The sequence below is a fragment of the Corythoichthys intestinalis genome, chromosome 6 (genome assembly GCF_030265065.1).
Source record: "Corythoichthys intestinalis isolate RoL2023-P3 chromosome 6, ASM3026506v1, whole genome shotgun sequence".
In the NCBI taxonomy this organism is placed as follows: domain Eukaryota; kingdom Metazoa; phylum Chordata; class Actinopteri; order Syngnathiformes; family Syngnathidae; genus Corythoichthys; species Corythoichthys intestinalis.
The window spans coordinates 40,890,516-41,034,694 of NC_080400.1; the positions used below are offsets into that span (position 1 = coordinate 40,890,516).

Below are 144,179 nucleotides of genomic sequence, written 5' to 3' on the forward strand. Positions count from 1 at the left end.
GTTTTTATTTAATTGCTATGTAATAGTTGTTATTCTGCTCTAAATTGAAATATGGTAATAAGGTTTGTGGAATCGTCCGCCCTGTTTTTTCAGGTAGCTCTATCAACTGTTTTTTTTTTTTTTTTTTTTTAAGTAAATGCAACATGTACAGGATTAACACTAAATTTGAACATAATCCATTCTGGGATAGTGCTCAAGCTCTGATTTTGTGGCATATTGAAATGTTATTTTATTTTACAGTCTTAAATACAAATTGAACAGGGCAATACAAATGTTTTTAATTTAATTGCTACTGTATGTAATAGTTCTTATTCTGCTCTAAATTGAAATATGAAGAAAACCAAAATGTTTCCACATTTGACTGATGTCAAACTATGGCTGTTTTGCATTAGATGCAGTGAATTCAGCATATGGAGAAAAAAGGCTTCTTCAATTTTCATAAAGAGTCGTGAATTATTATTCGGGGGGGGGGGGGGGGCTGGGGGGGTTGGGGGGGGGGGGCTAGAGGAGTAGGGGGGAGCGTATACAATACATAAACCTGTTTTACAATTATGTTAATGCTGTTTTTCCAAGTAATGCCCTTGTCTGTTTGACTTTGTCTTGTTGTCTTCTTGTCATCTTCCCCTCTCCTTTCTGTTCTCTGCTGTGTATGGCAGCTTGCCAAGTAAACAACATCGTGAGCATCCCTTTTATGAATACCGCCTACAAGTGGCTGCGCAAATATGTGAAGTGACCAGAAAAAAAATTATCTTAGCACCTGCTAGCTGTTTTTTAGATGTTAGTATAGTGCTCAATGGGTTTCATTTCAAAATAATATTTTATGTACCAAAGGATAGACAAATTCCAGTGTGTTGAAATACCAAGGAAACTCTAAAGAGAAAAAATCTACAAAGACCAAATTCACAGTGCCTTGTTCAAGTTGTAATGGCAATGTTTAGCAAATTGTTGTTTTTGTATTCCAGTAATGATGTGGATGTGTACGAGATAACATCTGTAGAAACACCATGTCTTCAGGCCTACTGACATTTGCATTACTATTTTGAGACAGTGTGTCTAGTCGGGGCACGGTATAAGAGTTGTTAGCATGTCCGCCTCACAGTTCTGAAATGAAAGGTTCAATTCTCTTCTGTTTCGGGGTTTGCACGGTCTCCCCGTCCCTGTGTGGGTTGTCTCAGTGTACTCTGGCTTCAGATTCAGAATCCTCTCGCATCAAACAAACATGCATGGTAGGCTCTTTGAACACTCTAAATTCTCTACAGGTGTGATTGTGGTAGGAATGGCACAGAAGATGATTGTCTATAGACAAAAATGATGTTAATGATACATTCATTGATTCACTATCCGTACAATATTCTCAAGAGATGAAACAAAATGTTTCATCTGATCCATCTTATGCATAGTAGGCCATGTTTTGAAAATAATATCAATGACAGTTTGTTTTCTTGCACAATATAACTTTTATTAATGGCTGAAGAAAGTCATGATCAAACCTTTTACGTACTTGTTTAGCATTAAGTTGTTAATTAACTGTGAGTCATCAAGTTTATGCTGAATCTCTGGCCAAGTCCCATCTGAAAGAGTTTATATTTTTTTAATTAGGTATCTAAATAGTCATTTTCTTAAAATAAAAAAAGGAAACAACTTTGCATTCTGTTTCGTTTCACCTCATTAAAACCAAGTCTTGCCATACTATGCATACTTGTACATTTCTTTTATTGTCCCAATGACTTGTTCTTCTAAATATTCATCAGAAATTACAATATTTCCAGCACTCTCTTTTGCAGAGGTCCCCCCACCCCTCCATTCTCAGGCAGGCGTAGTCCAAGATGCCCACTCAGGCTGAAAATCAATTCATCTAATGCATCATAAAAAATGTGAAAATTTTATTATACAGTTGCTGACAGGCTCTGACTAAGAAGGAACATTTTTGACGACAGATGCAGAATGTAGAAACACTTTAATGTCAATATTTAATTCTTGCCCGTGCAGTCCAAGGTGAGCGCAGCTGTTTTTCCTGTGGCAACAGAGGCTTTTTCCATTAGTGGTGTCTACACAAATTCATTTGTTGAGTGATTAAAAATAGACATCAAAATGAATGCACAAAACCATTATATTAAAGCCTACATGTGTGAGCGTGCATGTGTGCGTGTATATTGAAGGGGTGTCTATATGCACACCAGATGGTCTAGACTTGTCCTCTGGCCATTTTGCTTTTATTAACATTGAGTTTGTAATGTTAAAATTCACTTTAACCAAAATGAACCACACCAAATTCATGTTAACCCTCTCTCCCACCCATCACATCCCCTTCATGTTCCTAAAAAGTTATACCTAAAACATGAGAACAATGTAGTAAGAGACACATTACAAAATCTAAAAAAAATATTTTTAAAAATTGTTAATTAGTATTATTGAATTTTTGCGTCATGAAACAACTGGTAAGAAAGGCTTTGTAGCAATTGATGTCTTTATCTTGTTTTCAATATTAATGGCTTGTTAATTGTTGCCACAATTCATTCATTCATTCATTCATTAGCAGTAAAGTACAGTGGGGATAAATATTGAAACTTTTGAAAGTGAAATTCTCCGATTCAAAGTCTTCCAAAGAAAACATTTGAATTATGTCTCTCTAAAAATATACGTATTTAAATGCACTTATTTTTGGGTCGACCTTTAGAAGGCCACATTGGTAAGAATCCTGTCTGAGCTACACTGCTGGGCAAAAGTATTGGCACCCCTGCAATCCTGTCAGATAATGCTCAATTTCTCCCAGAAAATGATTGCAACTACAAATGCTTTGGTAATAATATCTTCATTTATTTTGCCTGCAATGAAAAAACACAAAAGAGAATTGAAAAAAAAATGAAGTCATTATCATTTTACACAAAAGTCCAAAAATGGGCTGGACAAAAGTCTTGGCACCCTCAGCCTAATACTTGGTAACACAACCTTTAGACAAAATAACTGCGAACAACAGCTTCTGGTATCCATCAATAAGTTTCCTACAATGCTCTGCTGGAATTTTAAACCATTCTTCTTCAGCCAACTGGTCCAGGTCTCTGAGATTTGAAGGGTGCCTTCTCCAAACTGCCATTTTCAGATCTCTCCACAGGTGTTCTATGGGATTCAGGTCAGGACACATTGCTGGCAAATATAGAAGTCTGCAGTGCTTTCTCTCAAAGCATTTTCTAGTGCTTTTTGACGCATTTTTTTGGTCATTGTCCTGCTGGAAGACCCATGACCTCTGAGGGAGACCCAGCTTTCTCACACTGGGCCCTACATTATGCTGCAAAATTTGTTGGTAGTCTTCAGACTTCATAATGCCATGCACACGGTCAAGCAGTCCATTGCCAGAGGTAGCAAAGCCACCCCAAAACATCAGGGAACCTCTGCCATGTTTGACTGTGGGGACAGTGTTCTTTTCTTTGAAGGCCTTGTTTTTTTCCCTGCAAACTCTGTGTTGATCAGTGGCGCCACCAGGGGGTGGCCACGGCCACCCCTATAAATTGGTTTGCCACCCCGCTTGTCAGTATATCGTTAGATTGTTGTAGCATCAGTTATGCATTTTTTTTTTTTTTTTTTTTTTTTAAACCTGTCCTGTTCAGCTGTTTGACACAGAGAATGGAAGTCTAAGTGCCCGGATTCTGAACAGTTTTAATGTTTCACATGGAGAGTCTGACATACTCCCATTGTGATCCTTCAAAATACCTTTTTATTATGACAAAGCAGCGAACAGGAAGGGATTATGGGGGGACAGAAGAAAAGAAATACAAGAGAAGAAAGAAAAGAAACACATAAACAACAACAAGAAATACATTGAACATCTAAACTAGTTACTAATATGCTGGTGCTATCGTTAGCGAGATGTATTTCCGGTTTACACCATGTGGGGGCCAATTGGCCAGTGAAAGAGGAGAATGGGGGTGGGGGTGTCTATAAGACTATAAGCTAAGTGATTGAAAGGGGTAGAGTGTACACAAATCAGTTCTGTGATCTAGAACCCAGTAATCGTGTGAATCTCTTATGAGTGTAAGCCCGTTGGCGACCAACCCTACGCCGCCGCATCGCCAATCCCGGCACCGGAACCCCCAACCCGAGCATGCCCTACCACATCCAGCAGCACGCAAGCCCCACCGGGCGCGCGACAGCCACGCAGACGGGCGGAGAAACCGCGCGGACGCCAACCCAGGGCCACGGCCCCCACCCAGCCAGCCCGGGGAGGGAGGGCGGGCGGGGGGTGGGGGGGCCATGTGCAGCCCATCCCTCCTCCCGCCGCCCAGCAAAGGAGCCACCGTCCCCCCCCCGGGACCTAGGGTGGTCCCCCGGGCCACACGCGCGCCCATCAACCGGCCTTCAGGGATGGCAGGAGGGGACGCATCACCAACCCCACGCCTACACCCACCCCCGCCCGCCCACCCGGGCCACGAGCCACAGCCACAGCCCCCCAACCGGCACGGCACGCCACAGGACCCCCAGCGGCCCACCAAGCCCCAGGCAAGGCAGGGTCCCCCGCCGGTGCAGGCGACACCCCGCTGATACACCGGCGCCCAGCCAGCGACCCGCGACAGAGCGCAGGGCGGATGCCCAGCCAGAGAAGAGAGGGGAAGGCGGAGGCAGGAGAACGCCCAGGAACTGCCACGGGGCGATGCAAGATCGGAGACCCGACCCCCCAACCCACTCCCGCGGCCGGCAGCCGAGGCAGAGGGGAGGCCACACCCCGGGAGCCACGCCATATAGAAAAAGTGTGGGACCCACCTACCACCCTATTACTGTGGCTGCCAGGTTCCCGACTGGCAGCCATCACCCAGCACCGTGATGGGGGTGTGAGGGGAGGGTAGTGCAATGTATGCATTAAAATAGGAGAGCTTGGCTTGGGGCAGTGGGACCGCAGCATGGAGTTTCTGTCCAGCCGCCCGTCCCACCGCCCTTTGCCGGAGCTCTCCTGTGGAGTATGATGTGTGTGGTGCATTTAAAAAAGGTGCAGGGATGGCGGGGCCTGTGGTGAGGAGGCAGCCGTGAGGCCCCCCCCCCCCAACAGGTCCCAACCATCCCACAACCTTGGTGTGTGGTGCATTAAAAACAGGGGGGAGTCGGGCTGGGACTGTAAAGCCCCGTCCCAACTCTCCCCGGAGAAATGTATGAGCATGTAAGTGCCAGAGTGAAAAATATTTACAGTGCCGAAGTGAGAAGTGCGTGAGTTAAGAGGCAGGCTCCCGCGGGCGTGGCCCCGTCCACCAGAACCACCGGCCCCAGGGCGGAAGAAGCATCAGGGCCCCGATCAATCCCCGCCCCAGACCACCCACGGCGCCTCCGCGACCGCCCACCCCCCCCCCCACCCACCAAGCACCCACCCCGCGCCCCGAGCAGGCGCCACACCAAGCGCCGGCGACCAGGGGCGTCCACCCCACCGGCAAGGGACAGCAAGCCTCACCCTAGGCCCAGCGGGCCCCAAGAGGCCCCGCCAACGACCCCGCCGGCTGGGGGGCAGCCACGGCCGCCGCGGCCCAGGGAGGCGGACAGGGCCGGAAACAGACCAAGGGGAGGGAAGCGCACCCCCCACAACCCACCCCCGGGCCACGAGGGGCGCGCGGTATGGCACCAGAGGGCACCTCCCCGGCACCCGGTACAGGGAGACGCGGCTCCGGCCGGGCGGACCTGGGAGGGAACCATGGCTGCCGCATACACCCCCCGGCCCCCACCCCAACTCCACCCCACCCCGGCCGGCCGGGGAAGGGCCGCGGCCCCGGACCGGCACCCGCGCGGCCCCCCCACCCGCCCACGACACCAGCGTGCGCCCGACGGGACCCCCCGCACAGCCAGACGCAACCAGACAAGCCCCGGCCGAAAATCCCGGGGGCCAAGACCGGTGGCGGGACGGCCCAGGGCAGGACGCCAACAAACTCCACCTGTAAAGCTGATAGAAGAAGAGGTTTATCAAACACCATTAGATGTATGCCAAGGACCAGTGAAGTGTATTATTTACGCATAGTTCCTTAATTGTTCCAAGTCTGATAAGTAATATATAGGGTGTTCCAAAAAAAGTTGCATATGATCCCCAGTAGCTGGAAACCAAATTGTCTATGAGTATCCTTGTAAAATAAGCCCATTGACCGACTAAACTGTGAAGGAAGAAAAATTAGTTATGCATTTCATCCCAAATGAATGCATTTATTTTGTTTTGTTAAATGTAGGGCTGTCAAATTTATAGCGTTAACGGGCGGTATTTTTTTTTAAATTAATCACCTGAAAATATTTATCGCAATTACCGCATTCGCGTTACGACTCATTCACGCATTACCGCAAACAGCCTACAATGGTGCCGTTTTACTTATATACAGAGATAAGAGGCAGTGTCAAGTGAGTGGAGTAGACAAGCATTCATTGGTGCTTTTAATTGGCAAAAGCTTTTTCAGCCCCCACAGCAACTATAAATATTGTGGGAAGCGACGTGGGGAAGAATGACAGGAGTTGATCTTTTTCTTAACACCCTGTAGTGTACCCAACGCAGAGAAGATAAAGCATTTGTAGCCACCACACACAGTCATGGTTGCACAGCTTCCAATCATGCATTTGGGAAGAACAGTTAAGTCGCTACAGTATCATTTACTGAAAGCTCAACAAATACACTAGATGGCAATATTTAGTCACAATATACAAACTCACATTTATCCTTTAAGAATTACAAGTCTTTCTATCCGTTGATCCCTTTCACAGAAAGAATGTTAATGCCATCTTGTGGATTGATTGTTATAATAAACAAATACAGTACTTATGTACAGTATGTTGGATGTATATATCTGTCTTGTCTTATCTTTCCATTCCAACAATCATTTACAGAAAAATATGGCATATTTTAGAGATGGCTAGAATTGCGATTAATTACGATTAATTAATTTTTAAGCTGTGATTAACTCGATTAAAAAATTTTAATCGTTTGACAGCCCTAGTTAAATGTACACCTTATGCCTAATATATACATAACACAATAAAACAGAATTGTTGTTGAACTCTAAATGTTGACTGGACAGTTATGGACTATGCACATTAAATCATTAGTAACATCAAATATTACACAATACACCAAAGTGTAACAGTAGCCATGTCCTTAAGCTTTCTGATAGTTTTCCCCTGACCTTTTTACTGCAATAATATAATGAAAACCTGAAATTATGGCTTTTAGTTTGGCCACCCCAAGATTTTAAGTGGCCCCATCTGGCGTCCCCTATGAAAAATTTCTGGAGGCGCCACTGGTGTTGATGCCTTTTCCCCAAAAGCTCTACTTTTGGCAAACTCCAGCCTGGCTTTTTTATGTCTCTAGGTCAGAAGTGGGGTCTTCCTGGGTATCCTACCGTAGAGTCCCTTTTCATTCAGACGCTGACGGATAGTACGGGTTGACACTGTTTTACCCTTGGACTGCAGGACTGCTTGAACTTGTTTGGATGTTAGTCTAGGTTCTTTATCCACCATCCGCACAGTCTTGTGAAAATTGAAATCTCTTGTCTTATCCGTCCACATCTAGGGAAGTTAGCCACAGTGCCATGGGCTTTACGCTTATTGATGACACTGCGCACGGTAGACACAGGAACATTCAGGTCACTATTTTGCTTCCAAAGTCCTCAGACAGTTCTTTGGTCTTCGTTCTTTTCTCAATGCTCAATGTGGTACACACAAGGACACAGGAAAGAGGTTAAGTCAACTTTAATCCATTTTAACTGGCTGCAAGTGTGATTTAGTTATTGCCACCACCTGTTATGTTCCACAGGTAATTAACAGGTGCTGTTAATTACACAAATTAGAGAAGCATCAAATGATTTTTCAAAGGACGCCAATACTTTGTCCGGCCCATTTTTGGAGTTTGATGTAAAATGATAACGATTTTTTTTTTTTTTTTTACATTCTCTTTTGTGTTTTTTCATTGCAAGCAAAAAAATGAAGATATTAATACCAAAGCATTTGTAGTTGCAATAATTTTCTGGGAGAACTTGAGCATTATCTGACAGAATTGCAGGGGTGCCAATACTTTTGGGCAGCACTGTCGCTAAATGCATTTTACTGTATTTGCTTGTTCAGAATTTAAGAGGACATTTAAAATGTCTGAAATACAGTATGACTGATTGTTGTAGGTTTACAAGTGTCATTTTCGTTTATTAGTATATAGACGTCTGCATGGTGATACTTTGCTCTTTCAAAATGTTAAACGTTATAAGGTCATTAATGAAGAGTGATGCAATGATCTTGTTTTCTGCTCAGTGGTTAAAGTAGTTCTACTGACACCAGTTGTGTGAGGCTATTTACATGAAACACATATTGATTTTTATACATATGGATACATTTATTCAAAGGTTAATTAGTCGAGGGAAAAAAAAAGCAGTTATTATCAACCAACGATGGTACCTTGAATTCATTTAGTGCCCGATGACCATGATTTACCATGTCCAAACTAAACCAATTGATTCATCTGTGAATGTGATGACGCAAATACATGTTTGGGTAGTACCAACACTTTTCATCTCAATGACAGAAGTGGTTGAATGAAATACAATGATTTACAATTTTTTTGTTATCTGTTTTCCCTGGTTGTGGTACAGTATGTTTAACAAATCATACAAGTTATGAACCAAACCTTATTATACTATCAGAGAACCCTGACTGCTTATTTGTATAGACATGGCCATTGAGTGAATCTAATAATATAAAGGCGTTCAACGAGTAATGCAGATTTGCTTAAGTACAACGCTACTTTAATTGTAAGTATGATTAAAAGAAAAAAAAAAGTTTTTTGTTGAAATAGTTAATTTCGGAAGCAAAAAATGATATATTGTATTGGGAGAAGAAGTTTGCAAGTTGCCCAGCTTACTTTTGCGGCCCATGTGTCAGCTTGGCCTCGGCTTTCAGATACACTGGTGGCAATAGAAAAGTAATGTGCTTTGCTGGGGAGATTTGTGTGGGTCCAGTTGGTATTATGTTTTCTCTGGTTTTAACTTATTGGTAGCAAAGAGAATTATGAGGATCTGATGAAGGTTTAAACCCATCCTTCCTCTTCTCTTACGATGTGCGTTTTTCCCTCCCTTGAATTCACGGTACCCCAAATCATATATACACTGACATGCATCACCAGTGGAAAAAGAACCTATTCGCAGATCATTTTCCGCATCTTCCTGTGATGAGAAAGCGGGAACAGATGCTTCAGCTGTTCTTTTGTCAAACAATCCCCATTGTCTCTGCTCATCTCCTTTACAAAAATATTGTACTTTGAAGTCATGTTGTAACAGTACACAGTCTTGATTTAAGTGACAATGTCTCCGTTTTGAACTTTCCCACCTCTGATAGTGCTCTGCAAAAGCCTGACAGATCCAACCAAAAAGGCATTGCAACAGGAGATAAGCCATTATCCTATGACACCGAGCAACCACAGAGGGATCTTTGCGTTTTGTGATGAGCCGCTGCGCAAACTTGTCGACACGCTTTCATTCCATCTTTGAGTGTTTTATGGTTTGAACATGGAAAGGCATTTAGCACAAACAGCATTAATTCAATTACATCTGTCTAAGGTCATGGCAAAGCAAGTTTAAGTAAACATGCCATGATGTTCATCTGGACTAAAGTGGGTTTATGCAACAAAACCTGAAGGGTGCAAACCTTTGTCAAAATAGCATATATATTAAGAGGACATATGTATTTCAATTTTGAGAGATGTAATATAAACACAACCCCAGGATATTTGCTTGTTTAGAGAAAATAATCCCTTTTCACAGTAGAATATGTAATCGTTTTTGTTGTCGATGTTTTTTTGAGGAAGCGGCTTCTCAAACAGATGTGTATATGTAGACAAAGGCAAGCAGTAAGAGGTTGAGCATAATGCCAATGACCCCAAGCACTGCCAGGAATCTTTCCTCTGGTGTGCTAAGGTATGGACACGTTAAATCCATGGAAATGTTTTTAAATGCTGCTCACTACAACAACTAATATTATGTTATTAGGTAAATCATATTAAGTAGCAAATTTTAAGAAGAGGCACAAATGTTCATCCGTCGATAGTTCTTAGTAGCCTACTTGTCAGGCTGCTACATTTGCTTGGTCCATTGGATTAAATATTCACATGACAGTGAAAAAAGCCAACCGTACAAACAGAAACATTGACATAAACTTCTTCAATAGTCAGTATTAAAAGCAGCACAGTAAAATCCACTATCGGATAAAATCCCATCCACAAAGAAAGCCCAAGTCGTAATTTTTGGTAATCACTGTCACCTATGACTTGGCATGAGGCTGCGTTAGGATGACAAGTAAAATATGAGAAAGAAGTGAGACAAGGGGCATCATGGAACGCACCTCTATCGCGACATTTGACAGAAGTCTTGAGTAAATGGAAAACTATTCTTACAGCAGTGAATGGATGTAGTTGCAGTTGGCGACAAGCCAACAGAACTCACTGCCAAGGATCCTTCTATCTTAACACATAATGATCTAACCGTCCAAGCACATAAATACTTGAAGAGATGTATGGTGAAAGGGACGTTGAGTAGGTGCCATTCGTTCGTGTTCAGGTCTGTCTTAAGTTACAGAAGTGTAGATGTAGACAAATATGACCACTAAAAGATTCAGAATGGTCCCAATGATGCCCAGCACTGCTAAAATCCGCTCCTCTCGATCATTTGTGGAGTCATCCTCTCTTGCATGAGTGCTGCAGATATAGTGGCTGCCGGCGATCATGGTTACCATCACAGAACCCCACCACCACAGGGCACGGCGCCTGGAAAAAACACAGCAAATTTGTAGGTGAGGAATGCTTTCAGAATTATTAAATGATTTTGTCTAGAGGTTACCGTCAATGCTACAATGTGTACACATATGCAGTATTTCACTTTGTTTCTGTTTCAGGACTAAAATACGGAGTGATGCAAAAATAATGTGCCAAAATCATCACACATTTATTCACTTAAAATAATTAAAATAGACTGAATTAGCGGTCATGTGAATTATCCTTGTATAACTTGGTGTCAATTTCAATTTGTCTTTGTCAGAAAATCACTCGTTTATTTACTCTTAAAATGGTGACTCCTCAGCAGAAGGCATTTTGTGTGCATTTTGAGTTTGCAAAAATAAATGCCATTGTCATAGTGCAACGTGCTTTCACTTTTTGCTGCTGGTGGTGGTCACATTAAGCACTTGCAAAGCATTAAATAAAAATCTGAAATTATATATTTGTATCCAGCTAGTTATTAATTGTATTTATTTATTTTTTAAATATACCACAATGGTTTTGACACATTCTATTGAATCACCCTGTACTTTCAGCAAAATATTTCAGGAAAACAAATGATTGCTTTAAATAGCTTTAGCCCTAGAAATGAAAATTAATATTTGCACGAGCATCACTCTCTGTGTGTTACACATGTACAAAACCAGATCCCAATGAAGGTAGAAGGTTGGGTAAAATGTAAAACACAACACAATAATTTCAAAATCCTTCTCAAGCTACATTCACTTGGATATATTAAAAAAATACATATTTTATCGTCAAACTGGTAAACATTCCTTTCTCAAATAATTGATACCTAAATGCAAATAATTGATGTCGAAATGTATAAAATGCACCTACTGTATATAGCACTTTATTTACACTGTGACGGTTCGCAAAGGGCTTTACAGTGGCTCTACCTGCCCAGTCAAACGCACAAATTTACATGCCAATGGGCAGCTCTTGCCATGCAAGGTACTGCCAGGCCCACTGGGAGCAATTTAGGATTTGGAATTCCATTTATATCCTTTAATGAAGATGATATAATTTTAAAATATTGTTGCAACAATCTGCTCTTGTAAGCTTTGAGCAAACATTTTATTATTAACTGCTTACCTACAGTATATCTGTTCATAAGAGATTCATATTACTCTACATATATTCACAAATCGAGACAAGTTTCCGAGGTACTACCACCTTACTTCCTTATGTCTGCAACCAACGTCTGTTTTTGAATTTCTCTATCCAAAACAACAGTGGAGCTGGAGTAACATTACTCATCGAAATCACTCAAAAAAACCCGACAATTTGGAAATACCGCATCCATCTGCCACCACCACGACAGGAGAGGACAACATGTGCATGAAGGCAGATGTGGAACCAAGCTCATGTCACCACAAAGACGGGGTGTTTTTGTAGCCATGTTGCCGCTGTATTATGGAAGGTATGTATTTCCTATCCCTGCATTTTCATGAGTCCGGTGCACCAATAATACTAAATCTAAAATCTTGCGCATGAAACGACTTGTTGCCTTTGATATTGTTATTAGGATGATGATTGTAATTATGATGATCTTTAATAGTATTTACTACAACTACCCGGGGGCGGCCGAGAAGCTGGGACAGACGGTGGCTCACCTTGCGGCGGACCGTCAGCTCGATCCCGAGATCCAACTACCAACCTTTTTAACTGCAGCAACTAAAAGATACGCTATTGGAGCTGGAATTACCAAGGACAGCGGGAGAAAGCCCGTCTGTAGGGCGCTGAGGGTCTGTGTAATGTCGGGTCAAAGTTTGGCGAGATTCTCAAACCGCTCCGGAGCTCTGATGTCTGATGTCACATTCTCGTATGCTATTTTTTCTAATAATTTTATAAATTGTGATTTATTGACCTGTTTTGCACATGCACCAATCGGTTCAAATAAAACAAGAAAAGGAATGATGTTGCCAAAATGTTTTATTGCGATCAATATCTGCAATAAAAAAGAAAGACATACTATTTTTGTTTATATGTACATACCTTGTAATATTTCTTTGTAACAACAAAATCCGTGTCAACCCTTCTGCATTCGGCAAATGTAATATAATTTGTAATTTTACCTCATTTTGGTCACTCAAGTGGCCGGCGTATCAATGTATAGTATACTTCACGTCGCCACAGGCTGACAGGTTGTTATAATTTTGTGCACAAACGATCAACAAATTGATAAGAACAATCATCTCATCACCGTCATGCTGAAGTCATTTTGGCGGATTCCGTGGGTTCCTCTGGATTGATTTTGCAGTTTTAACTTTGTCAACTCACTGCTTACTTCAAACGCAATTCTTGTTGTTCTTTCTAAACCGGAAGTTCGGAGCAGACACTTTCCAAGATAGGGCCGCCCATATTTCGCTCAGGAAACTAGTGACGAGATTTGTCGTTCACTTGAGTAAACGAATCCATTCCGGTTCGTTCAGTAAAAAGATTCGTTCAAACAAATCGTTCAACGAATCGTTCGCCCCCCTCATCTCCCTCCCCGCCCAAACGAATCGTTCGGTTACTGAACGGGAAGTGACGTTGCCGAACGAATCACCAAAGACCGCTTCGCAGTATAACTGAATGGGAAGTGACATTGCTTGGTCCCTCCCTCTCTTCCACATTGACCACTCGTCGTAGTTTCAGAAATGAGTGACAGGCGGTATCATTCTGCTTTCACAGACAGCCTCGTCTCCCTCCTGCTGCTGCAAAAGCGAGGGAGAACTTCCGCGTCGTCTGTCCTAGTTCTATGGGCTCAAAGTCATGGCTCGTGCTTGCATTTCGATTTAGGACACGGTTAAACATTTTCCTTTTGTGAGGGGAGTAGGGGGCGGGGGCGCACGGACTTTCTTTAGCAGGTTCTTGATCACACATACATATACAGCATGTTTGCTGTCACGAAAATAAAAATACATCGAAAGTTTAATTTCTGAATATGGAACGACCAACACATCATATTTACATCTCGCTCTGTTGTATTTTTGTTTTTTAGTATTAAGATGATCGTGTTGAATTTTTGCACTGGTATTAATAAATAAAATAATCCGGTCAGCTCCCCTGTCGTCCCCGCATCTCAGATCGTCAAATGCTGACGAGAAATAATTGTTTGCTCTTTACGATGTCGCCTTTCTACTCTCATTAGTCTGTTAAGAAAAATGTAGACATATTGCGACATCTCCCGTGTCCGCGTGCTTTGTTTTTGGGCGCTTGAGTAGCACATGATGGACGGATTGACATAATTTGTCAAACCAACCAACACCTGACACGAAAAAAAAAAAAAAACACTCGGAAAAAAATTACATGTATATACAGTTTCATTGCAAATCAGTATTATGGTGATCATATTGTTTTGTTGCACTGGTATTAATAGATAAAATAATCCGGTCAGCTCCCCTGTCGTCCCCGCATCTCAGATCGTCAAATGCTGACGAGAAATAATTGTTTGCTCTTTACGATGTCGCCTTTCTACTCTCATTAGTCTGTTAAGAAAAATGTAGACATATTGCGACATCTCCCGTGTCTGCGTGCGTTGTTTTGGGCGCTTGAGTAGCACATGATGGACGGATTGACATAATTTGTCAAACCAACCAACACCCGACACGCTGACACGAAAAAAATAAATAAAACACTCGGGAAAAAATTGACATGTATATACAGTTTCATTGCAAATCAGTATTATGGTGATCATACTAAATATTTTTTTCTGTGCACATATGAGGTAAATATCGCTGCCATGAAGCCTCCATATAGTGACAGTTCTCTGCCCGCTTCACTGCCGTCACGCGACCGCAGCTCAGCTTTTGCTTGCCTCGTAGCTACCCGTGTTTTAAATTACTGTAAATTTGATAGTATGTCGTCATAGGCAGTCACGAGTTTGTTGAGAAAAGTACTACTCTAAACAATGCTCGCTAGATTTGTGTGGTGTTTTTGTCTGTTTGAGCAGCATTTGATAGGCTCCACGTTAACAAATATGTGACAAAGTCATTTCCTTTCATTTTCTGATTCGTTCACCGCATAGTAATTACTGGAAAATCAAGTTAGCAGCAAGCTAGGTCAGGAACCGGAGGACCGAGTCACTGAACGGGAAGTGACAAAACTCAGTCTTGCCCCCCTGCCTGCACGCTGGCTGCTTATTGGCCACACGTGGACGTGAGTGACAAACGCCCTGATTCTGTTTCCGCTCCCTCCCCTGCCCGCGATGAGGCTGGCGTCTGATTGGTCGTGTGCGATGTCAGAAGACGCTGCCGCTTGCTCAACGCCCTCCCACGCAGCGAACAAGCAGCACCTTCATAGAACGAATCAGTGCAGATGATGATTAGTTCGGTCTCGTTCACCAAAACAATTCGTTCAAAAAGAACGAATCGTTCGCGACCGATACAACACTACAGGAAACTTGTCATAGAACATATCTTTTATGGTGTGGTTTTATGAAATATTTAGGTGTAAAACGTGTGGAGTGGTTTTATGCAATACCTTGCCATAAACATGTTCATCCTAAGCACAGCAAGACCCTGAATTTATAAACAGCCAGTTCAAGGTGTACATATTAACAAACACTGTAAACATATAAACAACCACAATCCATGCCTAAGAAGAAAAACTTCAGAGGACAAAACATGCATTGTTTGGAACTTGGGGACTAAAACATAGTAGTTCTACTCAGAGAAAACGTAGACAAGAATACTGTAGCGAGAACATGCAAACTGCCAAGATTCAAACCCCCAGCCTCACACTCTGAGGCGGGTGTGCTAACCACACTTCCATTTTATAAGCTTTAACAGCAATATCTTAAGTTACTGGATATGATTTTCCCCTTGCTGTTTTTCTTTGTGATTCTAAATAGCCCAGAGCTGTGTGAGAGAGTGTAAATGGTTGTCTGTCAATGTGATTGACTGGTAATCTGTTTTGGGTGTCACACACCTCAAGCCTTCAACTGGGATAAGCAGTAAAAATGATTGATGTATGGATTACTTTAGAACAAAAATCCAGTTATGTACAATTTGCATTGTTCTTCTTCTTTTCTTTTTTTTTTGCCTCATTTTTCTGTTATGAAAAACCTCCGGGGTCATTGGGGTATAATTCTTCTTCAATTATTTTATTTTTTTAGTTGGATGCTAATGACAGAATTGTGTGCTGTCTTTAGAGGCAATTTAGGTGTGTGAGTGAGATTAAGGATAGTGACAGCATGTGCATAAATGCATGTGTCCATTGAGATTAGAATGAAATCTGGCCATAGAAAGGAAGACTGTATTGAGCTGTTTAATAAGAGCCACTGGTCAATAGCCTCGTCTAGTTCACTTAATAATATTGCCACTACCGATATGCTCACTGTGCACAGATTATGTTGCTTTATTACGAGTTATACATAATTGTGAGGATTCTTTCTATTGTTGTGCAAGTCCAAGTCTGTCAAACTCAATCAGTCAAACGTGATGTACAACATAATGTTCCCAACTGCAAAACCTCCCAATAATGACATCAAATTACAAAATGCAGCTGCCTACTTTCCTTTCCAATGGAGGCTAGAAGGCTTTTGCTCATTTAGTATCCTCTCCGATCCCTTTTGTCTACTCTCCTGCAGTAACTGGTGGGGTCAGAGGGTGTACTCAGGGAGGGAGTCGTTGGGGTTGGAGTGTAAGTTGGGGGGGGGGGCATAAATGTTGCTTTCTAACTTTATGAATTACAAATAACAGCCTATCAGATCAGGGTTTGACGTCAAATTGGGTTAGCGGCATGCTTTCAGCTAGTATTAGTTAACCTTATCACAACACAAGATGTATGACTGCAGCAGTACCCTATTATAATAAATATATTTACCGGTATATACTGGGTTGCTGGAATGTTGTCTATTCCGGTCCATTGCTCTCTCTTGCGTCTTCTTGTCGGTATAAAGATAATTTGCAGTCTTACTCCATGATCAAGTTATAAAACACAGTAAAAGAATATAACCGACAATGAATAAATACCAGGAAGACAATAGTGTGCCACAGGAAGTGGCAAGCTGTTTACGCAATAGTCCCTTCCTTCCTTTTATAAACTGGCTTAATATAGTTGGCCACTGGTGTCAGTTTTGGAAATTGATCCATCGTTTCTCCCTAGGCTAAAAACAAAACATACCAGCAGACCTCCGCCTCATTTATCCATCATAATCATTATTTTGAATGGTTTTGCCAAAAAAATGTACGTAACTTTTGTGTGAATTACATCATGCTTTCTTTGCATAACATTGCATTCATTATACTGTATTTTGATTTACTTTATACAGTACATACAAATTTCAGCGTAACTATGGTCTCATATTGACCACCCATTACACAAATATTCAATGGTCCATTAACTTATTAGGTTGATAACTTAAGGATGGTTCCAACTATTTGTTTGTTTTTCTGATTCTTCACAAATTAAGATAAAAGAAAATCAATCATTTTGTTCTGAAAGAGTTTTTTGTTTTTCTGATTTATTTCTGTCAGACATGGCGCAATAACCTGATCTAACCTGACATCGGCAACTGCTCAACCCGCTATAGTCAGGAACAGTGGCGGACTTGGCAATTTTGGGGCCTAAGGCGAACATATCCAGGGGCCCTCTTTATGGGTCAGGGTTTAAAAAGGTGAGAAGGGTGTGGAGGAAATATGTTCCGGTACACTAGGGCTGTCCTAAACGACAAATTTTCTCCTGATTAGTCAGCCGACTAGTTTTACGATTAGTCGACTAATCTAATAATTTTCTTTTTTTTACTAATTTAGCAATGAAATTTTTGTCGACGCTATTAATTCACAAAACCATTCTAAAACACTTAAATTCTTTATTAAAGTACAAATAATCATGCAAATGTCAATAATTAATCACAAATAAACAATGAGGTTAAATGCTGATAGCATTTACTCGTGCAAAAGAATGGAAAGTAAACAGATTCATGACACTGACTTTGCCTTTCCAACATGATTCAAAATAATTTCTTAAAACAAAAATTCAAGCATTATTATTAGAATTTACTACTATATATAATAGTAGCATAATAATTAGGGTTTTTCCAATCATGTTTGTTTGCTCCCGATCTGATCGTTTTAGTTTGAGTATCTGCCAATCCCGATATTTCCCGATCCGATTGTTTTTTTTTTTTTTTTTTGCTCCTGATTCAATTCCAATCATTTCCGATAATTTTTCCCAATCATATACATTTTGGCAATGCATTAAGAAAAAAATGAATAAAACTCGGACGAATACATACATTAAAAATACAGTACATAAGTACTGTATTTGTTTATAATGACAATAAATCCTCAAGATGGCATTTACATTAATAACATTCTTTCCGTGAGAGGGATCCATGGATAGAAAGACTTGTGGCTTTGTATATTGTGACTAAATATTGCCATCTAGTGTATTTGTTGAGCTTTCAGTAAATAATACTGTAGCCTGCCCAAATGCATGATGGGAAGTGGAACCATGACTGTGCGTAGTGCTACCAATTGATATATCTTCTCTGCATTGGGAAGTAACGTAAGGTGTTAAGAAAAAGATCAATTGCCACCTTGCTTCCCCACATTGCTTCCCATGATGTTTCTAATCGTAGGGAGAGGGATTGTAAGGCTTTAGCCAATTAAAAAAAGGCTCCAAAGGCTGCCTAAATTCACTCTACTCATTTTACGCTGCCTTTTATCTCTCTATATAGGTAAAATGGCGCCATTACAGATTAAGCGGGACAATGCATGAATGAGTCGTGCAATACGTGATACATTTGTAAAAAAAATAATTACCGCCGTTATCGGGATAAATTTGATAACCCTACCTTAAGCCTAAACTAAAGACTCTTGATGAGTGTAACATAATATGTTTGTAATTTTAAATACAATTAGAAAACGATTTAATTAAAAAATATATATATATTAAAAAAAAGGCATGGCTGATATTTTTTTTGCCGATTCCGATACTTTGAAAATGGCGTGATCGGACCCCGATCGAACGGGACATCTCTAATAATTATTATTCATTGCCAATCATATTTGTCATAAAGAGTGTCATTTGAAAACTATTTTTAGTGTAGAATCTGTATTCTGTAGTATTTACTCAACATATTAGAATATTAATTCTGAAGTATGTGGGATTAACTCCAGAAATTGTTATTTATATGACGAACACGACATGCTTTTATTTTGAAATGTTCACCGGAGGTACGTTCGCTAAACCGCTAACTGAAAGCTTTACAGTCTGTAAAAAAACATTCTTCGTCATTGCTTGTGGTGTCACTAATAGATGTAATTTTTTTTCGTAAGCAAATGCTGTTAACCAGCTGTTGAGTGTTATTGTATGACTGATTGGAACTGTACTGCATTGTTCCGCCACAGGGTGTGCTGTCGTGTATTTCATATTCAGTGTGAAGAAGAAGAAGTAAGTTAAAAGATGCATTAGCGGCCTGTTCTCAACTTCTCCCTCACTTCACTTTGGCTCTCATGGAAAGCACATTCGTGTGTTCGAAATAAACGATAGCTGACGTGCAAAGTAGCAAGTGAGCTGTAAAAATAGCGAGCTTAGTGGCGTGAAAATGCGGGAGGGCTAAGTGAAGCTAACGAACAGCTGAGCGCAGCTAAGTAATGCTAAACGGAGCTAAGCGAAACTAAATGGCGCTAAATGAAGCTAAGCGACTGATACTCAGTCCGTCGTCGTGCAACAGTCCATTGTAGTGCATGTGTGTGGGGGAGAGATAATATAAATGCAGCATTCAAACGGCTTTCTTTTTTGTTTTGTTATTGGTTTGGTATGGTGACATAATTATACATGACGAATAGTTGGGGGTGCTGCTGGCTCCAGTGGCCCAAGCCCTTGCTCATTGGGGCAAGGGCAGCTGGTTGTGGGCCCACTACTGGTTCGGGGCCTAAGGCGAGCGCTTACTTTGCCTGAATAGTAGATCTACTACTACTACTGAGTGTGACAACCCGTCCGTTCAAAGACACATTGCGACATCATGACACAATTCTGTGTAATCTGACAATGCGATCATCAGGAACGACAAAAAAAAAAGTATAGTGTAAGTCAGATATTTGACACTTTACGCCTCTAAAAAGCACTTTTTAGTTCCTGTCTGCAGACAGACTCTTTTTCCTGTTGACGTTTTACGTTCACAGTTTTCAAATATTTGAGTTGATTTAATGAACATTTTTAATTTAAATAAAATGGTACAAGTACTAAGTAGAATCTCCAAACTCCAAAAACTCCAAAAGTTTTTTTCACTTTTTGTTGTTGTTGTTGTTTTTTTGTTGTTGTGGTAATTTATCGAGGCTGAAACATTTTTTATAGATTAATTGCACTCAATAAAAGTAACCCCAATTTTTGAATCTCTGCCAAGCCGTCACTTCTGTTGCTGTTGGTTGCACTCATCTTTCACTCTATTCTTCAGTTATTTTTAGACAAATGAAATTCGGTAGGTTTTTTAATTAGGGCTGATTAATTAATTCCTTATTTATATTTGCTTATAGGTTAGGATTTAGCCTGTACAGGGCATGTTCGCTCTTCGTCACAGCCTGTATAGCACACTTGTTTATTTCATACAGTGTCAGTGCTAACCCATCAACCATACGCGGAGATTAAAGAAGGGCCGAGGGCAGAGCCCTCCTGGTGGCCGAAAATGTCATTGCATGTACAGTTGTGGTCAAAAGTTTACATACACTTGTGAAGAACATAATGTCATGGCTCTCTTGAGTTTCCAGTTATTTCTACAACTCTGATTTTTCTCCGATAGAGTGATTGGAACAGATACTTCTTTGTCACAAAAAACATTCATGAAGTTTGGTTCTTTTATGACTTTATGATGGGTTAACAGAAAAAGTGATCAAATCTGCTGGGTCAAAAATATACATACATGGATCTGAAAAAGTGAATCATTGACTTGAACAAGTCAGGAAAGTCACTTGGAGCCATTTCAAAGCAGCTGCAGGTCCCAAGAGCAACAGTGCAAACAATTGTTTGTAAGTATAAAGTGCATGGCACTGTTTTGTCACTGCCACGATCAGGAAGAAAATGCAAGCTATCACCTGCTGCTGAGAGAAAATTGGTCAGGAGGGTGAAGATTCAACTGAGAATCACCAGAAAGCAGATCTGCCAAGAATTAGAAGCTGCTGGAACACAGGTGTCAGTGTCCACAGTCAAGCGTGTTTTGCATCTCCATGGACTGAGAGGCTGCCGTGCAAGAAGGAAGCCCTTGCTCCAAAAGCGGCACCTTAAGGCTCGACTGAAGTTTGCTGCTGATCACATGGACAAAGATAAGACCTTCTGGAGGAAAGTTCTGTGGTCAGACGAAACAAAAATCGAGCTGTTTGGCCACAATGCCCAGCAATATGTTTGGAGGAGAAAATGTGAGGCCTTTAACCCCAAGTACACCATGCCTACCGTCAAGCACGGTGGTGGTAGTATTATGCTGTGGGGCTGTTTTGCTGCCAATGGAACTGGTGCTTTACAGAGAGTAAATGGGATAATGAAGAAGGAGGATTACCTTCAAATTCTTCAAGATAACCTAAAGTCATCAGCCCGAAGATTGGGTCTTGGGCGCAGTTGGGTGTTCCAACAGGACAATGACCCCAAACACACATCAAAAGTGGTAATGGAATGGCTAAATCAGGCTAGATTTAAGGTTTTCGAATGGCCTTCCCAAAGTCCTGACTTAAACCCCATTGAGAACTTGTGGACAATGCTGAAGAAACAAGTCCATGTCAGAAAGCCATCAAATTTAACTGAACTGCACCAATTCTGTCAAGAGGAGTGGTCAAAGATTCAACCAGAAGCTTGCCAGAAGCTTGTGGATGGCTACCAAAAGTGCCTAATTGAAGTGAAAATGGCCAAGGGACATGTTACCAAATATTAGCGCTGCTGTATGTATATTTTTGACCCAGCAGATTTGATCACTTTTTTCTGTTCACCCATAATAAAGTCATAAAAGAACCAAACTTCATGAATGTTTTTTGTGACAAAGAAGTATCTGTTCCAATCACTCTATCAGAGAAAAATCAGAGTTGTAGAAATAACTGGAAACTCAAGAGAGCCATGACATTATGTTCTTCAAAAGTGTATGTAAACTTTTGACCACAACTGTAATTGTCTTTGAATTTAATGTAAATTTAAAATAAAGACGTTGCCAATAAAATGTTGTCTATAAAAGTTTTAAAGCAATAAAGCAAAAAACAAAAATTATTGAAATGATCCAAAAAAATATAATGGGTCAAAATTATTTTCCAAACACATCATGTTACTAACACCTAAGAGATGGCCATTTGCTTTGCTTAGCCTAAACCACCTGAGGACAGATTTCTGGCTGGAATATTAAGTCAAAAAAAAAAAAATACGGCGTCCACTTCTCCACTGGGCTAAGCTACTATGTGAGCATATATCTTGTACATTAATTTTATTGCTGACACAGCATTTCGGGGGTCATCATCCACCCCCCCCCCCCCCCCCCCCCGCCACCCACGCGCCCAAAAAGTTACCTCTCTGCTAATGAGTTCACATTTTTTGTGGTGCAAAATATACAGCTCTTTAGAAATCTGATTAAAAATATATTGACTGAAATCCATTTGAATTGTACAATAACTGAGACTAATATGAAGACTCAGCCAGATACTTGTTTGATTACCCTCTATCATCTTAAAATACATGGGAATACAAACACCAAAGTAAGTACATAAAAAAGGAACACAAGTTAGACGACATTAGAACAAAAATACAAAAGTAAAAATTCTGTAATTTTTTTTACATATAAATCCTGGAAAATTTGTCATGTTCATTATTGGCTCGCTTAAGCCCAGACTTGTGCTTAAGGATACCACTTCTTATCAGTTGCTCACTTTCTGGTGAGGGTCCTTTCCTCTCTACCCCTTCTGTCACATCACAAATATGTGAACTGACCAAAGATGAATGATTGGGAGTGAAGAGTAAGCGCAGGGGCATAGCTCTACCTTTTGATGCAGCTTAGTCATTCAACAGTGTAATTTGATTATTTCCAACCCAATTTGAAGAAATACATTACACACCTTAAAAACCCATAGGTGAGAGGGTTGCACTAATAATATTTGAAGAAAAAAAACCAACAACAACAAAAAATATATAAAGCATAAATAATAGCATTACACTTGGGTTCTACCTTTATCAAAGCACTTCATGTACTATGTAGTGTAGCGTACCATTTCAGTGTGCTATGTGTATGCATTTTGTTAAATCCTGTGTAAAAGAGGGCAGGAGAGAAAGTGCACTGGTTTCAGAATGATCAATTGAATGGATGTCAAGCCTGCTCGTGTAAATAAATCAGATTGTTTTCCAAGAGCAAATACTCACATTCACTCATACTGTATACACCTCCATCCATTCTCCACCACCTACATACATCTTAATGAGCAGAGGGTGCCCAAGTATAAATTCAATTCAAATTGATATTTGAATGCAAGCCTTCCGTTTCAGCAATTCTACCGTCTGCCTCGCCAATAAAGTACACTAATACACTAGAGATAGAAAACATATTCAATTTGATGGTCGTATTAACGGTGATATGTTTTGTGGATGTTTGGTTCTGTATCAAATTGTTATAATATGAAACACGAGCATATTTCCAATACCAAACTTAGAGGTGTTGTGTTAACCGGAGCGTAGCCGTTGGAGCCCTGCAGGAGTTCCATGGGGCTTACTTGGAGGATCTGTTTGAGGACAACAACCTGTGCACCATCCATGCCAAGAGTGTGACCATCAAGCTCAAGAACATTCTACTGGCTAGGGCCCAGGCTCAGGCCCGGATCTAGGTTTACCCACCAGAGTAGAGCAGGGTGGTAAACCGAAAATTTACCGTTACCGAAATTCTTCACGATGACCGACGTAATTTTGACCATGTCGGTAAATTCGGTAATTTAATAAAACAGGAAAATTCATCCAGCTTTGACTCTGTGTTGTTCGGCTATGCTAATTCCCCTTTAAGAAAGCAGACAGTGTGCTTACGTATGGAGTCACGTGGTTTTCAGGAAGCCAAACAAACAGAAGCCCGGTAGGCTAACACTAGCGGCTAACGCTACAAGTAAACGGGATGGAGTCAGGCTTAAGTTAGCTTCGCCAAACTTTCACCCAACATTAAGTAAACTCTTGGCGGGTTCCAGACGGGCTTTCACCCGCTGTCCTCCCTGGTTCTCACGATTTCAGGAGAAGATTCTTTCAGTGCTTTATTCTGGTAGCCAAGCCACAGGCTAACGCTAGCGGCTAACGGTACAAATGAACGTGATGGAGTCGGATAGCGGCTCTAACCTTGACGAAACGGCTGAAATTAATGAGTGGACTGGGCACGGACTTGATGTAGCAATCATTATGTTGCGTTATTTGGTATCTCTGTGTGATTTCTCTGAAAGCTTTCATGATGGTAAAGCACTCAGGATAAAGTAAAATCCAACAGTGAAGCCTATATATAATATGACAGTCTAATGGCCACAGCTATTTTTCTGTATGTGTTTGCTTTATTCTGCCATCATAAAATCTTAAATGTTTCATTGGCATCAGCGCAATACAGCTTTAATCTGGTTGTGTCTGTGTGGGGGGTCCATGTATTAAAAAATGTTCTGGAAAAAAACCTGAAACCTTGACGTAAACACTTGTGTTAAATAATTATGTCACAGCAGCTATTACCAATAAGTTGTCTGAAGTATACTGTTAAAGCTGCAAGTCATTTGTGTTAGAATGACATGCTTTCACAGTCGTCATATTGATTTTTATAATGTTGTACATTTTTCAAGTCATACAAGCTGTTATAAATGTTCAAACTAGAATTCTTATTGTTTACAAATTTTTTTTTAATACTTAATGTTTAGACTGCATGTGCAATTGTTAAATTGAAAGCTCCATCCATCCATCCATCCATTATGTGTCTTTAGTTGATGTTGAAATAATTTTCCTATTGTTTGTTATTATTGACATGTTATCTTTTCGCCACAAGATGGCAGAATGTGATTTAATTGTCTAAATTGCTACTTATATTTTTGTTTGACATTGATTACTTTGATTTGTGGGATTGCCTGTGAAGACAGCAATGAGAAAGGATGTAGCCGCACGTCAGTGGAAATTAAACACGCCAAATTTTGGCTAAAAGACAACTTATTCTCCATCAATTCTTCCTACGAATGCAACGTTGAGCTGCAACCACCTCAACAGGAATTTAACGAGAAACGGTTAATTTATATTCCACGCATTAATTCAAATTTTCAAATTATATAACAGTCCGCTTGGGCGAATTTATCGTCATTTATCGTTATCGAGGTAAATCTGCTCAATTTATCGTGATACGTACTTAAGGCCATATTGCCCAGCCCTACACCAGAGTGGGCACTAAGAAATCTTGAGGGGGCACACCCAATGCAGGCTTTTTTTTATCCACTGCATTTCTCCGGGCTCGGGACCGGCACAAGTAGGACACTGGCTTGTGTCCCGTTGAGGCTGCATTAATTTTTGGGGGGTTTATTTGTTTTTTGTTTTTTTTTTGTTTTTTCATTCATCTATCTACTTATTCTCGCAGCCGGCGTGATGTCACGATGACGTCATCTCGCATAGCAACATGTCGCCATTTTGAGATGGGGGCATGCACAGGTAAACATCCGTAGACAAACGTTGCCTGAAATTCATATATTTCAGCTGTGTTTTGCGTCTTTTTTTCATAAAAACGTCTTAAACATGACTTATTATTATCACGAGTCACTGCTGACAAACGCGAGGAGGCAATACAACTTAAAATTAGCGTGTATTGACCTGCAAATCTGCCCATACAAAGTCGCAGCTGATAGCTGGATAAACAATCCAAAGGAATTGCCTGCAGTGGAGTTCGGAAACATCTACAACTACCTCATAAAGTCACCCAGTAAGTTGACCTTTATCAATTACGTGGAATATGTACTGTGTGAAACTAAGAAAGCTGGTAGTATATACGGAGTGATTATTTCTGCCGTAATCGGTAATTCGCCTCCAAGCGTTATTTAGCCGTGAACACGTTACGGCAAAATAACCAATTCCCACGAGGCTAATAATATACCGATTGACCGACCAGAGCAGTTCACAGCAAAAGAAAAATAACGCTTTGCGAGTTGTCGGTTTCGGTAATAATAACCACCGCCTAGTCTATTGAATCCTAGCAGCTAATTGGGGCAAAAAAAAAAAAATATATCGATTAAAGTTTACTCACCAGTAATAAAATGTCGGCTCCAAACTTAAATGTGCTTGGATTTAGGTTCCCACTGGCGAGAATGGTCCACGGAACCGTCTTCTTTTACTGTTCCTCGATTGATTGCTTTCAGCCATTTGCTTGTCCTTTTCTTCTCTCGAGGAAGAAAGAACTTCAAATGCTGCTCCGAACTCTTCCTTGTTTTACTTTTAGTAAAACTTTTAGTCATTTCGACGGAAAAAAAGACCACAAATAAGACAAAAGTTCAACGTGTTTGTAAGCAATTGCTTGTGACTCATGTTTTGCCCCCATTTCAATATGGCGACGCTTTGTTGTGGCTGGTGACGTCATTAATGCCCGGGTGTCCGACTGCGAGAATGTGTCTGGAGGAGAGAAAGGAAGCGCGCGGATAACAAACGAGGTTGGAAAAACAGCTTGTTTTGGTGATTGCTTGTTCGGCATGGTTGCGGCCAATAGTAACCGTTAATCCTGCAATAAAAAGGTAGGTGAGACCAACTCTCCGTGCGTTCTCTATATCCAGTGAGACGCTACAGTAGATATTCCCAAAATTTTAATTGGATGGGCACGACTCACATCTGGGTGGGCCATGCCCACCCCGGCCCACCCATACGTCCGGCCTCGCCTAGGCTAATCAAAGGGGAACGTGCTTAACTTGTGAGAACAGAATAAAAACATTCTGTAAATATATAATGTATGGTATATGGTTAATTAGTGTGCTATAAACAAAATAAAAGCATAGTTTCCCCTTGAATGAGCAATGCAAGGAAGTCAGATGAAACTCATACTTAATATTCATAATTGCTTCAGATTGCTTCCCTGCTTAGTTCACTGTCAAATTAATTCATGTAGTGTGTGATATGAATTCCCTACAGATGGTGCATCTGCAGTGAAGCATGCTATACAATGAAAGTCAGAGTCACTTTCAAGTTAATCTCACAGTAATATATAAACAAAAATGGGGCCCTGTGATGTTGATGCAGAGGTTGTAAGGACTGTGGAACATTGGTTACTATCTGAGTAGCTCAAATTAATCCAAACGAATAAAGCAAAAACATTTCTTCAGGCCATTGCTCTTGACAATCGGGCATATGGCAAATTAAAGAATGAGGTACATTCGAGATGGATGAAAAAAAGAATTTACGCAAGTATTGCCCACTGCTGTATGTGTTATTGCATGAAGAATTGTATTTGCTGATCAGCATTATATGTTTGCTTTAGGTAGAGCTGCACCCTTCTAAATGAGAAGTTTCAAATTGTGCGCAATAACTATACAGATTAACTGTTTGCTTTTAGAAGCCAACATTTATCAATGTATTACCCAGAATGTTATTTTTTTAGATTTTGAAATTGTCCAAAAGTCAAACACTATGCAGAAAAGGAAAATCAGTCCTTAAAAACCATCCCTAAAATTTCTGCTGCTATTCAAATTAAAAAAATTGCTTAGTGAGCTTCATGAATGAAACCAGAACCACTTCATGAATAGCAGCAACCCATTTCTTATCCAGGAGAGATATCCACCCTCAGAAACAGTGGCCTATTTTTGGGAGTTGCTGACTCCCATCATATTTCAACGTGATGAGGAAGACCACACATTCGCCGCCTCCTCTACAATTAAGAGAATGCTTTCCTGACCCCCCAAAGCAGTGACCTTCGTGACAATTGATAGTGCAAACACCCACTGGGAACATGTTGGGAGTGATGCCGAGCATACAGACACTGCTCTCTTCTTGATTAAAGAGGTTGACAACAGCTTATTCACAGCGCCCCAATTACTAATGCACCCTTATCAGCATATGACATTGGCACAACGATAACACCATACAGATACAAACTGGTAAATGCTCACAAAACTAAGGAATAAAGATGGCACAATAAACACAGTACATGCATTATGTACTGTACACATTTTATTCCAATATGATTTATTTAAAAAAAAAAAAAAGTAAATTATTTGCATTCTACCATACTGTAGTGGTATATTGTCTGTGTTTTAGTTGATTTGGCATCCACTTTGTCATTTACCGCATAATGCAGGTGTTAGTTTTGACTGAAAAAGTGAAGATGTGTGAATGTTTTGTGACTCTTGTAAAAGGGTGATCTGACCAGGGGCGGAACTTAGGGGAAAGGGGGGGGGGGGGGGGGGGGTGATGGTCACCCGAGCCTCTAAGGCGCCCGGTTTTCGGGCATAAAGTGGGCGTGGTTCGCCCAAATAGAAAGGTAAGATGATGCACAGAGCTGTATTATAGTGTTAAATGGGGGTCCCGTTTATACTCGTCGCAGATGGGTCCTGTTCAGATTTGTTCTGACACTGGATCTGACTTCAGCCCCTTTCAGACATACGCTGAACTCTAGTTAAATCCTAGGATTTGAAGGGGTAGCCCTTATGTGTAAAAGCGTGGAGGCTGATGACCTAAATGGCGGGCCAATCATCATTTCCTCTTTCTTCACAGTAAGACGAAAAGCGCAAACATCTCAATTATCACAACATGGCAAACTGGAAAGATAGCGAAATTAAACTGGAAACATGACGAAATTAAATTGCTACTGGACCTTAGAGCCGAGGAAGATTAAGTCTATTGTGCATCACTGGAAATGTGTGGATTATTTTGTTGCCGATGCTGACCAAAATAACGTAATATCAGGGTTATAAAATCCCGTCCCCCACCCCCTCCCCGCACAGAAAGTCGCCAACACAGGAAGTCTAAACGTGTCCAACCCGGGTAATTCCCGGTACATCTCCCCATATCTGAAAGCCATGGTATGGATAAATCCTGCTTTACCTTACACGGGAATTTACTGGGATATAAGTCTGTAAGGGGCTTTAATGTCATGTATGTCACTCAAAGCTGGTGATAAGCTCAAGTGGTTCTGACATTGGTTCATCTGCTAAAGCTTGACTGGTGTACCTTAATGTCAATTAAATGACAAATCCAGCAGCAAGAAAATATATTTTAATATATACTAGTACTTTACAAATGAAAACATGATCTTCTGGCACTATAAGTGAGATCTACCAGTTTGTCATGATCAACGTATTGGGCATCTATGTAATAATTTACATTTATTGACAATGGAGTGCTCAAACATGAAATTTTTGCTGAAGATACACGTTAATATCCAAGAGCTAGGGATATCCTGGTCGCATATTTTTTGCAGCCGAGTCCGAGTCACCTTATTATGAGAATCTGCCAATAGTGACTTCTAATCCGATCCTGGAGAAAAAAAATGTTTTTTTTTTTTTTTGTTTTTAAATTTGAACAAAGTTCCAAACATGACAGTATTGTACTTTTTACACTACTTCCTCTTCCGCTATTTCCGGGAGTGTCCAAGAGTATAAAATGTCAACATATTTGCTTCTTTTGGCAATGTCATTATATTTCTGGATTGCTTTGTTAATTTTTAGCCCTTAAAAAATTTCATTAAATTTAAAAACCCAAATTTTTTCACCTCTGAAAAATGGCACGATTAGCTCGATTTCCTATCACGTGATTGGATCAGGGACAACACTACCAAGAGCATAAAAATAATGGGTAACAACTTACTTGCTATCATGTCATGGTAGATTTAGCATGAGGGGAAAAAAAAATCCTCACTCAATGTACTTATTGCTGGGAAGGTAATGTTTGCACAACTTGGCCTAAATGGGATACTTTCCCTAGTTCTGGGCCCACATACGTCTAGACTGGCAGTTTCAGCATTTGGTGTGCATTCGCAGTATTTGAAAATAATGAGCAACAATAATTCAAGGTGATGGAATAATTTAATTCAATGCTTGTAACATGGTAATACTGAAGTCAGTACAACACTGTGATTATGCATTCTTTGAATTCTAATTTCTAGAATACTATAAAATCTTTTCCAGCTCAATGCCCACACGACTTTGTCCTGTATTTATGTTTCTATAACTACAACATACATGAGTTCAAAGGTGCTCTTATTTCCAAATTAAATTTCAGTGACAGTGACTTACACTAAAGTGTTTTTGTCTAGATGGCTTCTCAACATAAAATGAAATTCCTGTCATTGCCAGTCTGCCAGAGACCGCCATGCAATGTATTGCACCAAAATTGATTACAGTCAGTGCCCTTCCTTAATAATTCTTTAATATACCCTGCAATTAAAATTATTTTTGAAAGAAGAGCTTTCGTATGCCGACCTTGCAAGTCATTTTCGTCAAGCTCACTATCTGTTAACATATTTGATCTATAGTAAGGGAAGAAAGGCGCCGGAGGCACTGTTTAAAGTAATTGATTGACAGTGTTTCTGGCAGAGGAAAGCCATCAAAGTAATGCTCTTACACCATTTAGATGTACTATATGACATATTGTTCAGTCTGTGCAGAAATCAATGATGCACTGACAAGCATAGAAAATTTGCTTTTTCTTAGCTTAAAAGCACAATTCTCCGGTAGAGACATATTTACAGTCCATGAAAACAAATAAGGCATTTGCATCTAAGAGGAACAACATTAAATGTCCCCGGTCTTCTTATCTTCTCGTTAGACCGCTACAATTGGGTGGCTACAGAGTGATTGTGTGGGGGACCATATCCGTATGACACTTAGAACGTTCCACAACCTCATTACGAGCACGACAAGCCAACTCTGCGAGAGTACGAGGCTGGCGGCCATGAAAGGACTGTCACTTTTCCTCAGCCACAGTTCAGCCTCCCCCATGTTTGTGTGTATTTGTTGTTAACAGTGTGAGTATGCGAGAGAGCATGAGAGGATGAACAAGAATGACAGAGTGAGTGAACATATATGCACTGTATGTGTTTCAGCAATGTATAATTTATCCATCTGAGGACTGAGGTGTTTGTTTGCAACCAGTCATATGCAACAGTCCAAACATGACAGCTGAAGCGCAACTTTAAAATGTTTTCCAAAGCTAATGAGCCAAAACAGACCAATGGCGTACCGCAAGCAACACGTCACTTCCGCTCATTAATATTCATGACATTAGCTACTGTTGCTAAGTAGGGACAGGCCACCGTTTGTCCCTAATAGGAAATGAATGGAAATCGTGTACGAAGGAGATGTTTACAGAGCTAAACCTACCAATTCTCTCCGAAAATGATGTGCCTGGTGCCAAATTCACTGGCAAAGATGTGGAAGAACATAAAAATGTTCAGTTAAAGAGATGGCTTTAGTGTCGAAGGCTGAAAAAGACGAAAAAAACGAGCCGACCTAAGCATAGCTTTAGCTTTTTTATAGACGCGACTGACAATGACATTCTCCTGTTCCAACAAGCTATCCTTTACCATCAGCCCTGTCTTTCTTATATATCCTCTGGTTGTCCAACGTTTTTACCGTTCTTGGGGGTAATTTAGTTAGCTTTGTGTAGAGATTGCAAATGCTACTCAGTGACAGCCAACGAACACTTTTAATGTCTTCATTGATAACAAATCTTGATCCTATAATTTATTTACAGTTCCCCCTTACTAAAGTTGTTTTTTATACATATATATAACAGAAATGGTAACAGTGGCAGTCAGATACCATTGTAATTCTTCTCAGGTCATTCATTGTCAGACAGAAGCAGTACGGCACAACGTTACGCTAAAAAAATAAGTTAAAAATATAAAAATGGCTTACCTCTTTGTCCTCTGAAAGACCATGCCAACCCAACATAATGTTTACTGCATATGAAACGTGAATGGATTCGCCGAGCTGGTGTTAAAGTCCGCGCAAGTTGATTCGGTCTTCACATTTTTTCCTCCCGAGTTTTTGGTTTCCGGAAACGTATGAAGAAAACATCCTTCATGTGTCGTAATGTCTAGAGTCGTTTCTACAAGTTCCAAAAAAGCAATGCGTGATCGGCATGTTCGTTTTTGAAAGATTACCGGAGAAAAGTAGCACTAGTTATGTTGTGTCTATGCAAGGGAGGGTCTATAATGTCTCACTTCGGCTTTACTTCCGCTTTACGATGCGACGTCACGGTCTACAAATAGCCTGCGTGCGGTACGCCATTGGAAACTGCATGCCGAATTTCAGACGTATGGTTTGGTTTTGAAAATGTCTAATGGGGCACAAAGTTATGTTTTGTACTAGACCTGTAATTACTGTAGCTGTAGTACAATGTAGTATATTCTTGTAAACGCAATTGTGTTTATGAGACAACTGAGAAATGTTTGCCATAAGCAAAAAAACGATTAGGATGGGATGCCTGGGGGGAATTTTAACACATTGCCTTTAACAACAGTAATAACAGCTACCATGGCCATCTTTCAAGAATAGCATGTGTCGGTGTCCGTGTTTCCTTTTATTGTTGGGGAACTGAAACAATCATCTGATACGTTGACCTTTGTCACTGCAGGTCACTGATGATGACAGTAATAAACTACTACACTCATTGGTTTCCCTTAGTGAATTTTATCTGATATATAGCAAATGGATTAGCAAATACAGTGTATCACAAAAGTGAGTACACCCCTCGCATTTCTGCAGATATTTAAGCATATCTTTTCATGGGACAACACTGACAAAATGACACTTTGACACAATGAAAAGTAGTCTGTGTGCAGCTTATATCAGGGGTCCCCAACGACCGGGCCGCATTTGGTACCGGGCCGCGCAGAAATAATAAATAATTTATCACCGACTGCATTCCGGGCCGATTGACTTTGGCCTGTGCCGCTTAACACACCAATATCCCTGTCTACTCTAGATATACAACTACAGGATAGGAGGTTGTCATAGAAATGCATTGATTGGACTGTTAGCAGTACATCTTGTTTTGTATATCTATGTGCGCTTGGTCTCGATAATGACGTATGACGTAGATCGTTGACCATCACATTTGTTCCCGAAAATAATTAGCCCCCACACTAGAATCACTGAAAAACACATCTTTTGACATATTTTTTACGGGGAAAAGGGAACCTGACGAGCCAGCAGATGAGCCTCCAACCTCAAAGAAAACAAAATCTATGCTACTTCCCAATCACTAAAAACCCACGAACTGCAAAGGAGTGGATTCGTGACCCGTATGTGAATAAACCGAGTGATTCGAGCATGTCTGTGCAACAGGAATATCAGCCTATAGAGATTGCAAATCATGGCAACCTTAAACGTACATTTGAGACAACAACTCTACCGAGGTTCTGGATTAAAGTCATTTCCGAATATCCTGACATCACTAAGAGAGCACTGAAACGAACGAAACAAGCTCAGGCTTCCCACTGATTCAGCGGGTGAGTTGTATTTTTCCTGCACTTAGCACGACGGGGCTAAAAATAAATGTTATTTTATATTTGCAGAATTTTTCTGCTGCACATTGCCGGTGTTCTGACAAATTTGACATGCGCGTAACGTTAAAAATGACCGCGAATGCAGCGATTCCAAAGTACACACTACAAACTTTCTTTGAAGAAAGGAATATTAACTTACGTTTGCCATGTTAGCTGCACACAACAACTGCACAGAGCTGTCTCACTTAACGACTTCGCCGTGTCGTTAAGCATTAATTTACTCCATTTTCGTGTTGCACATTTATGTTTATGATATAAATAGTTTTTAAGCACCGTTGGATAACATTGAGAGTCCAGCTGAACATAAAAGAGGGCTATTTTCACCGCCACAAAAGCTTTGAGAGCAAAATTTTATGAGGGTGCAAAATTTGACAGAACACCGGTCCATGAAAAAAAGACCCAAATCACACCGGTTTGTGGTGCAAAAAAGGTTGGGGACTCCTGGCTTACATAATATAATTAATTTATTTATTCCCTCAAAATAACTCAAAATATAGGCATTAATATCTAAACCCCTTGCAACAATAGTGAGTACACCGCATGGGAACTACGTACATCCCTAAAGGCCCAAATTGAGTACTGCTTATCATTTTCCCTCCAAAAAGTCATGTGACTCATTACAGGAGTGCTGTCAGCATTGCTACAAATATTGAAGAGGTGGGGGGTCAGCCTGTTAGTGCTCAGACCATACGCCGTACTCTACATCAAATTGGTGTGCATGGCTGTCACCCCAGGAGGAAGCGTCTTCTGAAGACGGTACACAAGAAAGCCCACAAACAGTTTGCTGAAGACATGTCAACAAAGCATATGGATTACTGGAACCATGTCCTAAGATCTGATGAGACGAAGATTAATTTGTTTGGTTCCGATGGTCTCAAGCATGTGTGGCGGCGACCAGTTGAGGAGTACAAAGATAAGTGTGTCATGCCTACAGTCAAGCATGGCGGTGGGAATGACCCCCCCACCTCTTCAATCTCTGCAGCAATGCTGACAACACTCCTGTAACAAGTCACATGACATTTTGGAGGGAAAATGACAAGCAGTACTCAATTCGGACATTTAGGGATGAACGTAGTTCCCATGCGGTGTACTCACTTTTGTTGCCAGGGGTTTAGATATTAATGGCTATATTTTGAGTTATTTTGAGGGAAAATAAATTAACTCTATTATATAAGCTACACACAGACAACTTCTCATTGTGTCAAAGTGTCATTTTTTCAGTGTTGTCCCAAGAAAAGATATACTTAAATATCTGCAGAAATTCCAGGGGTGTACTCACTTTTGTGATACACTTTACATTATTGTTGTTGTTTGCAGTGAGTAACAACTGATGTAGATGTTTTAAATATTTGAGCTGCTTTATTTCGTTACTGTTTGGTAGAAGTACAATAATGATCAATTTTGCATAAACATTTCTGGCAGCAGTCTACATTGCGTAGTGGACCTGCATCAAGTGAATAGTCCGGCCAATACTTTTCCGTTTATATCACACCAAACACTGGTCTGTCATTGACTTTGAACAACATCCGGAGGAAATTTGATTATCACTTATGTGTCACACATACAGTAAATGAAAACACACACTGAAAAGTGTACTCACCACACATTGCACCCGAGGGGCAGCCAGAAACACTTTTCTTTCTTCTGTTTATCCGAGCATGATGTCAGTTTTTTCCAATCCTGTTGCCCGTCAGTTCCTTTATCCTTCCTATTCTCCTCGTCTCAGTGCCCCCCGCTCACCACTGCTGTTCATTTCCAGCTTTGTTGCTGGTGGGCTGCATCAAAGCAACACATGGTTCTCCGGGTGTCATTTGGAGGGGGTGAATGTTCAAACACAAAGCTTGATCAGCACACACAGGTCTATGGCATCACTCGAACATGGATAGCAAAGGTACTCAGGAGTATATGCACAAACATGAACACGAATCTGGTCTTTCAACGGCTATAGACTGTTGCCCTGCTTTATTAATGTGTTTTTTTTAGGAATTGGATATTCAGGTCAGAGTGAAGGGCTTATGGCTTGATGAAATTAAGATCTATCAATGTTGAGAGTCATCTATCAAGAGGTATTTTGCTGCAGAGATACAAAAAAGATATGCATTCAAGATCCTTCTGGTGCAAAAAACAAAAAACAATGTTGTGCTTTCTTAAGCTTTTAAAGGAATCCAACACTGGAAGATTACCAAAAATAAGGCTTTTTTTTTTTTCAGGGAAAGTCAGAAAGGTTGTATTCTGCCCAAGATGAAAATTTAAAAAAAGAAGAAGAAAAAAAAAAAAAAACAGATTGGTAGCTGGCAATAATTAGTAACACTTAGTGGATTTCAAAGCAGGTCATTAGTCTTTTAAAAATGTAATTGTCTATTTAAGCCGATAATTCATTTAGCTCTCAAAATAGATATGGCTGCAGCCCCATTTAATTTTAATGGTGTTGCAAATGTTTATTTCTTTTCTCTTGACAGTCACAGCTCCGGTTCTTCTGCAAGTCGTCATTGCTCTTTCCTCACACCTGACTGAGCACCTCCATGAGGCCACGTGCCGGCCACTACGATGTGTACAGCTCAGTTGGCTGCAGGATGTCAACATAACCTGACATACTTGCCAACTTGTCTAGTGCAAAAAACCCACATGATGAAAACAGTTTTCCCTTCCCTGTTTTCCCCTCTGTCGCGGAGGAAGCAAGTTGTTTCCAGAGTGGCCTGTCAGCATGAATTTTTAATAGGAGTCTCTTGCTGTGTCGTTGTCACAGTTAAAGTTTCCATGCTGTCTTCGGCGTGGTGCGTAGACTGGCATGTTTTCTCATTTGCAGCGTTTCTATTTTAGTCTCTTTTCTTTAACTCCTGCTCAGATTGTTGCTCTGTGGCCTGAATTGTTCTGCCTATGTCATATTTGTAGTCATTTCCGATCTGTGACAATCATCCAGTCTTTCTCAAGAGTCAAAACAGTGAGTCATAAGTACCTTTTCAGCTCGTGTTTCTCTTCTTTGAAGTCCTTTTTCCAATGTCCATCAAGGAGGAAATCTTCAGTGACCTTTCCCTCATGCTAAAGCCATCACTTTCTTAACTCTTGTCCACCTCTCACCTTGCTCATCCTCCCACAAGCGGATTCACTTGGACCACTCTCTCAAAGTCACTGCCTCTTGCCGGCACCTTCTTACCTCATCCCTGTCTGACGACTGTACACGTCTGTTAAGGTCTGCTCTATTTCTTTCCCTGTGTCTCTCACATTTCTCCTCTAGCTCACTCTAGCCCCCTCCTGCATACAAAACACACAGTATTTGAGCTGCTGTGAGTCATACTGCTCTCTCCTCCCTTTTTCTTCCAGAAGCTAATAACTGCCCATTTTTTAAGTCGCCCCCTAAGAACTTGCCTGCAATGCCTAATATCTTTTCCCATCCCATGAGCCACAATAGTGCCAGAGCATACAGTTGAAACTGATAGAATGAGTTTAATGCAGAAAGGAAAAAACATATCTTTCTTTCTGCCTTCTTGAGGCTCTTTTCAGGTCTGTCAAGTACATTACAAGAGCTCTCCTCCTCTCTGGTCCATTCTTCGAGCATGTGTGCTTTCAGTAACACGAGTATTGCTTCAGTGCTGCTTCACTCTTGGGGAAAACAGAGGAGAAGATAAAGCAATGATCAGTGCTTTTTGAACACTGCAGTAGAGAGATTCAAAATGTATTAGAGTTGAGGGATGTGGAGATGAATAAAAGAAAAGAGAATGTTGCCCTGGGGATCTGTGGAACTGACTAGTGAGGAGATATGGAGGGGAGGGAGAATTCAAGGAGGAGACATGGCTCGTGTGGGTGGAATGTTGAGGAGATTGTAAAATGGATATGGAGAGAAGAGAGAGGAGGAGCTTGCCTACCAGCGAAAGATAGTTAGATCTACGTCTATGGGAGACAAGAGGTGAAGGCATATGCAAAGATTTATGGATGGATTGCTGAATGGCTTGATAGGTTGACTGTTTTTATGACATCCGGCAGATCCAGAAAAGACTACTGCCTGAGGCCTTTATTAGTATACAGCTAGTAATATCAGATCGATTTATTTGATATTTTACTTGAATGGGAATCCTGTTATGCTTTCTTTCGTCATGGCTTCTCCTCATCCTTCTGTCTGCACTTGCAACCCCAGTCTGTGCTATCTCTGAAATGCAGCATCCCCCCTCCCCTCCTCCCTCTCGGCATCACACCCTCTCTCATTCAACCTAACTCATCCCGTATTTGCCTTCCTCCACCTCTGTTTTCTTCTCTCCGCGATATATCTCATCTTCTGTCACCTTTTTTTTTTTTTTAAATACGTACTCTGTCCCTATTTGATCACAATGCAGCCTAACCGGTCTACTGTGTAATACAATTTGCCTGCCCTTTCGGGTTAACCGTTCCACCAAAGTCCCTTGCTGAAGCAAGGAAGCTTCTGGAACAGGAGTGACAGGCAGTGGAAAGCCTTCTGAACATGTGAACACCATTCCCAATTCGGCCACATGAATTATACACTGGCAATACATTCACAGTGTAGTTTAATGCATGTCCACGCAGAGTAAATGCAAGCTGACAGTCAGTTTTTCTTTCCATCTAGTGGTTAGAAACAAAAGCATAGCAAAAATGGGCATGCAGTTTAACTTTAAGTGCTTGTTATGTGCAGTATGCACACATACCTGAGCAACATACTCCCCACTAACACTGTGGAGACATTGCTAATGAAAGGGGTTTTCCTGCAATAAGACCAACAGCTGTAAATCATTGAAAAAGTAAACAAAGAGTAAACTCTGACACATACACTATACTGTATATATTTATATATTATATATGTGTATGGCGGCACTGCACATCACAGTTCTGAGATCAAGGGTTCAATCCCGGGTTTCGGCCTTCCTGTGTGGAGTTTGCATGTTTCCCCCGTGCCTGCGTGGGTTTTCTTCCTTCCATCCCCAAAACATACGTGGTAGGCGGATAGAACACTCTGAATTGTCCAGAGTGTGTGCGTGAATGGTTGTTTGTCTCATAGTGCCCTGCGTTTGGCCTGCAATCAATTCAACTTACTACTCGTAGTTAGCTGGGATTGGCTCCAGCACCTCCACAACCCTCGTGAGGATGTACAGTCATCCATCACATATAGTTGTTACAGTTTTTCTCGAATGTCAGAACACATTTCAGGAAACTGCCCTCTGTTTTCTCTGAACTCTAAACACAAAACACTTTTCTCAAGCTAGCTCCACAAAAACTCGCATTCTCTTTGCAAAATGAAACTCTCACTCCAAAACCCAAACTTTCAACCACAAAACCCAAACTTTCACCACAAAACTGTTGCTCCTATGGCCAAGAGTAAACTTTGACAACAAAATGGTCCTCACAGCTTGCAAAAATGTAAACACTATTGGATATCTATCTCACACTTCAATAAAAATTGAAAACACAATGTTCAAGGTGTGATGTTCTAAATACCCCATCATCTGTATAGTCATCAATAGTAAGTCACAGATTTTTAGGGGAATTGAACCCCATTTATTGATGACAACCTGTACAAACGTACTTTTCCCAAAACAAATATTTCAAAAGAGAACAAAAGTATGTATGTACAGTAAAGAGGTACAATGGGGTCTGCGGGGGGGCCTGTGCAGGGGCCTGCCCATCACGTCGTCGGGTGGGGTCAGGCCACAGGATCTCGTCCACATCGCAGGCTATATTTTCCCTCGCCAGGCAGCTGGGGAAGAAACCTCTGGCATGCCGGACCCAGTCTGAGTAATCCCCCGCATCATCGCAGGCCGGGTCTATGGCCCTGAGGAGGTTCTCTCCACTATATGGTTCCCGGTGATACACCTTCCACCGCCATGATGAGAAGAACTCCTCTATGGGGTTGAGGAAAGGTGTGTAGGGTGGCAGACATACGTTGAGGAATTGTTGGTGTATATTGTACCACTCTCTAATCTGGTGTGGTGAAAGCCGATGTTATCCCAGATGATGACATAATGTAGATAGGAGGAGGCTGTGCTGGAACCAGATTCTGCTGCTCACGGTCAATCAGGATATCCTGTAGCTCTCCCAAGAATGTGAGGAGACACTGGTTGCTGAAGGACCCAAGGAAAGCATCAATTTTGAGTCGTTGTGCATTCTCAACAGGCCAACGTGGATAGTCTCATGTGTCTTCAATTTTGAGTTACCGTGTTTAAGCAATGATGCCCGTGCTTTCATTGTGTTCAATTTTTGATGTCTGAGTCTACCATTTTGAATGGTATGAGCAAAATGTGTTCAGTGAATGAGAATGTGTTCATATGATTGCGCAAAGTGTGTTTTAGCAAGTGCAAAAGTGTTTAGCCTAAGTGTAAATGTGTTTTGAGAATTGCAATTGTGTTTAGAGTTTTATGAAATTGGAGATTGAGGTGAAATGTGTTTATAGTTAAGCCAACTAGCGGCCTGATTTAACAAATGTGTTTAGGCAACTGGTCATTGTGCTCAGAGATCAAGAAATTGTGCTTTAGCAATCGAGAAAAACTGTAATGGGGACCAGAACTGACGGTATAAACTGAAAAACCACAAAGTAGTGTCACCTTTCCACCCTCCTTTTTTAACATACATTGTGTACTGTATGTACATTATCAATATATGTTTGACAAAGAGGGAAACATCAGTCTCATCTGGGTTATCTGTCCACACAGTAAGCCTGTGTGTGCCGCGGGGTGTGTGTGAGTGTGCATCAGTGTTGTTGAATATCTGTTTGCATTGCGTATTTCCATGTGTTGGTCAGTGCTGTGCCACTAGCCTCAAGCATCACCCAATAGCACCATCTGTGCAGCCAGAAAATCAGTGTGTGTGTAGGTGTGTATGTAGGGGTGAGTGAGTGAGTGAGTGAGTGAGTGAGTGAGTGAGTGAGTGAGTGAGTGAGTGAGTGAGTGAGTGAGTGAGTGAGTGAGTGAGTGAGTGAGTGAGTGAGTGAGTGAGTGAGTGAGTGAGTGAGTGAGTGAGTGAGTGAGTGAGTGAGAAAAATGTACTTAATGTGACTGAAATGTTCTCTTTTCTACTTTTTCGTTTTATGAATCATTGAGGTTGCAAACCTAGATTGCTACACTGCGGTTGCATCTCGCTCCACTGTAAAACCTGCACTTAATGTTTCATTATTACAAGACAGATCAGTGCTTTGGTAATTGGAGCTGACATCAAATTCCTGCTAGTTGAACAATTGATCAGTTGTGCTAGGAAAGCTAGGAAAATAATGTAATTTAAAAATCTGCGGGGGGAGTCACAATTGAGTATTGAAGAGCGTATCCTGTATATGGCTCCGCAAATTTTCATATTTTCTCATTGCAAAGATGATGTGCATTTTTACCTTTAGGACACAAGCTTATATGATCTAACTAGGTCTCCTTGTTTCCAATGATTTTCAATTTTGAAAATCATTTAGTAGTGATTTATTCAGCAATCATTGACACTTAAAGAGCAGACAGACTTACAGTGGGGCAAATAAGTATTTAGTCAACCACCAATTGTGCAAGTTTTCCTACTTGAAAAGATTAGAGAGGCCTGTAATTGTCAACATGGGTAAACCTCAACAATGAGAGACAGAATGTGGAAAATAAACAGAAAATCACATTGTTTGATTTTTAAAGAATTTTATTTCCAAATTAGAGTGGAAAATAGGCATTTGGTCACCTACAAACAAACATAATTTCTGGCTCTTACAGAGCTGTTACTTCTTTAGGAGGCTCCTCTGTCCTCTCCATTTGTTACCTGTATTAATGGCAGGTGTTTGAACTCATTCTCAGTATAAAAAAACACCTGTCCACATCCTCAAACAAGCTCTCTCAAAACTCCACTATGGCAAAAACTGAAGAGCTGTCAAAGGATATTTAAAACAAAATTGTAGACCTGCACTTGGCTGGCAAGACTGAATCTGCAATAGGTAAGCAGCTTGGTGTGAAGAAATAAACTGTGGGAGCTATTTTATTAGAAAATGTAAAATATACAAAACCACTAACAATCTCCCTTGATCTGGGGCTCCATGCAAGATCTCACACTGTGGGGTCAAAATGATCCCAAAAACAGTAAGCAAACTCTCCAGAACCACATGGGGTGACCTCATGAATGACCCGCAGAGAGCTGGGACCACAGTAACAAAGGCTACTATCAGTAACACAATGCGCCGCCAGGGACTCAAATCCTGCACTGCCAGACGTGTCCCCCTGCTGAAGCCAGTACACATCCAGGCCCGTCTGCGGTTCGCTAGAGAGCATTTGGATGATCCAGGAGAGGACTGTGAATGTGTTATGGTCAGACGAAACCAAAATAGAACTTTTTGGTAGAAACACAGATTCTTGTGTTTGGAGGAGAAAAATACTGAATTGCATCCGAAGAACACCGTACCCACTGTGAAGCATGGGGGTGGAAACATCATGCTTTGGGGCTGTTTTTCTGCAAAGGGACCAGGATCTGTGTAAAGGAAAGAATGAATGGGGCCATGTATCGAGAGATTTTGAGTGAAAATCTCCTTCCATCAGCGAGGGCATTGAAGATGAGACGTAGCTGGGTCTTTCAGAATGACATAGATCCCAAACACACAGCCAGGGCAACAAAGGAGTGGGTTCATAAAAAGCATTTCAAGGTCATGGAGTGGCCTAGCCAGTCTCCAGATCTCAACCCCATAGAAAATCTGTAGAGGGAATTGAAAGTCCGTGTTGCCCAACGACAGCCCCAAAACATCACTGCTCTAGAGGAGATCTGCATGGAGGAATGGGCCAAATACCAGCAACAGTGTGTGAAAAGCTTGTAAAGAGTTACAGAAAACATTTGGCCTCCGTTATTGCCAACAAAGGTTACATAACAAAGTATTGAGAAGAACTTTTGGTCTTGACCGAATACGTATTTTCCACCATGATTTGCAAATAAATTCTTTAAAAATGAAACAATGTGATTTTCTGTTTTTTTTTTCACATTCTGTCTCTCATGGTTGAGGTTTTATCCATGTTGGCAATCACAGGCCTCTCTAATATTTTCAAGTGGGATAACTTGCACAATTAGTGGTTGACTAAATACTTATTTGCCCCACTGTACATGTACTAGAACATAAAGAATAAGACCCATTAGGGCTGGGAAAAAAAACGACAGAAGGAAGGAGAAAAATTAAGAATACACTACAATCTGTATGTGCTGTATATACCTGTGGGCATGCGAGTCCTATAGAATTCTGTCGATCTACCACTTTCTGTTTTGTTTTGAATGCCTCGTAGAATAAATCCATATCAGTGCAGCTGAAGAAAATCCAGAAATGTAATCATCTTACGCACAAAAACCTTCATAATATTCCAATTGTATTTGATCTATTAGCCATTTAACTGATTCTGTGAAAAATAACATTAGCTTTCATTTTATCTATAGCATTAAAATACTCTACAGCGTGGTGGCTCTTTTTAAAAAACATTAATTTCTGAACAAACAAAAATGATTTGAAAGAGAAATTCCCGTGCAAATCAAATATACATAGGCAGCTTTGTGAATATTCATTCAGAAAATAAATCCTCAAATAGGAATCTGGGTCAATATGCACGCATGCAGTTACAGTACATATGACTACACAGTCTTGTGGCTCTCTCATGCGTTGCTTCCCGGCGCTGCAGGAAGCAACTCATAAGGGGGAATCTATTTTGTGTGTTCAAGTGAATGCATTACTGCATTAGATTAAGCATTATAAACAGCTTTTGATTTGAGTCATCTCATTAGTGCAAATGGTCACAATTCTATTGCAATGTGCAGGTATGTTTGAATGTAAGCTAAAAAAAATAAAATAAAAACCATGTTATAAAGCTGTACTAAAAGCTCCTAAAAATCAGATAAGGTGAAAAACTAACAGCATTGCAACTTACAATTTCACTTGGTGTCATAGTAAAAGCTCCCACTTGTGTTTTTGCATTTCACGAAGTAAAACCAACAGCGACTAATAAAGGTTCCAAGTGAGGACTTTTTATTGACCTTATTACTGGGAGCTTAAATGGCTGGCAAAAAACAGAAATTGCACATTCGAAACATCGTTACATTTACACACATATATATACTGTAAAACATAATAAATGTATCGAACTCAAAAATAATTATTTAAGTGATTACAGATGAATATTTTAGTGATATATTGTATGGTTCCTAGATTTTTTTAACGTACCACACAAATGAGCTGTAGAATATTAAACCTTATTCAATTAAAGTGGTATGAATCTTAACAGCGCTCAAAACTTTTTCCTCATTCAACTACATAACAACATTTCACTGTTATGACTGGGATTACAGTGTATTTACAGCATCTTCTGTATTTTATTTATTATAGTTGACCATTGTAGCTTGTTTTGATTAAAGTCCTTGTTTTTTTACGATTTAATCGCAATTATTTTAAATCGATAAACATAATACTGTATATGATACACATGAAAAAGATATACCGTAGTTTGCAGTTATCTTTATTAACATTACAAACACTCTTTGTTCAAAGTGGAAATTACATTCAAAATACAGAATGTCCAGCATTTTTCCTTTAATTTTTTTTAGTACATACAATACTATATAACAATTGAACTTGACAAAAGGTAGACCTGCTGAAAATACATAGTAAAAAAAACAAAAAAGACTAAAAACAAATATCATCCCAGATAACATTTGACTGTAAACCATTGGCTGATGTTTTCCTACTTCATCTGTAAAGAACCTGCAGATAAAATGGATACAAATCTTAAAAATGAATGTTTATTCTTTTATTCATTCCTGCATGTATTGGTAACTATTTGCAATTGGTCATCACCAATGTGGCATGAAAACATACACAAGATAACCAGAGGCATAATTAAATTCTAAATGAAGCACATGACCGACGTCCTCTTTAAAATAAACTGCTGTGTGATGTGTTAGATGTGTTGTTTTGTCGATTTTGTTTTTTCCCCATAAATACCGTTTGTCCACTGTTTCAGATGATGCAGTTACATAGACTTCATAATTATATTGACGGGTCACACCCGTCAGACACTGCACCAGGCCTTCAAGTAGGTGGCCTGCCCACAGAACGCATCAAGAGGAGTTATTGTCAAAAACACGCACGCAGCGATCTAATGCTGGATTAGGTTGAGAAAGTGAGAAAGCTGTACAGATTACATACAGGAAGGATTGTCTCAGGAGTGCTTTGTTCGAGAATTCATGGTAATTATTACTTTTCATTCCATGCATGAATTTTGAAACATTGTGAAAAAAATCCATGGGAAATATTAGCCGCTATGGCATTGGTGTCATAGTTCGCAATATTTACATAAAATGACTGCTAGCTGCACGTTTTTTTTTATTGGCTTTCAACCAAGAATCAGGACTGTTTTACAACCATATTTATAAAGAATTCAGGGATTTAAGCATTTATTCATAAGAATTTTCAATGGAAAAAGCTCTTTGTTTATATAAGGCGGCCACAGCACATTTGACATATTTACATACGTAAATAAATGTGAACTGCCCGGTTCTTTGCTCTTTTAACAAAAAATCGAGACTGCTGTACGTCCATATCTTTAAAGAATTCAGGGATTTAGTATTTTCAACGGAAAAAGCTCTTTGTGATGATAAGGCGGCGCTACAGTGGCTTAAAGACTAGCAGCACATTCGACAAAATACGTAAAATAAATGCTAATTGCCCAGTTCTTTGCTTTTTTAACAAAAAAAATCAAGACTATTTTACATCCATAACTCTAAAGAATTGAGGGACCTACGCATTTATTCAGAAGAATTTTCAACAAAAAAAAACCCTTTGTCTGTTTTTCCACCCGGTCAGCTTTGACGGAGATAGGCCTCCTATTAATCGGCCCCGCGACCCGTGTCCCGTCAATATCATTATGAAATCTTTGTCAGTTACTTGCTGCCAGTTACTGGACACTATTTTCAACACAGGGCCTTCTTTTAAGAATGTTTCAATGTAGTGAATTTGTTGTGATAACCTATGTACTATACATCTGGTAGATTTTAACCTGAAAGCAATATTTTTACTCCTATAATACAGTCCTTTCAACCTATCACATCTTCTCACAGATGCTAACCACAGATAACCCCCACATCCTCTGCATGCGAACAGTTGTGCTTCCCAACTCTTGATCGCTTGCACTCAAGCAGCGACCTTTCCCCGCCCTCACACTCCACATCATCCAAGTAGATCCTGACGCTGCGATCTGCCTGGCCCAGCCCAGCCCTCTTTATAATAGCCATTGCCGTTGTGAAGCCGAGTTGTCGACACACTACAGTACCTGCCTTAGTGGTGAAAAGGTCATCGCACACAGTCCCCCACTCCCCACGGATAAAGATCTCAACTCGTCCTCTATCCGATAGACCATCGGCGCTGACAAGACGTACCGAGCCAACGCGCATCCTTCCTCCTCCTCTTACTCTTTTATAACCGTAACCTCTGCTTCCTCCCCTGGGCCGCTTATTCACTTGATTTCCTTCCTGTCCGTCTGTGTTGTCAGTCTTCTCTGCTAACCCAAGTTTCCCCTCCTGTGTTTTTGTCTGAGTGGTGTTTATCAGGGGTCGTTGGGGCTTGTAGGGTGTAGGCTTTGGGTTCCAGTATGGTGGCCGTGGTGTTGTCAACCTCCTTGGATGCTCAGGATAACGTGCAGTGGTCAAAGCCATGTAGGTTTGCTTTGTGGACAGAGGAGGACGAGGGAGGGGGTAGGTTACTGGTCGGGACGTGGCAGTTGGGTGGGGTTGAGGGGGTCTCATGTATCTCCTTGTTGAAGTGGCGGTTGGGGTTTGAATCCCAGAGGAGGCTGAGGTGTAGAGAGCCGAGCGATAACCTGAGAGAGAAACAGAATCACCCTCTTTACTTGAATGCTGGTATTTTTAAAGAGAAATGCTTGAGCATTACTATCGCACCACACTGAAGCCATTCAAAGAAGCAAAGCTGAAGGAAACATGTAAACACAGACACAAAAGGATCATTGTCCAAACTGAGACTGATGCAAAAACATTTATTCCAAATAAATATTGCCAATGTAAATGATTTAAATTAAAGTAGTGCAACTCTTGACATGAAAAAGGCATAATTTATATAGCATGCTTGAGACTCTTGTACCAGCCAACGAATAGCACGCTGTTCAGTTGAATGCAAAGAAATGAAAGCAACTTTTACACTGCAACTTAATCAGATGACAGCAGCTTCTTCTTACATCTACAGTACATCTACTACAACTCTTTATAACGAGAACATACAATATTTGGAAAACAATGCAGTTCAATATAAAGTTACTCATTAATGCTGACTATTTACCGTCAATAATAAGAATACGGAATCATGAAAAGACAACTGAAATCTGCAATTTAGCAGGATTAAATGAAGTATCTATGATTGTCTTATTAAAGTGTGTAAAAGAAAAAAAAGCAGGGACAAACCTTTCTATTTAAAAAATCAAATATATTTTAACAGTTGTAACTCTATATTTAATATAGAATCTGTTCATCCGGCTGAAATTTAAGTCACTTAATCATGACAGTTAAAACATTCTATTTTAGAATAAATATTGAACATTTTGTGCAATACCATAGACTTCATAATATATTGACGGGACACGGGGCACTGACACTGGGCCACGCCTCCGGGAAGGGGGCCTGCCCACACCTTGGGTCAAGAGGAGTTATTCTCAAACACGCACGCAGCGATCTTACGCCGGAGTTAGGTTAAAAAAGTACAAAAGCTGTACCGCATACAGACAGGAAAGATTGTCTCAGGAGTGATTTGTTCGAGGATTCGAGGTAATTATTATATTTTTTCGTACCATGCATGCATTCTGAAACGTAATGAAAAAAATAAATGGGAGAAATTAGCCGCTACAGCATTGGCATTCTACTTCGCAATATTTACGTAAAATAAATGCTACCTGCTCGGTTTTTTGCTTTTGACCAAGAATCGAGACTGTTTTACATCCATATCTATAAGAAATTCAGTGATTTAAGCATTTATTCACATGAATTTTCCTTGTAAAAAGCTGTTTGTTGTGACAAAGCGGCGCCACATTGGCTAAAAGATCAGCATCACGTTCGAAATATTTACGTAAAATAAATGCTAACTGTCCAATTTTTTGCTTTTAAACTAGAATCGAAACTGTTTTACGTCCACATCTATAAAGAATTCAGGGATTTAAGTATTCATTAACAAGAATTTTCATCGTAAAAAGCTCTTTGTGTTTCTACTCGGTCAGCTTTGATGGAGATAGGCCCCCTATAAATATGCCCCGAGCCCCATGTCCCGTCAATATATTATGAAGTCTATGGCAATACGACCCAAGTGTGATGATTAAAATGTAATTAATCAGCTTTGAGTCAGGATAAAATTAATATCTACCCTGAAAGGCAATAAATCACAATCAAAAATGTAGAAAATAAAAGCGGAATGGGTACATCAATTTTTACCCAAAGAGAGTCATCTAGGTCATTACTTTAAATAAAATAAGAGTAATAATTAACTCATGATTTACCCAATAAACAATCAGTATCCCTACAAAAATTGCCTGAGATTAATTTGTTTTCCAGTTATTTGTTAGCAAGACAGATTGCAGGTAAGTTGCGATTGCAAATAATGAACACTTTGAAAATTGATAAGTAACCTGTGTTAAATAGCTAATAGCGTGCAAAACTGTAGTATAAAGTTAGTGTGGCACTGAAGAAAGTGCCAGGTGTGCCACTGGTGTGCACGCTTCGACTGGTGGATTGAATTTTAGTCCTGATAGTGGACTTGTTTCGGTAAACGGGTGTACCAGTAATCCTACCGGTGGGTGTAGCTTTGACCACAGTGGCTGCCAAAGTGGTGCGAGCCAGTGTTGTTCCTATTGTTGGAGCCGGCATCTTTTTTTGTTTTCTTGTCGTTGCAGGTATTGGTGGCAGAGGCGAGGCTTTTCTTGTTTTTGGAGATAGTGTTGTAAATTTTCTTGCTATTGCTTTTCTGGTCGGGGGTATTTTTCTTGCCGTTGTCGTGGGAAGAGGGGTGGTGGCTGGAGTCTTGTCGATGACTAATTCTGCCGTACATAAAAAGAATAAAGAGTAAAATCATTATGTACTCACAATAAAATATACCTTCATATTTGAATCAACTGGTAAGACAACTTGGCCAAACAAGGTATTAAAGTTTTGGCACCACTAAACTGTTTGGTTTGGGGCCGTTTACTTGGTGACTCTCCGAGAAGACGAAAAATTTCATGTTTGCATTTGTATGGGCCCGTCTCCATTCGAACAATGTTGCAATTCCGCATGAAAACGATGTAGTATTCATGCCAGGCCCTATGGGGCAGTGCAGATTTACAAGGCGACAGCGAATGATGCACTTTGACCCCACCAAAGTTCCTCAGCCCCAGAGGTTGCGCTAGACTTTTTCGTTGTCTGTCATTTTGACTGACAGGGTCATAAAAATCCGGTCATAATCTATTTTTACCCGGCACTTCAATTTTTTAAATGATGATAATGACATTGTGGTGACCCTTTGTTTGGCATAATTCACCTTTCGTACTTGTGTGTCCATTTGGCCGAGCGCGTTACCGGCTACGACACAGTCACGTGACAGAGACACTTAAGAGCCGCGCGCGTTCCGGCTTGAATAGAGAGTTCACAGAGAGCAGCAGAGATACAGCGGCTGGACACAGCAATTCGAGCTAACAAGACTCTTAACATTGCATACCGCTTCAACATATTCAATAGTATTTAGTTTTCATTCATTTTCAATTAATATTCTGTCCGAACAAGCTTAACAGCGAATCCACACCGTGCCATCACACATCAAGCAGATGAATATGTAACTTTTTCTCCGCAGTGACAAAAACAGCTGACTGTGGCCCCAGTAGGTAGGCTACATATGGAACAATGAAATTAACAGTTCACCTGCTGTGGCCTGAACGGAGTCTTACACCTTCCTCCTGGTGTGCATGGACTTGAATTGCGTGCCCGCTTGTGCAGTCCCTGTTTTTTCACCTCTTTTATCAACACTATCGTCGTTTTGGGGCTTTTTGAAGAAACTTCGGACACTCAGTTGCCTTGACATTTTTCAGAGTAAGGCCAACGACGTCATGCAAGAGAGACGATAGCTAATTAATATGCTCACTCGCCACCCTGTGGTCTGGGGTGTGAATTGCAACCTGTCAAAATGACAGATGGACTTCAGTTTTTTCCATCACCGTTTTAAAAAATCGGTCAACGACGGAAAATATTCGGTTAACGCGACCCCTGCTCAGCCCGGATAAAAATATGCCCGCCCACTTGTAGCGATGGCATTTTTCTTTTGTTCAAAAAGGCACGAAAATGGAAACATTCAACATATTTAATTTAAAAATATTTTTAAAACACTAAATAACAGCCAACATTCCACCACATTTGCTGTTTTTAATGTTTAGTAGCACCGCTGTGCAAACCCCAATGTGACGTGTACGAGTGCTGACGTTTCGGGGCGGTCTCGCGCCGCTGGAGCCTTTCATATGCATGCGGAGATAGCCCCCCTCAATCCCGGCAATCGAGTTCTTTCACTTGGGAGGCAGGATTCAGAATTTTTCGTCTTCCCCTTCCGTCTTCGCCGACACCATATGCACGCGACGCAACTCCGCAACACAGTCATTGCGTCTTTGTGTCGCAGAGTCGCCATGTAAACTGCCCCTTTGATATAATGTTGGATGGAGCCACTGCGCTAGGTACAAGTATAATAGCAATATAATTAGTGCTTATTTAAGATTTTAAATAAGTACAATCAAGTTTTTGTCAGTAACTTGTCATTTTGAGTATTACGTGAACTTATGAGTTGTGCTTGAGTTTTCAAGTTTTGGAGCGAAACATACAGTTCTGAGTAAGTAGACCTTGAAATGTTAAGTTGTGCTAACTTGTTCTGGTTCCTAACCATATGTTCTGCTCACTTAAAATGTTGAATTTCTGCTTACTTAACATCAGGACTGCTTTCCTAAAATTTTGGTTTCTGGCGATAACTTGCATTTGCAAGTTTTACATCAAAACTTGCAAGTGAAATAATTTGACTTGAAATTTCATGTTTTCCACGTTTTGTTGATTTATTTTTTTCATATATGGAGGAAAACACAGACATGACTGAAAAAGCAATTTCTGCTCCTGCACCCCTCTTTAAAATAAACTGCTGTATTTAAGCCAAAACAACTGTTGTGTTTGATGGGCCAATCTGTATATATGCTGCAATAGCAGATTCATGCCGCACTAAGCTGCAGAACTGTTTTCATTTGTTCGTTTTACCCAGGAAACCCCCGTTTACAGATGTCACTCAACCACTTTTGTTTCAACCCAGCCACAAAAAGAAAGTAAATACAGTGAGGCAAATAAGTATTTAGTCAACCACCAATTGTGCAAGTTCTCGTACTTGAAAAGTTTAGAGAGGCCTGTAATTGTCAACATGGGTAAACCTCAACCATGAGAGACAGAATGTGGAAAAAAAAACAGAAAATCACATTGTTTGATTTTTAAATAATTTATTTCCAAATTAGAGTGGAAAATAAGTATTTGGTTACCTACAAACAAGCATGATTTCTGGATGTCAAAGAGGTCAAAATTCTTCTAACTTGGTCTAACGAGGTCTAACGAGGCTCCAATCGTTACCTCTATTAATGGCACCTGTTTTAACTCATTATCAGTATAAAAGACACCTGTCCACACACTCAGTCAGTCACACTCCAAACTCCACTATGGCCAAGACCAGAGAGCTGTCGAAGGACACCAGAGACAAAATTGTAGACCTCCACCAGGCTGGGAAGACTGAATCTGCAATAGGTAAAACGCTGGGTGTAAAGAAATCAACTGCAGGAGCAATCAATTATTAGAAAATGGAAGATATACAAGACCACTGATAATCACCCTTGTTCTGGGGCTCCATGCAAGATCTCACCCCGTGGCCTTAAAATGATAACAAGAACGGTGAGCAAAAATCCCAGAACCACACGGGGGGACCTTGTGAATGACCGAGAGAGAGATGGGACCACAGTAACAAAGGCTACTATCAGTAACACAATGCGCAGCCAGGGACTCAAATCCTACTCTGCCAGGCGTGTCCCCCTGCTGAAACCAGTACACGTCCAGGCTCGTCTGCGGTTCGCTAGAGAGCATTTGGATGATCCAGAAGAGGACTGGGAGAATGTGTTATGGTCAGATGAAACCAAAATAGAACTTTTTGGTAAAACACAGGTTCTCGTGTTTGGAGGAGAAAGAATACTGAATTGCATCCGAAGGACACCATACCCACTGTGAAGCATGGGGGTGGAAACATCATGCTTTGGGGCTGTTTGGATCTGTGTAAAGTAAAGAATGAATGGGCCATATATCGAGAGATTTTGAGTGAAAATCTCCTTTCATCAGCAAGGGCATTGAAGATGAGACGTGGCTGGGTTTTTCAGCATGACAATGATCCCAAACACACAGCCAGGCCAACAAAGGAGTGCCTTCGTAAGAAGCATTTCAAGGTCCTGAAGTGGCCTAGCCAGTCTCCAGATCTCAGCCCCATAGAAAATCTGTGGAGGGAGTTGAAAGTCCGTGATGCCCAACAACAGCCCCAAAACATCACTGCTCTAGAGGAGATCTGCATGGAAGAATGGGCCAAAATACCAGCAACAGTGTGTGAAAAGCTTGTGAAGAGTTACAGAAAACGTTTGGCCTTCGTTATTTCCCACAAAGGGTACATAACAAAGTATTGAGATGAACTTTGGGTATTGACCAAATACATATTTTTCACCATGATTTGCAAACAAATTCTTTAAAAATCAAACAATGTGATTTTCTCTTTTTTTTTCCACATTCTGTCTCTCATGTTTGAGGTTTACCCATGTTGACAGTTACAGGCCTCAGTAATTGTATTTCTTATTCAAAATGTCTATCATTTTTAGCTTAGAATCATTAATTGATGTCTAATATTTTGTTTAAAAAAAACAGACTTTAAAAAGTTTTTCACTCGCATATTTTAAACTTTTAAAGAAATTACGTCACAACGAAAAAATGGTGTCTGTAAATAAGTCATGAATATCTACCTCATAACTATGACTTAATTTTGTTTTTGTTTTTTTTGTTACTGTCGCATTTTCCCCGATATGTTAGATGATAACTAATCGATCCAAACAAAGAAAAATTTGAAAAAAAAAAAAAAAAAACGTTTAAAAGAGTAAATACATGAAAAAGAACATCTCAACCACTCCTTGATGTCTGCGATTTCTGCATCGCGGCCCTTGTTATGGTAGTGTGTTCCACCCATAAAATCCTCCAAAAATCTTTCTGTGGCCATTCACATCTGTGTCTTGACACTCGATGATACATGCTACGTGGAGTTTTTGGATCAAAACAAGGTAAGTACGCAATAATATCTCGTTAAAGTCATGGCGTCTTTAATTCTGCTCTTGCGTGCCCTTACCTCCAGTTAGGATTTTGAACAGGAGGGCATTTAAAAAAAAAAAAAAGTTTTATGTTTAAATGCCCTCCTGTTCAAAATTTTTCTTCCCCCAGAAAAACGAGATTTTAAGCTTTCCAATGATGTATCACACATGCATATAGGACAATTTTGAGTTTGGCCAAATTGGGGGTCTCAGAACAGAATTTCAAGTCACCTGAGTGTTTTCTGCCATATATAAAGTGTACATGAGCAAGATGTCATGTAATACATCCAGTAGTAGAATGTAAAGAAGTAAAAGTACTACATACATTTTTATGTATCTACACTTTACTTGAGTACAAATATGAAGTGGTACTTTTTACTTTTACCTCACTACATTTTTACAGCGCGTATCTGTACTTTTACTCCACTACATTTCAAATTGTCGCCTGCTTTACACGTTTGTTTTTTTTTCCCTCATTATCAATTGATTGTTTCGTTTTCATGCCTCTGGCACAATCCAAGTCTCGTGCAACTGTATCATAATTGAGCACTAGGTGGCAGCAACACGAGTACAAGGAAGATGAGGCAGGTGAACTATAGACCAATAAAAACCACCTCACTCTTGCACAATATGTGGCGGTATGCACTTAATAGTTGCTTGCAATCTGCCATTAAACAAAATTTTGGAGTTCTTGAGCTTGTTGTGCTTCTGTTTACAATGCAGTCAATTTTATTTCTTATTTTTTTCCATTTTGCAAATTTTTAAATATAACTAAGCAATCAATTAATTTTCTGGTTCTTATTTTGAATATTGACTCAGATCTCGAGAGACAGCGAGAACCAAAAGTGGTATTTGCCATGTGGCATTTTTTTTTGCCATGTGGCATTTTTTTTTTTTTTTTGTCATGTGGTATTTTTTTTTTTTTTTGCCATGTGGCAAAATGTTTTTGCCATGTGGCAATTTTTTTTGCCATGTGGCAATTTTTTTTCCCATGTGGCAAAATGTTTTTGTCATGTGCCAATTTTTTTGCCATGTGCCAATTTTTTTTTGCCATGTGGCAAAATGGATTTTGCCATGTGGCATTTATTTGGGGTATGTGGCAAAATGCATTTTGGTTTGTGGGGGGTATATGGCTGTTTTGCAGGCCATACAAGTCCATGCCATTGACGGCTATGCACGTCCAAATTGTATTTTCATTTTAAATGGCAGAAAAAGGTGTGTGGCTGTGTTTTTTGACCCTACACTTTACATTAGAGCTTATTGACATTCAACTGTCACCCCAAGTAAGGCTCTGCCATTGACGGCTATGCACATCCAAATTGTATTTTCATTTTAAATGGCAGAAAAACATGTGTGGCTGTGTTTTTTGATGATGCACTTGACATTACAGCTTATCGACATTCAACTGACACCCAAGTAAGGTTCTGCCATTGACGGCTATGCACATCCAAATTTCGGTGTCAGCTGTCTTTCTGCACTGATGAATCTTGGGTATGCGGTCACTACGCTCGCGGTTTGACCAGAGGCGTAGCAAGGGTCCCCGGTGGCCCCAGGCAACGAGCAACATGGGGCCCTTTTGAGTCACGTGACACACATACATACTCGCGCAGTATAATGAACACAAAGGTGAGGGGGTGCGAGTGCGCGCTGCATGCACGTGCGGTCCATCTTGGCCATGAAAGTGGCAAAAACTAGCACTTTACATTGACTCACATGGATGTACTTACATTCGTTCATGGACGCACACATTTTGACAGGTGGCCATCCTCTGCTCGAAATGCGCACCTTACGCCTATTCTTGCTCCCAGAATACACAGCGCTTGTGACGTAGGACAATAAAAGGACTGGTTGCTATGGGAACGTACGCATACCCAAGGAACCTTGCTAAAAGGAGTATTGAAATTGCTAATAAAATAGTTTAGGATTATTTTAGATGCATATATGTTGTATTTTTCCTATAGAGTATTGAACGAGGAATACAATTAATAGACTTTTTTGGAAAATCACCATTTCTTTTAGTTGTTACGAGTAATGAGTTGGCCTGTGAAAAGCAACGTAAAACAACTCGGAAAGGACTTTCCAGAGAGTTTGGTGAGTCACTCTTTAAACAATCGCGGTATTAATAGCTGATTGGACTTTCTTAAACATGTATAATCTACATGACATAGTTAGTGCTGATTGGGATTGGTAACAGAATTGTTAGATAATCTGCCAAATGATTCCATGGTATTGAAACACAGCGAAATTGGAGTGGCAGCCTTACAGTTGTTTGGACAGACGGAAAACTAGAATCAACACATTGCGTAACAGTGTTTCAGTATCTGTGTAAAAGGAGAATAAAATAAAACTGAGACGTACAAAGTATTTTATTTTTTAACATACAACACAATCATATAAAAACATAACCAGCATTAAAATTAAGACTTACCTGTAATTGTTGACGTGGCTCCTGAAATAACCTGGTGGTCAAACCCAGAGGCGTCGCGTTCCATTAGGCAAACCAGGCAATTGCCTAGGGCCCCCAGCCAGCAGGGGCCCCCGGAGGGCCAACAGATTTAGCACACGCAGCTTTACTGCACTGTCGCAGCGACAAGTGTAGGGAGTGTTTCAATACCATGGAATCATTTGGCAGATTATCTAACGATTCTGTTATCAATCCCAATCAGCACTAACTATGTCACGTAGATTATACATGTTTAAGAAAGTCCAATCAGCTACAGTGCCTTGCAAAAGTATTCGGCCCCCTTGAATCTTGCAACCTTTCGCCACATTTCAGGCTTCAAACATAAAGATATGAAATTTAATTTTTTTGTCAAGAATCAACAACAAGTGGGACACAATCGTGAAGTGGAACAACATTTATTGGATAATTTAAACTTTTTTAACAAATAAAAAACTGAAAAGTGGGGCGTGCAATATTATTCGGCCCCTTTACTTTCAGTGCAGCAAACTCACTCCAGAAGTTCAGTGAGGATCTCTGAATGATCCAATGTTGTCCTAAATGACCGATGATGATAAATAGAATCCACCTGTGTGTAATCAAGTCTCCGTATAAATGCACCTGCTCTGTGATAGTCTCAGGGTTCTGTTTAAAGTGCAGAGAGCATTATGAAAACCAAGGAACACACCAGGCAGGTCCGAGATACTGTTGTGGAGACGTTTAAAGCCGGATTTGGATACAAAAAGATTTCCCAAGCTTGAAACATCTCAAGGAGCACTGTGCAAACCATCATATTGAAATGGAAGGAGCATCAGACCACTGCAAATCTACCAAGACCCGGCCGTCCTTCCAAACTTTCTTCTCAAACAAGGAGAAAACTGATCAGAGATGCAGCCAAGAGGCCCATGATCACTCTGGATGAACTGCAGAGATCTACAGCTGAGGTGGGAGAGTCTGTCCATAGGACAACAATCAGTCGTACACTGCACAAATCTGGCCTTTATGGAAGAGTGGCAAGAAGAAAGCCATTTCTCAAAGATATCCATAAAAAGTCTCGTTTAAAGTTTGCCACAAGCTACCAAGGAGACACACCAAACATGTGGAAGAAGGTGCTCTGGTCAGATGAAACCAAAATGGAACTTTTTGGCCACAATGCAAAACGATATGTTTGGCGTAAAAGCAACACAGCTCATCACCCTGAACACACCATCCCCACTGTCAAACATGGTGGTGGCAGCATCATGGTTTGGGCCTGCTTTTCTTCAGCAGGGACAGGGAAGATGGTTAAAATTGACGGGAATATGGATGCAGCCAAATACAGAAACATTCTGGAAGAAAACCTGTTGGTATCTGCACAAGACCTGAGACTGGGACGGAGATTTATCTTCCAACAGGACAATGATCCAAAACATAAAGCCAAATCTACAATGGAATGGTTCAAAAATAAACGTATCCAGGTGTTAGAATGGCCAAGTCGAAGTCCAGACCTGAATCCAATCGAGAATCTGTGGAAAGAGCTGAAGACTGCTGTTCACAAACACTGTCCATCCAACCTCACTGAGCTCGAGGGGTTGTGCAAGGAAGAATGGGCAAGAATGTCAGTCTCTTGATGTACAAAACTGATAGAAACATACCCCAGCGACTTGCAGCTGTAATTGGAGCAAAAGGTGGCGCTACAAAGTATTAACGCAAAGGGGCCGAATAATATTGCACGCCCCACTTTTCAGTTTTTTATTTGTTAAAAAAAGTTTAAATTATCCAATAAATTTTGTTCCACTTCACGATTGTGTCCCACTTGTTGTTAATTCTTGAAAAAAAATTAAAATTTCATATCTTTATGTTTGAAGCCTGAAATGTGGCGAAAGGTTGCAAGGTTCGAGGGGGCCGAATACTTTTGCAAGGCACTGTATTAATACCACATGATTGTTTAAAGAGTGACTCACCAAACTCTCTGGAAAGTCCTTGCCGAGTTGTTTTACGTTGATTTTCACAGGCCAACTCATTACTCGTAACTACTAAAAGAAATGGTGATTTTCCAAAAAAGTCTATTAATGGGTCTATTGTATTCCTTGTGAATACTCTATAAGAAAAATACAACATATATGCATCTAAAATGATGATGATAATGATGATGATGATGATGAAACTTTTTATTTCGAGCATGCACACACAAAAGAAACAAAAAACATACAATATAATTCAACAAAAATAATTGCACTCGAAAGGGAGTGGGAAGAAGAAAAAACTTATTTTGTCCCACCCCTGATCTCATTGTCCAGCATCCTTACTCATGGGATACTCCTGTCCACACAATGAAAAAGAAGAAAACCAACTAATGTTGGCTCATTCACAATAATTTCAATATTTACACCAATTGATAAAAACAGCAACACATATTGTCAGCAAATGTCATAATGTGACCAGACCATATTTTTATATAACGATTTAAATTTTTGGATATTCTGACACTGCTTGAAATGATTGTCTAAATTGTTCCAGAGTTTCACTCCACATACAGACACACGAAAACGTTTGCAAGTAGTTCGAAATCTTGGCAACATAAAATCTCCAGAGCCTCGCAGACAATGGATATTCTCACGAACCTTAAATAGGTTTTGTAAATTATGGGGCAGTAATTCATTTAAAATAATAAAATAAAATAATATAATAATTTATAAATAATAAAATAAAATAATAAAATAATCCTAAAACATTTTATTAGCAATTTCAATACTCCTTTTAGCAAGGTTCCTTGGGTATGCGTACATTCCCATAGCAACCAGTCCTGTTATTGTCCTACGTCACAAGCGCTGTGTATTCTGGGAGCGAGAATAGGCTTAAGGTGCGCATTTCGAGCAGAGGACGGCCACCTGTTAAAATGTGTGCGTCCATGAACGAATGTAAGTACATCCATATGAGTCAATGTAAAGTGCTAGTTTTCGCTACTTTTATGGCCAAGATGGACCGCACGTGCATGCAGCGCGCACTCGCACTCCCTCACCTTTGTGTTCATTATACTGCGCGAGTATGTATGTGTGTCACGTGACTCAAAAGGGCCCCATGGTGCTCGTTGCCTGGGGCCACCGAGGACCCTTGCTACGCCTCTGGTCAAACCGTGAGCGTAGTGACCGCATACCCAAGATTCATCAGTGCAGAAAGACAGCTGACACCGAAATTTGGATGTGCATAGCCGTCAATGGCAGAACCTTACTTGGGTGTCAGTTGAATGTCGATAAGCTGTAATGTCAAGTGCATCGTCAAAAAACAGCCACACATGTTTTTCTACCATTTAAAAAACAATTTGGACGTGCATAGCCGTCAATGGCATGGACTTACTTGGGGTGCCAGTTGAATGTCGATAAGCTCTAATGTAAAGTGTAGAGTCAAAAAACACAGCCACACATGTTTTTCTGCCATTTAAAATGAAAATACAATTTGGACGAGCATAGCCGTCAATGGCATGGACCTTTATGGCCTTCAAAACAGCCATATACCCCCAAAAATGCCATATACCCCCCCACAAACCAAAATGCATTTTGCCACATACCCCAAATAAATGCCACATGGCAAAACCCATTTTGCCACATGGCAAAAACATTTTGCCACATGGCAAAAAAAATTGCCACATGACAAAAACATTTTGCCACATGGCAAAAAAAAAATTGCCACATGACAAAAACATTTTGCCACATGGCAAAAAAAAAATTGCCTCATGGCAAAAAACATTGCCACATGGCAAAAACATTTTGCCACATGGCAAAAAAAATTGCTACATGGCAAAGAAAATTGCCACATGGCAAAAACATTTTGTCACATGGCAAAAAGAATTGCCACTTGGCAAAAACATTTTGCCACATGGCAAAAAACACTTTTGGTTTTCGGCCCTGCTGGAGAGAGATCTCTGTATGTATATATAAGATATTTATATATATCTAATATATACGTATATTACATTTTTGCATCGGGAGAAAATACTTTTACTTTTTACTTGTAAAGTACATCTTAAAGCAAGTACTTTATACTTTTAATTACCTTGGTCTTTCCAAAGGAAAGAACAAGGTAATGTTATTGTACAACTTTATTGTTCTTATTATTATTACCTTGGTCTTTCTGAAAGAAAGAACAAGGTTATGTTATTCTACAACTTTATTATTACCTTGGTCTTTCTGAAGGAAAGAACAAGGTTATGTTGTTGTACAACTTTATTGTACTTTTTACCTTGGTCTTTCTGAAAGAAAGAACAAGGTATTGTTATTGTGCAACTTTATTGTTCTTATTACCTTGGTCTTTCCTATGGAAAGAACAAGGTATTGTTATTCTGCAACTTTATTCGCCTTATTATTATTATTTATTATATCTTCATCTTATTCTCCGCGTTTTTTCGGCGCGCCGCGCAGCCCGAACCATACCACCGATCGGCACCGTTGAAGTATCGGCACGACCGGATTTTTCGCGCGACGCAGGGACTTTTTCAAAATCCCCCGAAAAATTTTCCGTTCGCCCGTAAACGGCAATTTTCCGAAAAAAAAAAAAAGTTAAAAAATGTATCTAGTCCTACAATTTTTGACCAAATCACATAATTTGGGTATCAAAAATTCCGGGACGATGAGGGGCATAAAAGTTGTATACAGAATTTGGCAAAAATTTACGGTTCCCCGGAAATTTGCCAAAAACTTTCCTATTCATTTTGAATGAAAAAAAAACGCACGCTGCACAGCCCGAACCGTTTGACCGATCGGCACCGTTCAAATATCGGCACGACCGGAATTTTCGCGCAACGATGCGAATTTTTCAAACGGACCCGAAAAATTTTCCCTTCGCCCGTAAACGGCAATTTTCCGGAAAAAAAAAAAAGTTTCAAAATGTATCTAGTCCTACAATTTTTGACCAAATCACACAATTTGGGCATCAAAAATTCCGGGACGGTGAGGGGCATAAAAGTTGTATACAGAATTTGGAAAAAAATTACGCTTCCTCGGAAATTTGCCAAAAACTATCCCATTCATTTCGAATGGGAAAAGTCCCATTCACTTCCAATGGGATTTCCAATGGAATTTACATTGCATTGATGCCATTGACGGCCATGCATGTCGAATCTACTGATGCCAATGTACTTGGATTCAATTGACTATATGGATGTCGATGCCATTGACGGCCATGGACGTCCAAAATTTTTCCCATTCATTTTCAATGGGGAAAAAACTAAATTTCCCCAAATCAACAGAAAATGACCAGATATCAATAGGACGTGTCCCCCAAACTTCCCCAATTCCATTGACGCTTATGAAGGGTGCCGCCATTGACTTCCATGGACGTCCAAAATTTTTCCCATTCATTTTCAATGGGGAAAAAACTAAATTTCTCCAAATCAACAGAAAATGACCAGATATCAATAGGACGTATACCCCAAACGTCCCCAACTCCATTGACGCTTATGAAGGGTGCTGCCATTGACGTCCATGGACGTCCAAAATTTTTCCCATTCATTTTCAATGGGAAATTTTTTTTTTCCCCAAATCAACAGAAAATGACTAGATATCAATAGGACGTGTCCCCCAAATGTCCCCGATTGCATTGCTGCTTATGGAGGGTGATGCCATTGGCGTCCACGGACGTCCAAACTTCCCATTAATTTCCAATGGCGTTTCTTCATGTTTGTTCATTCTATTGATGCCAATGTATTTGGATTCCATTGACGCTTATGTAAGTTGATACCATTGACGTCCATGGACGTCCAAAATTTTTCCCATTCATTTTCAATGGGAATTTTTTTTTTTTCCCCAAATCAACAGAAAATGACTAGATATCAATAGGACGTGTCCCCCAAATGTCCCCGATTGCATTGCCTCTTATGGAGGGTGATGCCATTGACGTCCACGGACGTCCAAACTTCCCATTCATTTCCAATGGCATTTCTTCATGTTTGTTCATTCTATTGATGCCAATGTACTTGGTATCCATTGACGCTTATTTAAGTTGATACCATTGACGTCCATGGACGTCCAAATTTCCCATTCATTTCTAATGGCATTTAATTATGTTTTTTCATTTTATTGATGCCAATGTACTTGGATTCCATTGACGCCTATGTAAGTTGATACCATTGACGTCCATGGACGTCCAAAATTTTTCCCATTCATTTTCAATGGGAATTTATGGGACGTCGGCGTCATCCGCACGTTGGACTTCGTCGACTGGACGTCGGCGTCATCCGCATGTTGGACGTCGGCGACGTTTGCTAGTTGGACGTCATCACCGTCCGCTCATTGGACGTCGGCGCCGTCCGCTCGTTGGAAGTCGGCGCCGTCTTTATGTTGGATGTCGGCAGCGTCAGCACTTTGGACGTCGGCAGCGACAGCAATTAGGACGTCGGTGACGTCCGCTCGTTGGACGTCGCCAAACTTTGGACGTCGGCGTCGTCCACTCTTTTGACATCGTCACCATCCGCTCGTTGGACGTAAGACGGCGCATTCTGCACTTTTGACGTTTGCTTGTTGAACGTCGTCATTGTCCCACGTTGGACGTCGGCACCGTCCGCTCGATGGACGTCGGCAGCGTCAGCACTTTGGACGTCGGTGACGTCCGCTCGTTGGACGGCGCATTCTGCACTTTTGACGTTTGCTTGTTGAACGTCGTCACTGTTCCACGTGAGATGTCGGCACCGTCCTCTCGATGGACGTCGGCGTCATCTGCTCTTTTGACGTCTTGGACGTCGGCGTCGTCCACTCTTTTGACATCGTCACCATCCGCTCGTTGGACGTAAGATGGCGCATTCTGCACTTTTGACGTTTGCTTGTTGAACGTCGTCATTGTCCCACGTTGGACGTCGGCAGCGTCAGCACTTTGGACGTCGGTGACGTCCGCTCGTTGGACGTCGGCGCCGTCAGCAGTTTGGAAGTCGGTGATGTCCGCTCGTTGGACGGCGCATTCTGCACTTTGGACGTCGGTGACGTCCGCTCGTTAGACGGCGCATTCTGCACTTTTGACGTTTGCTTGTTGAACGTCGTCACTGTTCCACGTGAGATGTCGGCACCGTGCGCTCGATGGACGTCGGCGTCATCTGCTCTTTTGAGGTCTTGGACGTCGGTGACGTCCGCTCGTTGGACATCGTATTCTGCACTTTTGACTTTTGCTTGTTGAACGTTGTCACTGTCCCACATGGGATGTCGGCGTCATCTGCTCTTTTGACGTCGGCCTCTCACGCTAACTTTTGACGTCGGCGCCGTTTGCTCGTTGGACGTCGTCACCATCCGTTTGTTGATCGTCGGGGACGTCGGCGTCATCTGCTCTTTTGACGTCTTGGACATCGCATTCTGCACTTTTGACGTTTGCTTGTTGAACGTTGTCACTGTCCCACGTGGGATGTCGGCATCATCTGCTCTTTTGACGTCGGTGACGTCAGCCTCTCGCGCTAACTTTTGACGTCGCCGCCGTTTGCTCGTTGGACGTCGTCACCATCCGTTCGTTGATCGTCGGCGCCGTCCTCTCGATGGACGTTGGCGTCATCCGCTCTTTTGACGTCGGCGACGTCCAATCCACTCTGAGGTATACGCATAAAGTAGGAAACTGACCGGGGATCGAACCACCATCCTCTCGTACCAAGGTCAGCGATATTAACACTGAGCTATCCATCTGCTAAATGCAGTGTTGTGTGATATGTATATAAAGTTATCATGTATGTGATACAGGCATTGACAAAAGCTAACTTGGTATTGACAGAGGTTCGATCCTACGACCTCCCGCATCAAAGTCATTTTCAATTGGAATTTTTTTTTTTTCCAAAAATCAAAAGAAAATGACTAGATATCAATAGGACGTGTCCCCCAAACTTCCCCAATTCCATTTACACTTATGGAGGGTGATGCCATTGACGTCCATGGACGTCCAAATTTCCCATTTATTTTTAATTATGTTTTTTCATTCTATTGATGCCAATGTACATTGTAAGTTGATACCATTGACGTCAATGGACGTCCAAAATTTTTCCCATTCATTTTCAATGGGAATTTTTTTTCCCCCCAAATCAACAAAAAAACGACCTGATATCAAAAGGACGTGTCCCCCAAACTAGTCCAATTCCATTGACGCTTATGAAGGGCGCCGCCATTGACGGCCATGTACGTCCAAATTTCCCATTCATTTCTAATGCCATTTAATTATGTTTTTTCATTCTATTGATGCAAATGTACTTGGATTCTATTGACGCTTATGTAAGTTGATACCATTGACGTCCATGGACGTCCAAAATTTTTCCCATTCATTTTCAATGGGAATTTTTTTTTTTTCCCCAAATCAACAGAAAATGACTAGATATCAATAGGACGTGTCCCCCAAATGTCCCCGATTGCATTGCTGCTTATGGAGGGTGATGCCATTGACGTTCATGGACGTCCAAACTTCCCATTCATTTCCAATGGCATTTCTTCATGTTTGTTCATTCTATTGATGCCAATGTACTTGGATTCCATTGACACTTATGTAAGTTGATACCATTGACGTCCATGGACGTCCAAAATTTTTCCCATTCATTTTCAATGGGAATTTTTTTTCCCCCCCAAATCAACAAAAAATGACTACATATCATTAGGACGTGTCCCCCAAATGTCCCCGATTGCATTGACGCTTATGGAGGGTGCTGCCATTGACGGACATGGACGTCCAATTCTCCCAATCTTTTCTCATGGCTTTTACTTTGTTTAGTGCCATTGACTGGCATTATGGTCCATTCTATTGATAGACCTGAGTGGGGCTAAGATCTGTATCTCCACAGAGGAAAGACCAAGGTGTGTAATTTCTCCCGAAATTGCAGTTTCTAGTTACCTTGGTCTTTCCAAGGGAAAGAACAAGGTATTGTTATTGTGCAACTTTATTATTATAATAATTATTATTATTATTACCTTGGTCTTTCTGAAAGAAAGAACAAGGTATTGTTATTGTGCAACTTTATTACCTTGGTCTTTCTGAAAGAAAGAACAAGGTATTGTTATTGTGCAACTTTATTGTACTTATTATTATTTATTCATCTTATTCTCCGCGTTTTTTTGAGCCAACGCACAGCCCAAACCGTAGCACCGATCGGCACAGTTCAAGTATCGGCACGACCGGAATTTTCGCGTGACGATGGGAATTTTTCAAACCGCCACGAAAAATTTTCCGTTCGCCCGTAAACGGCAATTTTCCGAAAAATAAAAAAAGTTTCAAAATGTATCTAGTCCTACAATTTTTGACCAAATCACATAATTTGGGCATCAAAAATTCCGGGACGGTGAGGGGCATAAAAGTTGTATACAGAATTTGGCAAAAATTTACGGTTCCCCGGAAATTTGCCAAAAACTTTCCTATTCATTTTGAATGGAAAAAAAACGCGCGCTTCACAGCCCGAACCGTTAGACCGATCGGCACCGTTCAAGTATCGGCACGACCGGAATTTTCGCGTGACACAGGAAACTTTACAAATGGCCCCGAAAAATTTTCCGTTCGTCCGTAAACGGCAATTTTCCGTGAAAAAAAAAAAAGTTTCAAAATGTATCTAGTCCTACAATTTTTGACCAAATCACATAATTTGGGCATCAAAAATTCCGGGACGGTGAGGGGCATAAAAGTTGTATACAGAATTTGGAAAAAAATTACGCTTCCTCGGAAATTTGCCAAAAACTATCCCATTCATTTCGAATGGGAAAAGTTCCCATTCACTTCCAATGGGATTTCCAATGGAATTTACATTGCATTGATGCCATTGACGGCCATGCATGTCGAATCTACTGATGCCAATGTACTTGGATTCAATTGACTATATGGATGTCGATGCCATTGACGGCCATGGACGTCCAAAATTTTTCCCATTCATTTTCAATGGGGAAAAAACAAAATTTCCCCAAATCAACAGAAAATGACCAGATATCAATAGGACGTGTCCCCCAAACTTCCCCAATTCCATTGACGCTTATGAAGGGTGCCACCATTGACTTCCATGGACGTCCAAAAATTTTCCCATTCATTTTCAATGGGGAAAAAACTAAATTTCTCCAAATCAACAGAAAATGACCAGATATCAATAGGACGTATATCCCAAACGTCCCCAACTCCATTGACGCTTATGGAGGGTGCTGCCATTGACGTCCATGGACGTCCAAAATTTTTCCCATTCATTTTCAATGGGAAATTTTTTTTTTCCCCATATCAACAGAAAATGACTAGATATCAATAGGACGTGTCCCCCAAATGTCCCCGATTGCATTGCTGCTTATGGAGGGTGATGCCATTGACGTCCAGGGACGTCCAAACTTCCCATTCATTTCCAATGGCATTTCTTCATGTTTGTTCATTCTTTTGATGCCAATGTACTTGGATTCCATTGACGCTTAAGTAAGTTGACACCATTGACGTCCATGGACGTCCAAAATTTTTCCCATTCATTTTCAATGGGAAATTTTTTTTTTCCCCCAAATCAACAGAAAATGACTAGATATCAATAGGACGTTTCCCCCAAAATGTGCCCGATTGCATTGCTGCTTATGGAGGGTGATGCCATTGACGTCCACGGACGTCCAAACTTCCCATTAATTTCCAATGGCATTTCTTCATGTTTGTTCATTCTATTGATGCCAATGTACTTGGATTCCATTGACGCTTATGTAAGTTGATACCATTGACGTCCATGGACGTCCAAAATTTTTCCCATTCATTTTCAATGGGAAATTTTTTTTTTCCCCAAATCAACAGAAAATGACTAGATATCATTAGGACGTGTCCCCCAAATGTCCCCGATTGCATTGCCGCTTATGGGGGGTGATGCCATTGACGTCCATGGACGTCCAAACTTCCCATTCATTTCCAAAGGCATTTCTTCATGTTTGTTCATTCTATTGATGCCAATGTACTTGGATTCCATTGACGCTTATGTAAGTTGATACCATTGACGTCCATGGACGTCAAAAATTTTTCCCATTCATTTTCAATGGGATTTTTTTTTTTTTTCCCAAATCAACAGAAAATGACTAGATATCATTAGGACGTGTCCCCCAAATGTCCCCGATTGCATTGCCGCTTATGGAGGGTGATGCCATTGACGTTCATGGACGTCCAAACTTCCCATTCATTTCCAATGGCATTTCTTCATGTTTGTTCATTTTATTGATGCCAATGTACTTGGATTCCATTGACGCTTATGTCAGTTGATACCATTGACGTCCATGGACGTCCAAAATTTTTCCCATTCATATTCAATGGGAATTTTTTTTTTTTCCCCAAATCAACTGAAAATGACTAGATATCATTAGGACGTGTCCCCCAAATGTCCCCGATTGCATTGCCGCTTATGGAGGGTGATGCCATTGACGTTCATGGACGTCCAAACTTCCCATTAATTCCAATGGCATTTCTTCATGTTTGTTCATTCTATTGATGCCAATGTACTTGGATTCCATTGACGCTTATGTAAGTTGATACCATTGACGTCCATGGACGTCCAAAATTTTTCCCATTCATTTTCAATGGGATTTTTTTTTTTTTTTCCCAAATCAACAGAAAATGACTAAATATCATTAGGACGTGTCCCCCAAATGTCCCTGATTGGATTGCCGCTTATGGAGGGTGATGCCATTGACGGCCATGGACGTCCAATTCTCCCAATCTTTTCTAATGGCTTTAACTTTGTTTAGTGCCAATGACTGGCATTATGGTCCATTCTATTGATAGACCTGAGTGGGGCTAAGATTTGTACCTCCACAGAGGAAAGACCAAGGTGTGTAATTTCTCCCGAAATTGCAGTTTCTAGTTGTACTTATTATTTATTCATCTTATTCTCCGCGTTTTTTTGAGCCAACGCACAGCCCAAACCGTAGCACCGATCGGCACAGTTCAAGTATCGGCACGACCGGAATTTTCGCGTGACGATGGGAATTTTTCAAACCGCCACGAAAAATTTTCCGTTCGCCCGTAAACGGCAATTTTCCGAAAAATAAAAAAAGTTTCAAAATGTATCTAGTCCTACAATTTTTGACCAAATCACATAATTTGGGCATCAAAAATTCCGGGACGGTGAGGGGCATAAAAGTTGTATACAGAATTTGGCAAAAATTTACGGTTCCCCGGAAATTTGCCAAAAACTTTCCTATTCATTTTGAATGGAAAAAAAACGCGCGCTTCACAGCCCGAACCGTTAGACCGATCGGCACCGTTCAAGTATCGGCACGACCGGAATTTTCGCGTGACACAGGAAACTTTACAAATGGCCCCGAAAAATTTTCCGTTCGTCCGTAAACGGCAATTTTCCGTGAAAAAAAAAAAAGTTTCAAAATGTATCTAGTCCTACAATTTTTGACCAAATCACATAATTTGGGCATCAAAAATTCCGGGACGGTGAGGGGCATAAAAGTTGTATACAGAATTTGGAAAAAAATTACGCTTCCTCGGAAATTTGCCAAAAACTATCCCATTCATTTCGAATGGGAAAAGTCCCATTCACTTCCAATGGGATTTCCAATGGAATTTACATTGCATTGATGCCATTGACGGCCATGCATGTCGAATCTACTGATGCCAATGTACTTGGATTCAACTGACTATATAGATGTCGATGCCATTGACTGCCATGGACGTCCAAAATTTTTCCCATTCATTTTCAATGGGGAAAAAACAAAATTACCCCAAATCAACAGAAAATGACCAGATATCAATAGGACGTGTCCCCCAAACTTCCCCAATTCCATTGACGCTTATGAAGGGTGCCGCCATTGACTTACATGGACGTCCAAAATTTTTCCCATTCATTTTCAATGGGGAAAAAACTAAATTTCTCCAAATCAACAGAAAATGACCAGATATCAATAGGACGTATATCCCAAACGTCCCCAATTCCATTGACGCTTATGGGGGGTGCTGCCATTGACGTCCATGGACGTCCAAAATTTTACCCATTCATTTTCAATGGGAAATTTTTTTTTTTCCCCAAATCAACAGAAAATGACTAGATATCAATAGGACCTGTCCCCCAAATGTCCCCGATTGCATTGCTGCTTATGGAGGGTGATGCCATTGACGTCCAGGGACGTCCAAACTTCCCATTCATTTCCAATGGCATTTCTTCATGTTTGTTCATTCTTTTGATGCCAATGTACTTGGATTCCATTGACGGTTATGTAAGTTGATACCATTGACGTCCATGGACGTCCAAAATTTTTCCCATTCATTTTCAATGGGAATTTTTTTTTTTTCCCCAAATCAACAGAAAATGACTAGATATCATTAGGACGTGTCCCCCAAATGTCCCCGATTGCATTACCGCTTATGGGGGGTGATGCCATTGACGTCCATGGACGTCCAAACTTCCCAATCATTTCCAAAGCCATTTCTTCATGTTTGTTCATTTTATTGATGCCAATGTACTTGGATTCCATTGACGCTTATGTAAGTTGATACCATTGACGTCCATGGACGTCCAAAATTTTTCCCATTCATTTTCAATGGGATTTTTTTTTTTTTTTCCCAAATCAACAGAAAATGACTAGATATCATTAGGACGTTTCCCCCAAATGTCCCCGATTGCATTGCCGCTTATGGAGGGTGATGCCATTGACGTTCATGGACGTCTAAACTTCCCATTCATTTCCAATGGCATTTCTTCATGTTTGTTCATTTTATTGATGCCAATGTACTTGGATTCCATTGACGCTTATGTAAGTTGATACCATTGACGTCCATGGACGTCCAAAATTTTTCCCATTCATTTTCAATGGGAAATTTTTTTTTTTCCCCAAATCAACAGAAAATGACTAGATATCAATAGGACCTGTCCCCCAAATATCCCCGATTGCATTGCTACTTATGGAGGGTGATGCCATTGACGTCCAGGGACGTCCAAACTTCCCATTCATTTCCAATGGCATTTCTTCATGTTTGTTCATTCTTTTGATGCCAATGTACTTGGATTCCATTGACGGTTATGTAAGTTGATACCATTGACGTCCATGGACGTCCAAAATTTTTCCCATTCATTTTCAATGGGAATTTTTTTTTTTTCCCCAAATCAACAGAAAATGACTAGATATCATTAGGACGTGTCCCCCAAATGTCCCCGATTGCATTACCGCTTATGGGGGGTGATGCCATTGACGTCCATGGACGTCCAAACTTCCCAATCATTTCCAAAGCCATTTCTTCATGTTTGTTCATTTTATTGATGCCAATGTACTTGGATTCCATTGACGCTTATGTAAGTTGATACCATTGACGTCCATGGACGTCCAAAATTTTTCCCATTCATTTTCAATGGGATTTTTTTTTTTTTTTCCCAAATCAACAGAAAATGACTAGATATCATTAGGACGTTTCCCCCAAATGTCCCCGATTGCATTGCCGCTTATGGAGGGTGATGCCATTGACGTTCATGGACGTCTAAACTTCCCATTCATTTCCAATGGCATTTCTTCATGTTTGTTCATTTTATTGATGCCAATGTACTTGGATTCCATTGACGCTTATGTAAGTTGATACCATTGACGTCCATGGACGTCCAAAATTTTTCCCATTCATTTTCAATGGGAAATTTTTTTTTTTCCCCAAATCAACAGAAAATGACTAGATATCAATAGGACCTGTCCCCCAAATGTCCCCGATTGCATTGCTACTTATGGAGGGTGATGCCATTGACGTCCAGGGACGTCCAAACTTCCCATTCATTTCCAATGGCATTTCTTCATGTTTGTTCATTCTTTTGATGCCAATGTACTTGGATTCCATTGACGGTTATGTAAGTTGATACCATTGACGTCCATGGACGTCCAAAATTTTTCCCATTCATTTTCAATGGGAATTTTTTTTTTTTCCCCAAATCAACAGAAAATGACTAGATATCATTAGGACGTGTCCCCCAAATGTCCCCGATTGCATTACCGCTTATGGGGGGTGATGCCATTGACGTCCATGGACGTCCAAACTTCCCAATCATTTCCAAAGCCATTTCTTCATGTTTGTTCATTTTATTGATGCCAATGTACTTGGATTCCATTGACGCTTATGTAAGTTGATACCATTGACGTCCATGGACGTCCAAAATTTTTCCCATTCATTTTCAATGGGATTTTTTTTTTTTTTTCCCAAATCAACAGAAAATGACTAGATATCATTAGGACGTGTCCCCCAAATGTCCCCGATTGCATTACCGCTTATGGGGGGTGATGCCATTGACGTCCATGGACGTCCAAACTTCCCAATCATTTCCAAAGCCATTTCTTCATGTTTGTTCATTTTATTGATGCCAATGTACTTGGATTCCATTGACGCTTATGTAAGTTGATACCATTGACGTCCATGGACGTCCAAAATTTTTCCCATTCATTTTCAATGGGATTTTTTTTTTTTTTTCCCAAATCAACAGAAAATGACTAGATATCATTAGGACGTTTCCCCCAAATGTCCCCGATTGCATTGCCGCTTATGGAGGGTGATGCCATTGACGTTCATGGACGTCTAAACTTCCCATTCATTTCCAATGGCATTTCTTCATGTTTGTTCATTTTATTGATGCCAATGTACTTGGATTCCATTGACGCTTATGTAAGTTGATACCATTGACGTCCATGGACGTCCAAAATTTTTCCCATTCATTTTCAATGGGAATTTTTTTTTTTTCCCCAAATCAACAGAAAATGACTAGATATCATTAGGACGTGTCCCCCAAACTTCCCCGATTCCATTAACAATTATGAAAGGTGCCGCCATTGACGTCCATGGACGTCCAATTCTCCCATTCATTTCTAACGGCTTTTACTTTGTTTTTTGCCAATGACTGGCATTATGATCCATTCTATTGATAGACCTGAGTGGGGCTAAGATCTGTGTCTCCACAGAGGAAAGACCAAGGTGTGTAATTTCTCCCGAAATTGCAGTTTCTAGTTATTATTATTATTCATCTTATTCTCCGCGTTTTTTTGAGCCAACGCACAGCCCAAACCGTAGCACCGATCGGTACCGTTCAAGTATCGGCACGACCGGATTTTTCGTGTGACGATGGGAATTTTTCAAACCGCCACGAAAAATTTTCCGTTCGCCCGTAAACGGCAATTTTCCGAAAAATAAAAAAAGTTTAAAAATGTATCTAGTCCTACAATTTTTGACCAAATCACATAATTTGGGCATCAAAAATTCCGGGACGGTGAGGGGCATAAAAGTTGTATACAGAATTTGGCAAAAATTTACGGTTCCCCGGAAATTTGCCAAAAACTTTCCTATTCATTTTGAATGGAAAAAAAACGCGCGCTTCACAGCCCGAACCGTTAGACCGATCGGCACCGTTCAAGTATCGGCACGACCGGAATTTTCGCGTGACACAGGAAACTTTACAAATGGCCCCGAAAATTTTTCCGTTCGTCCGTAAACGGCAATTTTCCGTGAAAAAAAAAAAAGTTTCAAAATGTATCTAGTCCTACAATTTTTGACCAAATCACATAATTTGGGCATCAAAAATTCCGGGACGGTGAGGGGCATAAAAGTTGTATTCAGAATTTGGAAAAAAATTACGCTTCCTCGGAAATTTGCCAAAAACTATCCCATTCATTTCGAATGGGAAAAGTCCCATTCACTTCCAATGGGATTTCCAATGGAATTTACATTGCATTGATGCCATTGACGGCCATGCATGTCGAATCTACTGATGCCAATGTACTTGGATTCAACTGACTATATAGATGTCGATGCCATTGACTGCCATGGACGTCCAAAATTTTTCCCATTCATTTTCAATGGGGAAAAAACAAAATTACCCCAAATCAACAGAAAATGACCAGATATCAATAGGACGTGTCCCCCAAACTTCCCCAATTCCATTGACGCTTATGAAGGGTGCCGCCATTGACTTACATGGACGTCCAAAATTTTTCCCATTCATTTTCAATGGGGAAAAAACTAAATTTCTCCAAATCAACAGAAAATGACCAGATATCAATAGGACGTATATCCCAAACGTCCCCAATTCCATTGACGCTTATGGGGGGTGCTGCCATTGACGTCCATGGACGTCCAAAATTTTACCCATTCATTTTCAATGGGAAATTTTTTTTTTTCCCCAAATCAACAGAAAATGACTAGATATCAATAGGACCTGTCCCCCAAATGTCCCCGATTGCATTGCTACTTATGGAGGGTGATGCCATTGACGTCCAGGGACGTCCAAACTTCCCATTCATTTCCAATGGCATTTCTTCATGTTTGTTCATTCTTTTGATGCCAATGTACTTGGATTCCATTGACGCTTATGTAAGTTGATACCATTGACGTCCATGGACGTCCAAAATTTTTCCCATTCATTTTCAATGGGAATTTTTTTTTTTTCCCCAAATCAACAGAAAATGACTAGATATCATTAGGACGTGTCCCCCAAATGTCCCCGATTGCATTACCGCTTATGGGGGGTGATGCCATTGACGTCCATGGACGTCCAAACTTCCCAATCATTTCCAAAGCCATTTCTTCATGTTTGTTCATTTTATTGATGCCAATGTACTTGGATTCCATTGACGCTTATGTAAGTTGATACCATTGACGTCCATGGACGTCCAAAATTTTCCCATTCATTTTCAATGGGATTTTTTTTTTTTTTTCCCAAATCAACAGAAAATGACTAGATATCATTAGGACGTTTCCCCCAAATGTCCCCGATTGCATTGCCGCTTATGGAGGGTGATGCCATTGACGTTCATGGACGTCTAAACTTCCCATTCATTTCCAATGGCATTTCTTCATGTTTGTTCATTTTATTGATGCCAATGTACTTGGATTCCATTGACGCTTATGTAAGTTGATACCATTGACGTCCATGGACGTCCAAAATTTTTCCCATTCATTTTCAATGGGAAATTTTTTTTTTTCCCCAAATCAACAGAAAATGACTAGATATCAATAGGACCTGTCCCCCAAATGTCCCCGATTGCATTGCTACTTATGGAGGGTGATGCCATTGACGTCCAGGGACGTCCAAACTTCCCATTCATTTCCAATGGCATTTCTTCATGTTTGTTCATTCTTTTGATGCCAATGTACTTGGATTCCATTGACGGTTATGTAAGTTGATACCATTGACGTCCATGGACGTCCAAAATTTTTCCCATTCATTTTCAATGGGAATTTTTTTTTTTTCCCCAAATCAACAGAAAATGACTAGATATCATTAGGACGTGTCCCCCAAATGTCCCCGATTGCATTACCGCTTATGGGGGGTGATGCCATTGACGTCCATGGACGTCCAAACTTCCCAATCATTTCCAAAGCCATTTCTTCATGTTTGTTCATTTTATTGATGCCAATGTACTTGGATTCCATTGACGCTTATGTAAGTTGATACCATTGACGTCCATGGACGTCCAAAATTTTTCCCATTCATTTTCAATGGGATTTTTTTTTTTTTTTCCCAAATCAACAGAAAATGACTAGATATCATTAGGACGTGTCCCCCAAATGTCCCCGATTGCATTACCGCTTATGGGGGGTGATGCCATTGACGTCCATGGACGTCCAAACTTCCCAATCATTTCCAAAGCCATTTCTTCATGTTTGTTCATTTTATTGATGCCAATGTACTTGGATTCCATTGACGCTTATGTAAGTTGATACCATTGACGTCCATGGACGTCCAAAATTTTTCCCATTCATTTTCAATGGGATTTTTTTTTTTTTTTTCCCAAATCAACAGAAAATGACTAGATATCATTAGGACGTTTCCCCCAAATGTCCCCGATTGCATTGCCGCTTATGGAGGGTGATGCCATTGACGTTCATGGACGTCTAAACTTCCCATTCATTTCCAATGGCATTTCTTCATGTTTGTTCATTTTATTGATGCCAATGTACTTGGATTCCATTGACGCTTATGTAAGTTGATACCATTGACTTCCATGGACGTCCAAAATTTTTCCCATTCATTTTCAATGGGAATTTTTTTTTTTCCCCCAAATCAACAGAAAATGACTAGATATCATTAGGACGTGTCCCCCAAACTTCCCCGATTCCATTAACAATTATGAAAGGTGCCGCCATTGACGTCCATGGACGTCCAATTCTCCCATTCATTTCTAACGGCTTTTACTTTGTTTTTTGCCAATGACTGGCATTATGATCCATTCTATTGATAGACCTGAGTGGGGCTAAGATCTGTGTCTCCACAGAGGAAAGACCAAGGTGTGTAATTTCTCCCGAAATTGCAGTTTCTAGTTACCTTGGTCTTTCCAAAGGAAAGAACAAGGTGATGATATTCTACAACTTTATTGTACTTATTATTATTATTATTATTATTTATTCATCTTATTCTCCGCGTTTTTTTGAGCCAACGCACAGCCTAAACCGTAGCCCCGATCGGCACCGTTCAAGTATCGGCATGACCGGAATTTTCGCGTGACGATGGGAATTTTTCAAAACGCCACGAAAAATTTTCCGTTCGCCCGTAAACGGCAATTTTCCGAAAAAAAAAAAAAGTTTAAAAATGTATCTAGTCCTACAATTTTTGACCAAATCACATAATTTGGGTATCAAAAATTCCGGGACGCTGAGGGGCATAAAAGTTGTATACAGAATTTGGAAAAAAATTACGCTTCCCCAGAAATTTGCCAAAAACTCTCCCATTCATTTCTAATGGGAAAAGTTCCCTTTCACTTACAATGGGATTTCAATGGAATTTACATTGCATTGATGCCATTGACGGCCATGCATGTCGAATCTACTGATGCCAATGTACTTGGATCCTATTGACTATATGGATGTCGATGCCATTGACGGCCATGGACGTCCAAAAATTTTCCCATTCATTTTCAATGGGGAAAAAACAAAATTTCACCAAATCAACAGAAAATGACCAGATATCAATAGGACATGTCCCCCAAACTTCCCTGCTTCCATTGACGCTTATGGGGGGTGCTGCCATTGACGACTATGGACGTCCAAATTTTTTCCCATTCATTTTCAATGGGATTTTTTTTTTTTCCCCAAAATCAAAAGAAAATGACTACATATCAATAGGACGTGTCCCCCAAACTTCCCCAATTACATTGACGCTTATGGAGGGTGATGCCATTGACGGCCATGGACGTCCAATTCTCCCAATCTTTTCTAATGGCTTTTACTTTGTTTAGTGCCATTGACTGGCATTATGGTCCATTCTATTGATAGACCTGAGTGGGGCTAAGATTTGTATCTCCACAGAGGAAAGACCAAGGTGTAATTTCTCCCGAAATTGCAGTTTCTAGTTATTATTATTATTCAATAATTCTCCGCGTTTTTTTGAGCCAACGCACAGCCCAAACCGTAGCACCGATCGGCACCGTTGAAGTATCGGCACGACCGGATTTTTCGCGTGACGATGGGAATTTTTCAAACCGCCACGAAAAATTTTCCGTTCGCCCGTAAACGGCAATTTTCCGAAAAATAAAAAAAGTTTCAAAATGTATCTAGTTATTATTACCTTGGTCTTTCTGAAAGAAAGAACAAGGTATTGTTATTGTGCAACTTTATTGTTACCTTGGTCTTTCTGAAGGAAAGAACAAGGTTATGTTGTTGTGCAACTTTATTACCTTGGTCTTTCTGAAAGAAAGAACAAGGTATTGTTATTGTGCAACTTTATTACCTTGGTCTTTCCAAAGGAAAGAACAAGGTAATGATATTCTACAACTTTATTGTACTTATTATTACCTTGGTCTTTCTGAAAGAAAGAACAAGGTATTGTTATTGTGCAACTTTATTGTACTTATTATTTATTCATCTTATTCTCCGCGTTTTTTTGAGCCAACGCACAGCCCAAACCGTAGCACCGATCGGCACAGTTCAAGTATCGGCACGACCGGAATTTTCGCGTGACGATGGGAATTTTTCAAACCGCCACGAAAAATTTTCCGTTCGCCCGTAAACGGCAATTTTCCGAAAAATAAAAAAAGTTTCAAAATGTATCTAGTCCTACAATTTTTGACCAAATCACATAATTTGGGCATCAAAAATTCCGGGACGGTGAGGGGCATAAAAGTTGTATACAGAATTTGGCAAAAATTTACGGTTCCCCGGAAATTTGCCAAAAACTTTCCTATTCATTTTGAATGGAAAAAAAACGCGCGCTTCACAGCCCGAACCGTTAGACCGATCGGCACCGTTCAAGTATCGGCACGACCGGAATTTTCGCGTGACACAGGAAACTTTACAAATGGCCCCGAAAAATTTTCCGTTCGTCCGTAAACGGCAATTTTCCGTGAAAAAAAAAAAAGTTTCAAAATGTATCTAGTCCTACAATTTTTGACCAAATCACATAATTTGGGCATCAAAAATTCCGGGACGGTGAGGGGCATAAAAGTTGTATACAGAATTTGGAAAAAAATTACGCTTCCTCGGAAATTTGCCAAAAACTATCCCATTCATTTCGAATGGGAAAAGTCCCATTCACTTCCAATGGGATTTCCAATGGAATTTACATTGCATTGATGCCATTGACGGCCATGCATGTCGAATCTACTGATGCCAATGTACTTGGATTCAATTGATTATATGGATGTCGATGCCATTGACTGCCATGGACGTCCAAAATTTTTCCCATTCATTTTCAATGGGGAAAAAACAAAATTACCCCAAATCAACAGAAAATGACCAGATATCAATAGGACGTGTCCCCCAAACTTCCCCAATTCCATTGACGCTTATGAAGGGTGCCGCCATTGACTTACATGGACGTCCAAAATTTTTCCCATTCATGTTCAATGGGGAAAAAACTACATTTCTCCAAATCAACAGAAAATGACCAGATATCAATAGGACGTATACCCCAAACGTCCCCAACTCCATTGACGCTTATGGGGGGTGCTGCCATTGACGTCCATGGACGTCCAAAATTTTACCCTTTCATTTTCAATGGGAAATTTTTTTTTTTCCCCAAATCAACAGAAAATGACTAGATATCAATAGGACATGTCCCCCAAATGTCCCCAATTGCATTGCTGCTTATGGAGGGTGATGCCATTGACGTCCAGGGACGTCCAAACTTCCCATTTATTCCAATGGCATTTCTTCATGTTTGTTCATTCTATTGATGCCAATGTACTTAGATTCCATTGACGCTTATGTAAGTTGATACCATTGACGTCCATAGACGTCCAAAATTTTTCCCATTCATTTTCAATGGGAAATTTTTTTTTTCCCCCAAATCAACAGAAAATGACTAGATATCATTAGGACGTGTCCCCCAAATGTCCCCGATTGCATTGCCGCTTATGGAGGGTGATGCCATTGACGTTCATGGACGTCCAAACTTCCCATTAAATCCCAATGGCATTTCTTCATGTTTGTTCATTCTATTGATGCCAATGTACTTGGATTCCATTGACGCTTATGTAAGTTGATACCATTGACGTCCATGGACGTCCAAAATTTTTCCCATTCATTTTCAATGGGAATTTTTTTTTCTTCCCCCAAATCAACAGAAAATGACTAGATATCAATAGGACGTGTCCCCCAAATGTCCCCGATTGCATTGCCTCTTATGGAGGGTGATGCCATTGACGGCCACGGACGTCCAAACTTCCCATTCATTTCCAATGGCATTTCTTCATGTTTGTTCATTCTATTGATGCCAATGTACTTGGATTCCATTGACGCTTATGTAAATTGATACCATTGACGTCCATGGACGTCCAAAATTTTTCCCATTCATTTTCAATGGGAATTTTTTTTTTTTCCCCCAAATCAACAGAAAATGACTAGATATCATTAGGACGTGTCCCCCAAATGTCCCTGATTGGATTGCCGCTTATGGAGGGTGATGCCATTGACGGCCATGGACGTCCAATTCTCCCAATCTTTTCTAATGGCTTTTACTTTGTTTAGTGCTATTGACTGGCATTATGGTCCATTCTATTGATAGACCTGAGTGGGGCTAAGATCTGTATCTCCACAGAGGAAAGACCAAGGTGTGTAATTTCTCCCGAAATTGCAGTTTCTAGTTATTCATCTTATTCTCCGCGTTTTTTTGAGCCAACGCACAGCCCAAACCGTAGCACCGATCGGCACCGTTGAAGTATCGGCACGACCGGAATTCTCGCGTGACGATGGGAATTTTTCAAACCGCCACGAAAAATTTTCCGTTCGCCCGTAAACGGCAATTTTCCGAAAAATAAAAAAAGTTTCAAAATGTATCTAGTCCTACAATTTTTGACCAAATCACATAATTTGGGCATCAAAAATTCCGGGACGGTGAGGGGCATAAAAGTTGTATACAGAATTTGGCAAAAATTTACGGTTCCCCGGAAATTTGCCAAAAACTTTCCTATTCATTTTGAATGGAAAAAAACCGCGCGCTTCACAGCCCGAACCGTTAGACCGATCGGCACCGTTCAAGTATCGGCACGACCGGAATTTTCGCGTGACACAGGAAACTTTACAAATGGCCCCGAAAATTTTTCCGTTCGTCCGTAAACGGCAATTTTCCGTGAAAAAAAAAAAAGTTTCAAAATGTATCTAGTCCTACAATTTTTGACCAAACCACATAATTTGGGCATAAAAAATTCCGGGACGGTGAGGGGCATAAAAGTTGTATACAGAATTTGGAAAAAAATTACGCTTCCTTGGAAATTTGCCAAAAACTATCCCATTCATTTCAAATGGGAAAAGTCCCATTCACTTCCAATGGGATTTCCAATGGAATTTACATTGCATTGATGCCATTGACGGCCATGCATGTCGAATCTACTGATGCCAATGTACTTGGATTCAATTGACTGTATGGATGTCGATGCCATTGACTGCCATGGACGTCCAAAATTTTTCCCATTCATTTTCAATGGGGAAAAAACAAAATTACTCCAAATCAACAGAAAATGACCAGATATCAATAGGACGTGTCCCCCAAACTTCCCCAATTCCATTGACGCTTATGAAGGGTGCCGCCATTGACTTACATGGACGTCCAAAATTTTTCCCATTCATTTTCAATGGGGAAAAAACTACATTTTCTAAATCAACAGAAAATGACCAGATATCAATAGGACGTATACCCCAAACGTCCCCAACTCCATTGACGCTTATGGGGGGTGCTGCCATTGACGTCCATGGACGTCCAAAATTTTACCCATTCATTTTCAATGGGAAATTTTTTTTTTTCCCCAAATCAACAGAAAATGACTAGATATCAATAGGACGTGTCCCCCAAATGTCCCCAATTGCATTGCTGCTTATGGAGGGTGATGCCATTGACGTCCAGGGACGTCCAAACTTCCCATTAATTTCCAATGGCATTTCTTCATGTTTGTTCATTCTTTTGATGCCAATGTACTTGGATTCCATTGACGCTTATGGGGGGTGCTGCCATTGACGTCCATGGACGTCCAAAATTTTACCCATTCATTTTCAATGGGAAATTTTTTTTTTTCCCCAAATCAACAGAAAATGACTAGATATCAATAGGACGTGTCCCCCAAATGTCCCCAATCGCATTGCTGCTTATGGAGGGTGATGCCATTGACGTCCAGGGACGTCCAAACTTCCCATTTATTCCAATGGCATTTCTTCATGTTTGTTCATTCTATTGATGCCAATGTACTTAGATTCCATTGACGCTTATGTAAGTTGATACCATTGACGTCCATAGACGTCCAAAATTTTTCCCATTCATTTTCAATGGGAATTTTTTTTTTTTCCCCAAATAAACAGAAAATGACTAGATATCAATAGGACGTTTCCCCCAAATGTCCCCAATTGCATTGCTGCTTATGGAGGGTGATGCCATTGACGTCCACGGACGTCCAAACTTCCCATTCATTTCCAATGGCATTTCTTCATGTTTGTTCATTCTATTGATGCCAATGTACTTGGATTCCATTGACGCCTATGTAAATTGATACCATTGACGTCCATGGACGTCCAAAATTTTTCCCATTCATTTTCAATGGGAATTTTTTTTTTTTCCCCAAATCAACAGAAAATGACTAGATATCATTAGGACGTGTCCCCCAAATGTCCCTGATTGGATTGCCGCTTATGGAGGGTGATGCCATTGACGGCCATGGACGTCCAATTCTCCCAATCTTTTCTAATGGCTTTTACTTTGTTTAGTGCCATTGACTGGCATTATGGTCCATTCTATTGATAGACCTGAGTGGGGCTAAGATTTGTATCTCCACAGAGGAAAGACCAAGGTGTAATTTCTCCCGAAATTGCAGTTTCTAGTTGTACTTATTATTTATTCATCTTATTCTCCGCGTTTTTTTGAGCCAACGCACAGCCCAAACCGTAGCACCGATCGGCACAGTTCAAGTATCGGCACGACCGGAATTTTCGCGTGACGATGGGAATTTTTCAAACCGCCACGAAAAATTTTCCGTTCGCCCGTAAACGGCAATTTTCCGAAAAACAAAAAAAGTTTCAAAATGTATCTAGTCCTACAATTTTTGACCAAATCACATAATTTGGGCATCAAAAATTCCGGGACGGTGAGGGGCATAAAAGTTGTATACAGAATTTGGCAAAAATTTACGGTTCCCCGGAAATTTGCCAAAAACTTTCCTATTCATTTTGAATGGAAAAAAAACGCGCGCTTCACAGCCCGAACCGTTAGACCGATCGGCACCGTTCAAGTATCGGCACGACCGGAATTTTCGCGTGACACAGGAAACTTTACAAATGGCCCCGAAAATTTTTCCGTTCGTCCGTAAACGGCAATTTTCCGTGAAAAAAAAAAAAGTTTCAAAATGTATCTAGTCCTACAATTTTTGACCAAATCACATAATTTGGGCATCAAAAATTCCGGGACGGTGAGGGGCATAAAAGTTGTATACAGAATTTGGAAAAAAATTACGCTTCCTCGGAAATTTGCCAAAAACTATCCCATTCATTTCGAATGGGAAAAGTCCCATTCACTTCCAATGGGATTTCCAATGGAATTTACATTGCATTGATGCCATTGACGGCCATGCATGTCGAATCTACTGATGCCAATGTACTTGGATTCAATTGACTATATGAATGTCGATGCCATTGACGGCCATGGACGTCCAAAATTTTTCCCATTCATTTTCAATGGGGAAAAAACAAAATTTCCCCAAATCAACAGAAAATGACCAGATATCAATAGGACGTGTCCCCCAAACTTCCCCAATTCCATTGACGCTTATGAAGGGTGCCGCCATTGACTTCCATGGACGTCCAAAATTTTTCCCATTCATTTTCAATGGGGAAAAAACTACATTTCTCCAAATCAACAGAAAATGACCAGATATCAATAGGACGTATATCCCAAACGTCCCCAATTCCATTGACGCTTATGGGGGGTGCTGCCATTGACGTCCATGGACGTCCAAAATTTTACCCATTCATTTTCAATGGGAAATTTTTTTTTTTCCCCAAATCAACAGAAAATGACTAGATATCAATAGGACCTGTCCCCCAAATGTCCCCGATTGCATTGCTGCTTATGGAGGGTGATGCCATTGACGTCCAGGGACGTCCAAACTTCCCATTCATTTCCAATGGCATTTCTTCATGTTTGTTCATTCTATTGATGCCAATGTACTTGGATTCCATTGACGCTTATGTAAGTTGATACCATTGACGTCCATGGACGTCCAAAATTTTTCCCATTCATTTTCAATGGGAAATTTTTTTTTTTCCCCAAATCAACAGAAAATGACTAGATATCATTAGGACGTGTCCCCCAAATGTCCCCGATTGCATTGCCGCTTATGGGGGGTGATGCCATTGACGTCCATGGACGTCCAAACTTCCCATTCATTTCCAAAGGCATTTCTTCATGTTTGTTCATTCTATTGATGCCAATGTACTTGGATTCCATTGACGCTTATGTAAGTTGATACCATTGACGTCCATGGACGTCCAAAATTTTTCCCATTCATTTTCAATGGGATTTTTTTTTTTTTCCCAAATCAACAGAAAATGACTAGATATCATTAGGACGTGTCCCCCAAATGTCCCCGATTGCATTGCCGCTTATGGAGGGTGATGCCATTGACGTTCATGGACGTCCAAACTTCCCATTCATTTCCAATGGCATTTCTTCATGTTTGTTCATTTTATTGATGCCAATGTACTTGGATTCCATTGACGCTTATGTAAGTTGATACCATTGACGTCCATGGACGTCCAAAATTTTTCCCATTCATTTTCAATGGGAAATTTTTTTTTTTTTCCCAAATCAACAGAAAATGACTAGATATCAATAGAACGTGTCCCCCAAACTTCCCCGATTCCATTAACAATTATGGAGGGTGCTGCCATTGACGGACATGGACGTCCAATTCTCCCAATCTTTTCTCATGGCTTTTACTTTGTTTAGTGCCATTGACTGGCATTATGGTCCATTCTATTGATAGACCTGAGTGGGGCTAAGATCTGTATCTCCACAGAGGAAAGACCAAGGTGTGTAATTTCTCCCGAAATTGCAGTTTCTAGTTGTACTTATTATTTATTCATCTTATTCTCCGCGTTTTTTTGAGCCAACGCACAGCCCAAACCGTAGCACCGATCGGCACAGTTCAAGTATCGGCACGACCGGAATTTTCGCGTGACGATGGGAATTTTTCAAACCGCCACGAAAAATTTTCCGTTCGCCCGTAAACGGCAATTTTCCGAAAAACAAAAAAAGTTTCAAAATGTATCTAGTCCTACAATTTTTGACCAAATCACATAATTTGGGCATCAAAAATTCCGGGACGGTGAGGGGCATAAAAGTTGTATACAGAATTTGGCAAAAATTTACGGTTCCCCGGAAATTTGCCAAAAACTTTCCTATTCATTTTGAATGGAAAAAAAACGCGCGCTTCACAGCCCGAACCGTTAGACCGATCGGCACCGTTCAAGTATCGGCACGACCGGAATTTTAGCGTGACACAGGAAACTTTACAAATGGCCCCGAAAATTTTTCCGTTCGTCCGTAAACGGCAATTTTCCGTGAAAAAAAAAAAACTTTCAAAATGTATCTAGTCCTACAATTTTTGACCAAATCACATAATTTGGCCATCAAAAATTCCGGGACGGTGAGGGGCATAAAAGTTGTATACAGAATTTGGAAAAAAATTACGCTTCCTCGGAAATTTGCCAAAAACTATCCCATTCATTTCGAATGGGAAAAGTTCCCATTCACTTCCAATGGGATTTCCAATGGAATTTACATTGCATTGATGCCATTGACGGCCATGCATGTCGAATCTACTGATGCCAATGTACTTGGATTCAATTGACTATATGGATGTCGATGCCATTGACGGCCATGGACGTCCAAAATTTTTCCCATTCATTTTCAATGGGGAAAAAACAAAATTTCCCCAAATCAACAGAAAATGACCAGATATCAATAGGACGTGTCCCCCAAACTTCCCCAATTCCATTGACGCTTATGAAGGGTGCCACCATTGACTTCCATGGACGTCCAAAAATTTTCCCATTCATTTTCAATGGGGAAAAAACTAAATTTCTCCAAATCAACAGAAAATGACCAGATATCAATAGGACGTATATCCCAAACGTCCCCAACTCCATTGACGCTTATGGAGGGTGCTGCCATTGACGTCCATGGACGTCCAAAATTTTTCCCATTCATTTTCAATGGGAAATTTTTTTTTTTCCCCATATCAACAGAAAATGACTAGATATCAATAGGACGTGTCCCCCAAATGTCCCCGATTGCATTGCTGCTTATGGAGGGTGATGCCATTGACGTCCAGGGACGTCCAAACTTCCCATTCATTTCCAATGGCATTTCTTCATGTTTGTTCATTCTTTTGATGCCAATGTACTTGGATTCCATTGACGCTTAAGTAAGTTGACACCATTGACGTCCATGGACGTCCAAAATTTTTCCCATTCATTTTCAATGGGAAATTTTTTTTTTCCCCCAAATCAACAGAAAATGACTAGATATCAATAGGACGTTTCCCCCAAAATGTGCCCGATTGCATTGCTGCTTATGGAGGGTGATGCCATTGACGTCCACGGACGTCCAAACTTCCCATTAATTTCCAATGGCATTTCTTCATGTTTGTTCATTCTATTGATGCCAATGTACTTGGATTCCATTGACGCTTATGTAAGTTGATACCATTGACGTCCATGGACGTCCAAAATTTTTCCCATTCATTTTCAATGGGAAATTTTTTTTTTCCCCAAATCAACAGAAAATGACTAGATATCATTAGGACGTGTCCCCCAAATGTCCCCGATTGCATTGCCGCTTATGGGGGGTGATGCCATTGACGTCCATGGACGTCCAAACTTCCCATTCATTTCCAAAGGCATTTCTTCATGTTTGTTCATTCTATTGATGCCAATGTACTTGGATTCCATTGACGCTTATGTAAGTTGATACCATTGACGTCCATGGACGTCAAAAATTTTTCCCATTCATTTTCAATGGGATTTTTTTTTTTTTTCCCAAATCAACAGAAAATGACTAGATATCATTAGGACGTGTCCCCCAAATGTCCCCGATTGCATTGCCGCTTATGGAGGGTGATGCCATTGACGTTCATGGACGTCCAAACTTCCCATTCATTTCCAATGGCATTTCTTCATGTTTGTTCATTTTATTGATGCCAATGTACTTGGATTCCATTGACGCTTATGTCAGTTGATACCATTGACGTCCATGGACGTCCAAAATTTTTCCCATTCATATTCAATGGGAATTTTTTTTTTTTCCCCAAATCAACAGAAAATGACTAGATATCATTAGGACGTGTCCCCCAAATGTCCCCGATTGCATTGCCGCTTATGGAGGGTGATGCCATTGACGTTCATGGACGTCCAAACTTCCCATTAATTCCAATGGCATTTCTTCATGTTTGTTCATTCTATTGATGCCAATGTACTTGGATTCCATTGACGCTTATGTAAGTTGATACCATTGACGTCCATGGACGTCCAAAATTTTTCCCATTCATTTTCAATGGGAATTTTTTTTTTTTTTCCCAAATCAACAGAAAATGACTAAATATCATTAGGACGTGTCCCCCAAATGTCCCTGATTGGATTGCCGCTTATGGAGGGTGATGCCATTGACGGCCATGGACGTCCAATTCTCCCAATCTTTTCTAATGGCTTTTACTTTGTTTAGTGCCATTGACTGGCATTATGGTCCATTCTATTGATAGACCTGAGTGGGGCTAAGATTTGTATCTCCACAGAGGAAAGACCAAGGTGTGTAATTTCTCCCGAAATTGCAGTTTCTAGTTATTATTCATCTTATTCTCCGCGTTTTTTTGAGCCAACGCACAGCCCAAACCGTAGCACCGATCGGCACCGTTCAAGTATCGGCACGACCGGATTTTTCGTGTGACGATGGGAATTTTTCAAACCGCCACGAAAAATTTTCCGTTCGCCCGTAAACGGCAATTTTCCGAAAAATAAAAAAAGTTTAAAAATGTATCTAGTCCTACAATTTTTGACCAAATCACATAATTTGGGCATCAAAAATTCCGGGACGGTGAGGGGCATAAAAGTTGTATACAGAATTTGGCAAAAATTTACGGTTCCCCGGAAATTTGCCAAAAACTTTCCTATTCATTTTGAATGGAAAAAAAACGCGCGCTTCACAGCCCGAACCGTTAGACCGATCGGCACCGTTCAAGTATCGGCACGACCGGAATTTTCGCGTGACACAGGAAACTTTACAAATGGCCCCGAAAATTTTTCCGTTCGTCCGTAAACGGCAATTTTCCGTGAAAAAAAAAAAAGTTTCAAAATGTATCTAGTCCTACAATTTTTGACCAAATCACATAATTTGGGCATCAAAAATTCCGGGACGGTGAGGGGCATAAAAGTTGTATACAGAATTTGGAAAAAAATTACGCTTCCTCGGAAATTTGCCAAAAACTATCCCATTCATTTCGAATGGGAAAAGTCCCATTCACTTCCAATGGGATTTCCAATGGAATTTACATTGCATTGATGCCATTGACGGCCATGCATGTCGAATCTACTGATGCCAATGTACTTGGATTCAACTGACTATATAGATGTCGATGCCATTGACTGCCATGGACGTCCAAAATTTTTCCCATTCATTTTCAATGGGGAAAAAACAAAATTACCCCAAATCAACAGAAAATGACCAGATATCAATAGGACGTGTCCCCCAAACTTCCCCAATTCCATTGACGCTTATGAAGGGTGCCGCCATTGACTTACATGGACGTCCAAAATTTTTCCCATTCATTTTCAATGGGGAAAAAACTAAATTTCTCCAAATCAACAGAAAATGACCAGATATCAATAGGACGTATATCCCAAACGTCCCCAATTCCATTGACGCTTATGGGGGGTGCTGCCATTGACGTCCATGGACGTCCAAAATTTTACCCATTCATTTTCAATGGGAAATTTTTTTTTTTCCCCAAATCAACAGAAAATGACTAGATATCAATAGGACCTGTCCCCCAAATGTCCCCGATTGCATTGCTGCTTATGGAGGGTGATGCCATTGACGTCCAGGGACGTCCAAACTTCCCATTCATTTCCAATGGCATTTCTTCATGTTTGTTCATTCTTTTGATGCCAATGTACTTGGATTCCATTGACGGTTATGTAAGTTGATACCATTGACGTCCATGGACGTCCAAAATTTTTCCCATTCATTTTCAATGGGAATTTTTTTTTTTCCCCCAAATCAACAGAAAATGACTAGATATCATTAGGACGTGTCCCCCAAATGTCCCCGATTGCATTGCCGCTTATGGGGGGTGATGCCATTGACGTCCATGGACGTCCAAACTTCCCATTCATTTCCAATGGCATTTCTTCATGTTTGTTCATTCTATTGATGCCAATGTACTTGGATTCCATTGACGCTTATGTAAGTTGATACCATTGACGTCCATGGACGTCCAAAATTTTTCCCATTCATTTTCAATGGGAATTTTTTTTTTCCCCAAATCAACAGAAAATGACTAGATATCATTAGGACGTGTCCCCCAAATGTCCCCGATTGTATTGCCGCTTATGGGGGGTGATGCCATTGACGTCCATGGACGTCCAAACTTCCCATTCATTTCCAAAGGCATTTCTTCATGTTTGTTCATTCTATTGATGCCAATGTACTTGGATTCCATTGACGCTTATGTAAGTTGATACCATTGACGTCCATGGACGTCCAAAATTTTTCCCATTCATTTTCAATGGGAATTTTTTTTTTTCCCCAATTCAACAGAAAATGACTAGATATCATTAGGACGTGTCCCCCAAATGTCCCCGATTGCATTGCCGCTTATGGAGGGTGATGCCATTGACGTTCATGGACGTCCAAACTTCCCATTCATTTCCAATGGCATTTCTTCATGTTTGTTCATTTTATTGATGCCAATGTACTTGGATTCCATTGACGCTTATGTAAGTTGATACCATTGACGTCCATGGACGTCCAAAATTTTTCCCATTCATTTTCAATGGGAATTTTTTTTTTTCCCAAATCAACAGAAAATGACTACATATCATTAGGACTTGTCCCCCAAACTTCCCCGATTCCATTAACAATTATGAAAGGTGCCGCCATTGACGTCCATGGACGTCCAATTCTCCCATTCATTTCTAACGGCTTTTACTTTGTTTTTTGCCAATGACTGGCATTATGATCCATTCTATTGATAGACCTGAGTGGGGCTAAGATCTGTATCTCCACAGAGGAAAGACCAAGGTGTGTAATTTCTCCCGAAATTGCAGTTTCTAGTTATTATTATTATTCAATAATTCTCCGCGTTTTTTTGAGCCAACGCACAGCCCAAACCGTAGCACCGATCGGCACCGTTGAAGTATCGGCACGACCGGATTTTTCGCGTGACGATGGGAATTTTTCAAACCGCCACGAAAAATTTTCCGTTCGCCCGTAAACGGCAATTTTCCGAAAAAATAAAAAAGTTTCAAAATGTATCTAGTCCTACAATTTTTGACCAAATCACGTAATTTGGATATCAAAAATTCCGGGACGGTGAGGGGCATAAAAGTTATATACAGAATTTGGAAAAAAATTACGGTTCCCCGGATATTTGCCAAAAACTATCCCATTCATTTCTAATGGGAGAATTTCCCATTCACTTCCAATGGGATTTCCAATGGAATTTACATTGCATTGATGCCATTGACGGCCATGCATGTCGAATCTATGCCATTGACGGCCATGCATGTCGAATCTATTGATGCCAATGTACTTGGATTCAATTGACTATATGGATGTCGATTCCATTGACGGCCATGGACGTCCAAAATTTTTCCCATTCATTTTCAATGGGGAAAAAACTACATTTCCCCAAATCAACAGAAAATGACCAGATATCAATAGGACGTGTCCCCCAAACGTCCCCAACTCCATTGAGGCTTATAGGGGGTGCCGCCATTGACGTCCATGGACGTCCAAAATTTTTCCCATTCATTTTCAATGGGGAAAAAACTAAATTTCCCCAAATCAACAGAAAATGACCAGATATTAATAGGACGTATACCCCAAACGTCCCCAACTCCATTGACGCTTATGGGGGGTGCTACCATTGACGTCCATGGACGTCCAAAATTTTTCCCATTCATTTTCAATGGGGAAAAAACTAAATTTCCCCAAATCAACAGAAAATGACCAGATATTAATAGGACGTGTCCCCCAAACTTCCCCAATTCCATTTACGCTTATGGAGGGTGATGCCATTGACGTTCATGGACGTCCAAACTTCCCATTCATTTCCAATGGTATTTCTTCATGTTTTTTCATTCTATTGATGCCAATGTACTTGGATTCCATTGACGCTTATGTAAGTTAATACCATTGACGTCCATGGACGTCCAAAAATTTTCCCATTCATTTTCAATGGGAAATTTTTTTTTTTCCCCAAATCAACAGAAAATGACTAGATATCAATAGGACGTTTCCCCCAAATGTCCCCGATTGCATTGCTGCTTATGGAGGGTGATGCCATTGACGTCCACGGACGTCCAAACTTCCCATTAATTTCCAATGGCATTTCTTCATGTTTGTTCATTCTATTGATGCCAATGTACTTGGATTCCATTGACGCTTATGTAAGTTGATACCATTGACGTCCATGGACGTCCAAAAATTTTCCCATTCATTTTCAATGGGAAATTTTTTTTTTTCCCCAAATCAACAGAAAATGACTAGATATCATTAGGACGTGTCCCCTAAATGTCCCCTATTGCATTGCCGCTTATGGAGGGTGATGCCATTGACGTCCATGGACGTCCAATTCTCCCATTCATTTTTAATGGCTTTTACTTTGTTTAGTGCCATTGACTGGCATTATGGTCCATTCTATTGATAGATCTGAGTGGGGCTAAGATTTGTATCTCCACAGAGGAAAGACCAAGGTGTAATTTCTCCCGAAATTGCAGTTTCTAGTTGAGTAAGTTTTTCTTAGATACTTGTAGTTTTACTTAAGTATTTTTTTACATCTGTATCGGTACTTTAACTTAAAAAACTTACTAACTTAAAAAATTGTTTTTTGAAGTTTTGTATTTTTGAAGTGTGTTGACAGCATTTTCAGTACTTTATTTCATCCATTTATTTACTACATTGTAACATGGGAAAATACATATTTTTATGTTTTGCCTAATAAATGAAGTTTTGCCCTTCACTGCATCGAAGGGTACTGAAATAAAGGATCAATATGATTCAACCCTACTGTAAATGAATAAATCGGGAACTTCTTGTTCCAGAAAAAGATGGAATGAAACTTGTATTTCTAGATATAACAGGTCATTTAAAATAAAGACAAACAATGGGAAAATATGAAAAGAAACAATGCATGTTGAAGAATTAGTTTACCTTCTCGGGGATGAAAGTGAACAAGTTTTCCCTTTATCTTTACTGGGGAGGGCTTGACATTACATCTACCTGGTGGCGCTCGCCTACGAGAAAGATGAAGACAACCAAGTTGATAAATTTGTTCTTTGAGGTTTCATCGGTTTTAATTAAATAATTTAAGTTAAATCTGTTACCGGAGTTATTAAGTTGAATAAGTTCACGAAATACGGATACCCCGTGATACGAAATCTTCAGTACACGAAAAATTCATTTTACAAAAGGATTTCAAAGCTTTTCCAGCGGCACAATGTTCATGCATATGAAACAAAAGAAAAATTTAGCTTACAATGCATAACAGTAAGATGAAATAGATAGTAGCAAGCAATGGCTCCTGAAGTTAACTTGTCTTTTTGCACTCGATGTTTGCTATGAGCTCAAGTAGTCATGTGATAACATCTGTAGAATGAGCTGGAACCTAACAAACTAGTTACCCATAAGCGCCACTAGGGGACGACAAGACATTACAAATAAAGACAGGCAATCAGAGTACATGACATGTTGCCTTTTAGTACAGCTTGGAATGAATTATGCAATTTACATGTAAAATGCAATTCAGTACATGAAAAAATCAAGATACGAAAGCCACTCTAGGACGGATTCATTTCGTATGTTGAGGTACCACTGTAGTTCTCTTTTTTAAAGCATGTACGGCAGCTGATAAACATGCAAGATATTGTTCTGATTGGGAAAAAATGTTTTAAATCATCATAAAAAGGCAACATGATAGAGTCAGAGCCGAACTCTTCATGAGACACAATAGCAAAGAAGAAAATATTTGCCTAAAGATAGCGGGAAGTTGTGGCAATGATTTACCTGGAGGGGTCAACTATTTTATAGATGAATCCTGCTTTAACTGTGGCACTTGGAGCACCCGTGGCAAGGAAGTACAATTCACCTAAATGGATGGCACAGGGTGAGAAAAAATAAATAAATGTATAAGATGGAAAAACTAAAGCACAAATATGTGTTTACTGTTTGTTTCCATGGGTTGGATAGAATATTTATTAATACAATTAAAAGACTCATTAAATAATATTAAAAACCTTGCATTGATTAGTAAATAGGAAGAATGACTGCAAATTCTACTTTAGATTGTAGAGTAGACCTACACTGCAGTTAAAGTCCTAAAATTACCATATTTGAATTTAGGATTATCTGCATGATATTAGCGAGACAGAGAATGTTTACTTACCAGCCTCATCCTCTGCAAAAGAGATGATGTATTTATAATAACTGTTGACGAGTTTGGGGAACCTGCACGTCTGGTCTCTTCCCATACAGATCTCATTGTATTGCCATTCACCTGTTGCCAGATTCTCCCTTAAGGACATCAATCGCCTAAAAACAAAACAAAAAAAGAAAAATATATTCCACAGTTAATAGACATTGGTTTTTTTTTTTTCTAGGATCTGTAGGGGCATTTCAACATGAGAGCAAGTCAGATTTGCAGACCCGCTCATGAAGTCCGCAAAAATGTAGAGTCCGTTCAGGTTGGGCATCTGGCAACCTCTGTAAATGTATCCCCCTGTCACTGATTTGCCCATTTTATGAGGGTAGGCAAAGATAGGCAAGATGTCATCTGTGTAACAAAGAGCAGATCTGTTACTTTGGGATGCAGTGCAACAGCCAATACTGTTTTGTTGCTCAGGGTTTATTCATTACATGGTTCATCTATATATCAATTTTACATTCCCTTTGTAAGATAGAACTGTACTGAATGAATGAATTTCAGGTTGGCTCACTCTTGACTCTGAGAGGGTTATTTCCTGCCCTTTCGAGACTTCAGATTAGATGTTTATATGTTATTTTCAATGAAAACACAAAATGTTTGTGGGGTATTCGCAGGGGTGAAAGTGGGTAGAATTTCTTGCCGGAACTCCCTATGTTGCTTAAACCTCCTAAAACCACCGAAATGCTAAAACTGCTTTTGGCACAGTTAGAAATATAACACACAATAAAACACAACAGGTTTCACAGTGGTTAGCACGTTCCCCTCACAGTTCTGAGATCAAGGGTTCACAGTCCTGGGCTCCCGTCTTCCAGTGTGGAGTTTGCATGTTCTTACCATGCCTGCGTGGGTTTTCTCCTGGTACTCCGGTTTCCCCCCCACATCCCATAAACATGCATGTAGGCTGATTAAACACTCTAAATTGTCCCTAGGTATGATTGTTTGCGCCTCCTTGTGCCTTCAGGGTGTACCCGATGTACTGCCCATAGTTCGCTGCGATTGGCTTCAGCGCCCCCGTGACCTTCGTGAAGATAAGCGGCTCAGAAAAAGAATTAATGAATGAATAGGTTTTACACATGCATTAGGCTGCTGCATTACACTGGTACAAGGCATACATGAGAAACTAATTTCCATTTAAAATTGTATTTTTTACTCATTTACAAAATTCCATCCAAAACTCCATCTAATTCTTATACTTCCTCAAATCTAAAACCAAAACTTCAATTTTAACTATTCAAGAAAAAAAATTAAATTGCCATTTTGTACTGAAAAAATTGAAGATAATATAAATACTGACTTTTTAAAAAAAATAATAAAGATATAAGTAGCGTACATTAAAAAAAAAACAAAAAAAACAAATACAAATGACTTACAATATGCACATTGAAACAGAACATATGTAACTGGTGTGTCAGCGCCGTCCAGCATTCCACTCCCACCTCTGACCAGGCTGCGACGCGAAACTGCGTGCAGACCATGCTTCCACTCAGCAGGTAGGGACGCTACCCACTGCGCCATAAAGCTCGAGCCAACGGCACAGCCACCAGCGTGTACCCGTTACACTCACCCCCCGAAACTTTCGCTGCCGATCCGGGTCACGGCACCATTGTAACCGGTGTGTCAGTGCCGCCCAGCGTTCCGCTCCCACCTCTGACCAGGCTGGGACGCGAACCCGTGCGCAGAAACGGAAACGGATGACTTTACACAAGCTCTTTATTAGGCTTGTTGTTAACACTTGTGTAAGTAAATCTGACATTAGTAGATTGTTCTTATTAGAGATGCGTGTGTGGCAGCGTGGCAGGGTTGTTTTTAAACATGGGGTTTTGCATGGGTTTTGGGTCAAAGTCCCGTATGCCAGAACAGCGTTCCGCTTTCGTATTTCATGGCGGAACGCCGATCCAGCGCGTTCCGGCTCACTTTCACTCCTGGGTATTAGTTTACGCAGGCTGAGTTAGTTAAGATTTAACTTCATTCCTGATAAATTTACGCAGAAATCTAATTCATTTTAAAGGGCTCATACTTTTTCATTCAACTGTAGATTTAACAATTCAAATTTGTTCATAATGGGTATGTGCAGATGTATTTTTTTCTTTTTTTTGATTCAATTACTTAATTCAATTTACATAAAATATTATCAATATTATAAATATATGTATACTGCATATCAAGAGTATCAGGATCATTATCAGGCTCCTGCAGCGCTTGTTGATGAGCTGATCATTTGATTCAGGTGTGTTAAAGGAGGGAGACATGGAAAACAAACTGGATAGGGGCTCTCGAGGAACGGACTTCTGCACCCCTGCTGTATGTAATAATATATTTCATATTTTAAGTGTACCTGTAATGTTTTACAGAGCACTGGATTTAGTAACAACTGAAAACAATTGTTTGAAGAAGCTTTCTGCAAGCAAGTAATCATTGTAATAAGGGAAATAAAGTTTCCTCACCCAACGATGAGTTGCGACAAAGTCTGCGATCATAGCAGCTGAAGCCTTCTTTTGCTCTCCATCCATAATTGCCTCCTAGAAACATATGACATTATGAATTAAACATCTTTAGTCAAAAAGTGAAGTGTGATTGTATTATTGCTAAAGTTTATGTTTAGTAGATATTTCCCTTTTGTAAAAATACTTCAAGAAGCCTTAATATTGTGACCATGTCAGCCAGGATCTCCATCAATCAAATCTTGTAGGTTGCTGAATGTGTGATTTTTGCAATCAGCAGGAAAAGCCACATCTCTACAGTCTGTGACCAAACTCCATCTTCAAAAAGGGCAATGCTCATCTCCAAAGAGAGATATTTATCATAAACTACCTCTAAAATTCTGCCATAGAAGGGATGACGTGGTCTCGGTGTCCGGCTTATACCTAGGTGACCAACATAACATAACCCCAATACCACCCCGCAGGAGTATGTGACCAGGTTGGAGATGTAAATAATCTGTCATTATTAATAAAAATGTCTTTCCAAAAGTATAAAATATACAGTGATCCCTCATTTTTTGCGGTTAATGGGGCCCCCGGCAAAAATCGAAAATCCGAAAAGTAAAGGTGGAGCTTATTTACCTTAAAAAATAAATATAGATACATACAGTGGGGAGAACAAGTATTTGATACACAGTCAATGGGAAAACCCATTGGCAGTGTATCAAATACTTGTTCTCCCCACTGTATGTATTTTTTTTTTCGGGGGTGTTCAATGTATTTATTCAGATTTAATAGCATTGGAAAGAGAGACATATAATATTTTCCCTTTTTTCCCCAAAGTATGATTGAAAAACAAAACAAAAAAAAACAACCAAAACCACTTAAATCTATACGTGTATTTTAATAAATAACAATACATTTTATTTCTAGAGCACTTTTCAAGACACACAAAGACGCTTCACAAGAGAGATGGAATCACAGTACGAACAAAACAACCATTAAAAAAAAAAAAAAAAGATTAAAAAGATAAAAGATTAAAAGCACAATAAATAGAAGTAAAGATATAACAGAGCTAAAGATCATGGTGGGTAAGAAAGAGTGAACAGATGTGTTTTGAGTCTGGATTTAAAAATTGATAGGGTAGATATACTGCGAAGATCAGGGGGTAGGTAGTTCTAGAGCTGGGGGGCACAGTGACTAAAAGCTCTGGAACCAAAAGTGGAGAGACGGACACGGGGGACGGAAAGGTGGAGGATAGTGGAAGAGCGAAGTGGACGGGGTGGATTGTTTAAACAGAGTATATTGCAAATGTAGGGTGGGCCCAAGCCATGGAGGGCTTTGAAGGTAATGATGAGGATCTTGTGATTGATTTTTTGTTTGACCAGAAGTCAGTGAAGTTGACGGAGGATGTGGGATGCGGTGTGTAGCGGGGGTCCGAATGCTGAGGGATGCTGCTGAGTTCTGAAAGAGCTGCAGTTTTTGGAGGGACTTGTTAGGGAGACCAAAGAGCAGTGAGTTACAGTAATCGAGCCGGGAGGTTATTAGACTACAGACCAGAGTGGAAGCGGTATGGCGGGTGAAAGAAGGGAGGAAACGAGAAATGTTGCGAAGGTGGAAGTAGGCTGATCTAGTGATGCTGCTGATATGTGACCGGAAGGAGAGCGTCCTGTCGAGGATGACACCCAGACACTTAACCTGAGTAGAAAGAGAGATCGATACATTGTTGATGGTAATAGAGAACTTATGGACATGAGAGAGCATTGCGGTGGTTCCAACTAGGAGGACTGATTTTGAGCTGTTGAGTAGGAGGAAGTTGGAAGAGAACCAAGAGTTAATATATTCTTAGCAGAGGGTGAGGGAGGAAGGTGGGAGAGAGGCGGTTGGTTTTGAGGAAATGTAGAGATGGGTGTCATCCACGTAACAGTGGAAGTGAATGTTGTGTTTGCGGAAGATGGAACCGAGGGGGAGAATGTAAATGATAAAGAGGAGCGGCCCTAGGACAGAACCCTGGGGCACGCCAGCGGAGACAGGGAGGGATTTGGATTTATGGGGGCAGAATTTGACTAACTGTGTGCGGTCGGACAGGTAGGAAGTGAACCAGGAAAGGGGTGTTTGTGTGATACCATGGGAGGAGAGCCGGTCGAGAATGATTGTGTGGGAAATGGTGTCAAAGGCAACAGTGAGATCGAGGAGGACAAGGATTGATAACAGACCAGAGTCGGATGCAATGAGGAGGTTGTTTGTAATTTTAAATAAGGCTGTTTCAGTGCTATGGAGGGGGTGGAAACCGGATTGAAACTGCTCGTAAATGTCATTGGTAATTAGGTGGTTATGGAGTTGGGATGCGACTTTTTTTTTCAAGAATTTTCTAAATGAAAGGTAAATTGTAGATGGGGCGGAGGTTATTGAAATTGGTGGGGTCCAGGTTGGGTTTCTTCAGAATAGGTGTGATGGTTTTGAGGGCTGGAGGAACTGTACCAGATATGGGTGAGGAGTGAATGATAGTGGTGATGAAGGGGACAATTGAGGGAAGACAGGTTTTGATGAGAGCAGTGGGAAGAGGATCAAGATGACAGGTAGTGGGTTTGGATTTGGTGATGATGTCAAGGATAGCCGGGATTGGAGGAAGGGTAAATCTGGAGAGGGGGCTGATGAGAGGAACATGAAAGGGAGTAGGGTCAGTCCCATAAACTGCAGCTCCTTGGTGAGTCATGGATTGGTGAATGTCAGTAATTTTTGTGGAGAAAAAATTCAGAAGTGCGTCACAAAAATTAGCAGAGCACATGAGGCGAGGGAGTGGATCGGGGGGCTTAGTGATTTTTGATAGGCGTGATTACAGGTTTTTAGAATTGTGGTGATTAGCTGTAATGAGACCGGAATAGTAAGTTGGTCCTTGTATAAAGTGAGTTGATAACCGTAAATTTCTTTGTGTATTGATAGTCCAGTTTTCTTGTACAGACGTTCGAGCTGGCGGTTTCGTGACTTAAGTAGGCGGAGAGCAGGGGTGAACCATGGCGCGGATCGGTGAAGGAAACAGAACGGATTTTTAGGGGGGCGTGGTCGTTCAGGAGTCAGTCTAAGTGACCCCAAACTTTTGAACTGTAGTGTATAATATAGGATTTTTGATTATGTACACTATGGTTCAAAAGTTTGGGGTCACATGGACCCCAAACTTTTGAACGGTAGTGTACAGTATATACATGCATATATTGCCACATTTTAAAATTAAATACTGTTTTGTTTTTTTAATTGAAAAAAATCCACGAATGACTGAATGCGCAAAGTTTGAAGCAAAAAGTAGCGAGGGATCACTGTATTGCCAACTAGTATTGTTAAACAATCTAAAGACAACTCATTTAACATACACTAACATTAACAAATGTGTAATAATGTGCTTAGACTATTTTTTTATTATTATTTAAGAAAAAAAAAAAAAAAAAAAAACACAAAAAGGAACCAAAAGACCAAAATCTTTTGATAACAATAACTGCTATTATAGCATGAAGGCACTATACGGAAATTTTAGTGTTAATTTCAAATACTTCTCCTTCAGGCATGCTCCACCAATTCTCTGATCTGTACACAGAGTTCTGACATTTTAACTGAGACCTACCCAAAAAATCCCTTTTTCTATTTCTAGAGAGACTTCGGGTCAGACACCCTCAGCATTCAAACATGCGCCTGTACATGTCCATGGCCATTCCCGCAGCAGCAGCGCTGTTTCACCGAGCCTCTGCCAAATCTCCGCTTGGCAAAAACACTTTTGTAACCCACTTGTGTAACCCACTTGACTTGCTATTGAGAGTAAACAATCACATTTGCTGTTTTTACTGGTACTGATTGGATGGGCGAAAAACGCTCGCCATTCACAAGCTTAACATAGGCTGCAGTTATGGTCGGTGGCAGTCGCAAGTAAAAAAAGTGAAAAACTCCATATCGTACTTTTAAAGTGTTTTGGCATATCTTGGTAATAAAAATACAATTTTTGAAGAACTTACTTTAAAATAGTATTAGGAGAGTAAATGTAAACATTTTTTAGACAAAAATGGGATAAAGGTAAATAGAAAAAAATAGTTTTCAAGGTACCTTTCACAATGATGTCTATTTCTTCATATTTGTTCTGCCCGACATCACCACAAAACATCCTGCCTCGACCAAAACCTGTCTTCGGGTCTCCACGGTCAATGGAACAGCGCCACATGTTGCGTACACCGTAAGCATAAATTTCTGTAAGGGAAAATTTACATAGGTGCACAAATACATAGTGCTGCAAATTAATTTCAGTCGTAATAACAACATTCCTGAAATATCAAATTGAGTGTAAAGTTAGTACATGTGTATGACAAGTATATGACTGTCAAGGATGTACCTGGAAGGCTCCCCTTCTCCCCCAGAAATGGGTTGTCTGAAGGGATTCTGTATGGGGCACTATCATCATTATTGTTAATATCAATACGTAGTGCCTTGCCAAGGAGGGTTGACCTACAAAAACAGTGTTACTTCAATAAGATTATGAAAATATACACTTTTTCCACTTTCAGAAAGCATGTTCCTCATCACTCGCAATGAACCACACCACCAACAATCAAGCCAGTCTTTCAAATCTCCGCAGAATTTTTATTAACAAACTGTTTCAAATAGAGTGTAGCTACCACTCAAAGTAGGATTTTCTCTGTCCCCAAACTCCCCTCCTTGGAGCCTTCCAAATGCCGAAGTGTGGCAGCCCGCAATGTGTAGTGTCAATATTAGACTTGGAAAAGTGTATCCTGCCTCATTCCCAACAGAGTCAAACTGCGTGTCAACATAGCTACTGAGAGACAGCTAAACTGTAGCTGTCTGGAGAGGTGGTTACAGGTTGCAATCACTGAACCACTAAAAGACAGTAAATTGTTTTTTATGCTTTGGTTTCACCAGACAGCAATTAGTCATGAAGGATGTTATAAAGCATGAAAGTGAAATTTGTCAACATATTTCAAAATAGCATCATTTTATTGTGTGCATTAAACACAGACAGATGAAACATAGCCATATTAGCTGTTTTTGCCTGGAGACATTGTGGTTTACGGCAATTAGAGGGAATGATGACAGTATAGTTGTTAACCTTGTGGAGGTACCGAACCCCTTGTTTAAAATGTGCATTCACCAAACCCTTCATTATTGGGAAAAATACATTTTACAAGCAAAAACAAAACCATAAGTCAAAAAATATTGGTTAGTGTATGTTTGTGTGCATGCCTGTGCGTGTTTGTGCGTCTGTTTGTCTGGAATTCCCCTGAATTCCTGAGAATGACTAACAGCCGCTGAGCTAATAGCATTAAATGGTTTCTAAATTGTTATGGTTTCAAAGAAAATAACCCATAGGAAACATACAGTATTGTCTATGTATTGATTAGATAATGCCTCAATGTGATTGGAGAGATGAGCAATATTGTGTATCACAATAGAAGAAGCAATTGTGTCTGCTGCCATGTTAACAAATCCATTTAATTTTTGTTTTTTTTTATTTTTATTTTTTATTTTTTTTAATTGCTACACCTGTGACTAGATTCGAGCCCATTTTCAGTTTTGTTTTCCAGCAGATGGAAAACCTTAATACATTTAGTTTAATTCATGAACTACAGTACATATATACCAAACAGGTTTCAGTGGTGGTGTAGCAGTATATGCTGTCACTTTTAATGCAGACAGCCCACAGTCATTTCCTGGCGGATGCCACAATACCCAGCCATTATCAACCCATTCCGAATATCTAACATTGGTTTAAAATTCAGTGAGCTAAAATGGTTTTTGAAATTGTTATAAAAAAAAGTTAGCCTATCTTTTCTAATTGGACTTTCAGTAGCACTTTTGTCAACCTACAGTATACGTGATTCCACAGATCTAACAGTGGAATGAAAAGTATCTGATCCTTTTGGAATTTTTCACATTTCTGCATAAAATCACCATCAAATGTGATCTGATCTTTGTCAAAATAACACAGATGAAAAAAACAGTGTCTGATTTAATTAAAACCACAGAGAGATTTACAGGTTTTCATATTTTAATGAGGATAGCATTCAAACAATGACAGACGGGGGGAAAATAAGTACCATAACCCTCTGCCAAAGGAGACCTAAAGAGCAATTGAAACCAATTTTTACCAAACAATTTAAGTCAGGTGTGTCTCAATCACTGATAAGTGATTTAAAGCTGCCCTGCCCGCTATAAAACACACACCTAGTAAGAAATGTCTTGATGAGAAGCATTGTCTGATGTGCATCAAGGCTCGGTCAAAAGAGCTGTCTGAAGACCTTCGATCAAGGATTGTTGATTTGTATAAAGCTGGGAAAAGAAACACAACTATCTCTAAAAGTCTGGATGCTCATCAATCGACAGTAAGAGAAGTTGTCTACAAATGAAGAGAGTTTGGCACTGTTGCTTTTCTCCCAAGGAGTGGCTGTCCACCAAAGATTACACCAAAAGTTCAGCGTAGAACACTCAGAGAGGTAAAAAAGAATCCTTAGAGTGTCTGATAAAAACATCTGTTACTTCACTGGTACGGTCCAATACCTCTGCACACATCAACTATATATGTAAAACTGTGGCCAAGAATGGGACAACTCCACGGAGGAATCTACTGCCGTCAAAAAAAAAAAAAAAAAAAACCCCAACATTGTGCCTCGTTTAATGTTTGCAAAAATGCACATGTACATTCCACAGAAGTTTTGGCAAAATATTTTGTTGACTGATGAAACTAAAGTTGAATTTTTGGGGAGTAACACACAACGTCTTGTGTGGAGGAAAATTTGGGAGTCACACACAACCTCTTGTGTGTAGGAAAAATGGAACAGCTCACCAACATCAACACCTTATCCCCACCGTGAAGCATGGTGGAGGGAGCATCATGATGTGGGGCTGTTTTGCTGCCTCAGGGACTGGAAAACTTGAAATCATTAATGGAAGACTGAATTCAAAAGTTCATCAGGATGTTTTGCAGAAAAATTTGAGGCCGTCTGTCAGACAGTTGAAGTTAAAAGATGATGGATGGTGCAACAAGACAATGATCCCAAAACACAGAGGTAAATCGACTTCGGAATGGTTTCAGAAGAACAAAATACACGATCTGGATTGGCCAAGTCAAAGTCCAGACTTGAACCCCATTGAGATGCCGTGGCATGACCTAAAGACAGCAATTCATGCCAGACATCCCAGGAATCTAACTATACTGCAGCAGTTTTGTAGAGAAGAATGGGCTAAGATTATTCCTGAAAGATGTGCCAGACTGAACTGCCGCTACATGAAGCATCTGGTTGAAGTTATTGCTGCCAAAGGGGGAGCCACAAAATATCATATGTGATGGTTCACTTACTTATTTTCCCCCTTCTGTCATCGTTTGCATACTATCCTCATTAAAATATGAAAACCTATATATGTTTGAGTGGTTTTAGTTAACGAAGACATTGTTTTTTCATCTGTGTGATTTTGACAAAGATCAGCTCACATTTGAGGGTGGTTTTACGCAGAAATGTGAGAAATTCCAAAAGATTCTGATACTTTTTCATACCACTGTAGAAGAGATCAGGTGAAAAGTAAAATTATGAAAGGCCTGCCATTCATAATCATATTTTTAACAGTACAAAGGCAGTTATGATATGCTTTACAATTAAGTAAAACTGAGTAGAGAGAAGTGTTTACGACTCAGTAACTATGAATTTGTTGCTACGTGCCTCAAACAAATACTGCTCATCTACAACATGCACTTTTGAGACAGATTACTGTAAAAACTCACTTGTTCTGTGAATTGCCAAATTTTCCAAAGGGGTCCCCAGCTCGACCACCATCTCCAATGAAGATATACAAATATCCGTCATGCCCAAACAAAAGCTGCCCCCCATTATGATTGGATGCTGGTTCAACCAGCTCCAGGATGGTTCTGCAGTACAGAGAGCAAACAAAAGAATGCACTTGGGTCATAGTAATGCATGTGCAGCTATGCACTTGGTGTACAAATATTGACTGAAATATTACACGACGCCTCTCCTCACCTTTCTGAGGAGTGGTCAAGCTGGTTGTCATCATGTGTTGACAGTGTGAACTCGCTGATGCGTATCCGCTCCTCCTTCTTGACAGACACCGAATAGTAAACGTAAGCTTTTCTGACAGTGGTGAACCTAGAAGTAATCACAAAACGTAATCACACTTATACCTGGCTGTACACTTGAGGAATTGTTTTTTTACTGGAAATTATTTAGACCTACATGTTTGGATAATTTGATCAATTCAGTGATATAATTAAAAACAAAAAAATCAATTTATTGGCCTCAAAACAGTCTAACACCTTTGGTATGAACTGATGAAATAGTTTGTCTGAAGCAAGACGATTCTTCTGGATGAACAGACATAAACATTCTGCAGACTACTTTAGATATTCTCTTAATATATAAAGAAGTTGTAATCATAGCAAGAGGTCCATAATATTTTCACTTTCTGTACGTGAAAGTGTGCAAAAACGTGAAAATACCCACTTTGGATGCAAGGCTATGCACAGGAATCCTCTCTCGTCTCCAGCCCAAGGTGATGTCAGGACAGCGTGTGTGAGGTTCAGGAATGGGCGATCAATCCTGGAGCCATTGGGCAGATAGACCCACACATAGCCCAGCTGCTCTGCCACAAAGAAACGGTGGGTTCCATCATTTGCATGGATCATAGCCACCGGGTTTCGGAGCCCGTTTGCAACTTCCTGCAAGCAGATCTCAAGACAGCCTTCGGCATCCTCTCGAACAAAACCCAGGTTAGCATTCAGTTCTGCAGATGCACAAGAAGTGTGTCAAACTGTTAACAATTTTTGCATTTTTGTCAGTTATTGTTAACTATTCAAAAAAAATCCTCTACATTGAATGATTGCTAGCCCCCCAAGCACATGTAACAATGTTTTCTTTTAAGTGTCTTAGGTTGACTTTTTATTAGGTGTATTTTTATTTAATATTTTGCACATGCTTAAATTACAGAAATCTAACAAGACGCTTGTTCCGCCTAATCTTCTTTAGTTTTGGTGTTTCACGCATGCTTTGATTTTCTGTGCTAGTAAACACATACCTGCATTTGTCAAAACATTAGGGTAGCAGTACTGTTTGTCTTTCAGCTCCAAAAATTCACAGAAGCGTCTGTGATCTTCCTCCAGTGTGGCGGTCAGATTTACATACTCCCTTGGGTTCCCCTGGTCTTCCAGGAGTAAACTCAGTGTGTATCTACACTGGTGCCAGTAGTCATTGCAATAGCTGTCACATAGTCCAGGCAAAATGCGCATGGGTGTGTTTGCATCCTCTGCATCATACAGGTGAGCAGCATATGGAGAACACTCCTGTAAAGGGATAGAAATACAGTGAGTGTTTGATTACCATTTTGGGCAATGGTTAACTTAATAGGTGTAAAAATCTTTGCGAGAGACAAGAAAACCTTCATAATCTTACATTTGGGAAACTAATACAGCATAAATAATCATGTAAATTCTGACGAGTTTAGTGTTGTATTCTGACTTTTATTTATAGTATTTTTCTGTCAATTTAATATAAAGAAATCTATCAAGAAATGTAACAATGTAGCAAAACAAATCATTCCATGAGTAGTTCACCAATGGTATATTCACAGCAAGTGGCTTTTCAACTGTTTTTCAGCTAACTCAGTGATGTCATAGTTTGCATCAGAAAACTTGGCTTCATACTGAAAAAACAATGAATGAATGACCTTATTATGCTATTTATATTAAACTACGCAAACAGAACACTGCAAACAGCTGTGGCAGAGAAATACCTAAATGTTTATTTTGGATGTTTTTTGTTTTTTTTTCCGACTACACTGTGGAAGAGGGACGAAAAAAGCCCAAATGTCTAAAAATTGAACAGGGCAATAAAACATTTTTGTGTCTCAAAGTGGTCAAAGATAATTTTCAAAAATCTCAAAGGAAAACCCAATTATAATGATGTTTTGGCAATCTGTGTGCATTTGTTCATAGAAGCATTGCACGTGTGTGTAAATCTGACAATATACTGTTCCTCACCTTGGGAGTGAAAGTTAGTAATGTACATAAATAGAGGATGTGTGTGTTTGTTCCTCTGCAGCTGGCCTTTGGTCATACAGCTCATGTTTGCGTGTGTGCGTGTGTGTTTGTGCTTGTGTAAGTGTAGCATGGTATAAATGGATCCAAGACAAGGTTCAGCCGGTTATTAAGTCAAAACCACTTGCTCAACCACACCCAGAAGGGTGAAAGAAAGACACACGGAGCACAAAATCTAAACCGTGGCCCGGTTGAGGCTATGAATGGGACTTGCCTTTTCTGAGAATTAAATCCCATATTTTATGGTTTTTAATCATAAAAGGATGACAGATGACAATACTGCTGAATGACACTGCCATATTTTTAATACATGGTAAAGCAAGATTGGATCATCGTCTGGGTGAAGTTACCTCACTTGTTTTTTTTTTTTTTTTGTGTGTGGGGTTTTTTTTGTGTGTGTTGGGAAATGACATCATTATATTCATCAGTTATTTATTTATTTATTTTTTGGTCTGTGCATATGACACGTATGTAGTTTTGTGTCATTTTTAAGAATAGTAGGAGTTAAGAGTAGTTTGGGGAAAAAATAATTCAATATGTTCAAGGTTGCAACAACTAATCAATTAAATCAACTGAAATCAATTAATAAATTGGTAGCCAATCAATTTGATAATCAATTTTTGCCAGCAGCTATGAACAGTCCCGCTTGTGTCCTTGTTTATGTGTATTGTAAGACTACGCCCGCAAAACTATGGTTAGAGCAAGAGAGAAACTTCACTTCTACACTCAGGTTTAGTTACTGAATCAATAATATTTACGTGCGAGTAGGCATGTGCCGGTATAAGATTTCAACCTCAATGGTATGATAATCTTAAGACAAAATATCATGGTTTCGTGGTATCACGATATTTCGGTTACGGCTCTAAAATGTGTTACTTTGAAATATCTGGGTTAAAAAAAAAAATGTAATCATTGAACAGGGTTTTTATTTTTCAAAACATATTCGCAAATTGGAACATTAGTATAATGTTAAGGTATTTTTTTTTAAATGACAAAAATTAACAAATATTCTAAATAAAATCAAAATAAATGCAGCTCTTTAGGTGAGCCTAAACCCACAGCCTCAGCTCAATATTATTAACATCAGAAAAAAAAAAAAAAAGAATTATTTTCCATAAATAGCATGTGTGTATGATTCGTATCATGTTCACATTATACACACACTCTCTTTCTCAACACAGACAGTTGGCAGAGAAAAAAAAACACATGTTTTACCACCACTAGACACACTAAACACGCTGGAGTAAACTCTCATAGCTGGTGGGAAATGTTCGTGACACTGTTTACTAACCTTTAATTTTGTATAAATGCGAAATCATATTGGAGGTATTGCCTCCTCGGCAGCCACCCTCCGCAAACATGTTTTACATGTCGGTTGGCCCTCCTCCTCTAAGCGGCGGCCATCAAGCATTGCTCTAGCCGAAGTATTCCCATTCGTTTTCTTTGATTGGTGGAAAAAGTTCAGGAGTTTCACCTCCTCCAGCCATCGTGTAGCACAGCTGACTCACTGACACTGAGCTACAACCAGTGGGGGAGGGTCGAGCCTTGCAGCTGCAAGTGAGGGATTTCTCCCTGCATTTTTGGGACTTAAAAAAATAGCTATTACCGTAGGAATGGTATGACAGAATTTTTTTGCGGTTCTGAAACTGTGACGTTTTCACACCACGGTATACCTTAAAACCAGTAATCGCCACACCTCTACGCGTGAGTTAGATTCTCTTGAGTTGTGTGTTATTAGATCCAGTGTGCCTCTGTCAGAGGTGAGTAAATGAAACTAATTGTATTGTTTGTATTCTTTGTTTATGAGATGTTAGCACAGAGCACTAAGCTAGTTAGCGATTATGCTAATCAGTGTCTTGAGTGTCCATTTGTATTGTGTTTTGGAAAAGCATATCAGCACTTGTATTATTGTTAGATAGTAAAGTTGTCTCATTTCTTTAATAGAGAAACCACACACATCACCCATTCATATAACAGTTTACAGCCTCCTTTCAACACAAACTCCTATTCAAACTGTAACTTGTCATACAAGAGAGTGTGCTTTGAAATTAGATTTGGATTGTATTTATGAACAACAGTTTAATAAAGAAAAATCATTCATTACAGTCTGCCTCCTCATTCGAATTTGTTTAGTTTCATGAAGAAAATTAATGAGTCATTGACACAATTTATATCAGTGCTTTGCCCACAAGAAAAAAAGTGTCAATCAGCAGCACTTTTTAAAAAAATTTCAATGAACCAGACTTTTGTCTGATTTGTGTACTGAGAAATTCTCTTTATGTTTATACTCAGAACATAGACTTCATAACCTATTGACGTGACACTTCGCCATTCTATGCGCAACGCCTTACCATAGGGGGCCGAGCTTGAATCTTCATTTAGTAATAGTCAGTCGAAGGCGGCACATGTCAAAAGCCAGGTTTAAGCTTGGATTTTGGAAGAACTACGAAAGCTGCACCGCATACAAACAGGAAGGATTGTCTCAGGAGTGATTTGTTCGAGGATTCAAGGTAAATATTATATTTTCCGTTCCATGCATGCATTTTGAAACATTGTGAAAAAAATCAATGGCAGAATGGGAACCGCTACGACATTGGCGTCATTCTTCGACATAAATACGTAAAATAGATGCGTAACTGCCCGGTCTTTGGCTCTTTTAACAAAGAATCGAGAATGTTTTACGTCCATATCTATAAAAAAATTCAGTGATTGAAGCATTTATCCGCAAGAATTTTCTTCTGTATTTACACATGGAGGTGGCTTAAAGAGGAGCCACACATTCGCCATATTTACGTAAAATACATGCTACCTGCACGGTTTCATTAGCTTTTTACCAAGAATCGAAACTTTTTTACGTCCATATCTATAAAGAATTGAGCGATTTAAGCATTTATTCACAAGAATTTTCGCCAGAAAAGCTGTTTACGCCAGGCAGCCACTAGCCTCATTCGCTAACAGAGTAGCATTGTACTAGGACAATATACGTAAAATAAACACTAACTGCACACTTTCTTTGCTTTTAACCAAGAATCGAGACTGTTTTACGTCCATATCTATGAAGAATTCGGGGATTTAAGCATTTATTCACAAGAATTTTTGCCAGAAAAGCTCTGTTTACGCCAGGCAGCCACTAGCCTCATTCGCTACCAGTATATAGTGTATAATGATTATAAAGGGCTATTCTATTCTATAATAAGTTGTGATTGTATATAGAATTTATTATTAATCTATTTAAATATTACACTATTTATAATTGATTCTGCATGTTTTCCTCGAGTATAAAGTTTCCAATGTTAAATTGAGAGATTTATTAGCTGTTGAAAACAGTGAATAAAAAAAAAAAATTAAGTTGCTATTTTGGTCAAAAACTTATATATGTTAAATATTGCTATTGATCTTGAAAATATAGGTGATTATCTCTGCATTTGGTGATTTTTTTTGTGAATCTAGTGTAAAATCTGAAACTTTTATAGCCATTTTAAGTTGTGTTATACTTATATAAAAATAATTAAACGGGATTTTATAACGGAACGACTTTGAATTTTTTTATGCCGCGGCTCATGGAGACTCATATATGGCTAAGGTAGGTGCCTGTTTTGGTTTTAGGTCGGTAGCAGCTTTGGTTTGGAAAATATTTGAATTTGAAGTTTTTTAAAATAGGCCCCCTACAAATCAGCCATGTGTCGTGTCAATAGGTTATGAAGTCTATGACTCAGAACCTTTATCAAAAATTTTTTTAAAGTTATTGTTGTTGTTTTTTTATGTAATAGTCATCCATTTTGTCTTCGCTGTTTCTTACAACATGTCTAAAACAACTTCAAGTAAAATTTTGAAGGTAACTGAAAATGTGGCCTTTATCCGATTAATTGATGAATCGTTTATTTGATTGTCCAGTAAATCGATTGTAAAAATAATCGTTAGTTGCGGCCCTGAATATGTTACATGTTCACACAAAAGTAACTGAAAAGTCTATGATGCACCTTTCAGCCCAGGAGTTGATTTGATATATATGAATATACAGTATCAATTGAGCGTAATGATACAATTAGATCATTTTAGATAATCTTCATAAAAGAAAACTGAGAGAGTAGACATAAATGTCAGCACTACGCAGATTACCATAAATTTATATTTATAGCACTAACATACCAAAAGATCCCAAAAGCCTCACGAAAAAGCAGTTGTCATTACATTGTTGCAGTAATAAATAACAGCTAAAAATAAATAAATAAATAAATAAATATTTATTTATTAGGGGGAAAAAAATGATAATAAGAAGGAATCAATGCAATCAGTGATGACATCCTCTGATCTAAAGCCCCCTATGGGCAAGGGAGGAAAGGGAAGGAAAGAAAGAAAGGCCGGAAGAAAGAAGGAAAACTTACACCTATCTTGTCTTTCATGGAATTGGTTTGACACCAGTGACCCAATGCGAGGCTATCCAAAAAAGATGAGAAGGACGGGGACACCCTAGGGATTTTTTTTTTTAGCCTTCATGATAAACAAATGATTATCAAAAACTTCCACACGTAGACAATTTTGTTTTTATTGCTTTTACTGTAATCACGACCATAAGAACTTGCAGATGCTCTTCTGTGGTAAGTGAAAGCAACAATCATTTTAATGTCAGGGTTTCTGTCTCAATTGTTGCAACACCAATTTAGCTCCCATTCAATGTATCTGTTATCTAATTTGATGTCTTATGCAGCTTGATGTTTTTCATCCCTGATGTAGGAAATTGATATATCCTGTTCCCTGGCCAGAAGAGGATGTGGATGTTTGTTTGCTTCATTAAGTTTGTGGGATCTCTCTTTCTCTCATTGATATCAGTGCCAGGAGGCTGAAATAAGGACTCTTTGTTCTAGAGCCTTCATGAAAAGAAAAATATTCAGGAAGTGGTCAAACTCTACTTTAGTGGACCCTCTTTCAGTCTGGATCAAAAACGGACAAATGAGTGGGGGAAGAGGGGTGCAATCATTAAATATATAATAATTACCAAGCCTTTTGTTTGAGTTTTTTTTTTTTTCAATGTTCAATTCATTCCAGAGTCACTCTAAACTAAAGAGCACCTCTTCACACTGTAATTACCACAGTGTTTGAAACCTATACTTAAGGAGTCATAAGATGTCATGGTTCTGACATTGTGCTGTTTTATTTTGTTTTATTTTTTTATGGGTCTGTTACGTTCTAGTTGAGGTTCACGAGCCTGTCGGACTGGACACCTTTTAATTCACACTTCATATAGTTACAGTCTGAGTTGCACAACAGGATTCAATTATGTAATCGACAGGCGGGACTGGCTTTATGGCTCACTCTGCCAGAAAGTGAGTCGTGGGAGTTGGAAGTGCAAGGCTCCATCTAGGACCTCTGAGCCCAGGAAAAAAGACCTAAATGTAGCTCGGCTGAAATGGACAGCTGTTTATTAGGGTTGCAAGTCTTTTGTGAGGAAATGGCCGCAGACTGGTGCAGTATGAGTCATTGTTTTCAAAATAGCCTTTAGTGCTACCCATTGAGACCACGTCTGCTAACTCTGAAGTTGCAGTAATGTGCATTTTTATTGTGGTCATTCAATCCTCTAATGAGAACGAGCACACTTGAATAGTATAGACCAGTGTATTTCTTGGAAACATCACATGTCGTGGCTAGACAGCAAAAGTGTATGTTGTGGTTTGTTTAATGTTTTATAAAGAGGTACACTAAAGTTGTTTGTGAAACTTCTTTGTAAAACAATATATTGTTTCTTTGTTTGCTTCGAAATGCTGTGTAGCATTGTTTTGTCAATACAATGTGAGGATTTTAAGATTGATAACAATTTGGTCATAATAAAAGAAACCGGGTGGCAGAGTGGTTAGCACGTCCGCCTCACAGTTCTAAGATCAAGATTTCAATCCCGGGCTACGGCCTTATGTTATGCTTGTTGACGTGACTGGGCGTCACGTCAACGCATGGCGACGTGAATAAAAATAAATGTTGCTTCCAGTTCAGCGTGAAATCACAACCATTTTCAAATATTGCTGTGCTACACGCAAAAATGGACCAAGCCAACGAGAGTATCATCGAAGAGGTCCGCAAGTAAGACAACCTCTACAATGTCTCGTCAAGACATTATAAAGATTGCCAAATGGCAAGCAATTCATGAAAGGAGAAAATGCGAAAATACGGGGCTGGAGGTCAGTGATTGCATAAATAAATGGAAGAACCTCCTAGACAAGTATGTGTGTGTTCGGAAGCGAATAGCCACACAAAGCGGTGACATAATCGGCCAAACACTGCCAGCTTTTTATCACTTTACGTTGTAGCGGATGATGTTGTTGAGTCTCGTAGCTCACTGAGTAAATTTTGTGTTGCCGTGTCCGGCCGCTCGTGACTCTCTTAACTCTAGAGTGTCTGTGCTGGAAACGCGCACGACAACAAAGTTGTCCCCCTGAAGCACAATATACCGTAATTTCCCGAATATAACGCGCACTTTTTTCCCCCAAAATCAACTTGTAAACTCATGGTGCGCATTATAAACGGGTACATGGATGGAGACAGAAATATATATGTATTACATATATATATAAACCGATTTTTTTTCATTGACATGGCCACGTTGTGTTGAAGAAACGTATGCGGCGACCCGTTGCCGACCATTACGGTACGTGACGTCACCGTTTTGTTTCGGTAATACTTCACTCTAATCGGCCGAATGATTTCGTCTGTGTTAAATTCTGCTTTTTTCACTCTTCATAAAGCACAGAATTTAGTTTCTTGAACTCATTTGAGTCGACGTTTATTGCAGCTCCGCAATTCGGACCATAACAAATGTAAGGACACACACTTCCTGTGTCCGTCAACTATATCGGTCCCTCGGGAAACTCAAACCCAAATAACAATAGTTCCTTTTGTTACTGTCGAGTTGACAGCTATGAGCTCTCACGGATTTCCGACTTACGTTCTAACTTTCATTTTACTGTATCAATCCATGGAAGAAACATTTATTCATCATGAGGAAACGAGCAAGTTATACAGCAGCCTTTAAAAGAAAAGTCACATCTGTTTTGTTTTCTCCTAGATTCTGGTAAATTGGAGAAGTTGTCAAATCATACCGTAAATATTGTCAGTTTACGGTAATGTTTTGAACTACCAATGTGCTATGCTTGTGCTGTGTTTCACCAGTCAGTAAAATGACATCTCTGTATCTGTACACAAGCTCTGTTTTCTTCTAAAATTAGGGTGCGCGTTATAAACGGGTACAATAATTTTCCCTAAATTTTACAAGTAAATTTGGGGTGCGCATTATACACGGGTGCGCATTATATTCGGGAAATTACGGTACTGACACGGCTCAGAGAACAAACGGACCCAATAATGCAGTGCACAGAGCAGATTTATTAACAATGGTTCTGAGAGGAAGAAGTCTTGGCCCTTGGAGAAGCACGGAAGGCTGTTCGAGCAGGAGGGGGACGAGCAAGGCGAAGGCCCAGGCAGGATGCGTCTAGATCCGGTCCTGTAGCAGGGTTCAGGTCACAGAGAAAAGGCAGAGGCACAGACGAGGAGCAGGCTAGAGGCAAAAATCCACAAGGTCAAAAAGGTGTATCAAAGGCAGAGGCACAGACGAGGAGCAGGCTAGAGGCAAAAATCCACAAGGTCAAAAAGGTGTATCAAAAATCCGGCAAGACAAGGTAACTAGAAACGCTCGTAAGTTGCAGTGAAGGCTAACAAACTCGCAATGGAGCAGAGGGCTGTGTGTGCTTATGTAGGGAGGCTGTGGTAATGACCAGGTGTGCAGGACAGGTGTGTGGAATGAGTGCTGATTACTGGGAGAGTAGGAAAAAAAAGGAAAAGGCATACAGGCCTGCTGTGGGGCTTTAACAGAACCCCCCCTCCTAGGGACGGACTCCGGACGGACCAGGCGCGTCGGGGTGGAGTCGATGGAAGTCCCGAATGAGGTCAGGGTCCAGGATGTGGGAGGAAGGGACCCACGAACGTTCCTCGGGGCCATAGCCCTCCCAGTCCACGAGATACTGGAAACCACGACCCCGCGGTCTGGACTTTAGGAGTCTCCTCACCGTATAGGCCGGACCACCGTCAATCAATCGAGGAGGTGGAGGAGGCGGCGTGGGGGGAACAAGAGGGCTCTCACAGACCGGCTTGAGCTGTCCGACATGGAAGGTCGGATGGACCCTCATGGTCCTGGGGAGTCGCAACCGTACAGCCACTGGATTGATGACCTTGGAGACTGAGAAGGGGCCAACAAACCGGGGAGCCAGTTTGCGACTCCCAGCCCTGAGAGGCAGATGTTTGGTAGACAGCCACACTTTCTGACCCACCTTGTAATTGGGGTTGCTCGACCGATGGCGATCTGCAGACTTCTTCATACGGGCCGTGCTTCTGATGAGACTGGCTCTGGCTTGGCTCCACACCCTCTTCTTGCGGCGGATCCACAACAACGCAGAGGGCACTCGGGTGGGTGTCTCTGTCTGTGGGAATAGAGGGGCTGGATACCCAAAGACAACGTGAAACGGGGAAAATCCCGAGGAAGAGCAAGGCAGACAGTTGTGTGCGACCTCGACCCACATGATGTTTCTGGCCCATGTGGTGGGCTGTTTGGAACTCAAGCAGCGCAGGGTTGTTTCCAGCTCTTGGTTCATCCTCTCCGCTTGCCCATTGCTCTGAGGATGGTACCCTGACGATAGGCTGACTGTGGCACCGATGAGCCCACAGAATGCCTTCCAGAAACGAGCCACAAATTGTGGCCCTCTATCAGACACTACGTCAGACGGAAAGCCATGGACCTTAAATACCTCGTCAAGCAGAGCGCTGGCAGTTTCTTTAGCGGTGGGTAGTTTAGGGAAGGTGATGAATCGGACCATCTTTGAAAATCTGTCCACCACCGTTAACACGGTGGTCTTCCCCTGTGAGGGAGGCAGTCCGGTAACAAAGTCCACCGAGATGTGTGACCAGGGTCGCGTCGGAACCGTCAAAGGGAGCAGTTCGCCCGCAGGTGACCTCCTAGGCGTCTTGTTGGTGGAGCAGACCACACACGCCGCCACATAATCCCTGACGTCATTCTTCATGTGCGGCCACCAAAATTTTCGGGCCAGGATAGCCAGCGTGCGTCTGCTCCCTGGATGGCCTGCAAATCGGGATGTGTGGCTCCAATGAATGACCTCCCCTCGGAGGCCCTGCGGCACAAACAGCGACCCTGGGGGGGTACCAGGTGGGTTGGTCAATCCCTTGGTGGCCTCCTGGACCTTCTTGATGATCTGCCACTGGAAACCCCCCACCAAGCATGACTTGGGAAGGATGGGTTCGGGTTCCTCCATGTGTCCCTCCGAGGGAAACACCCGGGAAAGGGCGTCTGGTTTGGTGTTCTTGGCACCGGGTCTGTATGACAAGATGAAATTAAAGCGTGTGAAAAACAAGGACCACCTGGCTTGACGGGCGTTGAGTCTTTTGGCTGTTTTGAGGTGCTCCAAATTTCTGTGGTCGGTCCACACAACAAATGGCTGTTCAGCCCCCTCTAGCCAGTGTCTCCATTCTTCTAAGGCCACTTTGATGGCCAATAACTCCCGGTTTCCCACGTCATAATTTCTTTCTGCATTGGTTAGTTTCTTGGATAGGAACGCACATGGGTGGATTTTTCCTGTAAGGGGCGATCGCTGGGATAGCACAGCACCAACTCCGGTGTCTGAGGCGTCGACCTCGACTATAAATTGGAGAGCTGGATCAGGAAATCTGAGGATCGGAGCGGAGGTAAAAAGCCGTTTCAGTCTACAGAAGGCCGCCTCGGCCTTAGGGTCCCACTGAAAACGACACTTGAGAGACGTCAAACAGTGTAGCGGTGAAGCCACCGAGCTGAATCCCCTTATGAATTTTCTGTAGAAATTTGCAAATCCCAAAAAGCGTTGTACCTCCTTACGTGAACTGGGCCTCGGCCAATCCTGGACAGCTCGAACCTTTTCTGGGTCCATGCGTATTTCCCCTTCTGCAATGACAAAACCTAGGAACTGAACAGATGGTTTGTGAAATACACATTTCTCTGCCTTGACAAAAAGGCCGTTTTGTAATAATTTTTCAAGAACTGAGCGAACATGTTTGATGTGGGTCTCCAGGTTGGGGGAATAAATCAAAATGTCATCCAAATAGACGAAAACAAAGACATTCAAAAATTCCCTCAGAACATCATTGACCAAGGCTTGGAAGACAGCCGGGGCATTTGTCAGGCCGAACGGCATGACCAAATATTCGAAGTGGCCAATGGGTGTGTTAAAAGCGGTCTTCCACTCATCCCCCTCCTTTATGCGGACAAGGTGATATGCATTGCGCAAGTCAAGCTTTGTGAAGATTTGGGCATCTTGGAGCATCTCAAAAGCAGATGACATTAACGGTAGTGGGTACCGATCACGGACAGTTATTTCATTGAGCCCCCTATAATCAATGCAGGGACGGAGTGACTTGTCCTTCTTTTCGACGAAGAAAAACCCAGCACCGGCAGGAGAGGAGGATCTCCTGATGAGCCCTGATGCTAACGACTCATTTATATACTTTGTCATGGCCTGGGTTTCTGGGCCGGACAACGAGTACAAGCGACCCCTGGGGGGGATTGAGCCCGGTTGTAGGTTTATGGCGCAGTCGTGAGGACGGTGTGGGGGGAGGCTAGAGGCCTTGAGCTTATTAAACACCTGCCTGAGGTCATGGTAACAGGCCGGGACCTTATCGAGGTCAGGGAACTCAGCTTGTTTTTCTTTCTTCGTGATAAATGTGGCGGAGGCTATCTGGGCTGAGTGAGTCTTGTCAGTCTTCGCCGTACCGTCTGTGATGCACGTTCCGTCACACGACAGGCTCCAGGAGACCACCCCCCCGGTGTCCCAGTCAATGTGGGGGTTGTGTCTTTTCAGCCAAGGCAATCCGAGGACGAGTGGTTCGTTAGGGGAATGGTACACATGAAAACTGATATTTTCGGTATGACGACCCGGAAATTCCATTTGGATAACGGGTGTGCGGTGCGTTACCCGCCATAGAGGGCTTCCGTCCAGGGCCACGGCTTCCAGAGGAGAAGGTATTTCGATGAGCTGCAATCGAAGTCGTTTAGCCAGATCCATGTTTATCAGGTTGGTGTCTGATCCCGAGTCAATCAGGGCTTCCTGTTGGAGAGAGAAGGCATGTGAACTTAAAACCACTGTGGGTTGAACCCGTGAAGTTATCCCCAAGGAGATGGCGCGACTGATGGACACTTTGTGTTTGTGTATGGGACTATGCCTCTTGTTGGGGCAATTAAGAGCGAAATGCCCGGGTCTCCCACAGTACAGACAGAGCCTTGTCGATAATCGGTGATTGCGCTCCTCTACGGACAACCTAGTTCTGCCAATCTGCGTCGGTTCTCTCTGGGTGGGGGATGTGGCCTCAGCGCCCCCACGGATAACTGGGGTCACAACAGGGGAGCTGGTGGAACGAGGCCTCCACTGGGCGATTTGATCAGACACCTCTATGGCGGTATTGATGACCTCATCTAGTGTTGAAAAACGGCACCTGAGTGCTATCTCCATTCCAATTTCTGGGTCAAGTCCAGCCTTGAACGACGATAACAGGGCCTTGCTACCCCAGCAGGATTCGACCGCCAGAGAATGAAACTGACTGACATACTCCCTGATGGGTTTTCGGTCTTGCCTCATCTGAAGGAGGAGAGTGCCGGCTTCCTGTTCGCGTAGTGGGTGGTCATAAATTTTCTTCAGCTCCGCTGCAACGAGTTCATATGTGGCCAGAAATGGAGAATTCTGCTCCATTAGGGCATTGAAGTAGCCCAACGGCGCACCCTCCAGGAGATTTGCTAGAAAGGCGATCTTGGCTGTCTCCTGGGAAAAACGACAGGGCTGAGAAGCAAAAATTAGTTTCAACTGGTTAAAAAAGCTTCTACACGTTGTTGGGTCACCTGAGTATCTTGAGGGTGGTGGGATGTTGGGCTCTGACCACATTTGTGATTCCCTTTCAGCAGCGGGTTGATTGTGGTATGAGGCAGCCATGTGGGAAAGCTGAGACACACTTTGGGTCAGAAAAGACAGGAGCTGCTCATGCTCACCTAATCGTTGGCCTTGGTACTTGATGGCCTGCTCATACCGGGAAGAGTCTGCTGGGTCCATGTTATGGCGAGTTTGTTCTGACACGGCTCAGAGAACAAACGGACCCAATAATGCAGTGCACAGAGCAGATTTATTAACAATGGTTCTGAGAGGAAGAAGTCTTGGCCCTTGGAGAAGCACGGAAGGCTGTTCGAGCAGGAGGGGGACGAGCAAGGCGAAGGCCCAGGCAGGATGCGTCTAGATCCGGTCCTGTAGCAGGGTTCAGGTCACAGAGAAAAGGCAGAGGCACAGACGAGGAGCAGGCTAGAGGCAAAAATCCACAAGGTCAAAAAGGTGTATCAAAGGCAGAGGCACAGACGAGGAGCAGGCTAGAGGCAAAAATCCACAAGGTCAAAAAGGTGTATCAAAAATCCGGCAAGACAAGGTAACTAGAAACGCTCGTAAGTTGCAGTGAAGGCTAACAAACTCGCAATGGAGCAGAGGGCTGTGTGTGCTTATGTAGGGAGGCTGTGGTAATGACCAGGTGTGCAGGACAGGTGTGTGGAATGAGTGCTGATTACTGGGAGAGTAGGAAAAAAAAGGAAAAGGCATACAGGCCTGCTGTGGGGCTTTAACAGGTACTCCACATAAGTTCCATAGGTGAATTCTGTTATAAGGTAGTGGTCATTACAATGTCGTATTTTTTGTTGGTGCACTTTATCATTTATTGTGTACATATGTTTGCTGTGAGTCTGTGACGTCTTCAAGTATATCAATAATAACACACAGGTCTGGTGTCAAAAGAGTTATTTTGATGTTTAATTTTCAACAACAGACAGTTAACACACTATACCCACATCATCACTGATTGAGAGTGCCTCAGGGCTTTTATGGTAATGTGTTTACCATCAAGGCTTCCAACGCAGTTTGGGAAGTTCCATAGCTGCCAGAAATCTGCTATGGTGTTATACTTATATAGCGTTTTTCCACCTTTCAAAGCGCTCAATGGCTTCCTAATGGCTGGTTGTAGGACACGGCAAAGAAATCAGACAAAACACTGGACAACGCAGCTTGCTGGATTCCACCCGATGCTAGAATTCGTAAACTGCCAGTCTCTGTGCGGCATCAGCAGTCGGACAGACCACCTCCGCAACCGTCTTCTGCGTCGCCTGCGCCTCACCATTTGTATGATCAACATTTGTTGTTCAATGTTGATGAGCTGAAGATCCACATTCAAGCGTCATCTCTGTTGGCCTTGTTGTGTAACCGGAAGAAAACTGAAGGAAGTCGACAAGAGTCCCCCAAAACCGTACAAACACAATGCCACACCCCTCTAGTGGCTTGACAGTGAATTACAGAGCAACGCGTTCCCTTGCCGCAGAACTATCGAATGCTCATTGACGCCGTAGTCACTACGCCTTCACCGCAACGCAGAAGCATAACTCGGGCTTTACTGTGCGGCGTTTACATGATCTCCCTGTGCCTGCAAGGGTTTTCTACGGGTTCTCCAGTTTCCTCCTCCATCCCAAAAACATGCATGGTAGGCTGATTGAACACTCTAAATCAGGGGTGTCCAAACTTTTTGCAAAGGGGGCCAGATTTGGTGTGGTAAAAATGTGAGGGCCGACCTTGGCTGACAACCTTTACATAGAACAATATATTTAAGCAAATTTTAGCAAGCCATTCTGTGTGTCACATTTGCCTCATTATCTTTTTTAATTACAGTATTGGCCCTAATATAAGACGGTGTTTTTTGCATTGAAATAAGACTGAAAAAGTGGGGTCGTCTTATATTCGAGGACGTTATACCCATTCACGACGCTAGATGGCGCCAGATATCATTGAAGCGATGTTCTGTCATGACAGATCTCAGCTACTCTCAACTTTAACCAGTTTGCATTATTTTTTTGCAATGTTTTTCCTTTCAGATTTGTCTCAAGACTACAGTTACAGTTAGACTTCACTTTGATGGTTAATGCAGTTATTGCAATTTTGTTGTTTTATCACAATAGATTGGTTTATTTACATTTCAAAAAACAGAAGCCATTCATTTACGAATGTGATTGCACTTTAGTTTACATATTTAAATGTTCAGATATTAAGATTTGAATGAGGCAAAATAACATGCTTTTTCTCTCAAATATATTGTTAGAATCATTTGTTTCAGATGTACTGTAATTAATTTCTGAATAAAAAATAATTTGGTGTTCAAAAAGTTTTTATTTAAACTTGAGTCTTGAAAAAGAGGGGGTCGTCTTATAATCAGGGCCGTCTTATATTCGGGCCAATACGGTAATAATTTCAACAATCTTGCAACTAGCCTTGTGGCGTTCTCTTTCGACTCTCGGGCTCTTGCGAAATACTGCTGCTGTGAAATTAAACTAGCTTCAAGTTGCTTCAATTTCTCGCTGCCTGTAATCTTGTCGTACAGGTCATAGCGTGTCTTGTTTGGTAATATCGCCTCACATTGAACTCTTTAAAAACAGCGACTGTCTCTTTGCAAATGAGGCAGACACGGTTGTTGCGTATTTTAGTGAAGAAATAGTCCAATTTTCACCTATCCTCGAAGCGTCGGCCATCGCAGTCAACTTTTTATGTTGATTGTCTTCATTTTAGAAAATTGGGAGTAAAGGGTCACACGGGGTAATGTTGCTTAGAGTGCTGCTGCCTTTTAGTGGGTAAATGAGGAACAGCATTTAGTGTGTAAGCTACTTCATATGCTGGTGGCAGTACTGCTGACCAATTCATTAAGTCTGTGTGTGGGCCAGATATTATTGATTTTATGACAGAGGCTGGGGGCCGGATGAAATTTGACCACATGCCGCATTTGGCACCCGGGCCGGACTTTGGATATGTCTGCTCTAAATTGTCCCTAGGTATGAGTGTGTGTGCGAATGGTTGTTCGTCTCCTTGTGGCCTGCTGGCAATCGATTCAGGGTGTACCCTGCCTACTGCCCATAGTTATGTGGGATTGGCTCCAGCACCCCCACAACCCTCATGAGAATAAGCGGCTCAGAAAATGAATGAAATAAACGGTGAAGCAAACAGTAGTAGCAACTCTACTACACAGTTCTGAGGTCAGAGGTTTAAATCTCAGTCACGTACATCCTGCGTGGAGATAACATTTTCCCACCGTGGTCGTGTAGTTCCGAAAATATGTTAGAATAATTGATTGCAATCATATCAAAAATACTGCTTACCTGACAGAGGAGGTTGCGTATAAACTTTCCACAGGTGGCATAACCGGAATGATCAAAGTGCTCCATGATGGTGTAAAACCTGACGGACAACTGATGATCCTTTTCCTCATCACAGCATCCGAACTTGGCGTACTCCTTGCAGAAAAGCAGTGCCTGTTGGGGCTCAAAAGGTGGTTTGTAATCCAAACACTGAGGATGACAGCCCCCCAAAATGACTAGGGTGAACAGCAGCAGAATGCTCAGAAGTAAATGACAGGGGAAGGTCCATCCCGGGATGCGATGTTGGTTCAGTTTGCATTTCGGTAAGGTCATTTTTAAAAGAAAATTTTCAGTACATTAAGTACGATTTGACTGAACTTTCTAGTATTGTGAGTGAGTATGGCTTCTGAATGCTAAGCGTGTGAGTTGAAGTTAGACGTAAATAAAAATACTAATGTCACGTGAACATACGTCATGAGAAAATGTGTATGTTTTAACTCTAACATTCCGACATTAAAGTCAAGCCAGTAGACAATTTATTGTCAAGCACTGATGTTCCTGGAGTTTTGCATGTGTGCATCAAACACACTGACCACTCTTCACACCTGTTTGCAAATTGTCTGACAGCTTACTAAGGATCGGTCTTAAAAGTAAACCCACATATCACACCTATATAAGAAGTTATCCTAAAAGTAAAAAAAAAAAAAATGGTCCAGTGCTTTCTTATGGAAGTCTTCTGTGCATCTGTCACAGGGTTGTGATTGTTGCCCCAAAAGTCCTTACTGTGTCAGAATCAATCCTTGACTTTCAAGCTTGAAAAAAAATCTTATTTTAATGTCCACCATAAGAGAAATTCTTCAAAACATTTCCAGAACGCTGAATAATTCTTATGAAAGCAGCTGCATGGCATATATGTAATCCAGTCTCCAGAAGGAGGTGCAAAAAGACAATAAACGCTGCTCCAGCCTCCTGTCACCTTCTGTCTTCAAAGCGCCTATTTCTGTTGTTTTTTTCTGTGACATGTGCTCTCTAGTTGCAGCAACGAACACCATCCATCCAGACAGCAGGGGAGAGAGGGCTCCTTTCATTCAGACGTACAGGGAGCCACGCTGTAGCTCACTTGAGATCCCTCCCCTTTTGCCTGTTTCCTCCACCTCCTGTCCCCTTCTCCTTTCTATCCCTTTGCTCAGCTACAAAGACAGAAGCATTCCTGCTCATAGCATGTGGTCTACATTGCCCTGAAGTTGCAACTTTCCATCTCCCCCTCCCCATTTCTACCCTTCTCAGCATTCCCAGACCTCCTCTCTTGTCTCCGTCATTTCCAGACACGCGCATTCACATACGTGTGTGTGGGTGTGTGTGTAGGTGCACGCACATGTGTGTGAGTGCCGGGATGATGAATCAGGATCTCAGGAGTGGAAGCCAGTCTTGATGCAATAGTCTTGTGTTTTTTTTTTTTTTTTTTTAGAAGTAAGAGACACACAGTTTTGCATTTTAGTGTTTGCTGTTTTGAAACTGCTGCAAATATAGAATGTGAAAACAGTTGGAAGAAACGACACTGTAGCTGTTCTGTTTCATGATGCTTGATGCTGAACCTGTTTACGGATTAATATATTATGTAGATGTATTATCGTCAACATTACCTTAAATTCTGTTAAATTCCGTTTTGGTGTGAATATTAAAACTGTACAAGAATACATTTTTACTTGGACATTTCGCTTTACACAGGACATCAAACAGTATGTACAGTATGTGTGTGCGGATATGGCGTGACCATCTGGGTCAGATTAAAGCTGAGCCACCTCTTAGTTCGAAATGGGACCCCTCTGCCACCCGTTACAATCTTGCAGGATGACAGCCAGACACTGTATCAATTTGCACTCGAAAAGCTACTGAATCCATGATCTGGTGCTAGCTGCATTTACTGGAAAGATGGGCGCTATTCTTCCATGATGTAAAACCACATACACCCACACTTTTATTGTGCTCATTCTTAGAGTGACTGAGCTGCCGAGTAACTGTTTTGGAAAAATAAAAACACACGTTTATTTAAATGCTGCTCTCATCAATTTACTACTATAATAAATCCACATAAATGTTGCATTGTTATTAAATTTCCAAACAAGATGATCTCAAAGTCACAATAAACACTCTTGCCAAAATGAACTTCTTCAAAATGGCATGTTTACAGCTAAAAGAGCATTAGTGGTAATGAAATTGGTAGATTATCAAAAGTGATGTAAATATATCACCAGCCATCATTAGTGTAGTGCAGGGGTGCCTAAGTCCATCTTTAACCCTTTATTGCCAAATGTATCACATTTGATACACCTAAAATTTCATGATTTTGAGACTAATTCAGAATTTTGAAATTTCTTTTTGAAAAAAAAAATCAAAGTCAACAATTGCATCTGCAGGTTCCATGAGAACAAAAAAAAAAAAAAAAAAAAAAAAAAAACAGAATTTAGCAAGGGTAATAGATATTTGAGCGCTTATTACACATATTCATTTTGACTTTTTACAAACTTGAAAAAAAGGTTTCATTTGGACCTTCTTTTTCAAATTTGAAATAATAAGAATTGTTATCAGGCTCTTAAAGAGCTGATCATTAAAGGAATAACACAAATAATCAAGATTATTATCAGGCTCTTAAAGAGCTGATCATTTGATTCAGGTGTGTTAAAGGAGGGAGACATGGAAAAGAAGCTGGGTAGGGGCACTCGAAGACTGGAATTGGGTACTCCTGGTATAGTGGTTCAAGGAACCTACGGGCCGTTTACATGGTGACGCTTTGAGAATATAACACATTTCATGTTTGCATTTACATGGTTCCGTCTCCATTCAAACGATGTAGCAATTTCACGTGAAAACGATGTAGTATTCATGCTGGGCCCCAGGAGGCAATGCAGTTTTACAAGGTGACAGCCAATGATGCAGTTCCTTGAAAACAACCTCCTAAGCCTGTAAGACAACATACACGCCCACTTCCCCTCAAAAAATACCCGCCCACACCAAAAAATGGCATCCACGCGTTTTTTTGTTTTGCTTCAAAAGGCACAATATTCCGAACATAAAATATATTTAAATTGAAATTATGATAAAAACAGTGAATTAAAGCCGACGTTCCACCATGTTTGCTGTTTGAATATTGACTAGCAGCAACTGCGTATGCCCATGTGTGCGAGTGCTGACATCCTCAGAGCGGGAGCGATCCATTCATATGGTTGCAGAGCAAGTCCCACAATCGAATCCTTCCGCTTTGGAGGCCGGAAGCAAAAGTCTTCGCCTTCCGGTTTCGCCTTCACCGTGTATAAGCTAGTCCATTCCACAACAGAATCGTCGCGTCTTGGTGTCGCAGCTTCACCATTTAAACAGCCCCTTAATTTCATGCAGCTAGATTGGTTTCCAGGTCTTATACACAATCACGTTGTGTATGACTGAAGTCCTGATGTTCCTGGTACAGAAAATGAGAAATACATTCTCTACTTGGCAATAATATTTTATTTAATTTTTTGTTGTTGTTGTTATTGTATGCTGTACCATTAGGTTAGTGCACCAATAACCAACCAAAGTCGGTCCCAAAACCACATACAACAATGGGTGAGTTGCATCATGAAGGTCATCCTGAGTTCCCCCAAAACAACATGTGAGCAACTTGCTCTGGAAACCCATGATGGTATAATTAAAATATCGTAACCACAGCAAGAACATGATTAATTGTGCATTGATGTCATTCTCAAGGTTTGAAAATGGTTTCATGTTTTTCTTCCTAGTGCTGTGAACTATATCAGCCTGGCAGTGCGACCTTGAATGCAAGCTGTTGTGTCTTCAAGATAGAGTAGATATTTTGTATACATAGCGTGTGTACTTTGTAATATCCATCACATATCTCGCCTATTTCTACTCATTTGCTGTTTGGAGAGACATTTCCTGGTTACAATTAAGGCCATGTCCACACGTAGTAGGGCTTGCTTTTTAAAAACGAGTATTTTTCTCCTTCCATCAAGAAAAAAAAACTTCAACATCCACACCATTCATTCACACCAACATATTTCTTGATGTGCATTCAAGCACAGAGTGAATGACAAAAAGTAAAATGGTTCGACGATCGTATTTTGTCTGACTTTTTCTTATTATTATTACTTTGACATGGCATGAGGGGAAAATTCATCTTAAAAGAGGTTAAATCCAGGAAAGCAAGTTAACCTTTCGTATTAAATGTGTGATTTGAATTTCAACAGCAATATGATTTTTGATTGACTGTTACAAATATTTGACTTTGATCAGTGACTAAATAAATTTAGGGGAAAGTGCAAAAGGGCCATAATAAACTTTAAATATATCATATGAAAAAGAAGGTCTCAGAGGAATGGAATGCAGACATCTTGGCATCTACAGTATGTTATTGTAAATAGACTCCTATACAAATGTTGCTGTAACATCATAAGGCAGTCAGTTCAAACGTTATGTGTTTTCACCGATTCAATATCTGTGTCATATTAGATACATACATATAACACAGTATACATGATTTGTTTATAAAATTCTTTGACAGTACATATAAAATATTAGTTGCTTGTAATTTGTTCTATGGATAAGAACATGTCAAGCATCTAGTGATGAATTAATAAAATTCATCAATTTATTTGTTTACATAGTACCGTACATATTTCATACAGAAAACACCCCCCCTCCAGTCTACAACCTCTTCCTAGGCCTCTGAGTAAAACAAGACTTGACAATAAAGATATTCAGAAGAGAAATTAGAAAGCGCCTACTTTGTCTGCTCTCTCTTGCTAATGTCTTTTGTTTTTGTTTCTTTCCTCTGCCATACTCAATAAAGTGATTTGGGTTTGCCCCTGGGGATGAAATGAATTTCACAAATCGGCCTTGCCTCTTCACCGTGTTCCTTATCTAGCCTGGATTTTTGTTTTCTTTCTTTGTATAATATGAGGACACTAAAACATGTGCAAGGGTTAAAGAAAACTATACAAAACTTAATAGGACAAACAACTATCACATATCATCTTGTTATTTTAATGATGTTATTCCACAGGTGTCTTATTATATACAGGAGAATCGTATTGTTAATCTGTGCCAAAACCTTCACAGATTTTTGATTAAGAAGTCTCTGAATGTTTGTAACAAAACAAAATATTGACACCCTGAAAAACATTAAGAAAAAAGTGAGCTATATTAATCATGCATGTGTAGTGGTGTCTACAATGTGATGTGACATTTTCACCAATTGCATTCAGCCTTCCAGCGAAACACTTTGTTGCTTGTTGCATTGCTCGACAGCAATGTGCCAAGGTTTTAATCTCAGAAAGAGAAGAAAAATGTTCATGGTCCCAAATAGTTTGATAAGGGGAAACGGTGGTCGCCCCAGCGTCCTGCGTTCAGTCACTCTTTATCAAGAACTTTTCAAGATCAATGCTGGAGATCTGTTTATGGGAGTACAAAAGGTGATTCTCAATTAGTCAAAAGAAGAAACGTATTCATTTGCATCATACTTAAGGTGTTTTTTAACTAGCAGCAGCTCAGTGTAAAAGGGTCCTGAAACAAAGTGTAAGACATCAGCAAAATGAAGGAGCCTCCGTAGTGGTGACGTAGCTGAAGTGAAGAGCGTCAACCCTCGTAAGCCCATTAACTGTAAACCCAAACATGAATGCATTGACTTTTTTGTTGCACAAGAAAGCTGGCCCCCAGGCTCTAGTTTGGGTTGATAGTGTTTAATTAATATAACCAGTTAATACCAATTATTACAACATAATAAAAGCATTGCCAAAGCAAGTGCAGCATCATATAAAGGGTAAAATGTGAAAACTTTTTGAATCATTGTTCTTATTTGTTGCAGTCACAAAATCTTGACATAACTCCAGTCTTCAGAGGTGTGTGGACTTTCCACATCTTGGCTGTTTCACGGTGACATCGCCTACTACTGGTCAGCCACGTGTAATACATTTTAAAATTATCATGTTGAGTTTATGGCCAGACTTAGGGCGAGATACAAAATACAACCTGTTCTGATCTGGAGTAAATTTACGGCCATGAGTGAAAAAAAACAATCTGATTCACATCTCAGGGCAGTTAGTTTTAATTTACCCTAACATGTTTTTGGAATGATATACAGTAAGTGGCGGGAGTGCAACCCCTTACTCTCACGTACAGTATTTAAAATGTGTACTGTATGTGAAAAGTCCTGTAAAAATAAATTAATTAATTAAATAATGTGTGTGCTTTTCCTATTTTTTTTTTATACAAACTGACCTGAATGAAAAGCTGTTGTCTGATTAAACAAAATTCCTTATGTGCATTCAACCTTAAGCAAGGCAGAGATTAGCTCCTACTGGTCCCCTGTCAGGTCAGTTTGCTAATTCATTAAACTTTTTATGCTGTTATCATGAGTTACATCCAGCCTGAATGTTGAGTGTTCTCTTCCCCAGTTACTTTGGACATCACAGCTTTAGCATGAATTGTCTATATCAATGTAGAAATTACAGTATATGTCATGCAAAGGTTGATGCAAGATTTTGCCATAAATATATAATGCAGTTGCAGCGTATATATACAGTATATAAGGAGGATTTCTGTATTTTTCAACTATAAATTGCACTTGAATCTAAGGCTTGATTTATGTTTCTGCGTTCCGTTGACAGCGGAGGGACGGCGTAGATCCTACATCGTCCATGAGCATTTGAAGTTCTGCGTCAAGTGAACTTGTTGCTTTTTAATTCACAGCCAAGCCACTAGAGGGGTGTGGCTTTGTCTTTGGTTTTTGGGGACTCTTGTCAAATTCATTTAGTTTTCCCCCAGTCATAGACAGCAATTGCAACGGTGACTGAACGTGTGTATTTGCAGCTGCAGCTAATCAGTATTGAACAGCAAATGTTGTTAATACAAATATCGAAGAGTAAGCAACACAGAAAATGTACAAATGTTCAAAAAGGGCGGTGTTGTTGTGCTGAACCAGAAACAATGTTGTGAGCGGACCAATCACAGCCCTTTGATGTTCACGTCACGAAGCATTGACGTGACGCATAGTCAGGATTTTTGGGAGGCGCAAGTCAGGCTACGGCGTAGGGTCGTAAATCGAGTCTGCGTTAACGGCGTAAGTTCGCCGTCACCGCAATGCAGAAGCATACATCAGCCTTAAGTCAGACCAGCCAAAAAATGCGCATTGAGAAGAACAAAAACAGATATACAGTGGGGCAAATAAGTATTTAGTCAACCACCAATTGTGCAAGGTCTCCTACTTAAAAAGATTAGAGAAGCCTGTAATTATCAACATGGGTAAACCAGATTGTGGAAAAATAAAACAGAAAATCACATTGTTTGATTTTTAAATTTATTTCCAAATTAGAATGGAAAATAAGTATTTGGTCACCAACAAGCAAGCAAGATTTCTGGCTGTCAAAGAGGTCTAACTTCTTTTAACGAGGTTTAACGAGGCTCCACTCGTTACCTGTATTAATGGCACCTGTTTAAACTCATTATCGATATAAAGGACACGTGTCCACACGTGTCAGTCACACTCCAAACTCCACTATTGCCAAGACCAAAGAGCTGTCGAAGGACACCAGAGACAAAATTGTAGACCTGCACCAGGCTGGGAAGACTGAATCTGCAATGGGTAAAACGCTTGGTGTAAAGAAATCAACTGTGGGAGCAATTATTAGAAAATGGAATATATACAAGACCACTGATAATCTCCCTCGATCTGGGGCTCCATGCAAGATCTGACCCCATGGCGTCAAAATGATAACAACAACGGTGAGCAAAAATCCCAGAACCACACGGGGGGACCTAGTGAATGACCTACAGAGAGCTTGGACCACAGTAACAAAGGCTGCTATCAGTAACACAATGCGCCGCCAGGGACTCAAATCCTGCACTGCCAGACATGTCCCCCTGCTGAAGAAAGTACACATCCAGGCCCGTCTGCGGTTCGCTTGAGAGCATCTGGATGATACAGAAGAGGACTGGGAGAATGTGTTATGGTCAGATGAAACTAAAATAGAACTTTTTGGTAGGAACACAGGTTCTCGTGTTTGGAGGAGAAAGAATACTGAATTGCATCCTAAGAACACCATACCAACTGTGAAGCATGGGGTTGGAAACATCATTCTTTGGGGCTGTTTTTCTGCAAAGGGACCAGGACGACTGATCTTTGTAAAGGAAAGAATGAATGGGGCCATGTATCGAGAGATTTTGAGTGAAAATCTCCTTCCATCAGCAAGGGCATTGAAGATGAGACGTGGCCGGGTATTTCAGCATGACAATGATCCCAAATACACAGCCAGGTCAACAAAGGAGTGGCTTCGTAAGAAGCATTTCAAGGTCCTGGAGTGGCCTAGCCGGTCTCCAGATCTCAACTATGTAGAAAATCTGTGGAGGGAGTTGAAAGTTCGTGTTGCCTAACAACAGCCCCAAAACATCACTGCTGTAGAGGAGATCTGCATGGAGAAATGGGCCAAAACACCAGCAACAGTGTGTGAAAAACTTGTGAAGAATTACAGAAAACGTTTGGCCTCCGTTATTGCCAACAAAGGGTACATAACAAAGTATTGAGATGAACTTTTGGTATTGACCAAATACTTGTTTTCCACCATGATTTGCAAAGAAATTTTTTAAAAAACAATGTGATTTTTTTTTTTTTTCTTTTCCCCACATTCTGTCTCTCATGGTTGAGCTTTACCCATGTTGACAATTACAGGCCTCTCTAATAATTTCAAGTGGGAGAACTTGCACAATTAGTGGTTGACTAAATACTTATTTGCCCCACTGTAAATCGCACCATATTATAACTCGCATTTTGGTTGGAAATTCATTTGATAAAATCCAACACCAAGAACGGGCATGTTATCTTGACAGGCAATTTTAAAATAAGAATAGAATACAGAACAACAGTGGAACCTCCACATTTTGCCAGTCACAAATTTCTCGCTAACACCAAACTTTTGCGCTGCTCGATTACCGTTTTCGGCTGCATTCACTACTTGCAGTTTGTAATCTGCAGGATACGATTTTCTTTTCGGTGCCATTTTGTTCAGCCTTTCTTAGTTCTTTTGTTTTTATAAATTACCTCAAATGTTGAAACACAGGCATTGAGCGCCCTCTTGCGGTATAGTGTGAAAATAATATGTGAAATAATATTATAACGTGTGAGTAATTTCACACATGAATCGCTCCAGAGTATAAATCCAGTACAGTCACAAAAACTGTACTTACAACCATTGTTACAAGACATTCTCAACAGCATCAGTTCATTGATGTGAACATGAGGAGAAAATGGAAAAGAAGTTACTGGAGAATTCATGTTTCACTCACCTTTTCATTCAGACAGCATTGATTGAATTCCCACTCAGTGAAAGTGTGGAAGGTTGTCTCTCTCTGTATGCCCAGAGAATTACTGGCGACAGGGATCCGGGGTGTCAACTGCCTATTCCACAATGTAAGATAAGATATGCTCCAGCTCCTTAAAGCATCCCTGAACATGAAATGGATGAATGATTTGATGAAATAGAACAATAAAAATGCGCAAACATTGCTTACTAAGATTAACATACATTCTGTTGATGGTCTTTTGAATGTGTGTTGTCTTCACCATTGATCAGATGACAGTTTATGATTTTGGTGGAGGATGTGATGTACTCCCAGCTTGATAACATTTATTTTTATCCATTGGATTCCATGCTCTCTTCTTGGTAGAGTCCGAATGGCTGAAAGTTTTGTGCTTCTACAGAACACTGACTTGACATGACACTGAGAGTGAAAGGGTCATGGACGATGACCGCTTGACCTTTAACTAATTGAAAGAACTACAAAGCCACTTTACTTTTTCATTGTACGAACTGAAGCGGGGGTAAACTATTAATAGGAGCAGCTCTAGTGCCTGCGGACCTGCCTGGTTGCTCAGAGGGCTGCAAAAAATAAAATAAATAAACTGCAGTTTATAATACAAATGAACTTTTTTGACAGACTTACTATTAAAAAGAAAGGGTAAAAATCTTTTATTGGTCTCATATTAAGCAAAGGATGTTACTGGTTGAAAGCTTGTGACAAATTCATTTCACCTAATTCCTTCACTGAATTCCTGTTCTTTAACTTGTCATATCTCATCATCCTCTTCTTTCTTCCGTTTTCCCTTTACAACCTGCCTTGTCATGCCTCGGCTTAGAAGTGATTAATGGGTCTAGTTCTGTCAGTCATGTGAATGTGTTTGACTCATCACCCCTTTCTCTCTTCTTAATTGCCACTCTTGTGTGGATCATTGCAACCTCTTCTTGGCCTATTTTCCCCTACTGCCAGCTCTTTTATGTCTTTGACGTAAGCTTGGCTCTTTTTTGTCTGCAAACTCATCTAAGACTAGAATCAACACGACAAGTTCAAACCCACTCTAATGGGCTCCACAGGGAGGCTTCCCTCTGGCACACACTTAAGTGAGGGAGAGATAGAGAAAAACGGTATCGGGAGGAGGGGATCCGCAGAAACGGAGGCACATAGCAGTTTATTGCTCTGCGGACAACTGACAGGATGATGGTAAAAATTTCATAAGCTGATCTAAACTGAGATAAGTACAAATGCATACAGTATGTAAGCATGAGGCCATACTGTGCATTGTCCATCTGCATCAGACTATAATAGATGATGCCTGAAATCACTCATTCTTTAGTTTTTAGACATGCCATGGCATGCGTGAGCACGATAGTTTAACACATTTTCTCTTTTTATTTTACTTTGACCCACATTTTCTCGCACCCATTAGTTGACTTGTAGATTTCATTCACTACCACTTCCCAACTGGCAGCAGTTATAATGACTGCGACCACCAGAGGCCCTCATTAACTGTGTCAAAAAGGCCAAACATAAACTGACGCAGCTGATGATGTTAAGAAAGACAGTCTGGGACACGTGCGGATGGAGCATTTGTTTCACTTGGTTTGTGTTTTGTTTCCCTAATCTTAAACAGTCACGCTAAGGTTAAACCGCATAGCCACACACTTATTGATAATGAATTAGTTTTTTCTGGTTTTGCCTGTGTTTAAATTCTTAATTTTAGAATAAGAGGTTCAAGTAAACACATTTTTTGGGTGAGTTGCATCAAATCTAAAACTCACTGTTTAAGCTGAATTGCATAAACGGGAGAAAATGGATGGCTGTATGGATTAGATAGATAGATAGATAGATAGATAGATAGATAGATAGATAGATAGATAGATAGATAGATAGATAGATAGATAGATAGATAGATAGATAGATAGATAGATAGATAGATAGATAGATAGATAGATAGATAGATAGATAGATAGATAGATAGATAGATAGATAGATAGATAGATAGATAGGGATGGATGGATGGATGGATGGATGGATGGATGGATGGATGGATGGATGGATGGATGGATGGATGGATGGATGGATGGATGGATGGATGGATGGATGGATGGATGGATGGATGGATGGATGGATGGATGGATGGATGGATGGATGGATGGATGGATGGATGGATGTTTTCATTAGGGTCTCGTTCTCTGTTGTAGCTGCGATTAAAGACTTTATGTAACATCGGTTGGTTTGACTTGCATAACCATCTGAGTAGGGGTAACATTCAACTATAACAGCTGCAGCTGTTCATCGGCTGAAATCCAAACGAACAGCTCAATAGACAGATCAAAATAATTGTGTTACCTGGTTTATAATTTGTCAAGCATGTAGTTTTTGCTTTGATTGCAATTGCTTTTGAAAGTCAAAATGCTCACCAAACGACTGTGATTTTAAATTGTTGACAGTGTGACGTCGTATTGCAACTTATTATGCAAGTACCGGCCCACTTTGTGCTTCCTACGTGCTAGTTCGCCAATGGCCACAAGACCATTTAATGTAAGCACCTACACACTGGCACACCTACTGATCAATGATTAATCAGCACGAATAGAGTTAATGTTAAATATTCCAAATTGATCCAGTCAGTTACATAAGAATCTGACCGTTCACAATCAAGCAAAAAACAAACAACTAAAATAGCTTTTTAAAAAACAATAAAAATAAAAGAGCATTCTGCACATTTTCAACACAAATTGTCTTCCAAATCTGACAAAATGACATCAAAGGTTATGAATAATGATTATAATAAAATAATACATAAAAATTATAATGCAAGGTAACCTTTAAGATTTTCTGATAAAGTGTTCATATTAAATGATCTCAGGGGTTGCTTTGAATGTTGGTCAACAGAGAGTATTGTGCGACATTTGTTTTAACCTAGACTAAGCTTTGCTTCATATCCAGTTTTCTAACAGCTCTATATACACAACAAAAAATACTTTTATAAGAATTTGGGTTATTTTTTCATTGTGAAAAAAAATTGCAAGCTTATTTTTATCATTCTAAAAAATATATATATTCAGGATGTACAAGATTCCTTGTCCTTGAAAATCCTTGTTCAGCCTTCACATCTTGTCAGAAGGCACAGGCACAAACGACAGCTACCACTACTATGTTGCCGATGGTTGCCAGGACAGCAATCCACAGCCAAATCGTGTCACTGGATACTTTGCCATCATCTTCCGTCTCGGATGGTCGGGAATACCCGGCGTTGAGGTTGGAAGTGGACGTCTGCAAGGACGTATTGCCATTGTAGGGAGAATCCATGAAGGCACCACTCACAGCTGGGAAATGCTATCGGAACAAAGGGATGAGAATAAAGAGAATGGGAGAAAGAAATTATGAACCAGTAGCAAACACAATGCACAATGCTGAGAATAACATTTATTTGTGTCAATGTAGGATTATTAATTTTAAATACATAAATACGTACATACAGTGTATCACAAAAGTGAGTACACCCCTCCCATTTCTGCACATATTTAAGTATATCTTTTCATGGGACAACACTGACCAAAATGACACTTTGACAAAATGAAAAGTAGTCTGTGTGCAGCTTATATAATAGAGTTAATTTATTTTCCCCTCAAAAAAACTCAAAATATAGCCATTTTTATCCAAACCCCTGGCAACAAAAGTGAGTACACCCTCTTAGAAACTACGTACATCCCTAAATGTCCAAATTGAGTACTGCTTGTCATTTTCCCTCCAAAATGTCATGTGACTCGTTACAGGAGTCCTGTCGGCATTGCTGCAGAGATTGAAAAGGTGGGGGGTCAGCCTGTTAGTGCTCAGACCATACGCCGCACTCTACATCAAATTGGTGTGCATGGCTGTCACCCCAGGGGGAAGCCTCTTCTGAAGACGGTACACAAGAAAGCCCGCAAACAGTTTACCGAAGACATGTCAACAAAGCACATGGATTACTGGAACCATGTCCCATGGTCTGATGAGACGGGCAGGCTTTCTCCGTTCTGATTTTGTCACCGTTTCAGCAACGAGACAATGCACCGAATTACTCCGTAGCCATTTGCTCGTGAGAATTGCGCGTTGAGCTTAGCGTCTACTTCTTCCAATCACGTGACTGCACTTGCTCTTCGGCCACTATTTCGTGACTCGCAGTTGACAAAGTTGATACAAACGTGATAAAAATGTGGATGAAACAGCTCGTGAGAAAAGAAATACTGTTGCCCACGGACGCCATCTACCAGAATGGGAGACACAAACCAGTGAATACGCTGGGTGGATAAAAGCGTCTTCGAAAGGACCACAGTATTCATTTTGCGTGCCATGTGGATTGAACATTAAAGTTTCTGTATCAGGATTCTACGATCTCAGAAAGCACTTCGAGAAAAAAGGTCATAAAGATGCAGTCTGCAGAATGAAAAGCTACAAGCCTATCAATGAACAATTTTTACCACAAAACAAAACCACGCACTCATTGGATGCTGTGATGAAGGCGGAGATTTTATTCTGCCAGTTTGTTGCCGAACACTAATTGCCTGCAACTATTGCTGATCATTTCTCAGAATTAGCAAAAGAAATGTTGCCTGACTCAAAGATTGCATCGGTAAGTTAATTTTATTTATTATTTTATTTTTGCTTACCATAACTATGTTTGGCTTTTCTTAAAAGCAACAAATTTGTATTTTTTGCGCAGAATAAATAAAATTTTCTCTTTTATTCAGTATTTGAAGGTCATATGGCACTCCCCAGAGAAATGCCCAGCGGACCGCAAGTGACCCGGGGTGCATACAGTGCCCAAGTTTGAGGTAGTGCATGCAGGCGGACTGACATCTGACTGCACACGTTCTTTAAATCAACATGATGGCTGCAGGCAAATCTATTTGGAAAGGGCAAATGTATATGGAGCGGCAATTTTTTAATTTCATTTTCCTATTTTGACAATGATATTACATTTTTGGGAGCATGAGAAATGTGAAGTGTGGCAAAACGCCTGAGACCACCTCAAATGTGTGTTTCTTACTCTCATTGCGTGAGCTATAGACAAGGTTCCTGAGTGAAATATGGGCAGCGCCATCATTGGAAAATTTCTGCTTTGAACGTCTGGATTAGAAAAGACCTCATGAGTTGCGGTTGAAGTTACCAGTGTGTTGACGAAGTTAGAACTCCAAACTCAAGCCAGAGGAACCCACAGAATCTCCAAAAATGGATCCAGCACGAAATGGATGAGATTGTATGATTGTTCTTATCACTTCGTTAATCATTCGTGGACAAAATTATAACAACCTGTCAGCATGTGTTAACATGACGTATGTGCCGGACACTTGAGTGACCAAAATGAGGTGAAATTACACATTATATTACATTTGCAGAATGCAGAAGGGCTGGCACGGATTTTGTTGTTACAAGGAAATACTACAAGGTATGTACATATATACAAAAATTGTATGTCATTCTTTTTTATTGCAGATATTGATCGCAATAAAACAACATGATTCCAGTTGTTGTTTTATTTAAAACGATTGGTGCATGTGTAAAACAGGTCAATAAATCACAATTTATAAAATTATTGGAAAGCTAGCATACGAGAATGTGATATGAGACAGCAGAGCTTTGGAGCCCTGCCAAGGCTTTATCCAGCTGTCCTAGGTAATTCCACCTCCAGTAGCGTATCTTAAAGTTGCTGCATTTAAAAAGCTCGTAGTTGGATCTCGAGATCGAGCTAAAGGAACGCCACGAGGCAATCCACCGCCTCCATCCCCAGCCTTTCGGCCGCCCCCGGGTAAAATGACGTAATCTCCATTTATGTCCATCAGCGTACAGTAAGTGTTGCTGTGAGGCACATCAACTTATCTTTCCTTGCCTAACAGCGTTTTCCACCTGTAAACAAACGAACAAAAAACCTGTAACACTTGCATTTATGCGTTGACATATTGTGCTATCTACACGTACTGATTAGCAACAGGCAAGCAGCAGATACAGTAGTTGTAGTTAATAATATTAAAGATCATCATAATTACAATCATCATCGTAATAACAATATCTAAGGCCGCAAGTCGTTTCATGCACAATATTTTAGCTTTAGTATTTTTTGAGCACCAAACACATGAAAATGCAGGGATAGGAAGAACATACCTTCCATAATACAGCGGCAACATGGCTACAAAAAGACCCGGTCTTTGTGGTGGCGCGAGCTTGGTTCCACATCTGCCTTCATGAACATCTTGTCTTCCCCTGTTATGATGATGGCAGATGGATGCGGTATTTCCAAATTGTCTTTTTTAAGGGATTTTGATGAGTAATGTCACTCCAGCTCCACTGTTGTTTTGGATGGAAAATGTCTAAAATGGAAGTTGCTTGCAGAAGTAAAGCGGAAGTACCTAGGAAACTTGTCTATACAAAGAAATGAGGGTCTTAGCTTCTGTATTTCTTTGGCTGACCTGGCTAGCATGATACTATAAGGCGAGCACCCTTTAAATGCAACACAATTTTCAGTCTACAATGGTCAGTTATTATTTAGCTCCAGGCAAACACAGGAACATGCAACTTCACTGAACATTTGAGTACAGTTTATGCCAGTTTTCAGAAGCTAATGTTATTTTGCTGTTATTTTATTTCTAGGGTGAACAGTGTCACTGCAGCTCTTCAGGTTGTATTGGGACACTGGCTGACTATTTTGTTCTGGTTGAGCACCTTACAGTTGTATTTTTCTCAAGGGTTAAGACCTCATAAAAACAACACAATATTAACAACATGGTTGAACAATAACAAGCTCTGTTCTCGACATCGGTATCAGGACTGCTCTACAGCTACAGTAAACAGTAGTCTATATCTCTGCGGGTTAATTCTCTCAGAGATTAAAAAAAGTGCCACATGATAGAAAGTTTGGCTTTCGTCACGCACAAACTTGCAAAGAAAGTCACTTAATCAAAATATGAATCCCAGATTTTGCCTTTGCTTGATGTGTGTGTTAGAAATCGTATCCACAGCACCCAGTCAACCAGTAAAGAAAGATGGCTCAAACATCGAATCTAACAAGACCCTCTAGCTACAATATACAATATTAACTTTTGCATCTAACATCTCTACTGCGGAATGAGACTTGTAAAGAGGTGTTGAGTAACCTTAATCTTTTTTTAAACACAGCCTCAGCAAAAAGACAAGAGCAATCTTGCAATACACGACATATTCAGTCACACAGTCTGCTCAGTGAGCATTAATAACTGTAGCTGACTTGTTCAACTGAGTTTGACCCTTAATCTTGGGGGTGTTTCAGCGAGCTAAAGCCCAAGTCCACCATTAATCCCGTGACTATTATGAAAGTCAAATCTGCATTTACTTGCGTTTGGCACAAGGGCAATAGGAGAATTTTGAGTATATGTCACTCTACATTTGAGCTTGATGATATATCTGGGGGCACCTGATGTTCAAACATTACTCAACAGTCAGAGTGTGAGTGTAATCATAATTTGTTTATCTACAAACATGTGCATTACTCACTGTGTGGTGTCTTAATTGAGTAGAGTGCCTGCTTTGAGCTTTCAGCCCTGTCGTGAGTTTGTTTTTACACCTGACCTCGGACTTGAGGGAAAATTTAAGACGCAATGATGTAACAAAAATGACAGCAGTGTAAGTAATTTCTTTCCGATTGTATTGGGGAAGTGCATTTCATGTGTTGAATGTGCCAACTGTTTACGTAAGCTTGGATCTATACAAATCAAATCAAATTTATTTATATAGCCCTTTACAAAAACCTGAGAGGTCCTCAAAGTGCTTGACAACAAAGCAAAATATACAGTGCCTTGCAAAAGTATTCCGCCCCCTTGAATCTTGCAACCTTTCGCCACATTTCAGGCTTCAAACATAAAGATATGAAATTTAATTTTTTTGTCAAGAATCAACAACAAGTGGGACACAATCGTGAAGTGGAACAACATTTATTGGATAATTTAAACTTAACAAATAAAAAACTGAAAAGTGGGGCGTGCAATATTATTCGGCCCCTTTACTTTCAGTGCAGCAAACTCACTCCAGAAGTTCAGTGAGGATCTCTGAATGATCCAATGTTGTCCTAAATGACCGATGATGATAAATAGAATCCACCTGTGTGTAATCAAGTCTCCATATAAATGCACCTGCTCTGTGATAGTCTCAGGGTTCTGTTTAAAGTGCAGAGAGCATTATGAAAACCAAGGAACACACCAGGCAGGTCCGAGATACTGTTGTGGAGAAGTTTAAAGCCGGATTTGGATACAAAAAGATTTCCCAAGCTTTAAACATCTCAAGGAGCACTGTGCAAGGCATCATATTGAAATGGAAGGAGCATCAGACCACTGCAAATCTACCAAGACTCGGCCATCCTTCCAAACTTTCTTCTCAAACAAGGAGAAAACTGATCAGAGATGCAGCCAAGAGGCCCATGATCACTCTGGATGAACTGCAGAGATCTACAGCTGAGGTGGGAGAGCCTGTCCATAGGACAACAATCAGTCGTACACTGCACAAATCTGGCCTTTATGGAAGAGTGGCAAGAAGAAAGCCATTTCTCAAAGATATCCATAAAAAGTCTCGTTTAAAGTTTGCCACAAGCCACCTGGGAGACACACCAAACATGTGGAAGAAGGTGCTCTGGTCAGATGAAACCAAAATTGAACTTTTTGGCCACAATGCAAAACAATATGTTTGGCGTAAAAGCAACTGGTTTGGGCCTGCTTTTCTTCAGCAGGGACAGGAAAGATGGTTAAAATTGACGGGAAGATGGATGCAGCCAAAAACAGGAACATTCTGGAATAAAACCTGTTGGTATCTGCACAAGACCTGAGACTGGGACGGAGATTTATCTTCCAACAGGACAATGATCCAAAACATAAAGCCAAATCTACAATGGAATGGTTCAAAAATAAACGTATCCAGGTGTTAGAATGGCCAAGTCAAAGTCCAGACCTGAATCCAATCGAGAATCTGTGGAAAGAGCTGAAGACTGCTGTTCACAAACACTCTCCATCTAACCTCACTGAGCTCGAGCTCTTTTGCAAGGAAGAATGGGCAAGAACGTCAGTCTCTCGATGTGCAAAACTGATAGAAACATACCCCAAGCGACTTGCAGCTGTAATTGGAGCAAAAGGTGGCGCTGCAAAGTATTAACACAAGGGGGCCGAATAATATTGCACGCCCCACTTTTCAGTTTTTTATTTGTTAAAAAAGTTTAAATTATCCAATAAATTTTGTTCCACTTCACGATTGTGTCCCACTTGTTGTTGATTCTTGACAAAAAAATTAAAATTTTATATCTTTATGTTTGAAGCCTGAAATGTGGCGAAAGGTTGCAAGGTTCAAGGGGGCCGAATACTTTTGCAAGGCACTGTACTACATGATAAATAAAAGGCAGAAAAGTACTGTACAATAAAATTGAGAAAAACAAAACAACAACAACAACGTGTCACGCTATAATCCATTTCAACAATGATATATTTAACAAACCTGACAAAATCTGGTAATTGACTAATAGATATTGGAACAAATCTTTCCGTGGTAATTGGCAAGACACTAAAAGAATGTTGTACTGTATGTTGTTAGTCTTGGATGGAGCTACTGAATATAATTCACTTTCTTAGTGTATTTCTATCTCAATTAGATTGTGTTCTGCAGCCCTCTCCAATGGTTTATAATCTAGTCTAGAGTATGTTTGTGTCTTCTTTCTTAACCTTTTGAACCTCTGCTCAATGGGATTTCGTTTTGTAAAGGCATAAGGTAGTAAACAAACAGACTAGACATTGCTACAGTGGTATGAAAAACTATCTAAACCTTTAGGAAATTCTCATATTTCTGCATAAAATCATTATGAAATGTGTTCTGATCATATCAAAATCACACAGATGAAAATACAGTGTCTGCTTTAACTAAAACCACCCAAACATTTATAGGCTTTCATATTTTTATGACGATAACATGCAAACAATGACAGCGGGGGGGAAAATATTAGGGTTGGGAATCTCTGGCATGAAGCCGATTTGATATGTATCTAGATACACAGGTTACGATTTGATTAAAAAACAATACATTTTTATGGCCAAGCGATTCGATACGATTCGATACAGTTTAAGAATGATACGGTTCGATACAGAGTGAAAACGATATGATAGTAAACATTTGTTGTGCGTGTTCGTACAGTATTTTAAACATATAAAAAAGACCACATTTCTAATAGCAAAATTAAACAACTAAATTTCATACCAATGTTATGTTTTATTATTATTATTTTTTTTTTTTTTTATGAAAAAAAATATTAAGGCTTACTATATGACCGTCATTTTTTGGATAGGATTGATAATAAAACCCCAGTGACAGACAACAATAAAGTGCAGTAATTCAATTACTGTACTTCCTGGTGTTTTGAATACAAGAGGTAAGTAGTTTAAGTGCAAACTTTCAACGTAAACATCTATCAAACAAAAAATATCAATTATATGCAGCAGCTCTAGAAAAAAAAGAATTAAACCTGCAATGTTATTATAAATAAATAATAAATTATGCTTTACCACTGGTATAATTGGGGGAATAAAAATATGGCATTTTAGACAGGTCACTACTTAACGTAGTAATCACTACTTTAACCTTATACACAGCTAAGTCTTTCACTTATGCCTGTGTTTCCACATTTTTTACTCCTCATCACTGTCCATATCTTTTTTGAAGGGCAGATTTTTTTCTTGAGGAAGATCAACTAATCCACATGTTCATGTTTAAGTAGACTCCGTTTCGTGGGAAAAAAAATCTCCAGAGGGTCGTGCTGCCCTTTCCACCATTGTAGTGGGTTATTTTTTCAGGGTTAAAAACTCACGATCTCTGAACCGCTCCACACTTCACACTAGCTCTGTCCCGTGCGAAAAGATCTGGCTGCCTTCCTCACTTCAAAGTCCGACTTTTGTTTTCCTGGGTGCGTTGAAAATCAATCGCTGGACGTCGCTGGCGTCGGTGCTCAAACTGTCCATTGTTTTAGCATGTTGCTTCGTTTCCACTACTAGTTTCGTTTTGGGCTGTGAAGAAAACGCTACGGAGCATGCGTTACAGTGGTTTTGTTAGCTCTCGCGTTGTTATGACACGCCCGTGACGATCTGGTAATGACGGCGACTAGTAGCGGTTCTGCCGAAATGCATGGGAAGTTGAGGCAACCATGACCATGAGTTGTGCTTGTCCATATTATATCATGCGTGCGGTCTCAATCTAAGTGCACTGTGTGGTGAATGACACAAGCGCAGCATGTGAAGTAAAAGCAAAATTATTATCCAATTAAGCAATGCATTGAACGAGGCATTAGAAGCAGATTCTTGTGCTCGCGATAGCCGAATTCTATCTCTACTATCGGTTCATTGAATATTTAATGGCTAATTACTGTCGAATAGTAACTTTACTATCGATACAGCTGTATCGCTCACCTGTAAAACCGGATATCCGGTCGTATCGGTTTATCGTTCTCAAGCTTAGAAAATACGTAAGAGAACCCTCTGCTTAAGGAGACTTAAAGAGCAATTGAAACCAATTTTTACCAAAAATTATAAGTCAGTTGTGTGCTCAATCACTGATGAGTGGTTTACAGTTGCCCTGCCCACTATAATATATTATAGTATTATATTATATATACTGTATAATGTTGGGAGTAACGCATTGTGTCATGTGTGGGGGAAAAAATGGAACAGCTCACCAACATCAACACCTCATCCCCACCGTGAAGCATGGTGTAGGGAGCATCATGATTTGTGGCTGTTTTGCTACCTCAGGGCCTGGACAATTTGCAGTCATTAATGTAAGAATAATTTCAAAGGTTTATCAGGATGTGTTGCAGAAAAATCTGAGGCCGTCTGTCAGACAGTTGAAGCTAAAAAGGGGATGGATGCTGCAACAAGACAATGATCCAAAACACAGAAGTAAATCTACTTCAGAATGTAGAACAATGAATGAATGAAGAACAAAATACACGTTGTGCAGTGGCCAAGTCAAAGTCCAGACTTGAACCTCATTGAGATATTGTGGCATGACCTAAAGACAGAGATTCATGCCAGACATCCCAGGAATCTGACTGAACTACAGCAGTTTTTTAGGGAACAATGCGTCAAGATTAGTCCTGATCGATGTGCCAGACTGATCTGTAGCTACAGGAAGCGTCTGGCTGAAGTTATCGCTGCCAAAGGGGGTGGAGTGGGGGGGGGCACAAAATATTAAATGTGATGCTTCACTTACTTATTTTTCCGCCTTCTGTAATTGTTTGCATACTATCCTTATTAAAATATAAAAACCTTTACCTGTTTGGGTGGTTTTGGTTAAATGAGACACTGTTTTTCATCTGTGTGATTTTGACAAAGATCAGATCACATTTGATGGTGATTTTATGCAGAAATGTGAGAAATTCCAAAAGGTTCGGATACATTTTCATACCACTGTAATGGAATGCATGGCAGCCATTTTATGGAATTACTTAAACATAGGTGATACCATAGTAGGGAATAAACATACAGCATTTTCTCTACCTTCCAAATGAAAAAAAAAAACATTAATGTCTTTCTGTACACGTTTTTGTTCATTCTTTAGCCATATGAAAATACATATTTCAGTCTTTCACCATTTTTTTTTTTTTTCCCAAAAAAAATATCAAGAGCGCTCCCACATTAGCTGCCTATTATTAGGGCCCGAGCACTAGACGTGCGAAGGCCCTATTGTTTTGCAAAGGATTATTATTATTATTATTAGGGCCCGAGCACTAGGCGTGCGAAGGCCCTATTGTAATGCAAAGGATTATTAGGGCCCGAGCACTAGGCGTGCGAAGGCCCTATTGTAATGCAAAGGATTATTATTATTAGGGCCCGAGCACTAGACGTGCGAAGGCCCTATTGTTTTGCAAAGGATTATTTTTTTTTTTATTTTTTTTTTTTTTTTTTTTTTTCAGGGCAAATGAAAACGGCCAATTTGGAGGCCTGAACATGCACGAAAAGTCACCAAAATTTGCACATACGTCCGGAAAATTGTAAATTTCGATAATTTTGCAACGTTGCAAAAAAATATAACAAAATGGCTCAGTGGCGCCCCCTTGAAATTTTAAAATTGGCCTATAACATTAGGGTATGTCAGCGTAGAGCAATGAAATTTGGGGGGTCTATACCTTGTCCAAAACCGCTCCAAAAAAGCATTTACACGCATATTCCAAACCCAACAGGAAATCGGTTATTTTGGATCAAATATGAAATTTTTATCGATTCACAGGGTGCACATTTGAGACCTTTTCGCCGTGGGAGTTAGTTGGATCATCTTCAAAATTGGTGAGACTGTTCAGGAGACATATGAAATCTTAAGTTTTGAAAATGGTGCGTTTTCATTCACGGGTCTGACCTGGGCGTGGTGCCAAAGTCGACCATTTTTTCGGCAAAATGACAAATTCAGTAAATGACTAATAGTTCCTTGACACAACGTTCAATCTTTTACATATTTGGCATGTATTTGTGGTATCCCACCCTTAACACGAGTGCATTGAAATATTACCCATTAGGTCTAGCGCCCCCTAGTGAGAACAGGAAATGCCTTTTTTTACGAGACAGGTTCCTCCTCCAAGGGAAAAAAATCTGTTGACCTCAAACCTGCATCAGGGGAGCCTTAAGACCTGTGTTCAGGTGCCTGATGAAAAATATTGAGGTTTCGTTGAGGCGGAGGGGTCCAAACAGAAAAGTGAAAATGAACGTCAACAATTTGTCACGCAAAAAACTTTGAACAGTCATAACTCGGCAGATATACAACATATCTGCGCCAAACGTCCCGTGTTTGTTAAGAGTCATACCCTGAAGGTTCTTGTAGGGGTCATTTGCATCAACTCTACAGTGCCAACTAGTGGCGACAGAAAGAAGTTTTAAAAAAGGCCTTTCCTATTGGGTTTTTTCAACATAGAGCAAGGAAATTTGGGGAGTAGATACCTTATGCAAAACTGCTCCAAAAAGTCTCTTGCACCCGTATTCCAAATCCAACAGGAAATCGGGTATTTTGGATCGAATGTGAAATTTTCATGGGTTCACAGTAGGAGTTTACATTTGGAGGCTTGAATATGCACAAAAACTCGTAAAAATTTGCACATACATGCGGCTTTGGATAACGTTCGATAATCTTGCAATGTTACGAAAAAATGTAACAAAATGCCTCAGTGGCGCCCCCTTGAATTTTTCAAAAAGGCGTTTCCTATTAGGTTTTTTTAACATAGAGTGATGAAATTTGGGGAGTCGATACCTTGTGCAAAACTGCTCCAAAAAGTCTCTTGCACCCGTATTCCAAATCCAACAGGAAATCTGGTATTTTGGATCGAATGTGAAATTTTTATCGGTTCACAGTAGGAGTTTACATTTGGAGGCTTGAACATGCACGAAAACTCACAAAAATTTGGACATACATGCGGCTTTGCATAACGTTCAATAATCTTGCAACGTTACGAAAACATGTAACAAAATGGCTCAGTGGCGCCCCCTTGAAATTTTCAAAAAGGCCTCTCTATTTAGGTTTTTTCAACGTAGAAGGATGAAATTCGGAGAGTCGATACCTTGTACAAAACTGCTCCAAAAAGTCTCTTGCATGCGTATTCCAAACCCAACAGGAAATCGGGTATTTTGGATTGAATATGAAATTTTTATCGATTTACAGTGTGCACATTTTACACCTTGGCACCTAGGGAATTAGTTTGATCATTCTCAAAATTGGCGAGACTGTTCATGAGGCACATGAAATCTTAAGTTATCAAAATGGTGTGTTTTCATTCACGGGCCTGACCTGGGCGGGGCGCCAAATTCTTCCATTTTTTCGCCAAAACACCGAATTCGGAAAATGACTGATAACTCCCTCATACAACGTTCAATCTATTTTAAATCTGGCATGTGTGTGAGGTATACCAGCCTGAGCAGGACTGGATTGAAAATTTACCATTTGTGCCTGGCGCCTCCTAGTGGGAACAGGAAATGCCCTTTTTTACGGGACACACTCCTCCTCTAAAGGGAAAAAATCAATCTACCTCAAACCTGCATAAGGGAAACCTTAAGACCTGTCTTCAGGTGCCTGATGAAAAATATTGAAGTTTCGTTGAAGCGGAGGGGTCCAAACAGGAAAGTGAAAATGACTGTCAACAGTTTTTCTCTCCAAAAACTTTGAACAGTCATAACTCGGCAGATATACAAGATATCTGCGCCAAACTTCCCGTGCTTGTTGAGAGTCATACCCTGAGGGGTCATTTGCATCAACCCTACAGCGCCAACTAGTGGCGATAGAAAGTCACTCGTTTTTCCAAAACATGTCCAGTTCTTTTCATGTTGGTCATTGTAGTTTCAAGACCTATTAAAATACTTTTTTACGGCCCATGTCCACGTGTCTCTGTCTGTTGCCGTGACGACCCTTTGTTCGCCATTTAAAGGAAATATTTTTTTTCAGAGACTCAGGGAGCTTATAGAGCCACAATAGTTGGCACACTTGGTCGAATTGGCCCAGTTAGAAGATTAATTTTGGTTTTGAATAAGGGCTTGGCTGCACAGCTCAGTAGTGGCTCCTTTTTTGTAGTACTCTCTCCAATAGGGGTTTTTATCTCTTGGGTGTGGGAATGTAAATAGGCGACTTTCGAGCATGTTAGGTTCTAATGAGATGATTAGAGAGGAGGATCTGCCACCACCCTGACCTGCACACAGTCCGAGTTGCATGACGTCCGAGTTGCGCTAGATTGCGAGGGCCCGTTCAGTCCTGCTTGCAGGCCTAGTTATTATTATTATTATTCTTCTTTCTTCATGGCAAATGAAAATGGCCAATTTGGAGGCCTGAACATGCACGAAAAGTCACCAAAATTTGCACATACGTGCAGATTCGCGTAAAATTTGATAATCTTGCGTCGTTTTGAAAAATTTTTTAAAAATGGCTCAGTGGCGCCCCCTTGACCCTTAAAATTTTCAAAAAGGCCTCTCCTCTCAGGTTTTCAACGTAGAGCGATGAAATTTGGGGAGTAGATACCTTATGCCTAACTGTTCAAAAAAGCCTCTTGCACCCATATTC

General features: G+C 40.4%; 1 protein-coding gene and 2 long non-coding RNA genes across 3 annotated transcripts; all 3 read right to left on the reverse strand.

Moving 5' to 3' along the window:
- Positions 1 to 6,376: 6,376 nt before the first annotated feature.
- On the reverse strand, positions 6,377 to 36,414 carry LOC130918053 (uncharacterized). The gene is made up of 2 exons (XR_009063554.1): positions 34,795 to 36,414; positions 6,377 to 10,753 (listed from the first exon to the last, which is right to left on the reverse strand). It is a non-coding gene; the product is annotated as an uncharacterized LOC130918053 (long non-coding RNA).
- Positions 36,415 to 43,754: 7,340 nt separating this feature from the next.
- Positions 43,755 to 119,843, reverse strand: si:ch211-136a13.1 (HHIP-like protein 1). Its single transcript, XM_057839597.1, has 14 exons — positions 118,794 to 119,843; positions 102,535 to 102,799; positions 101,964 to 102,243; positions 101,484 to 101,609; positions 101,228 to 101,371; positions 97,829 to 97,941; positions 97,546 to 97,686; positions 93,481 to 93,555; positions 91,258 to 91,384; positions 90,998 to 91,143; positions 90,619 to 90,700; positions 89,767 to 89,849; positions 47,957 to 48,202; positions 43,755 to 45,988 (listed from the first exon to the last, which is right to left on the reverse strand). Exons 1-14 carry the CDS (start codon positions 119,103 to 119,105, stop codon positions 45,234 to 45,236), a joined length of 2,895 nt encoding a protein of 964 aa, XP_057695580.1. The 5' UTR covers positions 119,106 to 119,843; the 3' UTR covers positions 43,755 to 45,233.
- A 1,377-nt stretch (positions 119,844 to 121,220) lies between these two features.
- On the reverse strand, positions 121,221 to 131,237 carry LOC130917954 (uncharacterized). The gene is made up of 3 exons (XR_009063538.1): positions 128,342 to 131,237; positions 128,103 to 128,262; positions 121,221 to 124,216 (listed from the first exon to the last, which is right to left on the reverse strand). It is a non-coding gene; the product is annotated as an uncharacterized LOC130917954 (long non-coding RNA).
- Positions 131,238 to 144,179: the final 12,942 nt, after the last annotated feature.

Bases quoted from the DNA above. Each gene is read 5' to 3' on its own strand.
- si:ch211-136a13.1 (XM_057839597.1), bottom strand. From the start codon at position 119,105: ATGACCTTACCGAAATGCAAACTGAACCAACATCGCATCCCGGGATGG. The intron at 102,800-118,793 runs GTAAGCAGTATT...ATCCCTTTACAG, and splicing joins TACGCAACCTCCTCTGTCAG to GAGTGTTCTCCATATGCTGC. The intron at 101,372-101,483 runs GTGAGGAGAGGC...TCTGTACTGCAG, and splicing joins CTTGACCACTCCTCAGAAAG to AACCATCCTGGAGCTGGTTG.